We start from the raw sequence: 143,377 nt of genomic DNA on the forward strand, positions 1-143,377 counted from the left end.
TTCTGAATGTGAGTCTACGCACTGTGTCTCCATAGGGAAATGCTGGCTAGCCGAAAAATGTCACCTGAACTTAACCATGTTTTTCAGCATGTGATTAAAATTATCACATTAAAGTACACATTAAAGTACCACATTAAGGTACATGACCTTAACTCACGTCTGTTCGTGCAGCTCTGTGAGGAGATGGACGCAGAGCACACGTCTTCTCTTATACACAGAAGTGAGGTGGCTTTCTAAAGGTAGATCTCTGGCCAGAGTTTCTGAGTTATGAGAACCGCTCCAGAGATTTCTTTTAGAAGAACAGTCACCACTGGCAGCACATTTCAGTGACACAGAATGGGTCACAAAACTTGCTTACTTGCGTGACATAGTCAACCTGCTCAACAAACTCAATCTCTCACTTCAGGGGAGAACGACAGCTGTGTTCAAGTCGACAGATAAAGTGGCTGTGTTCAAAGCCAAACTGGAATTTTCGAGGTGACGAGTGAACATTGGGATTTTTGACATGTTTCAAACATTAGCAGAGATTTTGAAAGAGACTGAGCCAGGGCCTTCTTTCTCCCTGCTGGTGCATGACCACCTATCTCAGCTTTGAAAAGAATTTGAGCATTACTTCCCAACCACAAAAGACCCCTAAACTGGGAAGGAATGGATCCATGGCCCATTTGTGAATAAGCCAGGTGAACTGACTTTACCCATGCTAGAAGAGGATCAACTGCTTGAGATCGCAAATGACGGTGGCCTTAAAAGTATGTTTGAGACAACTTCAAATCTCCATACGTTCTGGATTAAAGTGAAGGCGGAATATCCTGAGATTGCCACAAAAGCACTGAAAAGCCTGCTTCCATTTCCAACATCCTGTCTTTGTGAAGCAGGGTTTTCTGCAGTGACAGCAACCGAAACGAGATCACAGAGGAGACTGGACATAAGAAACACACTTTGGGTCACTGTCTCCCATCACCCCCAGGTGGGACCATCAGGTTGCAGGAAAACAAGCTCAGGGCTCCCACTGATTCTGCATTATGGTGAGTTGTCTAATTATTTCATTATACATTACAATGTAATAATAATAGAAATAAAGCACACAATAAATGTAACACGCTTGAATCATCCCGAAACCATCCCCTGCCCCCGGTCTGTGGAAAAATTTTCTTCCACGAAACCAGTCCCTGGTGCCAAAGATGTTGGGGACCGCTGCTGTACAGCATGCCACACAAGCATATAAAAATTTTGAACAACACTATCAACCAACTTGACTTAAGTGATATTTACAGAATGCTCCATCTGACAACAGCAGAATACACATTCTTTTCAATTGCACACAGAAAAATTTTCCAAGACAGAATATGTGCTAGGCCATAAAATTTGTCTCAATAAATTTAAAAGAATTGAAATCATTCATAGTATGTTTTACAACCACAACAATTAAATTATAGATAAGTATCAAGGGACTTCCCTGTGGTCCAGTGGGTAAGACTCAGTGCTCCCAGTGCAGGGGGCCCAGGTTCGATCCCTGGTCAGAGAACTAGATCCCACATGCATGCTGCAACTAAGACCTAGCTCAGCCAAAATAAATAAATATTTAAAATAAATAAATTAGTATGAAAAAGAAACTTGGATTTGTAGCATTGTGTTTCTGGTGAGACTTCTACCTCTGAATAGCTTTCCCCAACACTCTAAAGGAAGTATTCCCCACAATGCTTAGAGAAAAATTTATAACATTAAATGGTAATGTTAGAAAACAAAAAGTCTTGAATCAATAATGTAAGCTTCCACCTTAAGAAATTAGAAAAGAGCAATTTAAACCCAAACTAAGCAGAAGTAAGGAAATAATAAAATCAGAATGGATATCAATGAAATAAAAATAGTAGAGAAAGATCAATGAAACTAAAAAATGATTCTTTGAAAAGTCCAACAAAAGTGATAAATCTTTAGTTAGACCAACCAAGAAAAAAAAAGAAGGCATAAATGACCAATATCAGGATTGAAAGAGAGAACATTACTACTGACCCTACAGAAATTGAAAGGATATATTAAGGCAGGGGTCCCCAACCCCTGGGCCTTGGACTGGTACTGATCCGTGGCTTGTTAGGAACCGGGCCGCACAGCAGGAGGTGAGTGGCGGGCCAGCGAGTGAAGTTTCATCTGCCGCTCTCCATCGCTCGCATTACCATCCCCGCCCCCCGCCCCTGTCCGTGGATAAATTGTCTTCCGCGAAACCCGTCCCTGGTGCCAAAAAGTTTGGGGACTGCTGTATTAAGGTATTATTTGAACATCTTTTTTTGGTCAGCAAATTATACAACTTAGATGCAAAGGATAAATTCTCAGAAATACAAAAACTACCAAAACTACTTAAGTATAAAATCTGAATAGACATATAAGAAGTAAAAATTTAGCGTAGTAATGAAAAATCTTCCCATAACGAAAATCCCAGGGCTAGATGGCTTCATAGGCAAATTCTATGACATAATTGAAGAAGAAATAATACCAATCTGATATAACTCCTTCACAAAATAGAGGGAGAAGTTACACTTCCCAACTCATTCAATGAGGCCAGTATTATCCTGACACCAAAGCCAGATAATGTCATTGTGAAAAAAGAAAACTGTAAACAAATATCCCTCATGAAAAGAAAAAAGTTTTTTTTTAGAATAGTTACCTTTTTTTAAAATTAGTTAATTATTTATTTTTGACTGTGTTGGGTCTTCGTTGCTGCATGCAGGGGCTTTCTCTAGTTGCAGCATGCGGGGGCTACTCTTCCTTGTGGTGCGCAGGCTTCTCATTGTGGTGGCTTCTCTTGTTGCGGAGCACGGGCTCTAGGCACATAGGCTTCAGTAGTTGTGGCATGTGGGCTCAGTAGTTGTGGCACACGGGCTTAGTTGCTCTGCGGCATGTGGGATCTTCCTGGACCAGGGCTCAAAACGTGTCCCCCGCATTGGCAGGCAGATTCTTAACTGCTGAGCTACCAGGGAAGCCTGAAAAGAAATATTAAAATTCTTTTTTATGATTTAACAATTTTTTTTATTGGAGTATAGTTCATTTACAATGTTGTGTTAGTTTCAGGTGAACAGTAAAGTGACTCAGTTATACATATACATATATCCACTCTTTTTTAGATTATTTTCCCATATAGGCCATTACAGAGTATTGAGTAGAGTTCCCTGTGCTTTACCGTAGGTACTTATTAGTTATCTATTTTATATATAGTAGTTTGTATATGTCAGTCCCAATCTCCCCATTTATCCCTGCCCCCTTTACCCACTGGTAATCATAAGTTTGTTTTCTACATCTGTAACTCTATTTTCATTTTGAAGGTAAGTTCATTTGTACCCTTTCTCTTAGATTCCAGATATAAGCGATATCATATGATATTTGTTTTTCTTTCTGACTTACTTCACCCAGTATGACAATCTTTAGGTCCATCCATGTTGTTGCTGCAAATGGCATTATTTTGTTCTTTTTTATGGCTGAGTAATATTCCATTGTATATATTACCACATTGTCTTTATCCATTCCTCTGTTGAGGAACATTTAAGTTGCTTCCATGTCTTCACTATTGCAAATAGTGCTGCAATGAACATTGGGGTGCACGTATCTTTTCAAATTGTGGTTTTCTCCAGATACATGCCCAGGAGAGGGATTGCTGGATCATATGGTAGTTCTATATTTAGTTTTTTAAGGAACCTCCATACCATTCTCTGTAATGGTTGTACCAATTTACATTCCCACCAACAGTGCAAGAGGGTTCCCTTTTCTCCACACCCTCTCCAGCATTTATTGTTTGTAGGTTTTTTGATGATGGTTATTCTGACTGGTGTGAGGTGATACCTCATTGTAGTTTTGATTTGCATTTCTCTAATAATTAGTGATGTTGAGCATCTTTTCATATGTTTTTTAGCCATCTGTATGTCTTCTTTGGAGAAATGTCTATTTAGATCTTCCACCCATTTTTTAAAAATATTTATTTATTTATTTGACTGTACTTAGTTGCAGCACACGGGATCTCCTTTGTAGCACGTGGGATTTTTAGTTCCCTGACCAGGGATCAAACCTGGGCCCCCTGCATTGGGAGCACAGAGTCTTAACCACTGGACCACGAGGGAAGTCCCTCTTCTGCCCATTTTTTGATTGGGTGGTTTGGTTTTTTGATATTGAGCTGCATGATCTTTTTTTTTTTTAATTTTTGGCCACGCCACGTGGCATACAGGATCTTAGTTCCCCGACCAGGGATCAAACCCACGCCCCCTGCAGTGGAAGTGCAGTCTTAACCACTGGACCGCCAGGGAAGTCCCACATGAGCTGTTTGTATATTTTGGAGATTAATCCCTTGCCTGGTTGCTTCATTTGCAAGTATTTTCTCCCATTCTGAGGGTTGTCTTTTAATTTTGTTCATGGTTTCCTTTGCTGTGCAAAAGCTTTTAAGTTTAATTAGGTCCCATTTGTTTATTTTTGTTTGTAATTAGGTTCCAGTGACCCTCATGAAAATAAATATTAAAATTCTTTTAAAAACTTTAGCCAAATCTAACAACACACAAAAAAGATTACACATCATGACTAAGTGGAAGTTATCCTAGAAATATCACATGGTCATCTCAAAAATTATTATGAATATGCGATAATTAAGATAGTGTGGTATTGGTGTAAGAATAGATATATAGATTAGAACAGAATTGAGAGTCCAGAAATAAAATTCTTCAACTTATGGTCAATTGAATGTTTTTTTTTTTTTTTTACACGGGCCTCTCACTGTTGTGGCCTCTCCCGTTGTGGAGCACAGACTCTGGACGTGCAGGCTCAGCGGCCATGGCTCATGGGCCCAGCCACTCCACGGCACGTGGGATCTTCCTGGACCAGGGCACGAACCCGTGTCCCCTGCATCGGCAGGCAGACTCTCAACCACTGCGCCACCAGGGAAGCCCTGGTCAATTGAATTTTGACAAAGGTGCTCAGACAATTCAATGCAGAATGTATAGTCTTTTCAACACATGGTGGTAGAACAATTTGATATCATATGAAGAAGAAGGAGGAGGACGAAGAGGAGAGGAAGAGGAAGAAGAAGAATAAGAAAAAGAGGAGAAAGGAGAAGGAGAAGGACGATAACAACAACAACAACAATGACCCTTACTTCACACCACACATAAAATTTAACTAAGAATGGATCAGAGACCTAAATGTAAGAGCTGAAACTAAAAATGTCTGGAAAAACACAGGAGAAAAATCTTTATAGCCTTGGGTTAGGCAGAGATTTCTTGCATGTGACAATAAAAACACAGTCCTGGGAATTCCCTGGCATGGTCCAGTGGTTAGGACTCTATGTTTCCACTGCAGCAGTATGGGTCCCATCCCTGGTCAGAGCCAAAAAAAAAAGAAAAAAACAACCCACAGTCCATAACACAAGACATTGATAATTTGGACTTTATCAAAATAAAAAACGTTTACTCTTTGAAAGACACTATTAAAAAATGAAAAGACTGAACACTGTTGCATGTCCAAAAGAAAATGAAAAGACAAGTGATGGACTGGGAAGAAATAGTTGCAAGTCATACATCTGATATCCAGAATTAAAGAACTCTTACAATTGTATGAAAAGAGAAACAGCCCAATTAAAAAATGACAAAAGATTTGAATATTTGAATAGACATATCATCAGAGAATATATATGAATGGCTAATGAGCACATGAAAAGTTGCTCAACATTATTAGCTATTAGGGAAATGGGAATTAAAACTATGATACATCATTACTTACATAACTCTCATCATTGCTGGTGGAAATGTAAAATGGTACAGCCTCTTTAGAAAACAGTTGGGCAATTTCTTAAGAAGTTAAACAAACTTACCACATGACCCAGCAATCCCACTCTTAGGTATCTACCAAAGAGAAATTACACTTTTACATGAATGCTCATAGTAGCATTACTCATAATAGCCCCAAACTAGAAACAATCCAAATGTCCATCAAATGTTGAACAAGTAAACACAATGTTGAAAATTCATACAATGGTCTACTGTTCAGCACTAAAAAGGAATAAACTACTGAAACACTTACCAACATGAATGAACCTCAAAAACATTATGCTCAATGACAGAAGCCAGACACTAAAGACTATGTATTGTATAACTAAATTTATATATAATTTCCAAAAAAGGCAAATGTAAAGAAAGAGAAAGCAGATCAGTGGTTGCCAGGAGCTGGGAATTATTGGAGTTGATTTACCTTATTGGCAACACTCTTGAGATGGTCTATGAATATCTGCTGCCAAAGTTCTCAGAGCTGCCCTGGTTACATCCCTTCTTAAGATTTCTTTGTTCTGTTCTTCCTGCAAGTCCATTAAATACCTTAGTCATCTTCTTACATATTTTCTACTTTATTTAGAGTAGCCAAAGCCTGTTCTAAATATGCCCTATTTACAGTCCTTCTCAAGTTTGGTTGTGCGATTATTTCTTCTACTCTATTACTGTCTACACTTCCCTCTCTGTTGATAGCAAGAATAATTTGTTAGTAATTTAAAAAAATTATGCCAATGATAGGGTTCCAGAACTAGCCCACTAGAGACATCATGAACTAATTGAGAGTTCTGGGTATTGAAAGAAGAGGGTCATGTAGTTTAGCACAGGAAAAGACTAAGAGAGTTTCTACTTTGGGGAGTTCCCTGGTGGCCTAGAGATCCCTCAAGCTGCACAACACAGCCAAAAGAAGGGAATTACCTGGCAGTCCAGAGGTTAGGACTCTGCGCTTCCACTGCTGGGGGCCTGGTTCTATCCCTGGTTGGGGAACTTAGATCCTGCAAGACGAGTGGCCCAAAAAAAAAAAAAGTTTCTGCTTCATTTCTGGAAAAGTTCTATTTCAAAACACCCCACACAATACAGTAAGTCCCCTACGTACAAAACTTCAAGTTGCGAACTTTCAAATATGTGAACATGCGTACCAGCCCCTGTATGTCAGCTGTTGTACTGTACTACTCTTCAAGGTACTGTACTGTAAGATTAAAAATGTTTTCTTTATTTTTTGTGTTTGTTTTTTTATGTATGTATTATTTGTGTGAAAAGTATTATAAACCTATTACAGTATAGTACTATATAGCCGATTGTGTTAGTTGAGTACCTAGGCTAACTTTGTTGGACTTATGGACAAATTGGACTTATGAATGTGCTCTCCAAATGGAACTCGTTCACATATAGGGGACTTCCTGTACACACACAGGGGCACGCATGCATGCACAGTTCTCACTCCTTTTCTGATTCTTTCTAGTACAACTGATTAACCTTCCTTCCAGTATGTTCTTGCTGTCTTAGGACTACAATCTGCACTCCTCCTTCAAAGACAGGGCTACTTACAGATTCTTCCTTACCTAAAATTACTTCTAAATTATTCTCTACTGTCAAATTTCTTTTAAAATTCCATAGAGTAGGTGTGCTGCAGATCTTGCTTGTTTGGAAAGCAAAACAAGACTGAACAAAGGCACCAAGACCTATTCTTATAAGTACAGTCCACACTCATCTGCGCCCCTTCCCAACTCAAGCATTCTCTTCCTGTCACTGTACTCTCCAAAGTCACCTCTTGGTTCTAAATCCAATACTGTACATGCATAAAATTTTAATGTATATCTTTCTCTTTTTGTTGTTAATTTACTTGCTAGAGTTTATCATTCTTATTTTTGGTTTCTGGTTTGCTCTTATGGGCCTGTTTTACTTATGAGGAGACCTTTTTTCCTGCACTGCAACTTTGTCACTGCTTGTCTTATTTAGAAGATGTTGGGTCAGTAGGTAGACGAAATCAAGGGGCCTCGTGATGAAGAAATATCTGCAAATTGGGGCCATGAAAATGATTACAGAGATTGGAGACAGAACATACTAGCATGGAGGCTGGAATTCTAAAATGAATCTCAGAGGGCCAGGGTGGAGCAGTCTGAAATTGGTCAGAGTAGCAGATCTAGGACATGCCAAGGGGTGGGAAATTTGGCTGAGAGATTCATAGAGGAATCAGTGGAAGGGACAATGACACTGTGACTTTTGCTTCTCTAAACTGGTTCATGTAGCTTTTGTCTCAGTAGTCACATTATATCTACCAATGGGTACATTTTATTCCTGATTTTGTCATCTTCGCAGACTTTGATACTTTTTATCATTCTTTCCTCCCTACTCTTCATTTTTTCCCATTAAAACTTTTCCTCCCTCAAGTTTTGCGACTATCCTCCCTCCTAATTTTCCTCCTGGCTTGGTTTTATTTATTTTTTTATTTTTGGCTGTTTGTTGTATTTGTCCCTTTAATGTCACCCAATGCATTTCTCATGCTACACATGTACCTGGCATAACTGTATCTACTTTGAAGCTTAAGTCACACACTTTATCTTAGTTCTGGACATTTTCCTTAAATTTCATTTCAGGAGCTTGTCCATAATGGATTTCAATATTTTTTGCTCCTTCTTTACAAATTTGCTCTTCGTTCTTGTTTTGGCTCCTACACTATGGCACTATTACACAGTCCCTCAGGCCAGAAACAAATTCCTCCCTCTGCTTTACCATCAACAGATTACTAAATCTACTAAGTACTGCTTTACAACCTTCTTAACCAGTGGTGCTCAAATTGGGGTTCTTGGGGGCTTCCCTGGTGGCATAGCGGTTAAGAATCTGCCTGCCAATGCAGGGGACACGGGTTCGAGCCCTGGTCCGGGAAGATCCCACATGCCGCGGAGCAATTAAGCCCATAAGGCCACAACTAAAGGAAGCCCACGCGCAGCAACGAAGACCCAACGCAGCCATAAATAAATAAATAAATTTATTTATTTTTTAAAAATGGAGTTCTTGGATCACCAGCAGCACCATCACCTGGGAACTTGTTAGAAATTGAAATTCTCAGGCTCCTCCTCCAGATCTACTGAATCAGAATATCTGGGGATGGAGCCAGCAATCTGTTTTAATGTGCCCTCCAGGTGATTTTGATGCACATGAAAGTCTGAAGACCAGTGCTCTAAACAAGTGGTAGTTAATCCTGGGATCTATGGTTGGACTTGAGGAAGACCGAAAAACCCTTGTAATTGTATCTAAAACCAAGTGTATGTCCATATATATTTTCCCGAATGGATAGTTTTTATTCCTTTTATTCTTAAATGGGTTCAATGACCCTAAATTTGGGACTGTTTCTTGCTTTCCACTACTACCACCACTTACCCTTCGAACCAGTCCCTTTGCCTCTAGTTTCCACCCTTTTCAATATATCTCCATGTTGCAGTGACAACAATCATGCTAGGAATCTTGACATAGTCACTCTCTTGCTCAAACGTCTTCAACAGCTCCCAACAATTTGTCATAAAGTAACCTCTTAGCATGACAAACAGCATCTTTCATCAAGGCTTATTCTTTTGTGTGTTATCTCTAGTCATTCTCAGCCTTTGGTCTAGCAATACTAAACTTTGTATATTCTGGACGTCACTTGGGCTCTCATACCTTTCTGCTTTTGTATATTCTTCAAGCTCAGTCTGGAATGCCCTTCACTACTCCTCCCTCCCTCCTTGTCTGGCTAATTCCTATTTGTTCAAGATTCAGTGCAAGCAACATCTCTCCTGGGAAGACTTCCACTGGCACTAAGTTTAAGTGGCCTTCCTATATGCTCCCAATTCTCCCTGTGCTTATCCCTCTGGTAGTAGTTCTAAACATTTTGGTCTTAGGACCCTTTTACTCTTTACTCTTAAAAATTATCAAGCCGCCTGGAGGGGTGGGATAGGGAGGGTGGGAGGGAGGGAGATGCAAGAGGGAAGAGATATGGGAACATACGTATATGTATAACTGATTCACTTTGTTATAAAGCAGAAACTAACACACCATTGTAAAGCAATTATACCCCAATAAAGATGTTAAAAAAAATTATCAAGGACCCTAAGAGATTTATGGGATATCTATCTATATTTATCATATTGGAAATTAAATCTGGGACTTCCCTGGTGGTGCAGTGGTTAAGAATCCCCCTGCCTATGCGGGGGACATGGGTTTGAGCCCTGGTCCAGGAAGATCCCACATGCTGCAGAGCAGCTAAGCCTGTGTGCCACGACTACTGAAGCCCGTGCACCTAGAGCCTGTGCTCTGCAACAAGGAAAGCCACCACAATGAGAAGCCCTTGCACTGCAAGGAAGAGCAGCCCCCGCTTGCTGCAACTAGAGAAAGCCCGTGTGCAGCGACAAAGACTCAACACAATAAATAAATATATCAAAAAAGAAATTAAATCTGTGAACTTTAAGATTTAAAAAACCCATGTAAAAATAATTATAAACCTGTTATGTACTTATATAAATGATGCATTTTTTCAGCCTGCTCCCAATGGCTATGGGGGGTAAATGATGTATTTTTATGTTAAAGTGATATTTCCCAAAAAAGAATCTTGAGAAGAGTGGTATTGAGTTACATTTTTCAAAGCTCTTTGATGTCTGGCTTAATAGAGGACAGCTGGATTTCCCTATCTGTTTGTGTATTCAATCTGTTGTGATATGTTTTTGTTGAAACATATGAAGAGAATCTGGTCTCACATAGATAAGGAGCTGGAAAAGGGGAAACTATTTTCATAGTCTTTCTAGATAATTCTAGATATTCTTGTTTGATACTACACCAAACTGGACATGTGATAGTTTCTAAGAGTGCAATTTCAATGTGGACTGAATCTGAAACCATATCAATTAACTTTTTGTATTCTGCTAGATTAAAATCCATGGGTCCATCCACTTTGATGACTCTTTTTGATTCTGTAATAGCATGCATTGATTATTTTGAAAACAGTGGTTCATTGAGTTGTAGAGATTTTCAAATGGTCACTTATTTCAATATATAATGTGAAAAAATACATTTGTTAATATCACTGGTGTTTTTAGCAGAAAAGTCTAAATACTGGAAAGCTGTCAAGCTAAAGGTGGTGGATACAAATTTTAAAAATTTTGGATCTTTGTGTGAAAACTCGAACAATCACACAAGTGCTTTTTCTGGAGATGTTCCTCCTACTTGGGCATGCAGCAGAAGTACTTACCATTTCTTCACACATTAAAAAGAGGTGTATGCTAGGGTGAAGATTTAATAAAATTAATAATTTTTACTCCTTTGTCAAGGACATTCTTAAGTTAAACTAGATTATTTTAAAAATCATAATTTTTGTATGCTATGAGTGCCAGGAGGTGAAGAATACAAAATACCAGTAGTGCAGTTTGACACCACTTCCTTGATTCCTGCTAAGGTGCCAGCAGTCACTCACTATTGCTTTTACACCATCAGTGCAATTGTCAACAAAGTGAAAAAGATCAACAGAGTCTTAGTATTATGGAAACGGTTTTGACCTTGCAATAATCACTCAAAAGGCTTCGAGGACCCTCCAGGTTCTGTGAATGGCATTTTGGGAACATCTGCCCTGGTTTCCCATACTACTGTTACTTGTCTCTCATTAGGTTGCAAGGTCTATGTGGACCTTCTGTAACTGTCTTTTATGTGCTCTTGTCTAACAGTGTCTGGTACATAACACTCAAATATTAATACCTGCGTAGTGAGCGAATAAATGTTATAAACGACAACCGCATAGCCTTCATCTTAACTGCTTCCTTCCTTAATTCCTTCAAACTTTACAGGTTTTGTAAAATTTCCCAAGTTTTTTCACAATTAGGACGCCGGCCAATTTTTTAAAATAGTCGGGGCGAGGGAGCTGCCTGTATATAATAATGACACGTTATAGTTCGGTCAAGTATTGATCTGCGATGCTCGAGTCATTCCTTCTTCACAGCTCCGCACCAGCAGGCCAGGCCTCTTGGTTCCCAGTCCTATCTAGTATAAAGACTGGAAAGAGCTGGGTCTCCCATGTTTACAGGAGCACAAGAAACTGATCGAGTGGAGGCCGGGAAAAAACTCGATCAAAACCTTGCCAGGGAGAAGTGCAGCAGGAGAAACAGCCTCAGGTACCCGTGAGCCCCAGGCCGAAGCCCCGCGAGATCCGCCGGGTTGCCGGGGAGACGCTTCCGGCTGGCGCGCGCAGCCCTGGGAGCAGGGGAGTTGTGAAATGGACGGCTAGACCTGCCCGCTGCCGTGAATTCGCTAGCGGGGGCGCGCTCGCGGCCGCGCGTTCTCCGCTTTCCCGGCTTCGTCGCTGACGCGTCGTAGACGTTGGGGAGGCAGGCAGCTGCAGCGGGGTCGGGATGAACAGCGCCGGCTTCGGGTTGGGCTTAGGCTTCGGCCTCACCCCTACAGCGGTGATTCAGGTGACGAATCTGTCGTCGGCGGTGACCAGCGAGCAGATGCGGACGCTTTTTTCCTTCCTAGGAGAAATCGAGGAGCTGCGGCTCTACCCCCCGGAGTAAGTGCTCAAGCTCGGCTGGGGGAGGGGCGCGGGCGCCAGAGAGACCTCGGGAACCAAGGCATGGGGGAGAGCGCGGACGGGGGCGCGCGGTGTCAGTCACGTGACCGCCGGGTTTACCTTGGTGCCCATGTTTGATTAGGGCACTGCGGCCCGGGCCCCACGCTCCTGCTTTCCTTGTTAGTCGTATTTAGTGGGTTAACCTCTGCCCAGAACCCTTACAGAGGAGTTAGAGAGGTTGCCTTTTTCGTGCTTTCCGGGCTATGGTCGCCGCCGGGTCCTCGAATTCAGTGCCCTTCCTCCCCTTCTTTTTTTTCCCGAACTTAAGATGGCCGCAGGTGGGCCCGCGGTAGTCCTCATGGCAAGCTCCTGATAGCGTTTTTGCAATGGCAAATCGCGGAGACTGCGCCTGATAAACTGTCCAGTTCTTAGTGCCTCAGTGTCGGACCGTTGTTGCTGACGGGGAAGTGTGCAGCTGATGACAGATGGAATTAGGCCTAAATTTGTCCCTAGGCCTGTGTTCACAAATTTAGCATCTTCTTGGTTCATTTAACCGAGCCCATCCATGTTGTTAAAGATCATGTCTGTTCACCCTTTTGGCAACGGATTAAAATTTCCTCCTAGAAGGTCACACCGTCCTAAACCTTTCAGAAAAAGTAATAGTCCGTACAGATTACTCCTGCTGTATACTTTTAAAAGTCCAGATCTGGACTGGCATTCACAGTTCTCAGACACTTCCCGAGTAGTGTATTTTGAAGTAGTATTTCCCTTGTACAGTACTATCTACTCACAGAATTTGTAAGGGGTTTGAAGGTTGTTTACTTTCTTACAGGCATAAACTTTTAAAGCCAGAGCTTAGAATATGAAAATTCTCAGTATTTTGTTCATTTTGTCAAAATCCTTTGAAGGAAGGGATAGTAGTTCCCCAGGATTTTTCTCCTTTTTAAAAAAATTTGTATTTGACTTTTTGGTTTGTTTCATAGTGATGCACGTAGACCTATTTTTTTCGGTTTTCTCTCTGTAAGTATATTGCATTGTTACTGCATAGATATTGATAAAAGTTGGTGTTTGGATTTTTAAATTTTACTTAAGTTTTTCTTCTCATTTTTGTTTTGAAATATTTCATGTATACAGAAAAGCTAAAGAATAACTCCCATGTTCCCTTCATCTGCATTTATAGTTTGCCACAGTTGATTTCTGTCTTTATGTCTCCCCCTCCCTCTCCTCACCTACACACACAGACACCCCTACAACCCTCCCCTCTCCCATGCTTTTAAAAGTAGTTGCAGACACCATGACTATTCATTCCTCAACACTTAAATGTGAATCTCTTAAGAAGTACATTCTCCTGCATTACCACAATGCTATTAACACATCCAAGAAGTTTAACATTGATTAAAATATAACATCTGAATTTCTTCAGTTATACTGATAACGCCTTTTTTCCATTTTCTTTTTCTGATCTAGGATATAATCAGATCACTCAATGCATTTGGTTATCTCTAATCTAGGACAGCCACCCCTCCACCCTCCCAGTCGCCTTTTATTTTTTTTCCCAGTCACCTTTTTAAAAGTTTTTCATGACATTAATATTTTGTCTTGTAGTTTGTGTTGTAGAATGACTTATCTGGGTTTATATAAATTGGTTCTACATGAATAGATTCGGTAATACAGTTTTGTCAAAGATGCTTCATAAGGGCATGCACAGGTATCTTTACTGACTAGCCATCCCATGTATAGCTTTGAATATCTTATAACTTTGAAAGTGCTTTCAGCTATCTCTTCATTTAAGCGCTCAGAACATTTCTTAATAATTGAGAACTGTTTGGAGGAGTGCTGTATTCTGAAAGAATTGGAATCAAATAGTAAAATATTTGTACATGATTGTAAACTAACCTTGCTTTCAAGGTTGTGATAATAAGGTGTCTCATGGGCAGAAGAAATATATCACAGAATATTCTTCATTGCCAACGTAACACCACTTACATAGTTGAAAAGTGCACTTGGGTGGCAATATGCTGCCAGTTATCATCTGACATTTAGTAATGGGCTGTTTTTTGAAATCAAATATTAGTTGCTTGGAGTTTAGAAGTCAGAGAATAAAAAAGCTCGTCACTTAAACAGTGCATTAATATAGAATTATTGTGTCACAAACTGTAATACATTTTGCAAAATTGTAACATAAATATAACACATATAGGCGAGGCAAAATCCTTGACCAGTTTTTCTTAAAGGCAGTCAGTGCCTATTCCTGTTTTTCACAAGTATTTACATGCTTTTCTAATGACATGTTTTCTGCTTGCTCTGTAATGAAGTTGTCATAACCTGGTCCTTATATTAAAGATGTGTTTGCAGATTTGGGCCGAAATGCATAAAAATGCAATAGTAGTAGTTGTATTGAAGACAGATGATTCTATTTTGCAGTGTTGTGGAAACAGTATTTTATGATTAATCTTTGGAAGCTGAGTAGAAATTCATTTGTTTTAAATTTGGAATGATATTTCTTTAATAGAATGTGAGAATAGTTTCTCATTAACATTTTAAGAATTTGGTTGCTAATATGAAAATTCAGATTTTTAAATTTATTTTTTTTTTGGCATGAGGCCATGATTCAGTTTCTTTTTAAACATTAAGAATTGGTGTAAACATTCACTGTAAATATTAAAAATTCTTATTAGTGCTACCAGATGATAAATATCCAGAGTTTCTGTTTTAACTTTTTACTCAATAAGGGAATCTCATACATCATGAAAACCTTTTTACAATGGTAAGAAATCTTTGTTGTTTTTTCAGTAAGCTTTTCATGGAGGTATAAGGAGCAGAAAAGTGCAGGGATAAGTGTATACAGCTTGTTGAATTTTCACAAAGTGAACACATCCGGCACCCGGATAGGATTCTCTGTGCCCTAGGAGTTCTCATCTCCCCCCTCAAGTGCATAATACCCCTAGGGTAATCCTGGCCTGATTTCTAACATCAACACTTGTGGGTTTTTTTTGTTTTTGTTTTTTTGCTTGCTGGTTTTCTTCACTTCTCTGGTCTTTAAAAGTACTAATAAGGTAAAAGCTGTCAACTAGCTAAAATTAATATAACCAATATAGTCATATCAGGAGAAATAGAGAAAAAGGTACACTGGCAGTGATCCTACCACCCTATCAAAACCTCTCTCCAGTCCTTTTTACATGCATTTAGTTTAATATAGTGTAATCAAAGGATTTATACACCGTTACCGTTATACCACTCAGCCTGTGGTAAGCATTTTTCATATTGTTGTGTTTTATTTATTGTAATATTTAAAGGGTGATGTCTCAAGTGTGTATGTGTGTTTGAAATTCTGTCATTGAATTTTAGCTAGAAATATTTGAAGAATGTGTATTTTTGATTGTCCACAGTGATTGGAGGGCCTCTGGCATTTAGTGGGTAAGTGTCAATAATTCGTAAGGAAGTCTTACAGAAGGGAGAATTGTGGCATCCAGACAATCACTGGAGCCCTACTGAGAAACCCTGTTATACATTGTGTCAGTTAATATTTCCATACATAAAGCTATATACTTTGACCATGTTTTGCATTGTATCTTTTTTGATAGATCCTCAAGGGATGTATATTAATATAATAAAGTATTGGACATAGTATTACCACATTGATTTTTTAGAAGATTGTACAGTGCCATCACCATGTTTAGTGAAAAATAAGGTAACCAGTTAGGGTCTAAGAAATTTAACTGGTGCTCAAAAAGTTGGTTCTGTGATTTCTCCATTAGACTCCCAGTGAGAAATTCTGATTTGTTTGAAAAGTGATTGTAGAAGGTTTTATATTTAAAGAAATAAAACAAAACTTGAAAACTTGATTCAACAAATGGGGTCAAAGTAAAATGTGCTGTGTTTGAGTACTGTTACTTTCTTTAGAGGCATACATTTAGACCAAATGGAATATGTAACCCCTTTTAAAAATTAAAAGTGTAGGTCAGAGTTAAATTTGAAAATGATAATCCTATTTAATTTTTTAAAAAGTAAATGTTATTTAATAGCCTAGATATACTAGAGAGGAAGATCTAAATATAAGATTTGGTAATATACTGATTTATAAATCTGTAAATACACATTTGTTTGCTGAGATATCTATATTTAGGCTTGCCACTGTATTATTTTAGCCTATAATATTCAAAATAAAAGTGTTACTGCCTCTCCTGAAAAGCTCATATGTTTACATTTTTTATAAAGTAAATACTGTGTTGCTTTTACTCTCTATTTTAAGGAAGGTAATTGGAGATGAAGATGAAAAAAATTGCTTATAGCACTAGGATCCATGCTCTTACTATAATGCTGTTCAGAACAGATCAGCATCTTTTAACCAGTTTTTGGGCTTCTCAACTCTAAGTAGTGTGTGGTTTACCAACCAGGCTCACATTTCTTATTCCTGTGGATGTTTTAAATTTGAAATGATGTGGTTTTCAAGTAGGGATATTTGGAAATGTTTGTAGTTTTCAACAGTGATGATTTAGGTTTCCATCCTTTCACAAAAGGATCTGTCAATTTAGGAAATACAGTTTCAGTGGTGGCTTGTCAGGTTCTTCAAGTGCTAAAAGAGAGTATTCTTGTTGAAATTGCTAGGGCTTTAGTTGTAATCATAGATTTTTTTTGGTTGCAAAGGGCAGAAACAGTGTTACCTAATCTAGCTCAAGAAGAGACATTATTAAAAGAAAGAGATTTCCCTGAGTAGAAGAATAAAGACTTGGCCTCGTGGGAGCTGGGACTGGGAACCAGAAGGGTATCAACATCCAAGGCGACTATCTGCCTCTTCCTGTCAGGCTTTTTTGTCAGCTCAGTTTGTTTCTGTGTATGTGCTCAATTTCTTTTCAGACGTATTCTGTACTCATGTGGCATCTGGCCCAAGCCCTTACTCTAAGTGACTTTCAAGTTCATTTGGTCAGGCCACCCAAATTACAGGTTTCGCGTTAGCCAGTGAAATAAGCCCTTGTGTCATGTGGCTGATCAGTTGTGTTTGAAAGCTTGAAAGATCTGTTGAGGGTTTCACATAAGGAAACTGTGCTGAAAGTATATAGGATGTATTGGTAGCACATATAGGAGGGGGTACCTAGTCACTTTGATATTTTAAAATGGCTTTCCAGAAGACTTCGAAACTTGAGCCTTGAAGAAAAGTGGAATTACTGTTCAAAAAGGCAGTAAGAGAGCACATCATAGCCAAATGAAACAACATGTTCAAAGATGGCCCAGATGGTTCAGGATGTGTTCTGGGAACCACAAGTATTTTTATGCCTGGATTTTTTAAATGATGAAGCAAGAAAAGAAGGGTGTCTGAGGAAATTTAAGCAGTTGCATGACATGAAGAGATTTAGGGTTTAGAAAGATTACTCTAACAGCTTTTGTGGAAGATTTTTAATAAGGAGGAGTTGAGATTGGATGCAGTGTGATTAGTTAGGAGCCATTGTAGTAATCCAGGTGAGAAATGATAAGGGCCTGAATGAAGGCATTGATACTGAGAGTGTTGAAAGAAATTAATGTGACAACTATTTGGGAGGCAGTCTTCAGAGGATTTAAAGACCAATAGGATGAAAAAGAAGGAAGGGTCATGGATGGAAACAACCCACAAATCTCAGTAGTTTGATAAAAACAAGATTATTTCTTATACTAAACTGGTGGGGTTGGGGACTCTACTCGTTGTAGTCACTCATTCTGGGATGAAGCTGGTATATCAGCCACCCATCTCTTTGATGTTGCTGGTCACTGTGGCAGAGAAAAAGAACCGAGCAGTGGCCCTTAAGGCTACTGAATAGGAACACATGTCAATTATGTTCACATTTAATTGGCCAAAGCAAATTGCACGGCCACACCTAACTTCAAGGAAAAAAGAAATAGAATTTTATTACGTAGCCAGAAGGAGATTTGGAAATATTTGGTGAACAGTACTAATGATGGTCACATTAACGACTTCCGGATTTCTGACTTAGATAATGTGGTAGTATCTTTAACTGAGATATGAAATTAGGACAAAGGGCAGGATTGGTGCAGAAGGAGGGTAATGAATTTAAGAATAAGTTCAAGGGTGGGTCCTGTGACTGACAGATCACAGTGCAGTATGCCAGCAGGCACTTGGATCTGGGAATCTAGAGCTCTGGAGAGGCCTAAATTGGTGACTTGGTAATGTATAGGTGAGTTAAGTCTGGATGCAGATGTGTTTACCTCATGGCAAGTACAAGAGCTTGACTTACATATTGAGTAGGGGGAGGTTGTTGGAGAGGACTGGCTTGAAGCCTGAATCAGATGGCCTTAGGCAGGAAAGAATTGAGTTGGGTTGGGTGAGAAAGAGGTAGAGTTTTACTTTTGCTAGCCTGACTAGTTATGTTAATAATATATATAGTTTAAAGTTCTAAATGCAAATATATTTTATTATCTTAGTGTTTGGTTAATATCATAAATATATTTAGCTGTTAGCAAGCTGGATTTGTTGCTGTAATTTTTAATTAAAAAAATGAATATGGAATTACAAAATAAGTAGTACATTAAAGTGGTTTTAAAATTCTTGATTAATTGAATAATTAAGGTTGCATGAGATTTGGAATTAGATGATTAGACATTAAATCTCATCTTTGCCATTTACTAGGTCTAGGATTATGGTGAACTTCCTTGACCTGTTTTGTAAACTAAAGTAAATTATTGTTGCTGCACAATGCATATTTAGTACTTTTCAAGTGATCTTTTTTTAGTGTGAAAAACTTAATATTTTAAAGGATTGTACATTTATGTTAAACATTAGCTGTATATTTAGTGTCTTTTTTTATTTGCTAAAGACAATTACAGACTTTAATTGAACATAATTATGGGCAGGTTGACAAAATGATCCTTTATGAGGATAGTGTATTTTGGAATCTAACATGATGGATTCATATTGTGGAAAAATTGCTTTTATCTGTGCCGTGTCTGGCTTCTTTTTCCTATAGTCCTGCCTAGATTAAGTCTAGTAGGATTTATAAGAGTCTTTGCTCTTTTGCATATAAAATATGTAAAATTTTGTTTGTAAAAGTTTTTGTCTGGAAAATCACAATGCTGCCTAGCCTGAAGTAGGCCAGTATATGCAAAAGACCTTAATTTTAATTCCAGGTTATCTGATTGTTTCTAAGACTGTTGTGAAGTTTTTAGTGATTTAAATGCCAGGAATCACATTAGGGAGGGTTGGAAGTAGTTAGAAAATTTGAAGTCTTGAGGATTGGGGCTTTTTTATGAAACGGGATTTTGCCTGTTGATGATGATGCACTGATTGGACATCCTTGGGTTAAGTCAGCTGTTTTCACATTTCACTCAGATTAAGAAGGCATTAATTTAAATTTCAGGTTTTTAACAAATAAGGCTATAGGCCTGCCTAGATGTGCCTTCAGTCATTGCAGCAAATCACCATTAAAAGACTAAGTTCTGCTATTTCATGTCTTACTGATCCTTAGCAACAAAAATTCCTGTCTTGATTGTAAGATTATGTAAAGATATAAGTAAGAAATTTTAAATGAAAACCAACCAAATGTTAATTAGTTCAATTGTTTTTCTTTTTATCTTGCAGCAACGCACCTCTTGCTTTTTCTTCCAAAGTATGTTATGTTAAGTTTCGTGATCCATCAAGTGTTGGCGTGGCCCAGCATCTAACTAACACGGTTTTTATTGACAGAGCTCTGATAGTTGTTCCTTGTGCAGAAGGTTAGTATCTCACATGTTTTTTTCAGTTATTTTAATCTCTGTCCTGTCTGTTACTACCATTGGCTTTCCTAGAAATTGGCAAGTAGATATGGTGTGTGTGTGTGTGTAAGAATGAAATTTGGAGGTGGAAAGGATTTTACGTAATAATAAAATATATTAAAATGGTTAATTTATTAATTATGTATATTTGAGATTTTATAGCTAAACATTTAAAAATTTATAAATTACTTGGCTTCTTTGGTTTGCTTTGACTTTCTGTATTCAGTTTGCAAGTTGTAAAGAAAGCTTTTTGAAATTAAAATATTAAGTTGGTAGAGGACATTATTTAAAATGTGTAAATAAGTAAGCATTTGCCCCTGTGTATACCTGTTAAAGATATTGCATAAATAAAAACAGTGTACACATTTCACACAAATGGGGGTTAGGTAGTAATTATGTTTAAGAACAATATTCATAATTTAAGCTTTAAAGTATCTTCTTAAGGTAATTTACCTTAATTGTTACTGAGACCATTATTTTACATTCAGTGTAATTTGCTGTGCAACTAGAATTTACTTTTAATTTTGCTGCGGGGGAGGGAGGGGTGGTGGTGGTGGTGATTAATTGAAGAAAAATCATGGAAAGCAATTTTCCAAAGCCTCCATCGAGGAAATAGTTGTTGAAGGTGGAAACAAGGCCAAAGGCCTTATAGTAATTCGTTAAATTTTATGACATAACCTGCTTTAAGAGCTAATTATTATTAATGCCTATTTTTTTAGTAACTTCTATTTGCAGAGCCATTCACATTCATTATACTAGGCTGTGCTGAATTTGACAGTTCTGGTGTGAATTAAGTTTTATTCAGAGCACTGACTATGACATGTGTACATGGATTTTAGAATTGGGTTATTATAATTTAAATGTCTTTAAAATATATTTTCACTGGTGGCTGGTGGTAACTGTTTTACAACATAAAAATTTTACCTGAAACAATTTAAGGAGCTTTCATATGTCATGTTTTAAAACTTTTTTTAGAAACCAGGCTCACATTAAAATACTGTATAATAAAACAGTTTGCTGCATTTTCAAGGTTTTATGCATATTTCAGAATGCCTGTTCTGGGATGTCAGAAACATTAGTCAGATACAGTGAGTATGACTCTGATATTTTTGATGTCCCAGAATAGGACATTCTGGATTTTTTCAGATAAATTTGAAAGTATTTTTCCCATGTCTAGGGGTTAGAGAGGGGTAGGGAGAATAAAATAAATAATAGCGAATATAGTAGAATAAATAAAAAATGAATTAAAGTTAATTATTTGCTAAATCTATCTTTATCTACTAATCTTTAAGGGGACAATGACCCCAAAATTGGAGAACAAGGTGAGAAAAGAGCTGGTAATGATTTAGTTCTGTATACCAAGTTCATACCAATTTCATACCAAGTAAACTACATGGGAAAAAATAAATCAGGTAGAAGTTTTACTAAATGGGAGTGTTAATTGTATCAAAAAATTATGCCACCAGCAGCACAGTATCTTCTGTGATTTTAGCTTATTATTGAACTGGAAGGAAAAATTTTGTTAGTGTTGCTCTGTTGGAACCTTGCTATATTCCCATAAAATTTTTCATATATTGAGAAGTGACCATGGTTTGTCATAAATGTTCAAGATTATGGGCATGTAGAGGTTCCTTTTTGTTTGTTTGTTTTACTTGATAGAAATAAATAAATGCACATTTATTATAATGGCTTTTGAATATTTTTAGTATTAACAAACAGACAAAATTTTGCTATTTTTGAACGTGAAAATTCAAGCATATTTTTATTCCAGTTTAAAGTATTTTAGAACACTAACCTATAAAATAATTTGTATTGGAAAAACATTCAGATACACATTTTTCATTAAATACAACAAAAATGAATTTATAGAACATGAAGAATGTCACAGTGAGCTGTTAAAAGATCTGATTATGCACTGCAAGCAAAGTAATAATGTATTGTTGTGTTAAAAAAGATAGCAAAGTGAGTTTGAAATAAATCAAAGGAAAGAGTTCCAGTGGAGTAAGTTCTGTAAGAGGAGATGTGCTGTAAGCAGTCTTCTGTTTACTTCACTGATTGTATTCTTTCCTTGATGTTATAGAAACAGCATTATGAAAGAAGTGAGAAAACCATAGAAAAAAATTGTAAGAAGTTTTTTTCAGTTTCTTTCAATTTGCTGTTTTTTTTTAATGCAGACAGTAGTACTGTGAGATCCTAAGCCGTTTAAGTAATGTTTGATGTGTAATAGTTTCGTACATATTAAGCATTAGCTATCGTTAATAAAACATGCCGCTTCAAAATAAAATATACTTTCATTATACTCGTCCAAATATGACCTCTTTTTGTTGTTACGTGCATCTCAGATTTCTTTTTATAAATGTTAACACTTAGAAAAAGATAAGGTCAAACATAATAAGGGTGTCAGCCTAATCATCAGTCATAAGTTTATGTCCACATTTTCTGGTAGATGGATTTTGACTATTAATTTGGTTTTGTATGTTTTCTCTATGTGATATTTGTGCATTATTAGATGACTAGACTGGCCAAGGCAGACCTGTTACACTTGCCTGAGTTAGGCATTGTTTGCCATGCCACTAAACCTGCCGTCAAGTGAAACCTTCATTGGGGAAATGAGATCGGAGTCTGAACCGCAGAAGATGGACGCCCTGTCTCTGTTTTTTATTGTTTTACTTTAATTTCATTTCTTTTTCTTTATTTTGTCCCTTTTTTTTTGTTTTTGTTTTTGTTTTTGTTTTGTTAAATCTCTTTCACTTTAACTTGTGAGCTGGTTTTCCAGTTCTTTGTAAATGGTATTCCATTAAGGGTTCATAACATTGCATTGCAAATTATATTGGGAGATGATTAGTAGAGCTCATCCTTAACATAAAAGAAATTTTCACAGTAAATTAGGATATGGTTTCGTGAAGCTCAATGCTAGTCTTAATTGGTGTTTATAAACTGATCAGGTACATTTTGTTCCCAAAACACTAAAACACTGATGAGATTCTTAGGAACACGTTTTGATCTCAGTGTAACATTTTTGCAGTTTTCTCCCAAGTCTGCATCTGTCATAAAGACCAACTGATAGCTTCTAATTTTCGTCCTCCTCCCTTAGAATTTTAGGCATACAAAATCATCAAGGAAAATAAGTAAATTTCTTATAACATTCTGGGGGTAGAGGACAAGAGGAGACTTTTCACTTTTATGATATTTATTATAGAAAATAGCATTTCTTTGATTTGAAAACACTTTTAATTGCCTACGTGGGGAATGGATATTTGAGAAACTGTTGAATACTTACACTTGTGTGTGTATTTTTTTGCTTGAATTTTTTTGTTGAAAAATGTTCAGAGATTACTAGTTTCTAAATGGATTCTGAGATTAGGATGAGTGAGAGACATTGTTTTTTCTCTCAGTTGTCTTTGATGAGTACAGTTTGGGAAAAATGCTAAATGCTTATTTGTTTTATACTTTTATACACTCTGATAGTATTTGGAGGGTATATTTGGTAGAATTTTATCCTGAAAATTAAGCAATGGAACTTTTTTCTTAAAGTATCTTTAATGGTAATTAGAAAAGTAAAAAATATTGTGCTTTTAGTTAGACTTAATACTTATAATAGTTTATTATACTGTGAGAGACAGTGAGAGGCAGACAACCTCCTGATACTATTTTTAAGCCAACACTGAATGACTTTATTATGTTAAGTAATCAACTTTTGGCCTGTATTGAATACCCGTTTTGTTTGTGTGGTCTTTCATGTGGATAGTTTTGCTTATTTAATGGACAGGTAATATTAAATTGGGGACATTACTAGATTGGAACTCTTTATTTGTTTTTTAGGTGCATAAATTAGGGTAGTGAAGCATAGGGTTTGTACCTTAGGACCTCAGTTGACTTATCAAGATGTGTACAGGTTTTACAAATATTAAAAAAGTAATACTTATTTTTAACAGATAAAGCAGGTCTGATAGTGATGTAAATAGTATATGTGAGTATACAGATAAATGTCTTAATGCTAATAACTAATAAATACAAAATAAATTACTGTTATTTGATGTCTTCAGTAAGGCCTTCCTGCCTTTTAATCTTAATGCATGTTAAAATCAGTGCTTATGCAGAATTTACTGAAATAATAAAATGACTTTGTTTTTGAAATTAGTAAATTAAGGTAATATAGCCTTAGATGTTGCAAAGCTTAGAAATAAGTAGGCGTTTGCTAAAGCTAATAAAATGTGATTTCTGTATTTCTATAAATAAGGTGTAACCACTACTTAAAGCAAGTTTTAAAATTCGTCTTGAATTCCATCCATGTTTAGAAATATATTCAGATAATTTTTTTAGAATTTATCCCTGCACATGTGGTTGTGTTAAGTTGAATTTTTACCACTGAAACCCCACATGGTGCTTTTTTGAAAATTTACTCCACATGCTATTTTCAATTTGGCGTGACTTTGTACTTTAAATTACTTTTGAAGAATTCATAATGGAAACGTGTAGCCAAATACCACATAATTATGAGTAGTTCTGAAATTGCTATATGTAGTCAACTTTTTAGAAATTTTCTTTTTGGGAAGGTTGAGAGAAAGGACCAGAAAAAATGTGTGAAAGTCCCAGCCCTTATCAAAATTAATTGATTAGAATTCAGTAATTAAATGTGGCAAATTGATAGACTTAATTCAGAGTAAATTTCCTTTTTTTTAGTCGTAGGGATTTCTTTTTCTTAGTGTCTAGGGTTATTTTAATGTTATTGTTGTTGTTATTATTAGGCACTTAGGACGCTTATAAGCAAGACATTTAGGCATTAACCACCCCTCTTCAGATAAGTATACATAAATTGGTTCTAAAAGTCAGTAATATAAGAAGTTTCCTGAGACTAGGGAACTTTTTTTTGTTAGTCATTTTCAAAAATGTTAGCAGTTTCCCAAGGCATATTCTTTGGAACTGGATTCTTTTAGTCATCTCTGTCATTGTTGGTGAGATGCCTTATTAACTGAATGGGTGTAGGCTTCCTTTCCAATTGAAGCTGATTACATGTGGTAGGCTTTTGGTTTTTTCTGTCTACTTGAAATTAAATGGGATCTTTTGGAAGGTTATCAAAATTGTTTGCATCACAAGTAGGTAGTTTCAATTAACAGGATAGGGACACTCAGGAACAGATTTCAATTCGCACATATTTGTTTTTTTCTTTTTCTTTTTTTTGACTAATTTGGTTATTTGCCATTTCTGGGGATTAAACTTTAAAAAATGTTCTTCTTTTCTGTATCTGATGTTCTGTGTGCTATTAGTGATGCAGCCAACACGAACGGTTGTCATGTGTAACACAACTTTCGATCACCGCGAAAACACCGTCCTGGGAAAGCGTCCATGCTTGATATCGTTTGGTTCATGAACATTAAGTTTCCAGTACAGGTGACCCATAGCTCAAAGTGTTAAATAATTGTCTACATTATTCAATTTTTAAAATAATATTCCATTAATGAGATTGTTAGTCTTTGAAGTTTTGCTCACTTTTATTTTTCCTAGTAGAGCAGGGTAAAAGGAAAGACTTAAGTTCTTATTTATTTCTTTATACGGATCTGATAGATAGATTCATTTATTATTATTATTTTTTAAGTGCAAGGGTAATTGTAAAATCATAGTATAAAGTTTGTGTGGTGTTTCTGCTTTCTTTAATGTTTGGAACTTGCCTCTGCAGGTAAAATCCCAGAGGAAGCCAAAGCTCTCTCTCTATTGGCTCCTGCTCCAACCATGACAAGTCTGATGCCTGGTGCAGGCTTGCTTCCCATACCGACTCCAAATCCCTTAACTACAGTAAGTATGATACACCCTCTTCTAAAGGGAGTGATCATTTAACTGTGTAATTGGTTGAATAAAGAGCTTAGAAAGTTTTTTTTTTTTTTTAAGAGCTTAGAAAGCTATTTCTATTTTAAGTATTTGTGTTTTTAAATGGAGAGAATTCGAAATATCTGCGTAATTTTTTCCCCATGTAACTGACTTGAACTGCCTTTTGGAATTGCTTATGAAGTAATTGGGGATTCATTTAAATTTGAAAATTGAGATATATTATTCATTAGAAAATCAGTTATTGAAATTCAGCATTTTAGATAGCATAGGGAATTGGAGAATCTAGGTAACTATATTTCCCAGTTCAGGAGGACTAAATCCATTTGAAAAATTTGAAATGATTTACACCGTTGGTAATGGGAAAAATATCTCAGAGAAGCATTTGTCTGATACTGAGAAAAATGTAACATGGTAAAAACATGGCAAAAATATTTTTCATTAGCAGAATTAAATAGTAATTTAATGCCTCATTTGTGATTTCCAAGTGGTGTCAAAAAAAGATTTGCTGTTACTGGGTTCTTGGTTTATATAAAAGATTCTGGTCATTTATTTTAAATAAGAGTCATTTTTCTTCAAAAATAAATCCAAGACAAATACAGAACTCACATTAATTGAAAGCGGTGTTTTACTTTTTGGTACTGGATTCTTAGGGAGTGAACCAGTAAACTTTATGATTATAGTTTATCCAAGTTATAAAAGTGCTTTTTGAAACTTGGAAGTGCAAAATTTTAGGATTTTCACATGGCACTATTCTGCTGGAGACCTGTATTGTGATCCATGGGAGGAAAATGCCTTTTATTTTTTATTTTATTTTAATATCTTTATTGGAGTATAATTGCTTTACAATGTTGTGTTAGTTTCTGCCATATAACAAAGTTGTGTTAGTTTCTGCTGAATCAGCTATACGTATACATATATCCCCCTATCCCCTCCCGCGTCTCCCTCCCGCCTTCCCTATCCTACCCCTCTAGGTGGTCACAAAGCACAGAGCTGATCTCCCTGTGCTATGCGTCTGCTTCCCACTAGCTGTCTGTTTTACATTTGGTAGTGTATATATGTCAGTGCCACTCGCTCACTTCGTCCTAGCTTACCCTTCCCCCTCCCCGTGTCCTCTGTTATCTACGTATGCTTTATTCTGTCCTGCCCCTAGGTTCTACAGAACCTTTTTTTTTTTTTTAGATTCCCTATATATGTGTAAGCATACGGTATTTGTTTTTCGGTTTCTGATTTACTTCACTCTGTATGACAGACTCTAGGTCCATCCACCTCACTACAAATAACTCAATTTTGTTGCTTTTTTTTTTTTTTTTGCGGTACGGGCCTCTCACTGTTGAGGCCTCTCCCATTGCGGAGCACAGGCTCCGGACATGCAGGCTCAGCGGCCATGGCTCACGGGCCTAGCCGCTCCGCGGCATGTGGGATCTTCCCAGACCGGGGCACGAACCCGTGTCCCCTGCATTGGCAGGTGGACTCTCAACCACTGCGCCACCAGGGAAGCCCTCTATTTTGTTTCTTTTTATGGCTGAGTAATATTCCATTGTATATATGTGCTGCATCTTCTTTATCCATTCATCTGTTGATGGACACTTAGGTTGCTTCCATGTCCTGGCTATTGTAAATAGTGCTGCAGTGAACATTGTGGTACATGACTCTTTTTGAATTATGGTTTTGTCAGGGTATATGCCCAGTAGTGGGATTGCTGGGTCATATCGTAGTTCTATTTTTAGTTTTTTAAGGAACCTCCATACTGTTCTCCATAGTGGCTGTATCAGTTTACATTCCCACCAACAGTGCAAAAGGGTTCCCTTTTCTCCACACCCTCTCCAGCATTTATTGTTTGTAGATTTTTTGACGATGGCCATTCTAACTGGTGTGGGGTGATACCTCATTGTAGTTTCGATTTGCATTTCTCTAATGATTAGTGGTGTAGAGCATCCTTTCATGTGTTTGTTGGCAATCTGTATATCTTCTTTGGAGAAATGTCTATTTAGGTCTTCTGCCCATTTTTGGATTGGGTTGTTTGTTTTTTTGATATTGAGCTGCATGAGCTGCTTGTATATTTTGGAGATTAATCCTTTGTCAGTGGCTTTGTTTGCAAATATTTTCTCCCATTTTGAGGGTTGTCTTGTTGTCTTGTTTTGGTTTCCTTTGCTGTGCAAAAACTTTTTAAGTTTCATTAGGTCCCGTTTGTTTATTTTTGTTTTTATTTCCATTTCTCTAGGAGGTGGGTCAAAAGTGATCTTGCTGTGATTTATGTCATAGAATGTTCTGCCTATGTTTTCCTCTAAGAGTTTTATAGTGACTGGCCTTACATTTAGGTGTTTAATCCATTTTGAGTTTATTTTTGTGTATGGTGTTAGGGAGTGTTCTAATTTCATACTTTTACATGTAGCTGTCCAGTGAAAGATAAGGTGACCATATGTGTGTGGATTTAGCTCTGCGCTTTCTGTCCTGTTCCGTTGATCTATATTTCTGTTTTTGTGCCAGTAGTATACTATCTTGATTACTGTAGCTTTGTAGTATAGCCTGAAGTCAGGGAGCTTGATTCCTCCAGCTCTGTTTTTCTTTCTCAAGATTGCTTTGGCTTTTCGGGGTCTTTTGTGTTTCCATACAAATTGTGAAATTTTTTGTTCTAGTTCTGTGAAAAATGCCATTGGTAGTTTGATAGGGATTGCATTGAATCTATAGATTGCTTTGGGTAGTATAGTCATTTTCACAATGTTGATTCTTCCAATCCAAGAACATGGTATATCTCTCCATCTGTTTGTATCATCTTTAATTTCTTTCATCAGTGTCTTATAGTTTTCTGCATACAGGTATTTTGTCTCCTTAGGTAGGTTTATTCCTAGGTATTTTATTCTTTTTGTTGCAGTGGTAAATGGGAGTGATTCCTTAATTTCACTTTCAGATTTTTCATCATTAGTGTATAGAAATGCAAGAGATTTCTGTGCATTAATTTTGTATCCTGCTACTTTACCAAATTCATTGATTAGCTCTAGTAGTTTTCTGGTAGCATCTTTAGGATTCTCTATATAGTATCATGTCATCTGCAAACAGTGACAGTTTTACTTCTTTTCCAATTTAGATTCCTTTTATTTCGTTTTGTTCTCTGATTGCCATGGCTATAACTTCCAAAATTATGTTGAATAATAGTGGTTAGAGTGGGCAACCGTGTCTTGTTCCTGATCTTAGTGGAAATGGTTTTCGTTTTTCACCATTGAGAGTGATGTTGGCTGTGGGTTTGTTATATATGGCCTTTATTATATTGAGGTAAGTTCCCTCTATGCCTACTTTCTGGAGGGTTTTTATCCTAAATGGGTGTTGAATTATGTTGAAAGCTTTTTCTGCACCTGTTGAGATGATCATATGGTTTTTATCCTTCAATTTGTTTATATGGTTTATCACATTGATTGATTTGCATATATTGAAGAATCCTTGCATTCCTTGGATAAACACCACTTGATCGTGGTGTATGATCCTTTTAATGTGCTGTTGGATTCTGTTTGCTAGTATTTTGTTGAGGATTTTTTCAACTATGTTCATCAGTGATATTGGCCTGTATTTCTCTTTTTTTGTGACATTTTAGTCTGGTTTTGGTATCAGGGTCGTGGTGGCCTCGTAGAATGAGTTTGGGAGTGTTCTTCCCTCTCCTATTTTTGGAAGAGTTTGAGAAGGATAGGTGTTGGCGTGTCTCTAAATATTTGATAGAATTCACCTGTGAAGCCATCTGGTCCTGGGCTTTTGTTTGTTGGAAGATTTTTAATCACAGTTTCAATTTCAGTGCTTGTGATTGGTCTGTTCATATTTTCTATTTTTTCCTGGTTCAGTCTCGGAAGGTTGTGTTTTTCTAAGAATATGTCCATTTCTTCCAGGTTGTCCATTTTATTAGCATATAGCTGCTTGTAGTAATCTCTCATGATCCTTTGTATTTCTGCAGTGTCAGTTGTTATTTCTCCTTTTTCATTTCTAATTCTGTTGATTTGAGTCTTCTCCCTTTTTTTCTTGATGAGTCTTGCTAATGGTTTATCAATTTTGTTTATCTTCTCAAAGAAACAGCTTTTAGTTTTATTGATATTTGCTATCGTTTCCTTCATTTCTTTTTCATTTATTTCTGATCTTATCTTTATGCTTTCTTTTCTTCTGCTAACTTTGGGGTTTTTTCTGTTCTTCTTTCTCTAATTGCTTAGGTGTAAGGTTAAGTTGTTTATTTGAGATTTTTCTTGTTTCTTGAGGTAGGCTTGTATTGCTATAAACTTCCCTCTTAGAACTGCTTTTGCTACATCCCATAGGTTTTGGGCTGTCGTGTTTTCATTGTCATTTGTTTCTAGGTTTTTAAAAATTTCCTCTTCAATTTCTTCAGTGATCTCTTGGTTATTTAGTAGTGTATTGTTTAGGCTCCATGTGTTTGCAGTTTTTACAGTTTATTTTTCCTGTAATTGATATCTAGTCTCATAGCGTTATGGTCGGAAAAGATGCTTGATACGATTTCAGTTTCCTTAAATTTACCAAGGCTTGATTTGTGACCCAAGATATGGTCTATCCTGGAGAATGTTCCATGAGCACTTGAGAAGAATGTGTATTCTGTTATTTTTGGATGGAATGTCCTATAAATATCAATTAAGTCCATCTTGTTTAATATGTCGTTTAAAGCTTGTGTTTCGTTATTTATTTTCATTTTGGATGATCTGTCTATTGGTGAAAGTGGGGTGTTGAAGTCCCCTACTATGATTGTGTTACTGTCGATTTCCCCTTTTATGGCTGTTAGCATTTGCCTTATGTTTTGAGGTGCTCCTATGTTGGATGCATAAATATTTACAATAGTTATATCATCATTTTGGATTGATCCCTTGATCATTATGTAGTGTCCTTCTTTGTCTCTTCTAATAGTCTTTATTTTAAAGTCTATTTTGTCTGATATGAGAATTGCTACTCCAGCTTTCTTTTGATTTCCATTTGCATGGAATATGTTTTTCTATCCCCTCACTTTCAGTCTGTTATGTGTCCCTAGGTCTGAAGTGGGTCTCTTGTAGACAGCATATATATGGGTCTTGTTTTTGTACCCATTCAGCCAGTCTGTGTCTTTTGGTTGTAGTATTTAAGCCATTTTACATTCAAGGTAATTATCAATATGTATGTTCCTGTTACCATTCTCTTAATTGTTTTGGGTTTTTTATTTTAGGGCTTTTCCTTCTCTTGTGTTTCCTGCCTAGAGAAGTTCCTTTAGCATTTGTTGTAAAGCTGGTTTGGTGGTGCTGAATTCTCTTAGCTTTTGCTTGACTGTAAGGTTTTTAATTTCTCTGTCGAATCTGAATGAGATCCTTGCTTGGTAGAGTAATCTTGGTTGTAGGTTTTTCCCTTTCATCACTTTAAATATGTCCTGCCACTCCCTTCTGGCTACCAGAGTTTTGCCAAAAGATCAGCTGTTAACCTTATGGGGATTCCTTTGTTTGTAAATTGTTGATTTTCCCTTGCTACTTTTAATATTTTTTCCTTGTTTTTAATTTTTGATAGTTTGATTAATATGTGTCTTGACGTGTTTCTCCTTGGGTTTTCCTGTATGGGACTCTGTGCTTCCTGGACTTGATTGACTCTTTCCTTTCCCATGTTAGGGAAGTTTTTGACTATTATCTCTTCAAATATTTTCTCAGTCCCTTTCTTTTTCTCTTCTTCTTCTGGGGCCCCTATAATTCGAATGTTGGTGTGTTTAATGTTGTCCCAGAGGTCTCTGAGATTGTCGTCAATTCTTTTCATTCTTTTATCTTTATTCTGCTGTGCGGTAGTTATTTCCACTAATTTATCCTCCAGGCCACTTATCTGTTCTTCTGCCTCAATTACTCTGCTGTTGATTCCTTCTAGAGAATTTTTAATTTCACTTATTGTGTTGTTCATCATTGTTTGTTTGTTTGTTCTAGGTTCTTTTTAAATGTTTCTTGTATTTTCTCCATTCTATTTCCAAGATTTTGGATCATCTTTACTATCATTATTCTGAATTTTTTTTCAGGTAGACTGCCTGTTTCCTCTTCATTTGTTAGGTCTGGTGGGTTTTTACCTTGCTCCTTCATCTGCTGTGTATTTCTCTGTCTTCTCATTTTGTTTAACTTACTGTGTTTGGGTCTCCTTTTTGCAGGCTGCAGGTTTGTAGTTCCTGTTGTTTTTGGTGTCTGCCCCCAGTGGGTAAGGTTGGTTCAGTGGGTTGTGTAGGCTTACTGGTGGAGGGGAGTGGTGCCTGTGTTCTGGAGGATGAGGCTGGATCTTTTCTTTCTGGTGGGCAGGACTGTATCCGGTGGTGTGTTTTGGGGTGTCTGTGAACTTCTGATTTTAGGCAGCCTCTCTGCTAATGAGTGGGGTTGTGTTCCTGTCTTGCTAGTTGTTTTGCATAGGATGTCCAGAACTGGAGTTTGCTTGTAGTTAAGTGGAGCTGGGTCTTAGCGTTGAGACAGAGATCTCTGGGAGAGCTCTCACCGATTGATGGTGCATAGGGCTGGGAGGTGAAAGTGGTCCAGTGTCCTGAGCACGGCGCTCCCATCTCAGAGGCTCAGGCCTGATACCTGGTCAGAGCACCCTGTCAGCCACATGGCCTGGTATGTGCGGAGTCTCTTGTCTTTTGGGAAGTGTGAGGTGTTCTGCCAGCGTTTGGTAGGTGTTCTGTAGGAGTTGTTCCACATGTAAATTTATTTTTTATGTATTTGTGGGTAGGAAGGTGATCTCCAGGGTTTATTCCTCCACCATCTGGAAGGTCCTGATCTGTAAATGGTTTTTAATTTAACATCTAATCATTTGAATTGGGCTTTCTAAAAATTTTATTTTGGGTATGTTTTGGTATATTTTAAGATTAATTCCTGGATCATCATCTCTTTTCCCCCCTCCTCAGAAAGTATTGTCTTGCTATCTTGAAACTTTTTAGGTTTTATTTATCAAGAAGAGAAAGTTTTTATTATTTAATTTGTTGCTGTGAGGGGAAATGATTCCTTTCAATTCAGCTGTAGATATGGTTTTTTTGTTTTTTGTTTTTGCGGTACGCGGGCCTCTCACTGTTGTGGCCTCTCCCGTTGCGGAGCACAGACTCCGGACGCGCAGGCTCAGCGGCCATGGCTCACGGACCTAGCCGCTCCGCGGCACGTGGGATCCTCCCGGACTGGGGCACGAACCCGCGTCCCCTGCATCGGCAGGCGGACTCTCAACCACTGCGCCACCAGGGAAGACCAAGATATGTATTTTTAGAAAGCTTAATTCATGAAGAATAATTTTAGGTAGAAAACAGGGGAAAGGTGGCCCGTGATTTGGCTCCTAGCTACCTCTCTGACCTTTTTTTTCCTGCTTGTTTTCCTGGCTCCCCTCTATTTCAGTCTTATTGGCTTTGTTGATTTTTGGATATGCCAAACATATTTCTGTCTCAGGGGTGTTGTACTTATTTATCCTCTGCCTAGAACATTTGTTTTCCAGGCATTGAAAAGTTTTACTCTTTCATAAGAGTGAAACCTTTCATGAGGTTTCTTTCTATTTAAAAATCACATCTCCAGGGAGGCCAAGGTTTCTATGTCAGAAGGCAAAAGTTTTATATCGGGAGTCAGGTCATCTTTACCCCCTCAAACACTGAAAGGGCAACTTAAGTATTTAGGTCCTTTAGACCAGGGCTAGAAAATAGGCTAATCTAAAGAAGGGTAGTTGTATTGTTATAGTGCAGCCACATCCAGTAGAACTTTGTGCTATGATGGAGATGTCTGTATCTCTGCTATCTAGTGTAGAAGCCACTAGCAACATGTGGCTCTTGAGCACTTGGAATGTGGCTAGTGTGACTGAGGCACTGAATTTTAATTAAAATTCAAATAGCCATATGTGATTGGTGATTACCATGTTAAATGACACAAGTGTCGAAGAATGGTACAGTGCAAAGAAGAGAGAGAGAGAGAGAGAGACAGGAAAAGTTTCTAAAAACAGGACTGAATGATCTTTAAATTTGAGAAACAAAGGAGTTGGATTAGATGATTTGGAAAGGCCCATTAGAGACCTATAATTGTATGTCCCAGTGAAGAAATGTGTAGGTCAAAGGGATTGACAGCTGGGAATACTAGGAAAGGCCTGTTTTAAATCCATGCAAAACCGACAATAAGACGCATATTTGTGATTTAGCTTAATTGTATATAATAATTCTCTTGCACAGTAGAAAAAAATTTAAGGTATGACCCTCAATCATCTGTGAATATTAGACTATCAAAGACATGGGAAGGGAAAAAGTGTGATTAGACGCAACATGTGGAGGGAGGCTAGGCCATTCACCTGTTTTGAACTAAGGTATTTTCTATAACATTATGGTAACTTGAAATGGTGACAGCAAAAAATATAAGATCTGTTAGTAGCAAGATACCACAGATTGTAATAAATACTATGAAGGAAAAAAACCAGAGTGGTGTAGTAGAGAGTAAATGAGGCTCTACGTAAGGTGAGGGAAAGCCTCCTGGAGAGGGTGATTGACCTGGCGGTTGAAGGATTCAGCCAGCAGAAGCTAGGGGAAGAGCTTTATAGGGCCGAAGGAATGCCAAGTGAGAAACCCTAAAGTGAGAAAAACTTGTGTGTTCCAGGTGCAGAATGGTTGTGAAGGCAGGGTGGCGGGGTCGGGGGGCAGCAGGGTAGTAGGTGTTTTGAGATTGGAGGGATAGATAGGGCACTGATGATGTAGGGCTATTTAGGCCACAGAAGGAAGTTTGAATTTTATTCTAAAGGGTTTTAAGCGGGGGTAAAACTTGATTTGACATGTTTTGAAACGATCACACATGGGTTGCTATGGTAAGCATAAGTGATACTTATTTCATAAACTAGTATTTTCACCTTTAGGAAGTGTTATTACTTAACATTTGTTAAATTTTAGTAGCTTTGCAACAATATAACAGTATATAGTCAGTTAACTTATTTGACTTAAATTGCAAAAGTGGAAATGAAAGTTGCAGGGTTTTTTTTCCTTGAAAAGTCTTGTGAATTCTGCAAAATTTTTCATTTTCAAATTCTGAGATCTATCTTTTCAGTTTAAATTCACATTAAAAATGTGTTTCTTAATGCTTGAACTAAAAACTGATTTTAGTAATGTTATGAAAGATCATTCAAAGGTTTTTATCTTTTTCCTACCGTAGTATAAGTAAGGGTTTAATATTTTAGGTTTCTTTTCTTAGGTAAACTTTGTCCCTGCTTTAATTTTAGTCTGTGCATGGTGGTACCCTGGTTTTACCACATGTTAGCTGAGTATCTTTGGGAAAATTATTTTATGTAAGACTTTGCCTTTATCTGTGAAATTGGTGTAATAGTAATATCTATCTCTTAGGGCTGTTCTGAGAATTGAGTTAATAACCTAGCAAAAATTAGGTGCTTTGATTATTGTTAAGTATTAGGAATTCACAGTGTTGTTGAATGCCCGAGGTACAGTTGATTCTCATTATTTGTGAATTCTGTATTTGTGAATTCACATACTAGCTAAAATTTATTTGAAATCTCAAAATCGGTACTTATGGTGCTTTTGTGGTTATTCATCAACACAAATAGAATGAGGAGAAAGTTGAGTTGCTTGATACGTTCATTCCCAGATGAGTTCAAACAGAGCAACGCTCTGCCTTCTTATTTCAGCTCTAATGGTGTAAATAACTTTTTTGTGTGTGGTGTGTCGAGTGTCATGTTTTTTGCATTTTTGTGCTTTATGTTGGTCATTTTGCTCTTTAAATTGGCCCCCAGCATAGTGCTAAAGTTTTGTCTAGTGTTCCTAAGTGTTGGAAGCCTGTGATGTACCTTACAGAGAAAATTCTTATGTAAGATAAGGTTCATTCAGGCATGAGTTGATCATGCTGCTGGTCATGAGTTTAATGTTAATGAATCAATAATATATACTAACTAAGGTATTTTTAAACAGAAGCACACATAAAACAAGGTCATATATTTATCACTTGATGAAAGTGTTATGACCAGAGGCTCATAGGAACCTAGCCCTGTGTTTTTTTCCCTAGGAGCAGCGATTTCAGTATTTAATAATTCAGTCTTCATGGCAAACTTTATTGGACATAAGTACTACAGATAATGAGAATGGACTGTTTGTTTTTAGTGTCAAGTTTAGAAGTAATTAAAATACCCAGATAGTTAAGAAATATGTTGTATTTCTAATTACATTGAAAACTACTGTGACCTTACTCTGAATAATTCAGATATATACCTGGCTTAAATTAGGAGTCCCTAGTCTCTTCCCATTCTTACTGAGTTGATCAATATTCTTCAAGATTAGAGAATGGTAATTTTTGACACTAATAGAAAATATCTGCTCTGTTTTTTTTTTAATTTTTTTATAGCTGGGTGTTTCCCTTAGCAGTTTGGGAGCTATACCAGCAGCAGCACTAGACCCCAATATTGCAACACTTGGAGAGATACCACAGCCACCACTTATGGGAAATGTGGATCCTTCCAAAATTGATGAAATTAGGAGAACAGTCTATGTTGGCAATTTGAATTCCCAGGTAACTAATATAAGAAGAAATTGAGTGGTGGGACCTCTTATTCCTTTCCCTTTATTAAAAATCGTATCAATTGATAAAGTAGTATTTACCTGAATTTTTTTAAAGAAGAATATACTTTATTAAAGTGTTACTTTGTTTCTTCAGACAACAACAGCTGATCAGCTACTTGAATTTTTTAAACAAGTTGGAGAAGTGAAGTTTGTGCGGATGGCAGGTGATGAGACTCAGCCAACTCGGTTTGCTTTTGTGGAATTTGCAGACCAAAATTCTGTACCAAGGGCCCTTGCTTTTAATGGAGTTATGTTTGGAGACAGGCCACTGAAGTAAGAAACACTAAACAAAGAAATTTTAATGATTTTGAAAAAATTTTGTGGTTTTGATGTAATGCAGTTTTTTTTTTTTCTTTTTAATAGTAATTGGCAATTTGTGGAAAGGAAGACTTTGTGTTAAGTATAAATGAAACACATGAGATATTTACCATTTTAGCCTTTAAATTAAAGTTACATTTGAAGACATCTTATTTTCTATTTCATAAGGTCTAATTTAAAGTTAACATTTCTATACCATACATATTGATTGTAGGTCTTTTTCCATAAGCTTTAACAAGTTAGGTTGGTTTTGCATTATTACACTAGACTAATGGGCAGTTTAACATATGGGTAGAACTTACAGTAATATAGTAATAAGAATTTTGGTAAATCCAAAATTTCAGGAAGAATGTACCCAGAAATGTTTTATATTATACATTTTAAGGTTTGCTCACGTCCTTGTTTGCAAAATGAAAAGTTGATGTAGCCTTTCAGGTACTCAAGACCAGAAATTCTATTTCATGCACATTATCGAGGCACCAATTTTATCTGAATTCTGTAGATAATTGCCTTAATTATATAGTTTGATCAGGAGTCTGCTATTAAGGGATAAGAAACTGTTCTTAGTGAATGCTGTGTTTTCACCATGGTAAAGGGAGACACACCAAATTCATTTATGTGCATCAGAGAAACCACTGTTACCCATAAAGGAAGAGTTTTATCAGATTCCTCCCATATTTGAAACTGTATGACGAGGCCATGGTCCAGGGTGGATTAAAATGGTGCACATGATATATAGGTTCCCTTTCATCCTCCCAGGGTGCAGAGGTTATCAACAAAATTTTATAATCTTAGAAGTGATTCATTTTAATATTGGTGTCACCATTTTAATTTATTATAACTCTAAGCTGTGAGGAGAAGCGGTTGTCCTGGCCTATTTAGGTTGTTAAAGAAGTTAGCTAGGGTTCAGCTTTTCCCTTGCTTTTTGCCTTTGTTAGCAAGAGATGATGGCAGATGGGAATGAGATAAATCATGGTTTTGAGGTTGGTTTTGGTTATTCTGTATTTAGCTATATTATTCTAAATGTGCTTTTGAGATGTCCTCAGATTTGTAAATATCTGTATCATATAAACAATTAGTTGTTTCATGTTTTGTAAAATATGGTGTGTATTTGTGATATGCTAATATTTTTAATTTAGAATAAATCACTCCAACAATGCAATAGTAAAACCCCCTGAGATGACACCTCAGGCTGCAGCTAAGGAGTTAGAAGAAGTAATGAAGCGAGTGCGAGAGGCTCAGTCCTTTATCTCAGCAGCTATCGAACCAGGTAAGGCCATAGCGTTGTTACATAGGTCATAGTTGAAGATCATAGAATCTTAGAACTGGAAGGAATTTAGAAATTATCTGTTCAGTCCCTTCATTTTACAAACAAGAAGACTGAAACTCAAGAAAGAGTAAGTGACTTAACTAGTGTTAAAGGTTGAAGAACTATTTAGCACAAATATCTTTTTCCATGATACTGAATTGAGGTACATTAGCTTGAGTTAATCACTTCTTTATATTTTAATAGCAAAATCAGTACGCAGAACTGATTTGCTTAAAGCAAAGTGTAAATATTATTGTGAGGCTAAAGACAAGAATAAATATATTTTAAATGTTATGATTAAGCAGATTCACTTTTCCTTCAAAGTTTTAATTTTAAAAATAGAAAAGAGAGCCCATGAGTTAGGAAAACTACAGAGTCTGTTTTAGCATGGTAAAGGAACACCCTTTCAAACTTTTGTGTTGCTAACTAAAATTAGAAATCCAACCTAAAAATGTCTAGATGGTTTTTTACATTTGAGCAAATTTTCTAAATTAGAATTTAAGCTTCAATTCTAGGAAAATAAATGGAAAAAGGATTTAAAATCACTGTCATAGGAATTACAGACATGTTATAATCGTACATTATGGCAGCAACAAAATACTACGAACAGCTGTTTATAATCATCTGGTTTATATGTACTGCTGCAGGGTGGCTGCACTCAACGAGTTTATGCAATGACTTTCTTGGATGTTTCTGAAGGATAATTGCACAGGAGGAGGATGTACAGAGAGTAGGCCCCTTGCACTATATGTGGTACATTCCACTTGTGCCTGATTATTAACTGGGATCTTTAATTGTTCTGAGCTTACACTGCAAAGTGGTTTTTTCCTCCCAGAGTCTGGAAAGAACAATGAAAGAAAAGGCGGTCGATCTCGTTCCCACACTCGTTCAAAATCCAGGTCTAGCTCAAAATCCCGTTCTAGAAGGAAAAGATCACAGTCAAAACACAGGTGAGAATTTCTACTGTCATATTTAAATTTTTTCTGTTTTGTATTTACAGTGGTTAAGATTTTCTGAGTTTTTGTCCAAGTATCAGAGTGTAGAAATTTCACTGGTGTTCACCAGGGAGTATGGTTACCATTAGATATTGCTTTAATTGTAATGCTAAAGAATGAAGTTTTATGTAATTAATATATAATTTCAACTAATTTTTAGTTTTAGAAGTTGGTTTTCTATCTTAAGATGTTCTATTCCTGATTTTTCTAAGAGTAAACTAGTCTCTATACAGAACTGGCAGAAATTTTTCATTCTTCATAAAGGGAACATCTGATGCTGAAAATATTGCTGAAGTTGTTGCAGCTTTTTTGTTTTTTTCTTCCCCCACTTTCCTCAAGGTCTGGGGCGCACCACCCCAGATCTTGATTTCAAGTAGTTACCCTTCTCCAATACTGTGCGTCAAGTGGGGTACTTTAAGTCTTTGTACTCTTGGTGATAAGAGCCTCTTCCACCCACTTTGGGACCTGAAACATAGGAGTAACTTGCAGCTTTAATTGCAACTGTTGTGCTTAAGCTCTATTTCTGTTTTGTTTATCTTATTTTTGAGCGTGGCTTTGTCATTTTGAAGTTCTTTTAAAATCTTTTGTGTTTGGTGCAAAGGGGATCTCAAGATATAAACTTGCAACACCATCTTGATTGGAAGTAACCTAAGAGTCATGTCTAAAATAAGTTTTATTGTCTTCTTTAAGATGTGGAGGGGGCTGTTACTGCAATGTGAACATGTATGCAGTGGATCCTGATTGCATGTTACATGTGCATACATACGCGTACTCTCTAAAGAGAAGAGGCAGAGAAAAGTGTGTGTGCGTGTGAGTGTGCATGTTTGTTGGGAGTATTAGAGAAGGAGGAGGATTTGAGGGGAGGGAAAAAAGGAACCAGTATGCCCTATGTTGAACCTCACTAGCAAGCTCAGTTTTGTCTTGATTTTCTGTGCTAATCAAGGAGATTGAGGTAATGAGATAGGAAAATACGATCTTCTTTTTTTTAATTTATTTTTTATTGAAGTATACTTGAATTACAATGTTGTACAGCAGAGTGACTCAGTTATACATATATATATGTTCTTTTTCATATTCTTTTCCATTATGGTTTATCACAGGATACTGAATGTAGTTCCCTGTGCTATACAGTAGGACCTTGTTGTTTATCCATTCTATGCATACCAGTTTGCATCTGCTAATCCCAAACTCTCACGTCTCCCCTCTCCCATCCCCCTCCCCCTTGGCAACCAGCAGTCTATTCTCTATGTCCCTGATTTTGTTTCTGTTTCATAGATAGGTTCATTTGTATCATATTTTAGATTCCACATGGGATATCATATGGTATTCGTCATCTCTTTCTGACTGACTTCACTTAGTATGATAATCCCTAGTTGCAGATATTCTTAATTAGACTCTAGCAAACTATACTTCAGCTCTCTACTTGTGTATACGTCTCTACTATTAACTTGCAGAATTCCTTTTGGAATATGGTTTTAATCTCTCTCTCTATCCAAGGCCTTACAGTAAGGCAAATTCATGTCCAAGAGAAGGAAGTTGTTTCATGTACAAGGAATAAGACAGTGTAGCAAAGCCAGAACTGGAGAAGGAAAGTGGTGTAGAATCAGTGGTACTAGATTATGGACATTTCTATAGGTCAACAGGGTGGTGAAGGTAAAGGAGATCAAGAAAATACAGAATTGAGCTGAAGAATAACAACTTTTCTGAGGAAGAAAAAGAGCAATGACTTAAATCTTACTTTGTGTTATAAGAGCCATGCTCCAAATCTAATACCTTAGTGGTTTTCTAAGGCAGAAAAAAAGCAAAATTTGATTATTAACATTTTTTCCTTGATAATTTCTGTGACGCTTTCTCTGTTGGGACAAATAATTTAACTAAGGTTTTTACTCTTATCGTTTTCAGTATATTGGGCTATTTTCCCTTTCCAAGGGTTAGTGGAGGAAGGGTTATTCTGTCTAAAATGAAATTTGTTAATTATTCTTATTCATGGGAGTGATTTCATGGAGGTCTATCTAATTATGTAGCATTAGAAATTAATTGTTCTTGGCTGGCGCGCACACCCAAACACGCCCATACACACAGGCACACCTCGTTTTATTTTACTCTGCTTTATTGTGCTTCACAGATACTGTGGTTTTTTAACAAATTGAAAGTTTGTGGCAGCCCTGCATTGTCAGATGACAATTAGCATTTTTTAGCAATAAAGTATTTTTAATTAAGGTATGTACATTTTTTTTAAGACATAATGCTGTTGCACACTTAATACACTAGAGTATAGAGTAAATATAAATTGTATATGCATTGGGAAGCCAAAAAATTCCTGACTCGCTTTATCGTGATACTCCCTTTTTTGCGGTGGTCTGGAACCAAACCCACAATAACTCTGAGGTATGCCTGTATGTCTTTTTTGTCAGCATATACTGTTTTTATACATGTTGTATATAAACACAAGAAGCCTTTACTAAGGTCATAAAGAAATAAAAAAGAGGATGAGTTTTGTTGAAAAGAAAAGAAATTCCTCACCGAAAAACATTTGACTTTTGGAACTCCCTCCCCCTCTCCACCGGTAGGGGATGGCAAGCATTTCTCGGTTTCCCCTCTTCTAGTGGGATTGGATACCCTCAGCTCTGGCTCTGACCCACTAGACCTAGCAGGAGTGTGGGTTGCAGGAGCCCTTGTTCTTGAAGCCCCACCTTCTTAGTGTTCTGATACTTCTAGAACTTTCCCCTGACTCTTTCCCTGTTCCTTCTTCTTTGTGTAGGAGGGAGGAAATAGTTATTTGTTACTATGACCTTGGCTAGAACTGGGAAGATGTGTTTCCACTCTGTCCAAATTTTTATATGTGTTTTTTTCATAGGGACAGTGTTAGAAAAGGTGGGTAGTAGTACTCTATTATATTTTAAAGTTAAGTAACCTTTACAGACCAGCATAGGAACTATAAGACATTTTTTAATATTTTAATGGGAAACAACTGACTTACAAATGAACTTTGATGCAACATAATGGTAAGTTGCTCTTTATTTACAATTTAACTTATAAATGCAATTTTGTACATCATGTTAAAATGACAGCTGCTAATGATAGCTCAAATCTTTATCTTTGGTTGGATTAGATTTGCTCTTGACTTGAAGCTTTTAGCTTTCCGAATAGAAAACTTGTAGGCAACTAGTGGGTGAGACAGACATGAAATATTTAATGTCAAAATTGAAATACAATAATTACTCTTGAGCAGTGACTTTCAAACTCTGAGGACCCACAGGATAAGGTGGGAATCCAAGTGGTCAGTGCTTTTTTATTATTAACTTTTATTTGTTATGGCTATGGTTAATTTTCTTAAAGGAGTTTATTTAATTAAGATTGGAAAGTGCTATTTGAAGCAAACAAAATTATTATTTATTGTTTTTAGCAAGGTTAACTAGAATAGAAATCTTAAGACTTATTAAGTACATAGAAGCAAAGGCCCTTTAAAACATTATTACCCTCATGTGGATGTCTGTAAATGGACTAAAAATGTTATAAGTTTTTAAGTTTTCCTCTGATAGCTACTACTTGACCCTTGTGTCTCTTAGGTTATTAGTGATAAAGGTTTCAACAAACTACGAATTATCTTCGTATATTAAAAATGAGGTATGAAGATAAGTGTATAATAGATGAGTGGTTCAGTTGAAAATTAGCTGTTGGAAAACAAATTTTGACTAACTGAAAATGTGTTTTACGAACAAGAGCATTACTTAATTGAGGATTGTCTGGAGACTTCTGGTTTCACGGCATAGCACAAGCATTTAACTATATGTATTTCTTTTATAGATATTTGTTTTAACTTAATTCATGAAGATATAACTATCAAGATGAGTTTTAATTATATAAGGCATACTTGTAGATGTTCATTTGACCCCTTGGAATAAATAGAGATATAATTTAAAGTTTTCATTTATGTTAATTGTTAATAATGATGATGATGCAGATATTGAGATAGGATTTTTTTTTTTTTTTTTTTTTTGCGGTATGCGGGCCTCTCACTGCTGTGGACTCTCCCACCGCAGAGCACAGGCTCTGGACGCACAGGCCCAGCGGCCATGGCTCACGGGCCCAACCGCTCCGTGGCATGTGGGATCCTCCCAGACCGGGGCACAAACCTGCGTCCCCTGCATCGGCAGGCGGACTCTCAACCACTGTGCCACCAGGGAAGCCCTGAGATAGAATTTTTAATCATTTACTCTGCACTCAAAACTGTTAGGCAGTTTTCCATATATCATCTGTTTTAATTCTCATGACAGTTCTAGGAGGTATAGGTATGATTCTTACTCCACTTTTTAGATGAAGAAACTCAGGCTCAGAGAGGTTGAGTGATTAGCCAGAGTTCTCACAGCTATTGTGTGGCAGAACTGAGTGTCAGGGCCAGATTGTTTAACTGCGAAGCCGGTGAGTCTCATCACTTTGTTGTTTAAGTTGTATGCCTTCAATTTGGTTACATTTAAATAAATAGTTCCTAGGATACCTCATTATGAAAAATGTCACATTATATAAGCTATTATTTCAGTTGGGAAAGGAGCCTAGAGAATTTCAGAATTTAAAAAAACAGTTATTTTTCCTCCAAGAATGCCAGTAATAAAGGTTTCTTTTAACAGCTTTGTTTAGGTAATAAAATCAAGGCTTTGCAAATTCAACATTTGATTATATTTAGCTTTAACTCACGAGTAAGATGTTTGGTTTCCTGTCACACTAGCACCATCATTAGCACTGTGCTTCCCTATGCATTCTTCTTAGTATGTGTTATGACAAATAGCACACAGTCATTTATAGAAACCATTGAACCATATAACCACTACTCCCTGTCAAAGATAAGTTATAGCCACAAGCAGTAATATTACATTCAAGTCAAGAGTTAAAGACAATTTTTGGTATGAAAATTTGGACCATGGGAGAAGTTGTCTGTTCTAATTGAGCCATGCAATATTTAGCAAAAGAAAGCCACACCTGAAACTGTCAACTTAAGTCTGACATAGGAAATAGCTTAAATTCTTTTTCTGTTTCTGTCTTTGTGTTCTGGACAATGAAATGTCTGGTGAAATTTTCAATAAATAAATTTATGTCAGATAATCTAATTTTGAAGCATTATGTAATAGAGAATTTAAAAATATTGATAAATACTGTCAGGATTGGTTTTAAAATTCTCTTATGTGAAAGATCTTAAATATTTATAAATTGAAATTCTAAGAATAAGTTTTGATATTCTAACAATTTGTTTTTCTTTAGGAGCAGATCCCATAATAGATCACGTTCAAGACAAAAAGATAGACGTAGATCTAAGAGCCCTCATAAAAAACGCTCTAAATCAAGGGAGAGGCGGAAGTCAAGGAGTCGTTCGCGTTCACGGTGAGTTTTTTGGAAATTAAGGGTAGTTTTCTCATGACCTCATATGTTAAAAACCTGTTGTTTAAATTTTTAATGAAAGAAATTAAACTTTTTTCTGATTGTTTCAGTAATGAGTTAATATCGATTGTCATTGATTTGAATCTGATGGTTAGTATGACTCATGTGATTTCCAGACTAAATTCAGCCTGATAATTGTTTCATTTAGCAGCTTCATGTACACATAAATTATTTAGAAATTTATGTGTAATGTCTTACAGCTATTATACATTGTTTTGTGTTGATAATTGTTGAGGAAAGAGAATGAGGTCCTTGTTGGGGAGTAGAATTATTTTAGTTGTGAATTTATTTATTTACTTTTGTTTTTAAAGGGACAAAAGAAAAGACAACCGAGAAAAAATCAAGGAAAAGGAAAGAGTGAAAGAAAAAGATAGAGAAAAGGAAAGGGAAAAAGAGAGAGACAGGGAAAAGGAACGTGAAAAAGAAAAGGAACGGGGTAAAAACAAAGATAAAGACCGGGATAAAGAACGGGAAAAGGACCGAGATAAAGACAAGGAGAAGGACAGAGAGAGAGAGCGGGAAAAAGAGCATGAAAAGGAACGAGACAAAGAGAAGGAGAAGGAACAGGACAAAGAAAAGGAACGAGAAAAGGACAGATCCAAAGAGATAGATGAGAAAAGAAAGAAGGATAAAAAGTCCAGAACACCACCCAGAAGTTACAATGCATCAAGAAGATCTCGTAGTTCCAGCAGGTTTGATAATGCTTAAAGTTTTTACCAAAGGGCTTACTGATGACAAATGAAAACATAAATTTTAACTGGGGGGAAAAGATAATTGTGCACAAGTGGAATCAGTACAATAGTATCAGAACATTTCCCTCTGATAGCAGAGTAAACATTTCTCTAGCAGAGGGATTGCTACAGTATTGAATCTATGAGGAGGAAGAGAGAATATTGGCCAGAATTACTTGAAAAGTTAACTGTCCTTTGTAATCCACTATTTTAACCTGGCAGTGGTGTCAGTGGCTGCTGTTGCTGCTGCTTATTATTTTCTTGGAGGGTGGGATCGCAGGGGCAAGTTTTTTGTTTTTGTTATGTAGAGAAATTGACTTCTTAGGCGTCTATATTTCTTTGGAATGATGTGGTAAATTTTAATATATAAAATTATTTCTAAAGTTACAGTATTAGTCCTTTTCGTCATCTAAGTTCATTTTTACTCCTCTACTTTGTTGAATACATGACGTTTAAATTTTGGTTTTCATTTATTAATTTGTTGTTAAGGATTTGCTTTTTTCTTAGGACTGTTTATTAATAGGTACACTGCCACCAGGTGGCAGCAGGTTGCCATAGTAACATCAGCAAAATGAGGACCTTCCTTAATTCAAGATTATCTCAATCTACATCCATTGCTCCAGATGATATTGTGACTATAAATAAATGGAAGTTCCTAAGTTGTGTTAAACTATATCTTAAAAATACTTCAAAAATATATTTTTGCAAGTTTTAAAGATATTTTAAAATGTTTTTTCATAGAGCATAATTTCTGAGACAATGGACTATATATTTCCTAAATTTTTTAACTTTGTGTTTTAACAGCTTATTCTTAATACTAGTCTTTGGCTAGTTAATAGAAGATAATTGCAAGCATTTATTGAATGCTTTACCATATGCCAGGTTTTATGTCTCAGCAGAGTTTTTCATGACTGATCTTATTTAATCTTCACAGTAAGCCTGTGAGAAGACTGTTATCATGGTTTTAAAACATGAGGAAACCAAACCAGAGGAAATTTTCCATCTGCTCTGCACTTTAGTTAGAAGTATAGTAGTATAGTAGCTCTTCTCTCTTTAGAGATTGTTTAATTGAGGACTTTAACCATTACTTGGTACTGGCTTTTAAAAAACGCATCAGAAGGGGCTTCCCTAGTGGCGCAGTGGTTGAGAGTCCACCTGCCGACGCAGGGGACGCCGGTTTGTGCCCCGGTCCAGGAAGATCCCACATGCCGCAGAGCGGCTGGGCCCGTGAGCCATGGCTGCTGAGCCTGTGCGTCCGGAGCCTGTGCTCCGCAACGGGAGAGGCCACAACAGTGAGAGGCCCGCGTACCGCCAAAAAAAAAAAAAAAAAAAGTGCGTCAGAAGTATATAGTTGAAAGCAACAATATATGTTAAAATGTGACTTCAAATCAGTAGGTCATTGCCATATTTCAGCACATTGAACCAAAACCTGAAGAAATTAACTCATTTGCTGTGGGTATCAGTTGAGCCTTGCAGACTGCATCTTTATTGCAGTTATTTTATTGGTTGTGTTTCACACATTCCTTTGTGTTTGTGTGATCGTTTAGATATTGCCCTTCACAACACCAAATAATATTTCGATTCCTTTTTAAAAAATTAATTTTTATTTTTTGCTGCTTTGGGTCTCCATTGCTACACGTGGGCTTTCTCTAGTTGTGGATAGTGGGGGCTACTCTTTGTTGCGGTGCGTGGACTTCTCATTGCGGTGGCTTCTCTTGTTGCAGAGTATGGGCTGTAGGTGAGCGGGCTTCAGTAGTTTTGGCACCACGGGCTTCAGTAGTTGTGGCATGTGGGCTCTAGAGTGCAGGCTCGGTAGTTGTGGCACGTAGGCGTAGTTGCCCTGCGGCATCTCTCCGGACCAGGGATCGAACCCGTGTCCCCTGCATTGGCAGGCGGATTCTTAACCGCTGCGCCACCAGGGAAGTCCCCTCGATTCCTTTTAAATTCAGTTGAATTTACTTTTTCTGATGACTTTGAAATGTTTATAATTTTTTCATGGGTCATTTTAAGTCACTTGATATTTAAGGAAGTGTAGATGTTCACATTCAGTTCTTAGGTCTTAGATAACCTCTGGGGCCTGGAGAATAAATGTTGACTAATGTTAATTCCTAAAGGTTCAGCAGTTTGGAATGTTTTATGCTTTCAGAAGAGCTTGCTGAAGAGTTACCATTTCTTATCTTTTAGCATTTTTCTTCCTTTAAGGTGCTCTGATTTGTTTAGTGAATGGGAAACCTCTTAACTGCCCAGAATAATAGTCTACTTAATGTTTTTATTTCCAACATTGTCTTCTGAGCTACATTTTTAAGGAAAAATTTTGATATTTAAAAACTTTTAATGCTTGGAATTACAATTAATAAGGATGAGACCATCAAAGGGAAGGAGAACATATTTACTGAGCACCTGCTGTGCACCAGACACTAGGCTTGGTATTTCACAGGTATTATCCTGATCCTCAAAACTACAAGGCTCAAGTTATTATCTCCATTTTTTAATTGGAAAAACTGAGACTCAGATAAAGTAATATGACCCCAGTCGTGCAGTTGGTAAGATGTGGAACTGAAATTTAAATGTAAGCCTAATCAACTCCAATTCTGCATACTAGAGCTGACAGCTTCTTTCTCGACTAACTGATATTCTAGCTTCCTGTCTGTCCAGCCTTAGCTCTCATTATCACTAACTGGTAATTATTAGATGTCCATCTGTACATAGTGCTTCCTGAACATACAGGTAAAGAGTTACACTGTTGAAGATGGAGCCATTTTGTGTAAACTTAAAGTCTGTAATACACTGATATTCTCATGCTATGAAAAAAGTACTTCTGGTTCTTGTGTGGGGTAGGGAGGTGCTGTTACAGAATGGCATTGATTAAATGGAATAACGTCATCTAATTTCCATATTAGGAAGTGTAATTTTGGGGTGACTTGGAAATAAAATTGGGTAAAGGAGGAGAGAACCTTAGGTAGAGTTGGAATTGATTTATTTGTGTTCTCAAAGTTCTTGAGCTCTTTTGGTAGTAACATCTACTGCGTATACCACATATGAGCATTATCTAGTTTTTTATTTTACAGATGAAAAATGTACACAAAATGTTTCATTAGCCTAGAATCAGCTTACTGAGGTGATAAGGAGAACTTGAATTCTAGAGGATTTGGTTGTTTCAGCTATGTGGCCACTAATTATCAGAGCTTCTTGTGAGATAGGTCATTGGCTACATTAATCATTTAATAAATGTACCCTTATACCTCGTCACCTGAATAATAGACATCTTGAAATTCATTGTTTCTAAGTTGACCACCCTTACAAATGAAGTAGTTTATTAGAGTATGCATCATTTGGTAATGTGTTAAGCAAAATAGTTTTTAATAATAATAAAACTGTTAATCTATTTAATAATTATTTTTGACTTTATCATATTTAAATCCCAGGTTTTAAGTAATTTCCTTACATCTAAGCAACTTGTGTGCTCAATTTTAAATGAATAGAACAACAATAATGAAATGGTAGGTTAAGGGGGTAAAAGCAATTTCTCTGTCAAATGAATTAATGTTTAGAGACATTCTACATACTTGGGTTTAAAAAGTTCACATTTTGGGGCTTCCCTGGTGGTGCAGTGGTTAAGAGTCCACCTGCCGATGCAGGGGACACGGGTTCGTGCCCCGGTCGGGGAAGATCCCACATGCCGCGGGGCGGCTGGACCCGTGAGCCATGGCCGCTGAGCCTGTGCGTCCGCAGACTGCTCTGCAACGAGAGAGGCCACAACAGTGAGAGGCCCGCATACCGCAAAGAAAAAAAAAAAAGTTCACATTTTGCAACCCCATTTACCTTTCACTTCTTGAAAAGGGCCTGTTACCTTGTTAAAAAATAATCCACAGTGGGGCAGCAAGGAGCTAGATGCATGACAAAGGATCTGATAAGCAACACATGCTTTAGGTGCTGAGGAAGAACATGTTTGACTTGAGAGAGAATGTGAAAGAAACATCCATTACTATTTTTTCTACTCAAGAAATCAGGTGAAAAGGAGGTCGTCTACCCTTTCTGATATGAAATCTTAGAAGATGTTTTCATTGGTCTGTAAAATTTACAGTTCATAATTTGACCTGTACTAGAATTAGATAACAGACCATTTTCATGAAAGACATTAGTTTAAACTGGCCTGTAAAGAATACTATTCACTTGAGAGCATTAAGGACCCTTTTGATTTTGTGTATTTGTATTATCTTTTATTTAAATTACTGTTTTTTAAAATGACATATTTTTGACTTCCAGGGAGAGGCGTAGGAGGAGGAGCAGGAGTTCTTCCAGATCACCAAGGACATCAAAAACCATAAAACGGAAATCTTCTAGGTCTCCATCCCCTAGGAGGTAGGTTGAAAGCATGTGCTAAAACTGAGGAGGAAGCAGGGGGAAAATTTTCTCTTTTCAGTCTATTTTTTTTAACTTTATATTTTGAATGAGTAATATGTAATGTCTTTACGTGGTTTAGAAATCCAGAGAGTATAAGAAGTTATATAATGATAGGTCTTAACTTCCACCCAAGTGTCCATCTACCCTGTTCCCACAAGTAATGACTTTATTAGTTTTTTTTGGTATATCCTTCCAGTTTTGTATATAGGTACAGATGAAAATATATAATTTTTATTTTCATCTTCTACAAAAGGTAAAACAAAATATACATAGTTGTACAATTTACTTTTGTCACTTAACTACCAGGAGAACTTTCTGTATTTATCAGAAAATACTGCTTCATTCCTTTTTACAACTTCATGAACTTCCATTATCTAGCAGTACCTGGTTTATGTAACCAGCCTGCAGTAGAATGGGTTTTCTTAATTTTCTTTTTATAAATTATATAAGTCTGTAATGAACAGCTTTGTACGTACATAATTTTGTAATGTGCTAGTATGCAGAGAAAATTTTCATAAATGGTATTTATTGTTGGGTCAGAGGGTGAGTGTGTTTGTAGTTTTGAGAGATTTCCTTCCCTTTTGTCCTTCATAAAGATTGGCAGCAGCTTGTACTTTAACCAGCTATGTATGAGAATGCCTGTTTCCCTATAGCTACTGCAGATTGCTACCAAAGTTGTGTATTTTTGTCCATCTGATAGATGAGAAGTGGTACCAGTATATAGTAATTTCCGTTGCATTTTTCTTAAGAGTGAAGGTGACCATCTCTTCATATATTTGAAGGCCATTTGTATTTCCTTTTCTGTGAGTTGTATACGTTGCCGATTTTTCATGGAGTCTGTTTTTGTGGGGGGGTTTTTTGGTTTATTTTTTCCTATTTCCAGGAGTTCTTTTTGTATTAGGGAGATTATTCTTTAGTGATTTGGTTTCAAGTATCATTCCTACTTTGTCATTTCTTCTTAGAAATTGTTTATGAGACTTGATTTTATAGAGATTTTTGATTTTTATATAGTTTAATTCCTCAAGTTTTTTCTTTTGTGACTTCTACATTATGAGTCTTAAAGGTAAAAAAATCTTTCCTATTCCAAGGTTATAATAAAATTCCCCCATTGCTGCTTCTTGTACTTCTATGCTTTTAATTTTTGCATTTACGTCTTTGATCCATTAGGAGTTTATCCTTGTTTGCCATATGGCACATTGATTCAATTTCATTTTATCTTTCTAAATGCTTCTTTGTTCTTCCAATATCATTATTAAAAACTCAATTTTCCTAACACTAATTTGATGTATTTCCTTTGTCATATACTAAATTTTTCTGTCTGTGTTGGAGTCTATTTCTGGGGCTTCTCTGCTGTTGGACTGGTTTGACTGATGATTTGTGTACCAGTAGTGCCCCATGCTTTTAATGATTCAGATTGTATAGCATTTTTAAATATTTACTAAGGCCCGTTCTTCCCCATACTCCTCATTGCTCTTTTTATGAGCTTTCTTGACCATTCTTGTGTGTTTATTTTTCTGTTTGAACTTGAGTTAGTTGTCTAGGCTCTAGAAATAAAACCTACTGATAATTTGTATTATAGTTGCATTACATTTATTAATTAGGGAAATTGATGAATAGATTATTAAAAAATAAAGCTTTACAAAGGTGAGTCTTTCTGTCCAGGAACATGGATGGCCTACTTATTCAGGCCATCCTTAGTGTTTTTTCATGAATGTTTCAATGTTTATTTCATACAGATTTTATGCATTTTCAGTTTATTTTTAGGTATGTTTTACTTCTTTGTTCTTGTAAATGAGGTCTTTTCTTTCATTATGTCATGTAATTGGAGCTTGTGTTTGTACATAGGAAGGATATTGATTTCTGTATGTATATATTTTCATCCCACTATCTTACTGATGGGTCCTAAGTTTTCAGTTGGTTTTCTGTGGTTTTCTAGGTATAGAAGAGAAACTTTTAAAAAGCTTTCCCCGGGTAGAAGGAGCATGTTTCCCAGCAGGGCTCTTTTGTTTATTTGTTTGTGGGTTATTATTTTTAGGTGAGAATAAAGGAAGGCATAGGATATTTAGGAGGTAGGCCAATTTTTTTTTTTTTTTAATACTTCGCTCATGAAAGTGAAAACTTTTCTCAGTTGTGAACTCAAAATAGACAAAAAGGTGTATTTATATTTGCAAAGTGTCCCTTCCTTCCCCATTCCTTTTACTTTAATCTGCATCCACCCTCTGTAAGTGATCAATTGTTTATCTTTCCTTGTGTTTCTTTTTGCAAAATTAAGCAGATACATGTATTTGAATTTCTCCTTTTCTTCACAAAAGACAGCATTCACTATCACTATATACACTGTGTGTGTGTGGGGGGGTCAGTGACTATACATACCCAGCCCCACTTCCATCCTGAGTTATTTTTTATTTATTTTTATTTTTTTAATTTAATTTAATTTTTTTAAATAGATCTTTATCGGAGTATAATTGCTTCACAATACTGTGTTAGTTTCTGTTGCACAACAAAGCGAATCAGCCATATGCATACACATGTCCCAATATCCCCTCCCTCTTGAGCCTCCCTCCCATCCTCTCTATCCCACCCCTCTAGGTTATTGCAAAGCACCGAGCCAATCTCCCTTTGCTATGCTGCTGCTTCCCAGCAGCCAACTATTTTACATTTGGTAGTGTATATATGTTGATGCTACTCTCACTTCGCCCCAGCTGTGCCTTCCCACCCTATGTCCTCAAGTCCATTTTCTATGTCTACCTCTTTATTCCTGCCCATCAGTACCATTTTTTTTTAGATTCCATATATATGTGTTAGCATATGGTATTTTTTTTTTTCTTTCTGACTTAACTTCACTCTGTATGACAGACTCTAGGTCTATTCACCTCACTACAAATAACTCAATTTCATTTCTTTTTATGGTTGAGTAATATTCCATTGTATATATGCGCCACATCTTCTTTATCCATTCACCTATCGATGGACATTTAGGTTGGTTCCATGTCCTGGCTATTGTAAATAGTGCTGCAGTGAACACTGTGGTACATGTGTCTTTTTGAATTATGGTTTTCTCAGGGTATCTGCCCAGTAGTGGGATTGCTGGGTCATATGGTAGTTCTATTTTTAGTTTTTTAAGGAACCTCCATACTGTTTTCCATAGTGGTTGTTATCAATTTACATTCCCACCAACAGTGCAGGAGGGTTCCCTTTTCACCACACCCTTTGCAGCATTTATTGTTTTTAGAGTTTTTGATAACGGCCATTCTGACAGCATGAGGTGATACCTCGTTGTAGTTTTGATTTGCATTTCTTTAGTAATTAGTGATGTTGAGCAGCTTTTCATGTGCCTCTTGGCCATCTGTATGCCTTCCTTGGTGAAGTGTCTATTTAGGTCTTCCGCCCATTTTTTAATAGGGTTGTTTATTTTTATGCTATTGAACTCCATGAGCTGTTTGTATATTTTGGAGATTAATCCTTTGTCTGTTGTTTTGTTTGCAAATATTTTCTCCCATTCTGAGGGTTGTCTTGTTTATGGTTTCCTCTGCTGTGCAAAAGCTTTTAAGTTTAATTTAATCCCATTTGTTTATTTCCGTTACTTTAGGAGGTGGGTCAAAAAAGATCTTGCTGTGGTTTATGTCAAAGAGTGTTTTTCCTATGTTTTCCTCTAAGAGTTTTAGTGTCTGGTCTTACATTTAAGTCTTTGATCCATTTGGAGTTTATTTTTGTGTATGGTGTTAGGGAATGTTCTAATTTCATTCTTTTACATGTAGCTGTCCAGTTTTCCCAGCACCACTTACTGAAGAGGCTGTCTTTTCTCCACTGTATATGTTCTTGCCTCCTCTGTCATAAATTACGTGCCCATATGTGCGTGGGTTTATCTATGGGCATTATATCCTGTACCATTGATCTGTATTTCTGTTTTTGTGCCAGTACCATACTGTCTTGATTACTGTGGCTTTGTGGTATAGTTTCAAGTCATGGAGCCTGATTTCTACAACTCCGTTTTTCTTTCTCAACATTGCTTTGGCTGTTTGGGGTCTTTTGTGTTTCCATACGAATTGTGAAATTTTTTGTTCTAGTTCTGTGAAAAATGCCATTGGTAGTTTGATAGGGATTGCATTGAATCTGTAGATTGCTTTGGGTAGTATAGTCATTTTCACAGTATTAATTCTTCCAATCCAAGAACATGGTGTATTTCTCCATGTGATTGTCATCTTTGATTTCTTTCACCAATGTTTTACAGTTTTATGAGTATAAGTCTTTTGCCTCCTTAGGCAGGTTTATTCCTAGGTATTTTTTTTTTGTTGCAATGGTAAATGGGAGTGTTTCTTTAATTTCTCTTTCTGATTTTTCATTGTTGGTGTATAGGAATGCCAGAGATTTCTGTGCATTAATTTTGTATCCTGCAACCTTACCAAATTCATTGATTAGTTCTGGTAGTTTTCTGGGGGCATCTTTAGGATTTTCTGTATATAGTGTCATGTCATCAGCAAACGATGACAGTTTTAATTCTTCTTTTCCAATTTGTATTCCTTTTATTTCTCTTTCTTCTCTGATTGCCGTGGCTAGGACTTCCAAAACTATGTCGAATAGGAGTAGCGAGAGTGTACATCCTTGTCTTGTTCCTGGTCTTAGTGGAAATGCTTTCAGTTTTTCACCATTGAGTATGATGCTTGCTGTGGGTTTGTGATAGGTGGCCTTTACTATGTTGAGGTAGGTTCCCTGTATGTCCATTTTCTGGAGAGTTTTTATCATAAATGGGTGTTGAATTTTGTCAAAAGCTTTTTCTGCATCTACTGAGATGATCATACAGTTTTTATTCCTTAATTTGTTAATGTGGTGTATCATATTGATTGATTCACGTATATTGAAGGATCCTTGCATCCCTGGGATAAATCCCACTTGATCATGGTGTATGATCCTTTTAATGTGTTGCTGGCTTCTGTTTGCTAGTATTTTGTTCAGGTTTTTTGCATGTATGTTCATCAGTGATATTGGTCTATAATTTTATTGTTTTGTGATACCTTTTTCTGGTTTTGGTATCAGGGTGATGATGGCTTTGTAGAATGAATTTGGGAGTGTTTCTCCCTCTGCACTTTTTTGGAAGAGTTTGAGAAGGATCAGTGTTAACTCTTCTCTAAGTGTTTGATAGAACTCGCCTGTGAAGCCATCTGGACCTGGAATTTTGTTGGAAGATTTTTAATTACAGTTTCAATTTCATTACTTGTGATAGGTCTGTTTATATTTTCTAATTTTTCCTGGTTCAGTCTTGGAAAATTGTTCGTTTCCAAGAATTTGCCCATTTCTTTGTGGTTGTCCATTTCATTGGCATACAGTTGTTTGTAGTAGTCTTTTGTAATCCTTTGTATTTCTGCAGCATCATTGTGTTTCTCCTTTTTCATTTCTAATTTCATTGATTTGTGTCCTCTCTTTTTTTCTTGATGAGTATCGCTAAGGGTTTATCAATTTTGTTTATCTTCTCAAAAAACCAGCTTTTAGTTTTATTGATCTTTGCTATTGTTTTCTTCGTTTCTATTTCATTTATTTCTGCACTTTTCTTATGATTTCTTTCCTTGTACTGACTTTGGGTTTTCTTTCTTCTACTTTCTCTAGTTGTTTTAAGTGTAGGGTTAGATTGTTTGAGATTTTTCTTGTTTCTTGAGGTGAGATTGTATTGCTATATACTTCCCTCTTAAAATTGCTTTTGCTGCGTCCCGTAGGTTTTGGGTCATCGTGATTTCATTGTAATTTGTTTCTATGTAGTTTTTGATTTCTTCAGTGATCTCTTGGTTATTTAGTAGTGCACTGTTTAGCCTCCATGTATTTGTGTTTTTTACAGTTTTTTTTCCTGTAATTGATTTCCAATCTCATAGCGTTGTGGTCAGAAGAGATGCTTGGTAGGATTTCAGTTTTCTTAAATGTTCTGAGGCTTGATTTGTGACCCAAAATGTGATCTATCCTGGAGACTGTTCCATGTGCAATTGAGAAGAAAGTGTATTCTGCCACTTTGGGGTGGAATGTTCTATAAATATCAATTAGATCTATGTGGTTTATTGTGTCATTTAAAGCTTGTGTTTCCTTATTTATTTTCTGTTTGGATGATCTGTCCATTAGTGTAAGTGGGGTGTTAAAGTCCCCTACTGTTATTGTGTTCCTGTCGATTTCTCCTTTCATGGTTGTTAGCATTTGCCTCATGTATTGAGGTGCTCCTCTGTTGGGTGCGTAAACATTTATAATTGTTATATCTTCTTCTTGGATTGATCCTTTGATCATTATGTAGTGTTCCTCCTTATCTCTATAATACTCTTTATTTTAAAGTCTATTTTATCTGATGCGAGTATTGCTACTCCAGCTTTCTTTTGATTTCCATTTGCATGGAATATCTGTTTTCATCCCTTCACTTTCATTCTGTATGTGTCCCTAGGTCTGAAGTACGTCTCTTATAGACACCATATATACGGGTCTTGTTTTTGCATCCATTCATCCAGTCTGTGTCTTTTGGTTAGGTCATTTAATCCATTTACATTCAAGGTTATAATCGATACGTATGTTTTTTTACCGTTTTCTTAATTGTTTTGTTTTTGTGGGTCTTTTTCTTCTCTTATGTTTCCCACTTAGAGAAGTTTCTTTAGCATTTGTTGTAAAGCTGGTTTGGTGGTGCTGAATTCGCTCAGCTTTTGCTTGTCTGTAAAGGTTTTAATTTCTCCATCGAATCTGAATGAGATACTTGCTGGGTAGAGTAATCTTGGTTGTAGGTTTTTCTCTTTCATCACTTTAAGTATATCCTGCCACTCCCTTTGGCCTGCACAGTTTCTACTGCAAAATCAGCTGATAACCTTATGGGGATTCCTTTGTATGTTATTTTTTGTTTTTCCCTTGCTGCTTTTAATATTTTTTCTTTGAATTTAATTTTCGTTAGTTTGAGTAATATGTGTCTTGGTGTGTTTTTCCTAGGGTTTATCCTGTATGGGACTCTCTGTGCTTCCTGGACTTGGGTGACTATTTCCATTCCCATGTTAGGGAAGTTTTCCATTATAATCTCTTAAAATATTTTCTCAGACCCTTTCTTTTTTTCTTCTTCTTCTGGGATGCCTGTAATTCAAATGTTGATGTGTTCAGTGTTGTCCCAGAGGACTCTGAGATTGTCTTCACTTCTTTTCATTCTTTTTTCTTTATTTTCCTCCTCAGTAGTTATTTCCACCATTTTGTCTTCCTGCTGTATTCATTCTTCTGCCTCAGTTATTCTGCTATTGATTCCTTCTAGTGTATTTTTCATTTCAGTTACTGTGTTGTTCATCTCTGTTTGTTCTTTAGTTCTTCTAGGTCTTTGTTAAACAATTTTTGTATTTTCTCAGTCCGTGCCTCCATTCTATTTCCAAGATTCTGGATCATCTTTACTGTCATTACTCTGAATTCTTTTTCAGGTATATTGCCTATTTCCTCTTCATTTATTTTGTCTTGTAGGTTTTTACCTTGCTCCTTCATCTGTGACATATTTTTTTGCCGTCTCATTTTTTTTTATGAGTGTGATTGTATTCCTGTCATACTGGTTGTTTGGCCTGAGGCTTCCAACACTCGAGTTCGTAGGCTATTGGGTAGAGCTGGGTCTTGGTGCTGAGATGAGGAACCCCATGAGACCTCACTCTGATGAATATTCCCTGGAGTCTGAGATTCTGTTAGTGCAGTGGTTCGGACTTGGAGCTCCCACCACAGGAGCTTTGGCCTGACCCCAGGCTCGTGGACCAAGATCCTGCACGCTGCCTGCGGTGCCCAAAAAATAAGAATAAATATAACAAAGTAAAAAATAAAATTAGACTAGGAAACTAACAGATATGTTCGGAAGAATATAAAAATAAAAATACAGATGAATCAACAACTGGAAGGTACATCAGTACCACAATAGTAAAAAAGGGGGAGGAGGGAAAAGAAAAAGAAAAAAAGGCGGGGGAGAGAGGTCTTGGCTGTGGAGGGTGGGGCCTAAGCAAAGGCGAGGTTTGGGTGGTGGGCGGGGCCAATGCTCAGGACCCCCAGGGCTGGAAGAGGCCCTGGGGGCTGTGGGGAGCTGGCTTTTAGGCCCAAGGAACAGAAGGGGCCCAGGAGTGCCCCCCACCCCTGGTCTCAGAGGGCAGGGAACCTCACCTGGGAGCCCAGCAGGCTTCCTGGGCTCGAGTGGGCAGGGCAAACACCCTCCTCTCCTTTCCCGCTCCTCCAGTCTGGGAGGGCCCCTCCCGCCTGCCTCTCCTGATGTCCCCAGCCTCCCTCCTATGCCCCCGAGGACCCATGTGTCCTGGAGGGGGTTTTGGAGGACAGGATTGGCCTGGGAGCTCAGTAGGCTCCCCGGGCCTGAGTGGGTGTGGCAGTCATCCGCTGCTTCCAGAGGGCTCCACCTCGCTGCCTTTCCTGATCTCTCGGCCTCCCTCCTATGCCCTCAGGACCCAAACTGCTTGGAGGGGGCTTTGGAGGGGAGGCACCAGCCTGGGAGCTCCGCAGGCTCCGTGGCCCGAGTGGGCCAGGCGATCACCCTCCATCCTCTTCTGCTCTTTCTGGAGGGTCCCTCCCCCCTGCCTCTCCTCATCTCCCCGGCCTCAGGGATGCCGATCCTGTCTGCCCTCCTCTTCTCCTCCCCCCTCAGTCCCCCTACATCCTACCGGTTCACTTTAGGGTTCCCCCCGTCTCCTTAGGCATCAGAGTCCCCCACCAGTGGCTGGCAGGCGCCCTCTGAGTTATTTTTTAAATTGAGGAGTAGTTTATGTAAAGTAAAATTCACCCTCAGTGCATTTCAGTGATTTTTTAGTAATTTTCATTGCATTTTTCTTAAGAGTTCACAGGGTTTTTTTGTTTGTTTGTTTTTGCGGTACGCGGGCCTCTCCCGTTGCGGAGCACAGGCTCTGGACGCGCAGGCTCAGTGGCCATGGCTCACAGGCCTAGCTGCTCCGCGGCATGTGGGATCCTCCCGAACCAGGGCACGAACCCGTGTCCCCTGCATCGGCAGGCGGACTCTCAACCACTGCGCGACCAGGGAAGCCCAAGAGTTCACAGTTCTGTGCAACCATCACTGCTGCTTAATTCCAGAACATTTTTTGTCACTTTGAAAGAAAGCCTGTACCCATTAGCAGTTACTCCCCATGGCTCCTTACAGCTACGAATCTACTTACTGTCTCTGTGGATTTGCTTGTTATGGACATTTCATATAGAGTCATATAACATGTGTGGCCTTTTTTTTCCCTAATATTTATTTATTTATTTGGTTGCACTGCGTCTTAGTTGTGGGAGGTGGGCTCCTTAATTGCGGCTCCAGGGTTCCTTAGTTGCAGCTCACCAGCTCCTTAGTTGTGGCATGCGAAATCGTAGTTGCAGCATGCATGTGGGATCTAGTTCCCTGACCAGGGATCAAACCCGGGCCCCCTGCATTGGGAGCATGGAGTCTTATCCACTGCGCCACTGGGGAAGTCCCTGTGCGGTCTTTTGTATCTGACTTCTTTGACTAAATGTAACATTTTCAAGGTTCATGCATATTGTAGCATTAATCAGTACTTCATTCCTTTTTAGGGGTGAATAATATTCCACTATGGATAAAACCAGGTTTTGTTGTTTAACCATTCATTAGTTGATGGACATTTAGTATTGTTTCCATTTTTTTGCTGTTATAAATAATGCTGCTATGAACATTTGTGTACAACTTTTGATGTGGACATGTTTTTGTTTCTATACCTAGGAGTTGTAATTGCTGAGTCATATAGTAATCCTCTCTTTATCTTCTTGAGAAACTGCGAAATTGTTTTCTGAAGTGGTTGCATTATTCTGTATTCCCATCGGCAATGTACAAGTGTTCCAGTTTCTCCACATGCTCACTGACACTTGTTATTGTCTGTGTGTAATGGTATCTTGTTAGGGTTTTGATTTGCATTTCTCTAATGATTAGTGATATTGGGCATCTTTTCATGTGGTTATTGACCATTTGTGTATCTACTTCAGAGAAATGTCTATTCTAGTCTTTTGCCCATTTTGAATTAGATAATTTGGTTTTTTGTTAAGTTTTAGTTCTTTATATTCTGGTTGTTAATCCCTTACCAGATAATATGATTTCCATGTATTTTTTTCCTATACTGTGGGTTGTGTTTTCACTTTCTTTGAGTAAGTATCCTTTGATGCACAAAAGTTTTTTAATTTTGATGAATTCGAATTTATCTGTTTTTTTCCTTTCATTGCTTTTTGCTGTCATAGCCAAGAAATCATTGCCAAAACCAGTGTCATGAAGATTTTCCCCTGTGTTTTCTTCTAAGGGTTTTACAGTTTTAGTTTATATATTTAGGTCTTTGATCCATTATGAGATAATTTTTACATATGGTGTAAGGTAAGAGTCTAAAACTTCATTCTTTTGCATGCGGATGTCCAGTTTTCCTAGCAACATTTGTTGAAAAGCTTGTCCTTTCCCTATTGAATGGGTCTTGGCACCCTTATCAAAAATCATTTGACCATACATGTGACCATATATTTCTGTCTTTTCCATTGGTCTGTAAGTCTCTCCTTATGCCAGTACTACACTGTTTTGATTCCTGTAGTTTTGTAGTAAGTTTTAAAACCAGGGATTGTGTGTCTTCCAATTTTGTTGTTAAAGATTGTTTTGGCTATTTGATGTCCCTGGAGATCCTGTGGTTTTTAGGATGGGTTTTACTTTTTCTGCCAGCAGTGCCAATGGGATTTAGATAGGGATTGCATTGAATTTGTAGATCACTTTGGATACTATTGTTATCTTAACTCTAAGTCTCCTGATCCAAGAACATGGGATGTTTTTCCATTTATTTATGTCTTTATTTCTTTTCAGCAAATTTTTTGCCTTTTTGGTTAAATTTATGCCTAAGAATCTCATTCTTTTTTTTTTTTTTTTTAAATATATTTATTTATTTATTTTTGGCTGCTTTGGGTCTTTGTTGCTGCACGTGGGCTTTCTCTAGTTGTGGCGAGCGGGGGGTACTCTTTGTTGTGGTGTGCGAGCTTTTCATTGCGGCAGCTTCTCCTGTTGTGGAGCACGGGTTCTAGAGCTCAGGCTCGGTAGCTGTGGTGCACGGGCTTAGTTGCTCCGTGGCATGTGGGATCTTTTCAGACCAGGGCTCAAACCTGTGTCCCCTGCGTTGGCAGGTGGATTCTTAACCAGTGCACCACCAGGAAGGTCCCAAGAATCTCATTCTTTTTGATGTAGTTGTTTCCTTGGCTTTAAGAGTTGTATATAAAGATATACGTACATAAATAATGTAGCAAATGTATTTTTCTTTTGAATATGCTATTAGTGGTTTTTGTTTTGTTTTTTTGCTTTGCAAAAGTTTATGTAGGCATACTAATGAATCTTTTATTTTATCGTACCTGGAATTTTATTTATGGCTAAAAAAATCTTCCCCTTCACTCAAGTTAGAAAGAAATTTATTCATGTTTTCTTCTAGTACTTGTATTGTTTCATGTAAAAAATTTAGGTCTCTAATCCATTTGGATTTATTTATTTATTTATGTGAATGAGATATGGACCCAGTTTTGTCTGTTTCCAAATAATAATCCAGTTGTCCCCAAGTCTTTTATTTATAAAAGACAAAATTTGCCCCAGTGATTTGAGATGCCACCCCTTTGTTTTATTGAATTTTCATAGGTACTTGGTTGGATCTGTTTCCTAAGTGTTTTTATTTGTTCCCCTGGTCTTTGTGTTTATTTTTAAAATATTCATAATTAAGACAAAAAGGTTTAGAATTCCATATTAAGGCTAATTATTTTGAATAGAAGGTGTCTGTTATGCTTCTGATAGGAAATGCATCGTTTTTTTCCCTCTAATTTTAAGGATATGTAATTTTTACAAATGGAACTTGTTCATTCCATCTTCTGCTTAATGTTTGCTCTTGAATTGGTGGATGGGCCTTTTTTGTAATTGTGAATGAGAGGGGAGGGCACATGGCATAATTGGTTATTTGAAGTTCCATGTTTTCCTAGAAGTCATTCAGCCTTACCTGAGAGCCATATCTGATTCTTTATCATTTTTATTCTTTTCTGTTTATTCATTTTTTACTTTGAAAAGATGGGTAAAAAAATATTATATATTTTGTTTTGTTTTATCCTGATTACAGTAGATAAATAAACCTTGAATGTTTCAAAACTAAGAAATTGATAATACAGAATTGTGTTTTATGTGAACACTTGGTGGCCTCTGCGGTAATGACTTGTGTGTCGAAAAAATTAACTGGGTGTGGGGTGGAGTTAGGTGGGCTACAGGACTCATTTATGTTATTTGGTCCACCAGGTTACTGATACGCTTGTTTACAGTGCATTAATGTTAGGTAAGAATATTTTGTCAACATTATAGTGGGTGTTTACTGTTTTAGAAGTTAATGACATATTATTAATATTCTTATAGCAGAAATAAGAAGGATAAAAAGAGAGAAAAAGAAAGGGACCACATCAGTGAAAGAAGAGAGAGAGAACGTTCAGCCTCTACAAGAAAGAGTTGTAATGACAGAGATGGGAAGGAAAAGGTGGAGAAGAACAATACTTCACTTAAAGTAAGAAAGTCGTTCAGTGTTTAGGGTTTGAATAATTAATGTTTGAGATTGTTCTTTATTGCATAGAGGTAATTTTATACTACCAGTGCCTTGTATGTTTTTGGTGCTATTTGTTAAATTGGTAGTTTTTTAACCTAATTTTTGAAGATAACTAATTAATGTAATGTTTACTAGTGTAAACAATTGCATTCCTTATTTTAGAGAATCACAGAATGGCATACAATAAAAATTTTAACTATGTACTGGAATATTTTTACTTCTTGCTATTTTCCTCACTATATTTGTTTTAGCAAATTTGACAGGTGATGTTATCATTGGTTTTGTAATATATACCAAAGTTAGGTTTGTTGAATTAGAATAATTAATGGAAAACCAAATTCCACCAGGTAAGGGTTTTTGTTTTGTTTTCCTCCATTTATTTTTTTTGATAAAATATTTTAAGTACTTGTGAATTAGGTTAATTCCCTTATTATACTGGTAAGTATATTTGTGTTTGGAAATCAGTTATGAGTTCTGAAGCTTTTATCTTACAGTCTTATTTATTCCCATACTGATAGAGGTTTATCATCATTGTAAGTAACATTGATAATATCTCCTGAGCACTTAATACATTCCAGGCACTGTTCCACATGTTCTCATTTAATTCTCCGTTAAGTTGAGAGCTGAATTTGGACTGTTCTTAAACAGTCTTTGGTAGGAGGAATAGTGATTTCCTTTTCTACATTCCCTTGTTTTTGCTTCTTTGGTATCCAGATTACAAATCTGTCCTGGCATCTATGGGAACTGTTTTACTTTCAGCCGATCAGTTCCACCTTTCAAGTCAGTCAGCAACGTTTGTTGAATTCTTTCCTAGAGTTTCTATTTACCTATTTTGTTCTAACCTAATCTCCATAGATTGTCCTATCTTTTATTAGAAGTACAAAGGACATATTGATACGTTTGTATATACTATTTATATGAAGATGTAATGAGAGATAACACCCAGTTTGACTAATTCACAAAAGATAGTTTTAGCCAGAACTAGATGTAGTAGCAGACAAGTCTTGAGAAAAATATTAAATGTATACCTAAATATTCATTGTAGGAGAAGGAGCACAATAAAGAACCAGATTCAAGTGTGGGAAAAGAAGTAGATGACAAGGATGCACAAAGGACTGAGGAAAACAAAGTACAGCAAAATGGGAATTGTCAACCAAATGAAGAAAACCTCTCTACCAAAACAGAAGCAGTATAGGACCTACAAATGCACCTCTAAACACACGCTGGAATAGAATCCAAAGCTTTGAATTCTCTCAACAAGATGTTAAACAGTGAAGAAATCCAGTAGAGCATAAAGATATGAGCTAACAGCTTTTTTAGTTGTTAGGTGACTTTGTGGCCATCTTGTTACTGAGTAAGAAAATAAAGCATGGACATCGTGAAAATAACAGGTGTTACCCAAACTCCTCATCTTCTAAAAGCTGTGCATTTCCATGGTGGCTGACACACTTGTCATGTGGTTTGTTAAGTGTTTGCGAAGAACCATTAAAATAAATGGGACATTAAAGATCTAAATTTGTACTATCCATTAAAGACTGGAGATAAGCATTGGAGGCTCTTTTAAAAAATGCTAGTAACTGATTTTGTATTGTTTTACTTTTTTTTTAATTTCAGTATATTACAGATTGATGATGTGCTTGAAATTGGTGCAAATATATACACACCCTTGTAAGTGCGGAGTATGTAAGAAGTTTTAACATTGACTTCACAGGATTTACAGTGATTGTGTTAAATTCTCACTATTGTGTTTTCTTTTGCTCACTGTTTAGGACAGCAGTTTTTCTTTAAAATAGTTTTACAGATTAAAGTTGCTTACATGAGTGGATTAAAAACCAGCTGACAATGCATGCTACTGTTCTTTTTCAAAAGGAAGAACAACTGTGTTGAATACTAATAATATATTAGTATTCAGTGTTCAGAATCATTGGGTCTTCCCACAAAGTAACCATTTCTTTTTGAACTCTTTTGACATTTCCAAGCTTATTATGAACAGTATCACAGTGTGTGTTGTCAGTTGTAGGTGGCAAAGGTGCCATTTATAATAAGAAAACTGGGTTTTCAAAATGGGCTATGGGAGCACAAGCTGAAGCTTTAGTGCCTTCTACAATGTGGTATACTGTTTTCTAGAATTTTATATGGACTAGTCATCCTCAATTCATATGGAATTTAGATGGATATTCCATTCCCTCCCATAGAGAAGTGTGAAAGTGGTATGTCAGAAGAGCTTCTTACTTGGTTCACTTAATATGAGAGGGAAGTGTGTTTTCAAGAATGACTTTAGAGCTTAAAACAGCAATGCAGTTTTGGGACCATCAGTTTCATACTGTGATAATTGAAAATGAAGCAGCATGTTCTTATTTTACTTAAAGCAGAACGCTTTAGTTGTCTACATTGGATGGCCTTAATTATTACCTCTCAATCATCTTCTCATAAATGATGTGCAGAAATTGTACTTAAAGGAGAACATATGAGTTTGTCTTATGTGTAAGGATGTGTTTACTTAAGCTTAAAATATAGGTCATCCGACATTGTTAGGCACACTTTTTGCAGAAAGTATACAAGTAGTAAAATGACAACATTGCTAATATTTTCCCCCAGAACACAACTCATAGTTTCAGAACTCTTTTCATTGTTGTATTTCCAAAAGTTATACCTTTTAATTAGCATGTTATTTAAAAAATCAAGTATAATTAGTTTAATGCAGTCTAATACAATCAAATTACTCAGTTGCCTTACCTCATGGGAAGAGTTACTTATAGATTTAAAAAGCTGAGTAGCACATCAGTTACTTGGTTTCAACTTGCGTTTTCTTTTAATGTTAATGCTATTGAAATTTAAGTATTTGGTGAAGAATGGAAAGAATTGCCCTTATTGCAAGTAATGAAGCCTGGTTTGATTATGAAGCTGCTTAATTACTCCTCATGTGTTCAGAATTACTGTTTCTTTTTTTCCTTTTTTTCACTGTGTACATTAAAATTTTTGAAAATGCTTTACTATGTAAAGTATAGATGGTCATTTTAATCATTCAACCACATACGGTTGGCTGGTAAACAGCTTATTTTGATATAAGAATGCTTGGGTGTATATGGAAAGATTGTGAAGGAGTGTGTGTGTCTTGCATCAAAGCTTCTTATTTATGATATGTAAGTAGAATAGAGCAAATGTTGTTTGAATCTTTGTTATTTTTAGTACTGTTTCTCTAATAAAGCTACATATTTTAGAGGAAAGTATTTGTTCATGCATTTCAAAACAGCATCTTAGGTTTGTCCTGTTCTTGTTTTAGCTGGCATAGAAATTGTTTTGATATGGAGAGTGCATGTTTGTGTGGTGTGTAAAGCCATCATTTAAAGTTTGAGTATTTTCTTGTACTCTGGACTCTATTAAATGTTTTTTATGTTGGTAATTAACATAGTTATTTGGTTCCTGCTGCCAGTTATTTTTCTTGATGAGGTTTATTCATCTTTAAAACAGTCATACTAATCTTAACAGACACTGATTTATAAAAATTGGGCATGAATAGGAATACAAGAGATCCGGAGAAAGTGAAATCATTTTCTTAAACAGGCTTATGGAAGCAAAGCTTTCTAGGGTCTAGAGGTACTGGAGGGAAGGAGGGAGTGTGTGAGTGTGTGTGTGTGTTGTGTGTAAGACAGAGAGAGAGAGACATCTTTTTCTCTTTGTTCACTTTTAAGAGCTGATATGTTTTCTTTTATTTTTTTCTTGTAAGGTATTTTTTTATTTCTTTAAAACTGTCTCTTTCATCCCAGGTAGATATTGTCAGGAAAACTTGAGGTAAGGCCAAGAAGACAGCCATTTTACACTTAATACCTTCTGTAAATTATCTTTTTCATCTTGATTATATAGCGAGTACATTCTGTTCCTTAAATTGTAGTTGCTATTCATCATTCTAGACAAATTCTCTTGGTCCTCTTGTTCTTGCTTTTCAGCATTGTGCACTTAACTGGTAATAAAAGATGGTCCTTCATAAGCTAGCCAGTTTCATGAGAGGAAACAAGTATAAAACCCTCAACTTCTACAGCTATCTCATTATTTTCCATTGAATCTAATTAACTTATAGTTACGAACACACTAGTCAGCTTGTGATTTTTCTGTTTAGAATCATTTTTTCCAACAAGGGGTTCAGTATATGCTGTGTTGATCTTTAGAAGTATCATAGAGACTTAAATTTTGACATGCCTCAATTAAAAGTAAAAACCGGCATTTAGAATCAATTTTTTTTTTTGTCAAGAAAATAATTTCTTTTGTGGTATTAGTCATCTTCAGGATGCTCATTCATTCCTATATATAGGTTGCTACCTTTGAAATTAAAAAAAAAAAAAACACCTTGAGCCAAATCTGGTCTCAACTGAAGATATTCAAATTTAAGGATTATAATATATACTAATGGCTTTTAAAAGTTTTTTAAAAACCTATTTGGAATAGTATGATTTGGTTTAAATCTTTAGTAGTTGAATTAGCAGTTAAAATGAATTCTTTTTGAGGGATGCATTAAGTAACATTTCAGTGGGACATTTCTTATATTTTCATTGGAAGATAGTATCTGGTTTTAACTGGGTAAGTTATGAAGTAGAGCTGTTTCCACAAAGTAATTATGTTCCTTATGTGTTTTAAATATTTTTTTAAAAAAATTCACTGCCTATATACTTAGATGTTCTCATGTTTATTTACTAATGTAATAGTCATTTAAAATTAAATTGTTTATTTTCAAATCTCAGAAGTTAGTGCTCTCAAAGGGCTAAATGATATTTCTGGAAGCAGGAGTCGAGTATAAATGTAATAAAATAATCTTTTAAAATAAAATTCACTTCCCTACTTAAACTTGGGTTTGTGGGTGAATTTGTTTTTCTTAAATACACTTTTATTGGTGATTCTGCCAAAGAGTGGTACATTATTTTAAAAATAAAAGCTAAAGCTGAAGGTAGGTTGGATTTAGTAACTAATAACTAGATTTCTTTCTATTCCATTTAAGGTACTTTTATAGTTTCTAGCAATTAATTTATTATAATTGTTTATATATAATACATTTCTTAACATACTGTTCTTAAAAGCAGATTTTTAGCCTGTTGCCTGATTTTAAATTTACTTTGTATCTAGCTAACATTTTAATTTTGAGAATTGCCAACTTTTGTAAAACTTCACAAATTTTACCATTAAGATTTATTTTCCAAGGATTGGAGTAGAATAATAGTTCTCTCCATTCTTGATTAACTTTTGTTTGCTAGATAGATAATTTCTTAACTGTATATGTAAGTTCAAACTCATGAAATTCATGCTGAATTAGAGTTGAAGAGATTGAGTTCCACCAGTTTAAGGTTAGTGGTAGGCAAAAAACTGTTAGGAAACACGCTACAGAATTCTCTGATTTCCACAGAAGGTTACATTTGGGTGTACTGTGTAGTTGTATAGGTAGTTAAATTTAATAGTTAAATATGACTCTCCTTCATCTTAATTAGGTTAATACAGTAGTGCTATTCTTTACATAATGCTATGGATTATCAAGGGAAGGGTTCAAAATGTAAACAAAAAGGTGCTGCATAGGTGGTGTATATTATGTGAGTAGGACTACTTCCATATGATACTAGTAAACATTTATCAGATGCTGCTGCTATTGTGTTGCTATATTTTTAATAAAATGAAAATCTTGAAATCTTTCCACTGTTGAGTAGTAATTTCACCGAATTCTAATGTATTTGCATATTTACAGCTTATTTTTATAACTGAAAGGTTTGGTAACAGCCTCTTTAGGGTTCAAAATTACCACCAAAATAGAGGTTTTTGATCATTGGGTGTACTTCATGTTGTGTGGCAATAACTCTAGTCAGAGCTTTGCATCTCCAGCATTTTGTAGTGTTCCAGTAAGTGATAGCAGCTCTTTGAATCTCCCTTTTGTTTTCAGAATCAACTTTTTACTATGGTATTTGCACAATGAAAATTGCCACTACTTGTCTTTTAACAGCAAGTGGAATGCCTTCTCCAGTATTATCAAAAGTATAACTCTCCATTTGGTAAATGAGCTGTGTACTTGGGGTGGTCATTTAAGTGAGACAGCCTATTTGAAGTGTCTCTTTAAAAAAAAAAAACATTGGCTATCAGATATGTAAATTCAGAACCCTGTATGACCTGGTGGTTTAGCTGGTGCAGAGATGGTGAGGCTGTCACTGATTTCTCTGTGTAGGCCTTCTGTTTTAGCTGCCTTCTGTGGTTAAACTATGAGCCATTTTGGTTTCCAGATGTGTTGAACTACATGGGGTGAGGATGAGTTGGGGGTGAGAGAGGAGAGATCCTTGCCAATAATGAGTTTGAACTACTCCAGGTGTGACCTCCACAGGACTTCCTAAAGGAATGCCAGATTGGAGTAGCAGCCACATTTGACAGTAGACTTCCAGACAAAATGTCTCTTATGTTGTATTATTTTTGTTATGAATGATTTCTAAATAGTAATTAAAGAGTATAATTAGAGTACATTTAGTTTTTATAATGATGATTTTCTTACCTTGGAAAAATAAGATTCACTGAAAAAGTCTCTTAAAAAGTATGTCACTCTGGGGCTTCCCTGGTGGCGCAGTGGTTGAGTCCGCCTGCCAATGCAGGGGACGCGGGTTCGTGCCCCGGTCCGGGAAGATCCCACATGCCGCAGAGCGGCTGGGCCCGTGAGCCGTGGCCGCTGAGCCTGCGCGTCCGGAGCCTGTGCTCTGCAATGGGAGAGGCCACAACAGTGAGAGGTCCGCGTACCGCAAAAAAAAAAAAAAAGTATGTAGTAATAGCCACAGTATGAAAATCAGAGGTGGTAAATGGAATCAGTTACACAGGCATGACTTCTAGTACTGTTTTTCCTTCTACTGAGCTCCAGTCCTTCTGATTAGTGTAGCACCTAACACAAAGAACTCACTGATTATTAGCTATTACATTACTGGATATCTTACCAGCACCATTTATCCTGTTCCAAACAAAACATTCAATTTCCAATACGAGGTCTATGCCTCTGCTCCTTACTGTTTTTCACTAGAACTGACATCTTTTCACTTCAGGCCTTTTTCCAAATTCTATTCAACATAAGTTTGTTACTTGATTAAATTCCTTTCAATTGGTCTATAATTTTGGAATGTCTTTCTTGTTTTAGTATACAGGTCATGCTGGCCTGAGAGAATTGAGTTGGACGTTGTTCCCTCTTGAATTTTCTGAAGAAATTTGTGTCATGTTCACTGTTTCTTTCATAAATATTAGGTAGAATTCCCCAGGAAAACCAACCTGAGCCTGGAATTTCCTTTTCACGATACAAATTCAACATTAAAAATAGATTTAGGGCTATTCTTGAGTGAGTTTTGGTGTTCTTTGTCTTCTAAGGAATGTGTCCGTTTTATCTAAGTTGTTGAATTTGTCAGCATAAAGTTGTTTATGACATTCTCTTATTTCAATATATGTGAGATCTATAGTGATAGCCTCTCTCATTCCTAATATTGTTATTTAATGTCTTTCTCTTTTTATCCTGATGAGTTAGGCTAGAGATTTATCAGCTTTATTTTCTCCAGTAATCAGATTTTGTTTTCATCAGATTTTCTCTTTTTTTCTGCTTTTTATTTCACTGATTTCTACTCATTATTTCTTTCTTCTGTTTATTTCCACTTAGTTTGCTCTTCTTTTTTTCTTCTTCTTAGTTTGAAGTGTGAGCTGGCATCACTGACTTGAGACCTTTTTTTTTTAACCATTTAAAAATTGAAGTACAGTTAATTTACAATGCACTAGTTTCAGACATACATCAGAGTGATTCATTTTATATATATAAACATATATCTTTTTTAGATTCTTTTCCATTTAGGTTATTACAAGATATTGAGAGACCTTCCCTAATAGAGGTATTTTAGTGCTATAAATTTCCCTCTAAGCATTGCTTTTGCTGCATTCCAACAAATTTTGATACGTTGTGTCTTCATTTTCATTCAGTTCAAGACACTTCATGATTTTCCATTTGGCATTGTCTTTGATCCACAGGTTATTTTAAATGTGTGTTAAATATGTGTTTTAAATATTCCCAAATATTTGGGAATTTCCAAGATCTTTGTTACTGATTCCTAACTTAATTCCATTGTGGTTAGGAAATAGTTCTTACGGTTTGATTCCTTTTAAATTGTCTAAAACTTGCTTTTTGGCCCACAAATGATACAGCTTCATAAATGTTCCATGTGCTCTTGAGAAGAATGTATCTTCTGGCAGTTGTTTGGTGAAAATCTATAATGCCAGTTAGGTCATGTTTGTTGATGGGGGTGTTCAAGTCTTCTATATTCTTTTTTTTTTTTTTTTTTTTTTTGCGGTACACAGGCCTCTCACTGTTGTGGCCTCTCCTGTTGTGGAGCACAGGCTCCGGACGCGCAGGCTCAGCGGCCATGGCTCACAGGCCTAGCCGCTCCACGGCATGTGGGATCTTCCCGGACCGGGGCACGAACCCGTGTCCCCTGCATCGGCAGGCGGACTCTCAACCACTGCGCCACCAGGGAAGCCCAAGTCTTCTATATTCTTACTGATTTTCTGTCTGCCATTGCCTGTCATCACTCATTATCTGTCAATTAATTAGTAAGAGGTCTTGGAATCCCCAACTAGATTGTGGATTTATTTCTCATTTCAGTTCTATCTGTTTCATATGTATTTTGAAGCTGTTATTAGGCTCATAAATGGGGTTGTTATGTTCTCATATTGACCTTTTTATCATTATTAATATTACTCTTTTTATTCCTGGTAATATTCTTTGCTTTGAAATATTTTTCTTATATTAATGCTAGCAGTCTAGTTTAAAAATTAAAAAAAAAGCCATTAGCATGGTGTTATCTTCCTTCATCCTTTCACTGTTTTTATATTTAAAGGGTACTTCTTGTGGGCCTCATGTAGTTTGGTCTTGCTTTTTTAAAATCCAGTCTGACGACCTCCGCTTTAGTTGGAGTGTTTAGACCAGTTACATTGAATGTGGTTATGGATTTCATTGGGTTTAAATCTGTCAACTTGCTGTTTATCCTCCATTTATCTCCTCTGTTTTTGTTTGTATTTTCCTCTTGATCTGCCTTCTTTTGGACTCAGTACTGATTATTCCATTTCATCATCTCTGTTGGCTTATTAGCTATAATTCTTTAAGTTTTGAGTGGCTTTAGGGTTTACTCTATGTGTGTATTTTCATTTATCACAGTGTATGTGTAAGTTAGTTTACCATTTCATGTATAGTGTAAGAACTTTGCAATAATATTCTTTCATTTTCCCACTCTCAGGTTTGTGCTGTTTTTGTCATGCATTTTACTTAAAACGTGTCAAAATGTCCATAATATGGTGTAATTTTTTTTTCCTTTAAACAGTCAATTTTAAAGAGATTTTAAAGAAGAAGAAAAAAGTCTCTTCTGTTTCCCCACAGATTTACAATTTATGGTGCTTTTCATTCCTTTGTGTATATTCATATTTCTTTATTTTTTGGCTGCATTGGGTCTTTGTTGCTGCACGTGGGCTTTGTCTAGTTGTGGTGAGCAGGGGCTACTCTTTGTTCCGGTGCCCGGGCTTTTCATCGTGGTGGTTTCTCTTGTGGAGCACAGGCTCTGCGTGTGTGGGCTTCAGTAGTTGCAGCATGCGGGCTCAGTAGTTGTGGCCTGTGGGCTTAGTTGCTCTGCGACATGTGGGATCTTCCTGGATCAGGGATTGAACCCGTGTACCCTGCATTGGCAGGTGGATTCTTAACCACTGTAGCACCAGGGAAGTCCTCATATTTCTACTTGGTACTATTTTCATTCTGACTGAAGACATCCTTTAACATTTCTAATAGTTCAGGCCTGTCAGTGGTGGAATCTTTCACCTTTTGCATGCTGAATTTTATTTCAACTTAATATTTTAAAGATATTTTTGCTGGATATAGACTTCTGTGTTGACTTTTTTTTTCCCCCCAATGCTTTAAAAATGTGGCTCCACTGTCCTTTGGTTTACTTTGTTTCCATCAAGATGCCTGCTATCATTCTGATCATTGTTCCAATATACAGAATGCAGACTTTCTCTTGTGGCTTTCAAGATTTTCTCTTCATTCACTGGTTTTAATCCATTTTGATTATGATGTGCCTTGGTGGTGTTTTATTTTTGTCTTATGTGCTTCTGTTTCCTTGAGCTTCTTGGGCCTGTGTATTTTGAGTTTCTTTTAAATTTGGAAAATTTCCAAGCATTATTTCTTCAAATACGTTTTCTTTCTCTTCGACACTTTATAGTCTTCAATTACATTTATATTGCCACTTGGAGTCCCACCGCTCACTGACTGATGCTGTGTTCATTTTTTCAACTTTCTTTGTTTCACGTTGGATAGTTCTGTTGCTATATCTGAGTTTATTAATATTTTCTTCTGTATAATCTGTTCATCTTATCCAGTGTATCTTTTTTAAAAAGGTCTAAGGTGTTTTGCAAATCTATGAGTTCAATTTAAGTCATTTTTGTATCCTCCATGTCTCTATTTTACATGTTAAAATGTAAATGTAATTCAAGCATATAAAATATAACTTGTGAATTTTACCTTTTTTTGGTTCTGAATGTTTTTGGTTCTGAATATCCTATTGATTTTCTTTAGCTTTGTTCTGAGATGCTTTTAAGTTACTTAGGAACTGTTTGGAAGGATCAGATTAGCCATTTATGTAGGGCTAATGTTACCCTACTACTGAAGTGATACTCTTCTGTGCACTTGATGCTCTATGAATTATGCTCTACTCCAACCCCCATCCTGGCCCATGGGAACACCAACAGTTTCCAGTCTGTTTAAGCTTTGGGGATTTTCCCCTTTGATCCTTTCTGGTGTTTATTTCTGAGCCTCGGGTAGTTTCTTCCCATGCATATGCTGAGCATTACTCAACTGAAGACACAAACATCCCAGTGTGCAGATCTTCAGAGCTTTTCCTCTGTGCAGCTCTTTAATCCATACTCTGCTCTGGTGATCTGCGGCTATCTTGTCCTCAGTGAGCTCCCAGCATCTCCTCAACTCAGACCACTGGGTTCTGCCTTGGTTTCCCCTTCTTTTGCTTCAGCTTGTAGACTTCCCTCAGGCAGTAAGCTGGGGGCAATCGTAGGGCTCACCTCATTTGTTGATCAGAGATCACCGGCTTGATCTGATTGTTGTCTGATGTCCAATATCTGAAAACCATTGTTATGTATATTTGTTTTTTTCCAGTGTTTCAAGTGAGATGGTAAGTACATTTCTGTGATTCCATCTTGGCCAAAAGTGGACGTCTTCTGTAATAGTTTTCAACCTACATTTTTTGGCTACATACTTTTTGCTGATAATCTATATTATATTACTCTACACACACACACACACACACACACAGAAATGACCAGAGTCTTAGGACTGGTGCAGGTGATGGCTCCTGAAGCTTAAACTTTATTATCTTCATGGTAAATCCATCTTTGCGTCTTACTTAAGAAAAGAGGAAGGACAAGATTTGGCAGGATGGAGGCTTCGGTCCAGGCTGATCAGACTCTTGCCAAGTGCAATGTGGCCAATGACAACCAATGAAGGAGGTAGTGTTTACAAGGACTGATTTCTTGATAGATTATAAAAACTCATTTGCTTAAAGATTCAGGGAAGCCACTCAGCCGGTAGCTTGGATCCAATGGGTCCACCTCTAGATCAGGCAGCCTGGAGTACACATCTCTCAGGAGCCCTCCGTCCAAGAGGTTGCCCACCTGCATGGGAGAAGTCTCACTGTACAGTACCACACAAGCTGAATCTGTGTTGCATACCCCTATCTTTGTTGTCCTAACTTCAAGCTCCTACTAGTTACATGGTGTGAGAGCAAGCTAATATCAGAAATTTGAAGAGGTTAAACTAAGATACACCCTAGTCAGGAGAATGTGATTATAGGACAATCACAAAACTAACAATGTAAACATCTTAACTAAACCACAGCTAGCAACTTAGATTGCTGTCAGGTGTAGAGTAGGGTAATATAAGGACAACTAGAATTTGGTAATTATTTAGCTAGTCTGTTGCTCCCTGGGTCCATGGGCATGTAGGCTGTTCATCAGTTCTTAATAATAATAAAAGTAATAATAATTACTAAATAATAATAATTAAAATAATAATTTAAATAAATAATAATTAAAATAATAATAATAAAAGTAATAATAATTACTAAATAATAAAAGCAATAATAAAAGTATTCTCTTTGTTTTCTCTGAAGTAAGAAAGGAATCTGGCAGCTTTCAAAGAAAGTATGAAATCCAGGGAGGTGGGAGCAGGGCAGCTGTGAGCCTCTGGTGCCTTGGTGAAGGCTAAGAAAAGATGCTTCCTCTGGGTGATGCAACTGCATGGCTGCCTGGCTTGGCAGATGGAGTTCAGTTTGAAGTTCAGGCTCCCTTGTCTCCCGGACTGGGCATCTTTGTGCGATAAACACACTACACAGTTGTCTGTGGGGCACCGGTAGCAGGAGGCGGCTTCAATAATCTCCCCCCTCCAGCCCCAGCCTCTGGCCAGCCTGTTTGGCACGGGGAGGGACCGAGAGATGAGTGAGACGTTTATTGGCTTAAAAAAAGACGAAAGCCTAACCATGAAATCCTGAGCCAATATACACATGCTGCAGAGGAAGAAGAATAAAATGTCTCTGGACAAGGCTATTTTAGAGCTTGGAAGGATTTTGGAAACGATTTAGTTCTTGCCTTCCTGCTCTTTTAACAGTTGAAGAATCCCAGGGTTCAAAGGGGAAGTGAGTAGCCCCAGGTCTAACCACTACTAAGTAAGAGAGTCTGAACAAGGCTTGAACGCTGTGATTCCAGGCTGTGTTCCTTCCATGACCCACTGCCCGACCATGAGCCATTTCCTTCCAATATTTAACTACCATTTTTATAAATTAAAATTTGGATAGATTTCTTTCCTTCCAGTGCTGCTTACAATCCATCTTGAAAATACTGATAAAAATATGACTTCTATTATTCAATAATTACAGGACTTCCAAGCATCATCATTTATAGTACTTGAAAAAAATACAATTTTCATTTCCATGGAATCATGGCTTCTGGCAGTAATAATTTCATTACTCTTGATGAACCAACCAAGACATCCGCATTAATGTAATTTGTGTTCAAAGATGTCCTAAAAGGCCGATGTAACTTCATTATCAGTACATGACTTTAAAAAGTATTTTATCTAGGAAAACAAATAATGAGCACATCTTCTAACATTAATATGATTTTCCTTTCTTCCAGGTCAGGCGGCAGAAGTTTAATGAGCAATTTAATTGCTTGATGAATCAAATATGTCTCATTTTTGGCTCCAAGGGTTGGGGTAACATTGATTCAGATGAACTATTAGAGTTTTGATTAGGGTATTTTACCTTCAAGGAATAAAACCTACCTTAGAACTCATCTCCAGGTCCTCCAAATCCTATATTGTACCTAACTTCACTCTCTTATTAATTACTTATCATAATATCCACAAACTTTAGAGATAGATTTCATTTTAGAAATTATTATCATATTCTCATTTTACTCAAGTGGCGGATAACAGGGCTGCTATAACAAAGTACCACAAACGGGGTGTCTTAAAACAATAGAAATTCATTCTCTCACAGTTCTGGAGGCTAGAAGTCTGAAATCAAGGGTTTGGCAGGGCTGTGCTCTCTGAAATCTCTGTGGAGAATCTGTTCCGTGCCTATCTTTTAGCTTCTGGTGCTGCTGGCAATCTTTGGTGTTCCTTGGCTCATAGATATCAGTCTCTGCCTCCATTGTCCCATGACATTCTCCCTGTATGTATCCCTCTCCTATTTTTTTTAACTTTTTATTTTATATTGGAACATAGTTGATTAACAGCATTGTGATAGTTTCAGGTGTACAGCAAAGTGATTCAGTTATACATGTAACTATTCTTTTACAAATTCTTTTCCCATTTAGCTTGTTACATAATACTGAGCAGAGTTCCCTGTGCTATACAGCAGGTCCTTGTTGGTTATCTATTTTAAATATAGCAGTGTGTACATGTCAATCCCAAGCTCCCTAACTATCCCTGCCCCCCCACCCTTCCCCCCGGTAACCCTAAGTTCGTTTTCTAAGTCTGTGAGTCTGTTTCTGTTTTGTAAATAAGTTTATTTGTATCATTTCTTTTTAGATTCCACATATAAGCAATATCATACGATATTTCTCTTTCTCTGACTTACTTCACTCCTATTCTTACAAGGACATCAGTTATACTGGATTAAGGGCCCTTCCTATTCCAGTATGACCTCATCATAGCTAATTACATCTGCAACAACCCTATTTCTAACTGAGGTCATGTTCACAGGTACCAGGGGTTAGGACTTGAATATATCTTTTTGGGGACACAATTCTACCCACCACAGCATGCAGCCCTACTACTTCTATGAACACCAAAACACTTCAGGCAGTCATTAATTACTCCACCATTTTGGGGAGCTTTTTGAGTTAGGTGAAAGTGGGGTGCAGGGAATCATCATTTACACAAACCATTCTTGTCCTCTCAGAGCTTATATTCTCATGGCAAAACTGATGATAAGCAAGTCAACTGGTAGGTATTCATTAGAAAAAATGACTATGTGTAGAACACGCTTTACATAGTGTGGTCAGAGGAGGCCTTTCTGAGGTTTTGATATTTATACTGAGACGTGAAGGATGACAATGGGCCAGGCATGGGAAAGATAAGGAGAAGAATGTTCCAGGTGGAGGGAATAGCAAATACTCTGAGGTGGGAAAAGAGCTCAACACTTACCAGGGACTGAAGGGAAAAAGAGGGGAAGGTGATAGAAGATGAAATCAAAGAGGTGGCAGGAGCCACGACCTGCTGGGTTATAAGTGGCTTCCAAACTTGTTTGACTGCAACCCTACAGCTAAGAAATATGGGTCCAGAGATGCATATATACACACCTGGATGGAGAAAACAGAAGATAGTGAGCAGTAGTTAGGTTTCAGTTACAGTTAGGAGGTACCATCTCAGGATGCTAAGGTATCATGTGTGGGAGGGTGAAGGAATGATGCTCAGCATTTGGGCTCAAGCAGTTGGGTTAAAGGCAGTGCCGGTAAGTGCAATGGTGAAGGCTGGGGAAGGAAAAGGATTTTGATGGAGTGGGAGGGGCTGAAAAGAGTTTAGTGTTTGACATGTTCAATTTCAGACACCTATAAGTCATGCAAGTGGATGTGTCTCCTTAGTGGATACGTCTCTAAAGCTCAGAAACAAGAGGGGGCAGGGTAACCTGAGACGAAGTGAGAGAGCAGCATTGACATATATACACTACCAAATGTAAAATAGATAGCTAGTGGGAAGCAGCCACATAGCCCAGGGAGATCAGCTCGGTGCTTTGTGACCACCTAGAGGGGTGGGATAGGGAGGGTGGGAGGGACACGCAAGAGGGAGGGGATATGGGGTTACATGTATACATACAGCTGATTCACTTTGTTATACAGCAGAAACTAACACAACAATGTAAAGCAATTACACTCCAATAAAGGTGTTAAAAAAAATTAAAAAAGAAAACTGCTAAATGCAAGCCAGTCTCTTCCTTTGGGAAGAGCCGTCAAAGGCAATGCTGAGTATCCTGGACTCTAGCCTTATTTGCTTCAAGTGCCTGATGGAGCCGTGCGATTTTTGCATATTTACTTAAAAGCCAACAGTAATGAAGTAGATCACAGTCACTGTTCCTGTTTGGCGGGTCTCCACTGAGTCAGCGTTAGAGAGGGAAGTGCATATAGTAACTGAGTCCTTGCTTGGGTATTTAACAAAACTCGGATCCACTGGGTTGGAAGAGGGGCTGTAGGTGGGAAGGAGGTGGAACGAGGTGTACGGGGAAGGAGGTGGGAATGTGATTTTAACACACTTCCCTGGTGATTCTTACGCACATTAGAATTTGAGAACAATTTCTGTAGGCTAGAAAGAGAGTTGTTATTCATATTAGATCACCAAAACCAGAATTTACTCAATCGCCTGTTACCGCTAAGTGAGGCTGACGCGCGGAGCATGTTCTAGGTGAAGCAGATCTTACTGAGGAAAAGGGCTGTCTCTGCTCTTTCAACTCTGAGTTTCTAAAATGTTTTGAACCATGAGAAATTGGCACAGATAAGTCTCAGGGTATAGTAATATACAGAAAGATGATATAGTAATAACAAATTACATTTTCGACCTAAAAACAGAGCTTATTTAAGAGAAGTCTGTTCATAAAGTAGTTTTTTGACATGTGTGAATTAGCCATTAAGGGTTTTGTTTTGTGAAGGCAGACGTGTGTGTGTGTGTGTGTATTTTGCTAAGGTTTTCTAGAAGACAGGCAATCCTGCCTCTGCCTGAGCCACCAGTGTGTCCCACTGGCTCCCTGCCACCTCCTCAGGGCTGTCCTCCGCAGCCGCGGTGGCTGAACATGTTGGGGACTGCACCACCCTAGGGGGTGCCACTCACAGGCCAGTCTGCAATCTTCTGGCAGAGGTCAGGAAGGTGTCTTGAGGAAGGGTGCCCTTTTCTGTGTCTCACGAAGGGTCTGTATGGGCCGGCGGTGCCGCCCGATGGACCTCTGCCACCAGAGCCTCAGAGCCACTTCCCTGCAATGACAGCCTTGGTCTCGGTGAAGCAGGAACCCAGAGAAACTTCTTTATTGGGGTTTGGCAGGCTCTCTGCGGGGACTTGGCTCAAATCCCCAGTCTGTGTGTACCCCCTGCTTTCTGGTGGCTTTGGTGAACCTCTGACCTTCCTCCTCAAGGTTGACTGGAATCAGCTTCTCCGCCTAAGTGTGCAGCCTCAGTTTGGCTCTGTACTAGCCAATTCACTAGCCTTGTCCTTGTCCCCATTTTGTTCAAGAAAGTGCAATTACACTCACGGTTTTGTGAGTTCAGAAATGCTACTGAAGGTCTAAGGAGTGGGGATTCCCTGGCGGTCCAGTGGTTAGAACTCGGTACTTTCATTGCCGGGGCACGGGTTCAATCCCTGGGTGGGGAACTAAGATCCCACAAACTGCGTGGCACGGCCCCCCAAAAAAGGTCGAAGGAGTTATAGTTCCACACACTGGTACCATGACCGTTTAGTACCGCACTGGTTTCCCCTCCCCTCTGGCTCCACTGTAGCCCAGAAGTCCACGATCCTGACATTTGACCCTTCCTCTGCTGCAGTATGCAGACCACTACTCTACCTCACGAGTACAATTCTGTTAGGCCTACCTTCCTTAGTCAACCTTGACGCTCTGGTGAATAAAAATATTTAAAAAATAAATATGTGTATTTTAAATTGTGGTTTCATTACTTCCTTTTGAATAGGTAATACATTCATATGTTTCAAAATTCAAAGGTGACAAAAGCATACAGGTTCCCTCCTCAGAGGCAAACAGTGTAATTAGCTTCTTATGTATCCTTCCAGAGATATTTTATTTATATGCAAGTAAATTAATTTGCATTCATTTTCTCCCCTTTTAATACAATTAGTAGCTTACCATACACAGAGCTCTGAACTTTGCTTTTTTCACTGAATATTAGAGTGAAACATTTCTCTACCCCATTTCTGTCATGGCCTGAAGGTGAGGGAATGTTTCTCATGTAGAGAAAGCATCCAACCTGCTGGGTGTACGCCAGGAGTGGCTGGGTGAGTGGAGCTGTGCCGCAGGTCAGGATGGGGTCTCACAGGTGTGGAGATTCTAAAATTCAAGAGGACTGGCTTGGTTTTCAGAAAGTTCCAAGGAGAAGGTGGGACTTGGCTGGGATCTCAAAGGAACTGGGGAGAGATAAGCCTTTCATTGTCTTCCTCCCAGCCCCCCAGTGATGGAGGCCAGATGATGGAGACCGGCTGGAAGGGAAGAACTTTGATCTTCCCAAGGAGCAGACCAGCCACTTTTCAGGGATTCAGATTCAGACATTCTCTGGTGAGCTCTGGGTTGGGGCACTTCACATATTTTTAGGACTTCAAACCCTTCCTTTCTGGGTTTGAAAAATAAAGGTGGGTGGAGAGACAAGGTATTGCAGGGGTAAGTGGCTAGTGTAAACTAGGGCAGCAGAAGCTGCTTCTGGAATTTTCTGCATTTCTCCTGAGGTTCTCTAACCCAAAGTATCTCCGAGAAATCCAGCTTGTAGGCCCGGGATAACTGAGCAGCTGGTCCCATCTAAGACCTCTTCAGAAGACGTTGAGCCAGTGAGGTCAAAACCACAGAGATTATCATTTAAATAAAGGAAGCCGGGATCCTTTGCTTTTTCCATGCTGAATAGCTCTGAAACCCAGCCTGTGCTCTGTCGCGTGTGCATGGTGCCAGTGTGTGTGCGTGTGTGTGTGTGTGTTTGTCCCCGTGCTGAAGGGCTTTTCTGAGGCAGAGCGCAGTTCATGAGCTGAGACTGAGCTGAGCTATCCAAATTGGTCTCAGCTGACAGCCCATGTTAGTGGAGGCCGCACTCCCGCTATCCATCTTGTTGTATTTTTCATTTTCTCTCTGAATTCATTTCTTGAGCTTGGAGCCTCAGAAATAACCAGCTTTTAAAATGACTGAGTGTGCTCTCAGGCTCTGCGGAGCCCAGCCTGCCCGGCTTCGTGCTCCAGCCTAAGCGGCTCCGGGCAGGCAGGGAGCCTCAGGTGGGAGAGGAGGGCCGGCAGGCGGAGGGGAGAGGCGTGGGCAGCTGCTCACACATCATGGCTGCCTCCCAAAGCGCTCCTGAGCCATCTCCAGCCGGTCCTTGGGCTTGAAATTGCGGAGCGAAGCCCTGTTGGTGACGGCCGCCTCCCTTGCTCTGGACCGTGGCCCTGGCCCCTGCGGGGACCCGCCAGTCTCTCAGGCAGGCCTGGCCTCGCAGAGGATCCATCTTCCTTAAGATCTTGCCTCCAGTCAGAGCTCATGCTGAGAGAGTCGCAAGAAGGCACAGGTGACCGCAGGGTGTGGTGGCAGTGTGGGGATGGACGCGGAGGGCTTGGGCCCGGGGCTGGGAGGATGCAAGGATGGGAAGCGGGGAATTTGTTGACGCTGGAGCCCTCCTGGCCAAGATGTCCGGGCCGGTCCTGACCGGTGGCTGGCTTGCCCTCTGAGACAGGATGAGGGTGGTGGCACAAAGCCACCTGGCAGAGTGCTGAGGCCGGGCGTGGAGCTCAGGGACCGGGCATGTCAGTGTGGATTTACTTGGTGAGGCCTGAGAACCTACCGCCTGGCTGTGCTCCGGAGAGAACCGGGCACCTTCCTTCACCCAGGCGACCGGAGTGCACAGGCCAGCAGGAGGCGGGCATGTTCCGGACGCTGCCACCATTGGCCTCTTCAGTATCAACGGGGATGATAGAATCCCCGGATGGCAGCCACAAAGTGGAGGTAACTAACCTAAGCGAAGGGGAGAGAAGCCAGTGCTGCTTTATAATGATAGAACTTCAGACCTGAACTTAAGAAAGCTCTCCTGCCGCTACAGCGCATCATCCAGTGGCAGCTCAGGCCAGAACCCTTAGCCAGTAGCCCTGACCCAGTACTGCCACGCCCTGCTCTGTTTGCGACTTTTCCTCACGGAGGTGAGAAACCGCCGATCCTCACAGCTACTGCCTTGGTTCAGGCCCCGCAGCCGTTCTTGTTCAGGTTATTCCGGGAGCCTCCTGTCTCTCTCCTCCCACTACTTTTACCTATAGTGAACTTTCTGAACTCAAAGCTGCTCGTGCCATTTCCCAGCATCAAATCTTTCAGTGGCTTCCTATCACCCTCTGAGCAAAGCCCGGGGTGTGGCATGTAAGTGGGGGCCTCAGCTGGCTCTGCTCCCTGCGCTTCGGCCACCCAGACCCACCAGGCTGCTGTTGGCCTCATACATCTGTCTGCCCTGTGCCCGCAGCCTTGAATGTATCTTCCTTCTCTGTCTCATTGGTCTGATCAACACTCACTCTTCTTTTAAGTCTCAGCTTGAGGAACATCTACTCAATGAAACAAACGTTCCTAAGGCCCCAGAGAGAACTAGCCACTTCCCTTTTGTGTCCCCACTGTACCCAGCTCATCCCTCTACCATAGCGAACTTGCTGTGTCCGAAGTCACCAGACCAAGGTACGAAAAGTTACAGTTCCTTTCCTTTACAATGCATACACTTGCAATGCATGTGCAATGTATATAAAATGCATATGTATATTTTCATTGCAAAGGTAAAACTATCTTATACAACATCAAAGTGTTCAACGTGTAAAGTGAAAGTCTCTCTCTCCTCTTGTAAACCACTATTGATAGCGTGGAGGCTTCCTTCTAGATCTTATCCCATATACATGCAAAGTTCATGTAATTAGCCTCCGGAGCCCCCATCTGCTGGATTGGGAAAAGCTCATTCCACGTCCCACCTCTTCTCCAGTGTTAAGCTTTGTGAGTCTGATGGTGTCACAGGCTTGCAGAGAAAACACTGACGCCTGATTGTTCTTCTAGGGCCCCTGTCCTCTGTTGTTGGTTCTCAGGGTAAAGAGGTAAGAACTGCTCCTTCCCGGTGCTCTGCTCTCCCTAGTTCTTCCATGGCAAGGACCTGTCCTCTGCCCTCTGGAATTCAGACCTAAGCCCTTGGGGCTGGAGGGATCTGCCCCACCCTCTGACCACTGCAGTCCACCCTGCCACTAGACTCCTCTTTCTTTCTTTCTTTTTTTTTTTTTGCCGTTGAACCCGTGTCCCATGGAGTGGGAGCGCTGAGTCGTAACCACTGGACCGCCAGGGAATTCCCTAGACTCCTCTTTCTAACTCACGTCTCTGATTATGCCTCTCACCTTAAAAGCATCCACTGTCCCTGCCACTGTCTAAACAATACAGTCCCAACCTGGTACTCTGACTTTGTGGCCCTGTGGTGGATTGTGTTAACTGAGCATTTTATCTCCCCCTTCCCATCCCCTTTCTTCTGATTTTGTATCCTATTCTATGGAAAGAGGGTGGGAATATAAACCAGGCCTGGCCAACCATTGCACCCCATTTACCAGGGCCCAGTGATTGGCCCAGTAAGAGGCCAGTGTCTTAGACAAGGCCAGCGGTTGATCTGCTGATGGTTATTCCCATGACTACCTGGAGGAATTGGGCTTGCAGGGGGAGTAAGTGAGGCTAGGACCCAGTGGTGAGCAGCTGAGGGAAGGGGAGAGAGAGAGAAATGGAGGTTATTTTTTAGTGCTTGGATCCAGCCATGCCTGAGGCTGTCACCATCTCTGGATGTGCCAGTAATGAGAGCCACTGAATTCCCCTTTCTTTTTGACTCAGCTAATTTGAATTGGGTTTCAATTACTTCCATTGGAAGAATCCTGCCAAATGTAGGCCCCATCCATCTTTCCAACCTATGTTCCTTTTTCCTCCTTTGAATATATATTCTGTGCTCCAGTCAAATTCTGTTCCTTACTAGTTGGTCCCCTTTCCTGCCCTTGCCTTCTCTGCTTGGAATACCATAGGTACCCCATCCCTTCCAATCCCATTTCTATAAGTCCAAATTCCACTTTTCCTTCAACACCCAATGTAATGGGCCTCCTCCATGAAAAGTTTCCTCTGATGTTGTCTTAGTCCACGTGGGCTGCTATAACAAAATACCAGACTGGGTAGCTTATAAACAACAAAAATGTATTGCTCACAGTTCTGGAGGCTGGGAAGTCCAAGGTCAAGGTACTAGTATATTTGGGTGAAGGCCTTTGTCCTGATTCATAGCTGGTGCCTTTCACTGTGTCCTCACATGGTGGAAGGCGTGAGGGAGCTCTCTGGGGCCTCTTTTTCTTTTTTTTTTCTTTTTTCTTTTTGCAGTACGCGGGCCTCTCACTGCCGTGGCCTCTCCCGCCGCGGAGCACAGGCTCCAGGCGCGCAGGTTCAGCGGCCATGGCTCACGGGCCTAGCCACCCTGCAGCATGAGGGATCCTCCCGGACCGGGGCACGAACCTGCGTCCCCTGCATCGGCAGGCGGACTCTCAACCACTGTGCCACCAGGGAAGCCCTCTGGGGCCTCTTTTATAAGGGCGCTAATCCCATTCAGGAGCACTCCACCCTCATGACTTAAGCACCCTCCAAAGGCCTGACCTCCTAATACCATCATGTTTGGAGGGGATAGGATTTCAATATATGAATTTTGGAGGGACACATGCAGACCACAGCAGATGTTATAATCAAATGGTTAGATACTATTTCTCTCCCTGCATACTGCAGCTCAGCCCCAAACATTCCAAGGTAACAAACACTTTGTGGAGCTCAGGGGGGAGCTGTGGCCTTTCAGGAGGCTGCCCACACAGCCCCGAGTCAAGACAAGCATCACATCATTTATCATAGAAATTGATTTTTCTCCAGCATGTATTACTAAGATATATCCATCTTACTTTGAACTTGGAATGTGCTGCAGCAAAAAAAATCACAATAAGCATTCAGCACCAAGGTCAGTCGAAGGTATTGATGCTCAGAAACATAAATTGTTTCATTCGGATCTCAGTGAGGATCAAGAATGGCTTGGCAGTTTGCACAAAACTCCCTCCAACTATCTCAGCCTTTTCTTGCATTTTATTTGGGAAGAAGCTCAAGAGCCGTAGTCAAGACCTACCAGGTCTGACCTTTCATTGGCTTGTCCTTCTTTGGGGATTATGGGTTGAACTCAATTTCAAAACAAACCAAACCAGCCCAGTTTTTTGGGTGTTTTTGTAACACCTTTACTGGAGTATAATTGCTTTACAATGGTGTGTTAGTTTCTGCTTTATAACAAAGTGAATCAGCTATATGTATACATATATCCCCATATCCCCTCCCTCTTGCGTCTCCCTCCCTCCCACCCTCCCTATCCCACCCCTCTAGGTGGTCACAAAGCACCGAGCTGATCTCCCTGTGCTATGCGGCTGCTTCCCATTAGCTATCTATTTTACGTTTGGTAGTGTATATATGTCCATGGCAGTCTCTCACTTCATCCCAGCTTACCCTTCCCCCTCCCCGTGTCCTCAAGTCCATTCTCTACATCTTGCACTCTGGACTCTGAATCCAGCCCAATTTTACCAGCTGTACGATTGGAGGATTGGATTCTGTGAACCCAGAACTCTCCAGGTTAGATACAACTTAGTAGTTGCTAAGGACATGCTCTGGTCTGGAGAACATTCTCCCTGCTCCCCGTTCATTCCAGAACATGAATGTATTCCCATTAGTTAAGTTCTTATTCTAACGTCACCAGCACATAGGTCCCTTCACTCTCTTCTGTTTATGCTATAGTGATCTCACAACATATACATGCCACGAGAGCCCTGTCAGACAATGTTGTAATTTTTATTTTCAACTGCCATGCATATTTTAAAGAACTCAAGAGGAGAATAGTAGTGTATTATATTTACCATTTTGTTTCTCTTCTTTTGTTCCTGAAGATCCAAGTTTCCTTCTCATGTTATTTCCCCGCTGCCTGAGGAACTTCCTTTAGAGCAGGTCTAAATGAACTCTTTTAGTTTTTCTTCATCTGAGAATGTCTTTTATCTCGAGTGATATTATCCTGGATGTAGAATTCTCCTCATAGTTCTTTCCTCTCAGCTTAAAAATATTGCACTCTCTCTCTCTCTCTTTTTTTGCCTCTAGGGCTTCTGAGGGGAAACCTGTAGTTATTCAGATTTCTGTAGTGCATCATTTCTTTCCTTATAGTTTTCAAGATTTTTTCTTTGTCTTCAGTTTTTCAGAGTTTGATTATGCTTTGTGTCTGGACGTGGATTTCTTTGGGTTTATCCCATTGGAGTTGCTGAGCTTCTTGAATAATTAGGTTTGTATCTTTCACGAAAGTCAGCAAGTTTTCAGCCATTATTTCTTCAAATACTTTTTCTACACCACACCCTTCCTTTTGCCTCTCCTCCTGGGACTCTGATGATGTGACTGTTAGGCCTTTTGGTATTGTCCTACAGGTATCTGAAGTAGTACGTAGATTCATTCTTTTTTATCTTTTTTTCTCTTTGTTGCTCAAATTGTATAATATTTATTGATATATCTTTACGCTCACTGACTCTTCTGTCATCTCCATTCTACTATTAAGCTGCTTCAGTTTGAAATAAGCTGCTTTTGGTTTGAAATTTCCCATTTGGCTCTTCTATCTTCTGTTCCTTTGCTGACACTTTCTTTCTGTTCATTTCAAGAATGTTCACGCTTACTTGGTGGAGGAAGTTTATAAGAGCTGCTTTAAAGTCTGTTTTAAAAAAATTGAGGTATAGTTGATGTACAATATTATGTTTCAGATGTACAACATAGTGATTCACAATTTTTAAAGTTTTATTCCATTTATAGTTGTTATAAAATATTGGCTATAATTCCCTGTGCTGTACAATAAATCCTTGTAGCTTATTTATTTTATACATAGTAGTTTGTACCTCTTAATCCTCTACCCCAATCTTTCCACTTCCCCCTTCCCTCTCCCCACTGGTAACCACTAGTTTGTTCTGTGTATCTGTAAGTCTATTTCTTTTTTGTTATATTCACTAGTTTGTTTTATTTTTTAGATTCCACATGTAAGCGATATCATACAGTATTTGTTTTTCTCTGTCTGACTTATTTCACTCAGCATAATACCTTCTAAAATCTATCTATGTTGCTGCAAATGGCAAGATTTCATGTATTTAATGGCTGAGTAGTATTCCATTATATATGTACCACATCTTCTTTGTCCATTCATCTGTTGATGGACACTTAGGTTGCTTCCATATCTTGGCAATTGTAAATAATGCTGGTATGAACATTGGGGTGCAATAGCTGCTTTAAGGTCTTAATCAGATAATTTCAACATCTATGTCATCTCTGTGTTAACATCTGTTCCTTATCTTTTCCCATGGAAGTTGAGATTTTCCTGGTTGTTCATCTTCCAAGTGATTTTGGATTGCATATTAGACATTTTGACTTTTATGTTTTGTGACTTTGGGTGTTGTTTACATTCTGTGGAGTATGTTGGTATTTTCTTTTAGAAGGCAACTGGTCCATTTGAGTTCAGGCTGCAAGTTCTTTTTTTTTTCTTTTTTCTTTTTTTTTTTTTTGCAGTACGCGGGCCTCTCACTGTTGTGGCCTCTCCCGTTTCGGAGCACAGGCTCCGGACGCGCAGGCTCAGCGGCCATGGCTCACGGGCCCAGCCGCTCTGCGGCATGTGGGATCTTCCCGGACCGGGGCACAAACCCGTGTCCCCTGCATGGGCAGGTGGACTCTCAACCACTGCGCCACCAGGGAAGCCCCAGGCTGCAAGTTCTTAACCAGCTTTTTGCGGGCTGTGGTTTCAATGTCAGTTCTTTTTCAAAGACTTTGCAGTGCTATTCAGACCTGTCCCGTGTGTGCCACCAGGTTGACACTTGGGTGGTGGTTTATGTCTTGGTACAGCTCTCAAAGTTGTTATGCTGCTTAGGATTATGTCTGTGCACGTGCAGCTTGGCAGTGAGCCCAGGGGTTTATCAACAACTTCATGGGACTGATTTTCCAAGCTCCTTTCTCTCTCTCGCGATTTCTTTACACATTCAAGTCCCTGGGAGTCTTCTTTTTGGTACTTACCCCAGAAAGCTGCGGCTTTATTTACCCTGCTCTGCTGTGCTCTCCCACATTTGTGTTTGCCTTCGGGACCAAGTGCTGGGAGGACAGAGAGAGAAAAAAGCAACGGGATTTGTTCCATTCTTTGGGGAATACAGCTCCTCGGATCAGAGGAGAAAGTTTCCCTCCCTCAGTGTTTCACACACCTGTGGCCCCTTTTGCTAGTACTGTTACTACCAGGAGACCCGTTTACCGCTCCTGGAGCCAGAGCTGGAGGGTTTCTCCCACAGCTGCCTGTCTGCGTGGAAGGCTGCTTGTGGCTCCTCCCTGCCTACTCTCCCCTGTAACCCCTGAGCCCAGGCAAGAGTACACTGGAGTTTGAAAAATGGTAAATTGGTTCAGGGGCGCTTCAAATGCTGATCTTCCTTAATCCTCCTGCTACTTTATTTTTAGAATCCTTAAATCACTGCTCCTTGTATTCTGTTCAGATTTTACAACTGCATTTAGTAGGGGAGAGAGAGGGGTGGACTTGCTGACTCCATTTTCCCCTGAACTGCAACCCTACTACTCAGAAATAAACATTGTTAACATTTTGATGTCTTTTCTTCCACTATATATTTTTTTGTGAACACATACAACTGGAATCACACCCTGTGTACAGTTTAGCAGTTTACTTTGTTCAGTATCATTATGAGAATTTCCCCCAATATTATTAAAATACAAGTACAATATTTAAACCTGATTTTAAAGTGTTATATATTTATTGTTGAAATGTTGAAAAAGGGAGAGAAATCATAAGCAATAAAACAAAAAGATGTGTAGTCCCACCACTCAGAAATAACTCAACATTTTGATGTATACATTTCCAGTCTTCTAAATATTTTATGCATATAAGTTACTGTGCATACTACTTTGAAACTTGTTTTTTTAACTTGACACATTTTGAATATTTTCTATACTATTTAATAATCTTCTACAGCACATTTAAAAAGGCTACATTGTAATCCATCACATGAATGTACCAGAATATATTTAAAGAATCAGAAATTGTTGTAAATTTAAGTTGCTCATAATTTTTCTTTTTGCAGGGAAAATTTAATCAACATTTTTAGCATTCATAGAAGTGACTCTTTTTGTACATCTGTACTTTTATTCTTATGATAAATCCTAGCATACAATTGCTGGGACAAAGACATTTTATACTTATTCCCAATTGCCTTTGAAAAAGATTACCTATTTAGACTGTTAACGTATCCCTGCACTTAGGCCAAATTAGGTATCATCATTTAAAATATAAATTCTAATTGGTTAGATTAACATAGGCCAGTAAAAATTCCATTTAATGACTATTTTATGTATACTGCTGAAAATGTTTTATGATTGAATAATACTTCACAATGTGGATGGAACACTCCTTTATTGGTGGAACTCTTTTGTTGTTGTTTTTTCATAATTCTGCCACAATCTATGCCTCTATCTTTTTCTATCTACTGCCATATATCTCTATAGGTATCTATGCATCTATCTATGTATCTGTCTATGTAACTATTAATCATCTATCTAGCATAATTTTTCCCACAACTCTATTTCTTTACTATAGATTTATAGATGGGGGTGACTGGGTCAAAGATTATTAACTTTCTTCCTTTTGCAAATATATATATATATATCTCACTTTTGGGCCAAGAGTGAAGAAATAGGTGTGCTTTCTTCATAATCTTTTCCCCTTTTGCTGAAAGGATGCAACTGATCATGAGGCCCTAGGGGATGTGAAGAACCACAGGATGGAAAGAGTCTGGATCCCTTAGTCACTGCATGGAGGAGAGCCACCTGTGCACTAGGAACACTGGGTTATACTCTTACATGGATAGGATACACTGTTAGGTGAAGACACTGACATTTGGTGATTTATTCTTCAGAAATAATCATTGTTAACATTTTGGTGTGTTTTTTCTTTCTCCTACGCATTTTTTCTCTTTAGTTTAGATCAGGGAATGAATATTTTTTAAGGCAATTGGTATGTACTACCAAAAAGCTTTACAGAAATCTTGGTTTAATTTATACTCAAGCAATCAGTATATGGGAATGGCTTTCTTTGCATTGTTTGTTTGTAGTTACTGTATTCTTATGAATATTCTTGTAACAGCCTACTGTAAAAAAAACCCTCTAGGGCTTCCCTGGTGGCGCAGTGGTTGAGAGTCCGCCTGCCGGTGCAGGGGACACGGGTTCGTGCCCCGGTCGGGAAAGATCCCACATGCTGTGGAGAAGCTAGGCCTGTGAGCCATGGCCGCTGAGCCTGCACGTCCGGAGCCTGTGCTCCGCAGCGGGAGAGGCCACAACAGTGAGTGGTCCGTGTACTGCAAAAACAAAACAAAACAAAACAAAAAACCCTCTAGGCTATGTTACAACCTGTTAGACATCTTATTTCCCTTATCAAATTATAAAGTTTTGAGATTTAATGTTTGAATGTCCTTGAACACCATAATAAACTGATAAATATTTGTTGAATGACTTCTAAGCCCAATTCTCAGAATACTTACCAAAATTTATTTGAACTTTGACACAATTTGGTTCTGCATTAGCAAATCCTACTTGGGTTAGTTTACTTTCAGACCAATAGATTTCTTTTGCCAATCTTTCTAAGTCATCTTTCAAAGGCTTGTTATTGATCCCATAATTTTATGACACATCATTTCAGAGTCAAGACTGTTCTGCAGTGTTCTGAGTTCATCTGGCTTCTCATCCTCAGGCTGACCTCTGCTCCTGTCCTTTCCCCATTCATTTGTTCACTTAGTCATTCATCAGATATTTATCCAGCACCTACTATGTGTCAAAACCTACTGTGTGCTAATGTTTGGGTTATGGCAAAGAACAAAACAAAGATTTCTTTCCCCATGGATCTTATATTTAGTGGGGGAGATAGACATTAAACAATAAACACAATAATAAATTATAGCATGTTAGAAGATATGGAAAAAAGACAAAGAAAAGCAGGGTAAGAGGAATAGGAAGAGAACATACTGTATAGCACAGGAAACTCTATTTAATGCACTGTGGTGACCTAAATGGGAAGGAAATCCAAAAAACAGGGGATATATGTATATGTATAGCTGATTCATTTTGCTGTACAGTAGAAACTAATACAACACTGGGACTTCCCTGGTGGTCCACTGGTTAAGAATCCGCCTTCCAATGCAGGGGACGTGGGGTTGATCCCTGGTTGGGGAACTAAGATCCCACATGCCGCGTGGCAACTAAGCCTGTGCGCTGCAACTACCGAGCCCGCGAGCTCTGCAATCCAAGTGCCACAACTAGAGAGAAGCCTGTGCGCCACAACAAAGAGCCCACACGCTGCAAGGAAAGATTCCTCATGCTGCAGTGAAGATCCTGCGTGCCGCAACTAAGACCCGACACAGCCAAATAAATTAAAAAAAAAAAAAAAAAGAAACTAAGACAACATTGTAAAGCAACTATACTTCAATAAAAGTTAATTAAAAAGAAAGAGGAATAGGAAGTGCCTTGGGAGGATTGCAGTTTGAAACACAGTGGTCAGGGTATAAGCCTTATGGAGAGAGAGACAATTAGACAAAGAAGGAGGTAAGGATGTCTGGGGGATGGATAACTGCAGGCAGAGGGAATGGCTGGGAGGAGCCCTGAGGCAGGCCTGTGTTGGTGTGTCAAGGCTGTGTTGAAGGTTGGTGTGTTGAAGGCAAGGAGGCCATAATGGCTGCAGCAGGGTGGGTGGGGGTGTGAGGCAGGACTACAGTGAAGAACAGGAGTGAACAGGAAGAAGAGGAGTCATGATCTGACTGAAGTTTTATAAGGACTGTGCTGACCACCATGTGGAGAGTAGGTGTAGACTGGCAAGAAGAAAAGCAAAGGACCGGGTGGGAGACTACTTCAAATCTAGATGATGGTAGCTTGGATCAGAATGGAAGCGGTGGTTATAGGAAAGGAAGTAAGAATTTTTTTTTTTTTTTTGGCTGTGCCACGTAGCTTGCGGGATCTTAGCTCCCCCCACCAGGCATCGAACCAGGGCCCATGGCAGTGAAAGCCTGGAGTCCTAACCCCTGGACTGCCAGGGAACTGCTGGAAGTAAGAATTTAGATGCATTTGGAATATAGAACCAATAGGAATTTTTGACAGACTGGATTTGGGGATGGGTGGTGAGAGAAAGGTTCCACAGTGCAGATAGAGAGGACTTTCTAAGATGTAAATGACTTAAACCCTAGCTCTCCCTCATTCACTATGAAAAAACGTCAAGCGAAATACAACTTTAACAAAAACATACTGGTCTCTCCGTGGCTAGTTTCGTCTCTCACCCTTTTGCATTTTCTTTTCTTTTTCTTTTCATTTTTAATTGGAGTATAATTGCTTTACAATGGTGTGTTAGTTTCTGCTTTATAACAAAGTAAATCAGTTATACATATACATATGTTCCCATATCTCTTCCCTCTTGCATCTCCCTCCCTCCCACCCTCCCTATCCCACCCCTCCAGAAGGTCACAAAGCACTGAGCTGATCTCCCTGTGCTATGCGGCTGCTTCCCATTAGCTATCTACCTTACATTTGGTAGTGTATATATGTCCATGCCTCTCTCTCACTTTGTCACAGCTTACCCTTCCCCCTCCCCCATATCCTCAAGTCCATTCTCTAGTAGGTCGGTGTCTTTATTCCTGTCTTACCGCTAGGTTCTTCATGACATTTTTTCCCCTTAAATTCCATATATATGTGTTAGCATATGGTATTTGTCTTTCTCTTTCTCACTTACTTCACTCTGTATGACAGACTCTAGGTCTATCCACCTCATTACAAATAGCTCAATTTCGTTTCTTTTTATGCCTGAGTAATATTCCATTATATATATGTGCCACATCTTCTTTATCCATTCATCCGATGATGGGCACTTAGGTTGTTTCCATCTCCGGGCTATTGTAAATAGAGCTTCAATGAACATTTTGGTACATGACTCTTTTTGAATTATGGTTTTCTCAGGGTATATGCCCAGTAGTGGGATTGCTGGGTCATATCGTAGTTCTATTTGTAGTTTTTTAAGGAACCTCCATACTGTTCTCCATAGTGGCTGTACCAATTCACATTCCCACCAGCAGTGCAGGAGTGTTCCCTTTTCTCCACACCCTTTCCAGCATTTGTTGTTTCTAGATTTTTTGATGATGGCCATTCTGACTGGTGTGAGATGATATCTCATTGTAGTTTTGATTTGCATTTCTCTAATGATTAATGAAGTTGAGCATTCTTTCATGTGTTTGTTGGCAGTCTGTATATCTTCTTTGGAGAAATGTCTATTTAGGTCTTCTGCCCATTTTTGGATTGGGTTGTTTGTTTTTTTGTTATTGAGCTGCATGAGCTGCTTGTAAATTTTGGAAATTAATCCTTTGTCAGTTACTTCATTTGCAAATATTTTCTCCCATTCTGAGGGTTGTCTTTTGGCCTTGTTTATGGTTTCCTTTGCTGTGCAAAAGCTTTGAAGTTTCATTAGGTCCCATTTGTTTATTTTTATTTCCACTTCTCTAGGAGGTGGGTCAAAAAGGATCTTGCTGTGATTTATGTCATAGAGTGTTCTGCCTATGTTTTCCTCTAAGAGTTTGATAGTTTCTGGCCTTACATTTAGGTGTTTAATCCATTTTGAGCTTATTTTTGTGTATGGTGTTAGGGAGTGATCTAATCTCATACTTTTACATGTACTTGTCCAGTTTTCCCAGCACCACTTATTGAAGAGGCTGTCCTTTCTCCACTGTACATTCCTGCCTCCTTTATCAAAGATAAGGTGACCATATGTGTGTGGGTTTATCTCTGGGCTTTCTATCCTGTTCCATTGATCTATCTTTCTGTTTTTGTGCCAGTACCATACTGTCTTGATTACTGTAGCTTTGTAGTATAGTCCGAAGTCAGGGAGCCTGATTCCTCCAGCTCCGTTTTTCATTCTCAAGATTGCTTTGGCTATTCGGGGTCTTTTGTGTTTCCATACAAATTGTGAAATTTTTTGTTTTAGTTCTGTGAAAAATGCCAGTGGTAGTTTGATAGGGATTGCATTGAATCTGTAGATTGCTTTGGGTAGTAGAGTCATTTTCACAATGTTGATTCTTCCAATCCAAGAACATGGTATATCTCTCTATCTATTTGTATCATCTTTCATTTCTTTCATCAGTGTCTTATACTTTTCTGCATACAGGTCTTTTGTCTCCTTAGGTAGGTTTTTTCCTAGATATTTTATTCTTTTTGTTGCAATGGTAAATGGGAGTGTTTTCTTGAATTCACTTTCAGATTTTTCATCATTAGTGTATAGGAATGCCAGAGATTTCTGTGCATTAATTTTGTATCCTGCTACTTTACCAAATTCATTGATTAGCTCTAGTAGTTTTCTGGTAGCATCTTTAGGATTCTCTATGTATAGTATCATGTCATCTGCAAACAGTGACAGCTTTACTTCTTCTTTTCCGATCTGGATTCCTTGTATTTCCTTTTCTTCTCTGATTACTGTGGCTAAAACTTCCAGAACTATGTTGAATAAGAGTGGAGAAAGTGGGTAACCTTGTCTTGTTCCTGATCTTAGTGGAAATGCTTTCAGTTTTTCACCATTGAGGACAATGTTGGCTGTGCGTTTGTCATATATGGCCTTTATTATGTTGAGGAAAGTTCCCTCTATGCCTACTTTCTGCAGAATTTTTATCATAAATGGGTGTTGAATTTTGTTGAAAGCTTTCTCTGCATCTAGTGAGATGATCATATGTTTTTTCTCCTTCAATTTGTTAATATGGTGTATCACGTTGATTGATTTGCGTATACTGAAGAATCCTTGCATTCCTGGAATAAACCCCACTTGATCATGGTGTATGATCCTTTTAATGTGCTGTTGGATTCTGTTTGCTAGTATTTTGTTGAGGATTTTTGCATCTATGTTCATAAGTGATATTGGCCTGTAGTTTTCTTTCTTTGTGACATCCTTGCCTGGTTTTGGTATCATGGTGATGGTGGCCTCGTAGAATGAGTTTGGGAGTGTTCCTTCCTCTGCTATATTTTCGAAGAGTTTGAGAAGGATAGGTGTTACGTCTTCTCTAAATGTTTGATAGAATTCACCGGTGAAGCCATCTGGTCCTGGGCTTTTGTATGTTGGAAGATTTTTAATCACAGTTTCAATTTCAGTGCTTGTGATCGGTCTGTTCATATTTTCTATTTCTTCCTGATTCAGTCTTGGCAGGTTGTGCATTTCTAAGAATTTGTCCATTTCTTCCAGGTTGTCCATTTTATTGGCATAGAGTTGCTTGTAGTAATCTCTCATGATCCTTTGTATTTCTGCAGTGTCAGTTGTTACTTCTCCTTTTACATTTCTAATTCTATTGATTTGAGTCTTCTCCCTTTTTTTCTTGATGAGTCTGGCTAATGGTTTATCAATTTTGTTTATCTTCTCAAAGAACCAGCTTTTAGTTTTATTGATCTTTGCTATCGTTTCCTTCATTTCTTTTTCATTTATTTCTGATCTGATTTTTATGATTTCTTTCCTTCTGCTAACTTTGGGGGTTTTTTTGTTCTTCTTTCTCTAATTGCTTTAGGTGCAAGGTTAGGTTGTTTATTCGAGATATTTCCTGTTTCTTCAGGTAGGATTGTATTGCTATAAACTTCCCTCTTAGAACTGCTTTTGCTGCATCCCATAGGTTTTGGGTCGTCGTGTCTCCATTGTCATTTGTTTCTAGGTATTTTTTGATTTCCTCTTTGATTTCTTCAGTGATCACTTCGTTATTAAGTAGTGTATTGTTTAGCCTCCATGTGTTTGTATTTTTACAGATCTTTTCCTGTAATTGATATGTAGTCATAGCGTTGTGTTCGGAAAAGATACTTGATAAAATTTCAATTTTCTTAAATTTACCAAGGCTTGATTTGTGACCCAAGATATGGTCTATCCTGGAGAATGTTCCATGAGCACTGAGAAAAATGTGTATTCTGTTGTTTTTGGATGGAATGTCCTATAAATATCAATTAAGTCCATCTTGTTTAATATATCATTTAAAGCTTGCGTTTCCTTATTTATTTTCATTTTGGATGATCTGTCCATTGGTGAAAGTGGGGTGTTAAAGTCCCCTACTATGTTTGTGTTACTGTTGATTTCCCCTTTTATGGCTGTTAGCATTTGCCTTATGTATTGTGGTGCTCCTATGTTGGATGCATAAATATTTACAGTTGTTATATCTTCTTCTTGGATCGATCCCTTGATCATTATGTAGTGTCCTTCTTTGTCTCTTCCAATAGTCTTTAGTTTAAAGTCTATTTTGTCTGATATGAGAATTGCTACTCCAGCTTTCTTTTGGTTTCCATTTGCATGAAATATCTTTTTCCATCCCCTTACTTTCAGTCTGTATGTGTCTCTAGGTCTGAAGTGGGTCTCTTGTAGACAGCATATATATGGGTCTTGTTTTTGTATCCATTCAGCCAATCTGTGTCTTTTGGTGGGAGCATTTAGTCCATTTACATTTAAGGTAATTATCGATATGTATGTTCCTATTCCCATTTTCTTAATTGTTTTGGGTTTGTCATTGTAGGTCTTTTCCTTCTCTTGTGTTTCTTGCCTAGAGAAGTTCCTTTAGCATTTGTTGTAAAGCTGGTTTGGTGGTGCTGAATTCTCTCAGCTTTTGCTTGTCTGTAAAGTTTTTAATTTCTCCATCAAGTCTGAATGAGATCCTTGCTGGGTAGAGTAATCTTGGTTGCAGGTTTTTCTCTTTCATCACTTTAAATATGACGTGCCAGTCCCTTCTGTCTTGCAGTGTTTCTGCTGAAAGATCAGCTGTTAACCTTATGGGGATTCCCTTGTGCGTTATTTTTCCCTTGCTGCTTTTAATATGTTTTCTTTGTATTTAATTTTTGACAGTTTGATTAATATGTGTCTTGGCATGTTTCTCCTTGGGTTTATCCTGTATGGGACTCTCTGTGCTTCCTGGACTTGATTAACTATTTCCTTTCCCATATTAGGGAAGTTTTCAACTATAATCTCTTCAAATATTTTCTCAGTCCCTTTCTTTTTCTCTTCTTCTTCTGGCACCCCTATAATTCGAATGTTGGTGCATTTAATGTTGTCCCAGAGGTCTCTGAGACTGTCCTCAGTTCTTTTCATTGTTTTTTCTTTATTCTGCTCTGCAGTAGTTATTTCCACTATTTTATCTTCCAGGATACCTATCTGTTCTTCTGCCTCAGTTATTCTGCTATTGATCCCATCTAGAGTATTTTTAATTTCATTTATTGTGTTGTTCATCGTTGTTTGTTTCATCTTTAGTTCTTCTAGGTCCTTGTTAAATGTTTCTTGCATTTTGTCTATTCTATTTCCAAGATTTCGGATCATCTTCACTATCATTATTCTGAATTCTTTTTCAGGTAGACTGCCTATTTCCTCTTCATTTGTTAGGTCTGGTGGGTTTTTATCTTGCTCCTTCATCTGCTGTGTGTTTTTCTGTCTTCTCATTTTGCTTATCTTACTGTGTTTGGGGTCTCCTGTTGGCAGGCTGCAGGTTCATAGTTCCTGTTGTTTTTGGTGTCTGTCCCCAGTGGCTAAGATTAGTTCAGTGGGTTGTGTAGGCTTCCTGGTGGAGGGGACTAGTGCCTGTGTTCTGGTGGATGAGGCTGGATCTTGTCTTTCTGGTGGGCAGGTCCACGTCTGGTGGTGTGTTTTGGGGTGTCTGTGGTCTTATTATGATTTTAGGCAGCCTCTCTGCTAATGGGTGGGTTTGTGTTCCTGTCTTGCTAGTTGTTTGGCATAGGGTGTCTAGAACTGTAGCTTGCTGGTCGTTGAGTGAAGCTGGGTGCTGGTGTTGAGATGGAGATCTCTGGGAGATTTTTGCCATTTGATATTATGTGGATCTGGGAGGTCTCTTGTGGACCAGTGTCCTGAAGTTGGCTCTCCCACCTCAGAGGCATAGCACTGACTCCTCGCTGTAGCACCAAGAGCCTTTCATCCACACGGCTCAGAATAAAAGGGAGAAAAAGTAGAAAGAAAGAATTAGTAGAAGTAGAAAGAAAGAAAGAAAGAAAGGAGGGAGGGAGGGAGGAAGGAAGGAAGGAAGGAGGGAAGGAAGAAAAAAAGAAAGAAAGAAAGAAGATAAAGTAAAATAAAATAAAATATAATAAAGTTATTAAAATAAAAAATAAGAAAAAAAGTAAAAAAAATAACAACGGACGGATAGAACCCTAGGACAAATGGTGGAAGCAAAGCTATATAGACAAAATCTCACACAGAAGCATACACATACACACTCATAAAAAGAGGAAAAGGGGAAAAAATCATAAATCTTGCTCCCAAAGTCCACCTCCTCAATTTGGGATGATTCGTTGTCTATTCATGTATTCCACAGATGCAGGGTACATCAAGTTGATCGTGGAGCTTTAATCCGCTGCTCCTGAGGCTGCTGGGAGAGATTTCCCTTTCTCTTCTTTGTTCTCACAGTTCCCAGGGGCTCAGCTTTGGATTTGGCCCGGCCTGTGCGTTTAGGTCACTGGAGGGCGTCTGTTCTTCGCTCAGACAGGACGGGGTTAAAAGAGCCGCTGATTCGGAGGCTCTGGCTCACTCAGGCCGGGGAGGGGGAGGGAGGGAGGGGCACTGCGTGCGGGCTGGGCCTGCTGCGGCAGAGGCCTGCGTGACGTTGCACCAGCCTGAGGCGCGCCGTGCGTTCTCCCGGGGAAGTTGTCCCTGGATCCCGGAACCCTGGCAGTGGCGGGCTGCACAGCCTCCCCAGAAGGGGTGTGTGGATAGTGACCTGTGCTCGCACACAGGCTTCTTGGTGGCGGCAGCAGCCTTAGTGTCTCATGCCTGTCTCTGGGGTCCGCGCTTTTAGCCGCGGCTCGCGCCCGTCTCTGGAGCTCCTTTAAGCAGCGCTCTTAATCCCCTCTCATCGCGCACCAGGAAACAAAGAGGGAAGAAAAAGTCTCTTGCCTCTTCGGCAGGTCCAGACTTTTCCCGGACTCCCTCCAGGCTAGCCGTGGTGCACTAACCCCCTGCAGGCTGTGTTCACGCCGCCAACCCCAGTCCTCTCCCTGCGCTCCGACCGAAGCCCGAGCCTCAGCTCGCAGACCCGCCCGCCCCGGCGGGTGAGCAGACAAGCCTCTCGGACTGGTGAGTGCCGGTCGGCCCTGATCCTCTGTGCTGGAATCTCGCCGCTTTTCCCTCCGCACCCCTGTTGCTGTGCACTCCTCCGCGGCTCCGAAGTTTTCCCCCTCCACCACCCGCAGTCTCCGTCTGCGAAGGGGCTTCCTAGTGTGTGGAAATCTTTCCTCCTTCAGAGCTCCCTCCCGCTGGTGCAGAACCCGTCCCTATCCTTTTGTCTCTGTTTATTCTTTTTTCTTTTGCGTGGGGAGTTTCTTGCCTTTTGGGAGGTCTGAGGTCTTCTGCCAGCGTTCAGTAGGTGTTCTGTAGGAGTTGTTCCACGTGTAGATGTATTTCTGGTGTATCAAGGGGAGGAAGGTCATCTCCGCGTCTTATTCTTCTGCCATCTTCCCCTCGTCCTTGCAAATTAATGTCTTCAAATCTTCTTCAATGTGTTCTTCGAGTTAGTTTTCCAGTCTGTTGGATCAAGGAGTTTTCCTTCTTCATATTTTACAAAGAATTCTCCCTTTTTTTTCTCTTTGTGCTTCCTAGTTTCGCTCGCTCATTTGGTGCTGGGGTCTGAGGCCTCACACCCGGCTCTTCAGACCAGAGTCCATAGTGCAAAATGGCTGCCGACCCCTTTTGCATTTTACACACGAGCCATAATCAGCGTTGGCTTCTCGCCTTCCATCCCCACACCCTTTCTACACTCGGCTCATGCATGTTTTTGTTTCTTGAAAGTCTTTTCCAGTTCGTAGTATACTGTTTTCCTGCGCACGCTGAACAAATGGCCGTAAACCTGGTAGCTCAAAACCGCGAGGGCTTATTCTCTCACAGTTCTGGAATCAAGGGTCCAAATCAGGGGGTCTTCAGGGCTGCATTTCCAGAGGTTCTGTGGGAGAATCTGTTCGTTGACCTTCCCCAGCTTCTGGTGGCTTCTGGTATTCCTCGGCTTGTGGCTGCACCACTCCAGTCTCTGCCTCTGTCTTCACATCACCTCCTCTTCTGTGTGTCTGTGTCACGTCCCTCTCTGTCTTTCTCTTTTAAGGATGCTTGTGATCAGATTAGCCAGGCCCACTAGTGTAATCCAGAATAATTTCCCGATGTCAAGATCCTTAATCATATCTGCAGAGATCCTTTTTCTTTATAAGGTAACAGGTTCCAGGGATTAGGACCTGATATCTTTGGGGGGGGGGCCATTAACCAGCCCCGGGAAATGAGTGTTCTCGCACAGTGATCAGTCTCACTCAGAGTGCTTGCACGCTGGCTCATAACGACCTCACACAGGCCTTCCCTCTAAACTGAGCTTCTCAAAGCGAGGGATTATATCTTATTAATAATCACTGCTCCTACCCCTGTCCCCCCAAACCCCGAGCCCCAGCACAGTTTCTAGCTCACAGCTGATGATCGGGGCACATTGATTTGGTAAATGAATGAAGAGTTGGTAACTGCTATGTACTATTGGGACTTAATAATCTTATGAAAATTAAATAGGATTGGATTCCTCAGACATCTGCATTCTGGCTTTTCTGTTTCTTTCCTGTTTTCTTTTCACGTCCAGTTGTTGCATAGAATATCTCCATTAAATAAACCTGCTCAGTTTAGACTCAGGCCCAGTTACAGCCCTTGGTAAACATAGCTATAGTTGGACAGAAGAAGAATATATGTTTTCCTTTAACTGGTATATAAAAGCTAGAGTTTAGTATCTTTGAGGTCAGCTGGGTGCTAAAGAGGTTGATCATGCTGTTTGGAACGTCAGATCTCTCAAGAGGATTATAGTTGAGGGTAGCAGGACCTCTTAACAATGGTGTTTCCTTTGTTATGTGGGTAGTCATTGTATTGTTCAGGAGGCAGGTAGGCCAGCTAGCAGGGTACTTGGAAGTTACTGTGAGTTTGGCCTGTAAAAAATTTGTGCAATCCCTGTCTATTTGGGTTAGGGTTTAGCTGGGGTATTGGTTGGCTTACATGGTGTGGGATGCAACGAGGTCAAAATCATCTCCCAAGATTCTACTTGCAAAAGGTTTATGTTTTTATTTACGTTATCCTAGGACTTTGTTATGTACGGCTATAAGGAAGAATGGGTCCCTGTGGTTGAAAAGCAAATCAGTGTTGTGCTTCTGCAGCGGGTTGTATCTGTCCAGAAAAGGTACAGTATTTGATTTTCCACCTTGAAAACTACTGTTTCCCATCATTTTCTCTCTGTGTTCATTTGATTATTGTAAGTGATTTTTGCAGACAACAGTGCTGTATTTAGTAAGTCAAATTTGTTATTGACCTGTCTTCTTAGAGGCCAGACACACTCAAACATTACACTGGTTAAATTCATATGTATTTTAAAACCCCTATGGGGCAAACGGTGGCACATTTTAAAATTCTTGAACAATGTCTGGATAAGCAGCATCATAAATGTCCCTAGCTCTTATGGAAATGCCACAATTTGTATTAATAATCTGCCTAATCCATCTATCTGTCTGGTCTGTCTCTTCACACATCACATATATGTGTGTATAGTATATATTTATATGAAATATAATACTTGTATATAAAATGTATTTTTATATTTATGTTTTATATATTTTAGATAGATACACACAAGTTTTAAAAGTATAATTGGGATAATGTAGTATATGCTTGTGACAGATTGATTGAAAATGGGCCCCAATTCTCCACGTCTCCCTGTATTTAAAACCTTTACAATATGATGTTGTAAATCCTCCCATCAAGAGGCAGAGTCCATTACCCCTAATGTGTGCTGGCCTTGTGACTTGTTTTGGCTAATAGCATGTAGTGGGCGTGATGGTTCGCCAGGTCTGAGCCCAGGTCTCGAGAGGCCTGTGTTCCTCCTCTCTCTCCCCTCCCACCCCGACCATGATAACAAGCCCAGGCGGGTCTGATGAAGAAGGAGGTGGGCTGAGGAACCTCAGCTGGTAGCGACTTAATAAGGCAGCCCTTTCCTTAATAACGTAGTCTTTACTCCTTAAAGGAAAAAATAACCAAATTTGGTAGATGAACAGAGTATTCTCTTCTAACTTGTCTTTCTTTGATTGCTAGTAAAATTGAGCCTTAAAAATGTATTTAATGGTCATTGCTTGCTCCTATTCTTTGCATGCTTTCCTCTTGAGATAGTCATCTGTTTGCAGAGTGCTCCTGAGTGAGCTCTGTCCTTTTACTTATCCTTCCTGGCAGCTTGTCCCGAACATCCGTGAGGCAGCTCCGAGCCTCGGGAACACGAATCTCTTTTTTATCAATGAGAAAATCCTAAATGTGTTGACAGTGAGGGATTAGATGGAGAAAATTGAAGTTGAAGAGGAGAGGGAAATGGAAGTGAGCCGTGAGAAAGAGCTCTTTCAGCTGGGGACATCTGGGTCCCTTCAAACTCACTGTTGCTTCTCCACGCTCATTAAAACAGGCATTCTGGATTTTGCTGTGCTGTGTGCTGAGGATTTAAAGGGTCAGGAAGAACACAGAATGGAGCAGGACACTGCGCTCAATGAGAGCGCGGGGCTGGGGGAGTGGGGCGGGTGGTGGGAGCAAGGCAGGAAGGAGCTGGGTAACAAAGAGCTGCCAGAGCCGCGGGCACCGAGGCTGGTTTTGCTATAAACCAGGGCCCGCTGTTTGCACACATATGCGCTGGGGTCCTCTGCAGTCACTGTCAAGTAGCAGGGCTTATTGTCATTTGCTGAGCGCCTTCAGAGCCCCCTCCCCCTCCACGCCCCCATGGAGGCTAGGCCTCTCCCACCGGACAGTCCTGCAGGCTCTTACCTGTCCCTCAGCCTGCCCCAGCCAGTCCCTCTTCCGGGGAGCTCTATGATGGGTTCTTGTGCCATGCCTGGACCATCCTGTCGTCAAAGGTAACTGCTATTCTGATTTCTACGATCACAAGTTAGTTTTACGCATGCGCAATGGCTAATAGCATGCAGTGGATGTATATACTTTTTTGGGCTCCGGTTTTGTTTGCTCAACATCGGGTCTGTTAGAGTTATCAAGGTTGTTGCTAGTAGTGGTGCTTGTTCTTTTTCATTGCTGTGTAGTATTCCACTCTGAGAAAAATCTCACATTTTATCCATTCTATTGTTGGCAAACATTTTGGTTGATTTTGGCTGTCGTGAATATACATTTATGAATATTCTTAATCGTGTCTTTTTATTCACGTATGTGCGTTTCTTTTGGGTATATACCTAGGAATGGAATTGCTGGGTGATAGAGTGTACTTATGTTCAACTGAGTAGATACAGACAAGTTTCATAATGGTTCTACCAATTTGCATTCCCACCAGCAGTATCTGAGTTCCAGTAACTCCCTATCTCACCAATATGTGGTGTTGTCAGTTTTAAAAAATTTGTTTGTTTTAAATTTAACCATTCTGGTGGTATGTAGTGGTGTCTCATTATAGCTTTAATTTGCATTTCCATAGTGACTAGTGCTATTGAACATCTTTGCATAGACTCATTGGCTATTTGGGTGTTCTCTTCTGTGTAGAGCCTGCTCAGTTGAGAGTAGATTTCTGTGGATGTTCTATCTATCCACATATCACACATATTTATGCATATATATTTAAATAGATACACATGATTTTTTAAAGTATAATTGGAATAATGGAGTTCGTTCTTGTGACAGATTGATTGAAAGTGGACCCAATTCTCCAACTCTTCCTTGATTCAGAAACTTTGCAATATGATTTTGCAAATCCCCCCATCGAGAGGCAGAGTCCATTTCCCCTCAGTTTATGCTGGTCTTGTGACATGTTTTGGCTAATAGAATGCAGTGGACGTGATGGTTTGCCAGTTTTGAGCCCAGGCCTCAAGAGGCCTGTGTGTTTCCACCCTCTCTCTCGTAACCCTGGCCTCTGTCGTGAAAGCAAGCCTGGGCTGATCTGATGAAGAATGAGGAGGGCTGAGGAACCTCAGTTGTAGCTGAGTTAATAAGGCAGTCCTTTCTTTAATAAGGTAGTCTTTATTCCTTTAAGGAAAAAATAACCAATCAAATTTGGTAGATGAACATAGTATTTATATTTTAACTTGTATTTCTTTGATTAGTAGTAAAATTAAACATTAAAAAATATATTTAATGGCCATTGCTTGTTCGTATTCTTTGCATATTTTTCTCTTAAGGTATTCATCTATTTTCAGAGCTTTTTATACAGAAGTGATTATTAACTCTTGGTATTGTATGCAGAAAAATTTTTCTCCAGTTTATTGTTTCCCTTTAAAGTTTATTAATGGTATTTCTACATTAAAAAGTTTTGACTTTTTATGTAGTTAAATGTATTAATATTTTCCTTTATAAATAATTTCCTTTTGTGCAATACTAAGAAAAATTGTCCCCTCTCTAAGGTTATGTAATTATTTACCTATTACCTTTTAGAGAACACAAATATTAAAAGGACTAAATCTAATTGTAGAACATGGGGACTTGTTAGACTATTAAAGGAGATAATTTGGGCAGGGAACACATATAAATTAGGTTGCTTTTATATGTCAGTGACAAACTCTGCCTCAAACTAGTTAAAAATATACATTTTATTTTCCGAAACAAGAAATTCAGAAGTATGACAGTTTCAAAAATTGGTTAAGTCAGCAGCTCAATGGGTTTTTTCTTACAGACCTGTTTTATTCCATCTTGCCACAATGCCATTGTTGGGGTGTTGGCTTTGTCTTCACATGGTTCTCCTCATGGTCACAATATGGCTGCCAGCTAGCCAAAGGGCAACATGCTTCTTTGTTCTATCCAGTGGAAAGACAAGAGTATCTTCCAAGTTTTGAATAAGTGTTCCTCTCTTTAGTGTAATGGCCATCTAAGGTCATGTGCCCACCACTAGATCAATAACAGTGACTAGGAGAATGCCAGTCACGGATTCTCTTAGTTCAATCAGGACTCTCCTTTGGGAGTTGGAAATTGGATGATTATACAACATAACTGAGGTTTGGACAAGAAAGAAGAAAGGGGGAAAGGATGGTAGACAGGTCACCAATGGTGGTCACCCTAGGCCCTTCTAGGCACATCTCAAATTGGATGCTATTTTCTAATATGTAGTCTTAAAAAAATTCATAGCCATTTCCCATGTATTCTAAAAAACTTTTCGGCTTTGGATTCAGCTCAACCTTGATTTGGGTCCAGGCTCTGCTTTTTATCATTTGTGGCATCTACTGTAGGTTATTTAACCCCTTTAAGCTTTACTTTCCCCATCTGTAAAATGGGAATAATATCTATGTTGTTTGATACATAGAAGATCCTCAATAACTGGTATTTATCATTATGACCGCTATAAATCAGCTCATAATTCCAATTTCCTTAGCTCTATTTTGTCTCAACAAGACATTTGAGTCAATTTGTGATTTACTGTGCTATATATTGTCTGCTGTGCAGCACGTTTCAAACACCAACCTGGCTTTTCTTTCCATAACTCCCATTTGCCTTTCCCTCACCTTCTATTTCTCTTTTATGCTTATGAGTTTAGGTGTTTGATGCACTTTATAGATGAATGGCATTGCCCTCCCCACCTTGAATTATGTCTGACTTATGAGGCTAACATTTACAAAAAGATGATTCCTATGAAGCTATGAGGAAGTAGCCAGCTCTCCAAAGCGTGTTAAATCATCCTTTGGTTTAATAATAAAAACCAACTGCCTGTTTCCATTTGCAACGAACGTAGGCAGAGTTCTTTAATTTCTGTTACCTCATGCTTATCTAGTGATGCTGAACTCCCTTCAGGCATCACGAGTTTGTGTGTGTGCTCGTGTGTGTGTTTTCCCCGGCGTGACACAAGGCAATCTGTCATCCTGGCAATGAGGAATGGGGCTCATAGATAGGAGGACTGAGGAGCAGGAAGTCTCCTTGCGCTGTCAATCTGGGCTGCTGACCTGGGGCCTCTGCGCGCATCAAGGCAGTCAGCCGTAATGCTTGGGTCACGACCAGATGAAGTGTTTCTGCAGGTGGCACAGTGATGAGCCGGCCTGGAGGTGAGGCATAATTTTGCTTTCCCTGCCAATGATGGGAGTGACTGCTCCCCATTTATCAAAACAATACATGAGCCATCTGGGCCTCCTAAACATACCCCCAAACGTGCCACACCATAGACATATGTAATAATGTTACTCAGGGGTTACCTTGACACAAAGCCAGGTTGGCCCCGCCAATATTTCCCGAAGTGTTTGGATGTTCCTTTTATTATTGTGTTTATTTTTTTCTTAAGGGAGGTTCCCCTTTAGACCGTAAGATTGGAAGGCAATATAGTCTAACGATTAAGCATAGAGGCTCTAATCAGCCTATCCAGGTTCCTAGCTCTGTGACCCTGTGCAAGTTAATTAGCCTCTTTAACTTTCAGTGTTCCCATCTGTAAAAAGAGAGAACAGTACCCACTTGGCTATCATAGGAAGCTGTTTGCTCTTTGACCATGTTTCCTGGCCCAGAGCTTTAAAAACCCTTGCAACTTCCTGAGGGATGAGGGCACTGGAGTGTCTTTTATTTTAAGGAGGTAATTCTTAATGGGTTCCCTGATAGCTTCAGGATGGGGACCAGTCTCCAGAAAGACCAAGGCTTGATTAGAGGCTTGGAAATTTCATCCCCACGCCTCAGCCTCTAGGAAGGGGAGAGGGGCTGCAGGTTGAGTTCAGTCATCAATGGCCAGTGATTTAATTATGCCTATGTAATCAAACGTCCATTCAACCTCTAAACAATGGGATTCAGAGAGCTTTGGAGTTGGTGAACACATCTACGTGCTGGGATGGTGGTGAAACCCAGTGCTTCAGGGACAGAAGATCCTGTGCTTTGGGTCCTTCCGGACCTTTCCCTATGTACCTCTTCATCTAGCTCTTCACTTGTATCCTTTATAATAAACTGGTGATACTAAGTGAAGTGTCTTCCTGAGTTCTGTGAACCACTTAGCAAATTATCAAAGCCGAAAGGGGGGTTGTGGGAACCCCTGACTTTGTAGCCAAGTCAGACAGAAGTGTGGGTCCCCTGGGAACCCAGTGCTTGCAACTGCCCTCTGCAGTGAGGGCAGCCTTGTGGGACTGAGCCCTTTAACCTGTGGGATCTGACACTAACTCCAGGTCATTAGTGTCAGACTTGAATTGAATTGTAGGACAGCCAGATGGTGTTGGAGGTTTAGGAGAACTGGTTGTTGGTGTGAAAAAAAGCCCACACATTTGGTGTCTGAGGTGCTGTGAGTAAAAACAGCTCCTTCCACCACAGAGAATTGTTGTGAAAATAAGGAAGGTAATCCTGAAAGGTCTAATAATATTGGTGCCAGCCTTCAGTCAACGTCAAGTGGTAGTGTTGAGAAGGGTTAGGATTTTTTTTTTAAACCACAATTAGAACAATTTATGGAAAAACTTATACCTGCTTATTCATGTGGGAATTATTGTTTTACTTAATTCCTCCAATTTTAAAGTCGATTTTTTGTTCAGATATTCAGCACCCCATCCAATCCTTGACCCTGTGGTTTGGAGACCAGTCATCACAACTCTATTTCTCTGTGGGAGGCATTGGGACTTTGCAGTGAGTTATGGAGAAACACATCTTTGTGGATGAATAGAGACAAACAGCCTATGTAATCATCTGAAAGCCTTTTTGTTTGTTTGTTCACAATTTCTATTTTCCTCCTGGTTCGGCTTCTAGGGAGAGAGCTGACTTGACGTGCTTGTCTCCTGTGGGGTTGCATGGGATCCTATGTGTGGGTAATCCCTGAAGCAGGAAGGGGTCAGAGGCAAGTCTGGGCAGGAAGGGGGAGGGCAGCAGGTACTCTCCTCTGAGTCTCCCTGGGCTGTAGGAACAAAGTGTATATGTCAGGAGGCTGGTTGGCCTAATCAGATGGTATTAAAGATCTAGATGTAGCCAGCTTGACCACCATATGGCGGTGAAACTGGGTTTGGCATGTGGCCTGCATAATCCATCTCATCACGGGGGCTCCAGGATGAATTAAGTGGTGGAAAGCGTGCTTGTTTTGTCTCTGAAATGTCCAGAGGGCCTTCCATTTGTCTGGGTTGTATTCTGTTTGAGTGGTTGCTTTGCAGACTGCACATTTCTGAGACGGCCTGACCGAGGTGGAGGACCTTGGATGGAGTCTCCAGCTGGTGCTGCTGGGAAGCTCTGTCTAGAATGGGGTCCAGCCTCTGCCTCTCTGTGAGCTCAGGAGGATGTAACCCAGCAGCACTATTGAAAAGGCAGCTCCATCTGGGCAGTAGAAATGTGCCCAAGGAGAGAAGGAGCGTCCCTGCTACATGGCACTTGGAGGCTGTGGCCGAGGTCTCTCCTATCGTGGACGGGATCTCCTTCCTCCTATCCCCTGTCCCCAAGGCCACTGAGGGGGCACTGTCCTGCCTCAGCACCACAGGGCCAGGACGTGGAGGGAGAGCTCATGGACGGCTATTTTGCTTAGTGGAAGCATCTCAAAGTGTGGGGCTAAGGGCTCTGGACGTCTAGGGCAGGTTCTCCAGCTGCCACGTGCCTGCGAACCCCCTGGGGGCCTTGTTAGGATGCAGCTTTTGCTTCAGGAGGCCTGGGCTCAGGCCCAACATTCTGCATGTTTAATAAGCTCCCGGGTGATGCTCCAGCTGCTGGTCTGGGACTACAGTTAGGGCAGTGAGGGTCTAGATCAAAGAGTCTCCAAGTGTGGTCCACCCATCAGCAGCATCAGTACCCCTGGGAACAGGCTGGAAATGCAGATTCTTGGGCTCGACCCAGATGCACTGAAACAGAAACTCAAGTTCGAGAACCATGGGTCTAGGGTACAGACCCACTACCATTTTGATGTCATCAATTTACATTTTCTCAAAAATGACAGAGGGGAAACTTGTAGAATACGGATGTCTGTGTTAACAGCCAAGTCTGAATAGAAATTTCCTCGAGCAGATCATGTTTAACAGCTCCTGACATAGCTTCGCACACCTGGCTGTTTCCATTTTCCACGTTAACTTAAAACATTCACACAATATTGACCATTATAACGGAAAAAGTGAAGATTCTCCCCTCCCCCTGACTCTTTCTCACTTTCTGTGGGAAATATCCACGGCTCACAATTTAACACAGAACATCAGATATTTTTGGCAAAATGTTTGTACACAAATACACTATAAAGAGCCCATTTTTATTTTCTTTTGCGGTACGTGGGCCTCTCACTGCTGTGGCCTCTCCCGTTACGGAGCACAGGCTCCGGACGCGCAGGCTCAGCGGCCATGGCTCACGGGCCCAGCCGCTCCGCGGCACGTGGGATCTTCCCGGACCGGGGCACGAACCCGTGTCCCCTGCATCGGCAGGCGGACTCTCTACCACTGCGCCACCAGGGAAGCCCCAGAACATCAGATATTTTTGGCAAAATGTTTGTACACAAATACACTGTAGAGAGCCCATTTTTAAATACAAAACTTATAGTGTCTTGCATATTGTTTCCCAGTTTGTTCATTGCAGCTCACCCTCTTCCACAGGTATGTGGGCATTCCTGAAACCTCAAGGCCATAGGGGAGCCAGCTGTGTGATCACGCCATGCTGCTGTGCGGGTACCCGGCCAGGGCTCTGCCCGTGGTGTGCTCCCAGTGGGGAGCAGGGCGTGAAGCCCCTTCTGCTTTGGCTGGCTGCACTCCACTTGATACACCTTCTCCCTCCGGATGTTGCCCCAGAGAAGAGAGGTTAGATGCATGTGCCTCATGGCCTGCGTCTTCTCTCTCTGTCCTTCTCCCCACAGCCAACTTGGTCAGAAAGGGCAGGTCTGTCTCTCCTTCTTCCTGTTTAAGGAACCAGTCTGAGGTCACATCTTGAGTGAATCCTACACTACAAAAGAAACTTGACGATCTGAATCGGCCAGCTGGGCTCTTAAAAAAGGAGCAGTGTCAGTCTGGGTTCAGCTCCAGCTGGCAGCAGTCACTTGTTAGTTTTAATACAAACAGATTGACAACGTTTTGTTGGACAGGCTAGAGGAGGCGGCTCTGGGCTGAGCTCCCAGGAGTGACCCTCAGGACAACGCTGCAGGAGTAGCCCACCGAGGAGGCTGCTACCTCTGCTGGGAAATCAGCAAGGGAAGCCTCTGTCTCCACGGCAGGACTACTAGCCTCAGCCAGCATCCAACCCAGCAAAATGTGTGCTGGGTATTCTGCCAGCGGAAAAGCCACCTCACTGCGGATTGTCAGATCTCCTGGGGGGTGTCTGCTTGGTGGAAGCCAGGCGACAGAGGAGCCTGAGATCTAAGGGCATCACGGAAATGCAGACTTGTTTTCCTGACTCTAGTGTGTGTGGCAAGGCTACGGGGAGGGGGTGGAATGGAAATGCCTGAGACAACCTGCAACGTCTACGACAGAATGGCTGAGGACTAGATAACGCAAGGGTGAAACTGCGTTGGTTTCATATTTCCCCTGATGCTGCTATCATCATAATTCACGGCTACCATGTCCTTAATCCTCACGGGCTTGAACTGTTCTAGAACTTTTTTTTTTTTTTAAGTCTACGTTACATCTTGGGTTCAGTAGTTTAGCAGGCATTAGGTAAAGTGATGTGTCCTTTCACTTGTCTTTTACAAAATGTTTGGTACCCAAATCTCCAGGCCAGAACCTGCTAAGGGGACCTCAGAATGAAAAAAGAGAGAGACCTGGACCCAAGGAATTCATGGTCCAGTGGGGTCTCATCAGAGCCACCTAATAATACTTACATCAACATCATCATCATTGCCACCATCATCAGAACAGAGAAACTGTTATGTACAATTCAGCAGCTGCTGTGCACACACCATTTCACTTATGCCTCAGAACAGCCCTGCCAAACAAGGATCATTTATCCCTTTTGATGAATGAGCAAACTGAATTTCAAAGGGCTGCGTAATTTTCCTAAGTAATGTCACAGCTAGCACATGGTAGGGCTGGAATTTGAACCCAGAACTGTTTCCAGTCAAAGTTGATGCTCTTTTCATTTTATCTTACTGCTTCCTATAATTGCCTAAAATTTGAAACATAAGAACACAGTCCTCCTAACTGCAATGTTACAGATTTAAACCAGGGGTTAGAAAATTATGGCCTGTGGGTCGAATCTAGTCTGTCATCTGTTTTTCTTTTTTTTTTTTTTTTGCGGTACGCGGGCCTCTCACTATTCTGGCCTCTCCCATTGCAGAGCACAGGCTGCGGATGCGCAGGCTTAGCGGCCATGGTTCACGGGCCCAGCCACTCCACGGCATGTGGGATCTTCCCAGTCTGGGGCACGAACTCGTGTCCCCTGCATCGGCAGGCGGACTCTCAACCACTGCGCCACCAGGGAAGCCCCATCATCTGTTTTTTGTACATACAGTTTTATTGGAGCACAGCCATGCCTATTTGTTTCCATATTGTCTGTGGCTGCTTTTGTGCTATAATAGCAGAGTTAAGTAGTTGATACAGAGACCAAACAGCCTGCAAAGCATAAAATATTGACCAACTGGCTTTTTACAGAATTTGCCCTGATTTAAACACTTCCATGCAGACTACTTTTTATCCTTCATCTTTCAAATAAGGGTATAACAAACTCATCACTTGAGAAGTTAACATTTCTGATTGTATCTATTTGTGAGCTAGCCCAAGCATACATGGTCACGTGAAGCAGGGAAGTCTGTGAGTGGAAAGCACAGTATGGCCTCAGTTAAGTGTGTGCTGGAATCCTGTTTGTGCCACTTACTAGCTCTGTGGCCTTTGAGAACTTTCTTAATCTACTTAAATCTATGCGTTCTAATTTATTCATTCATGCATTCAAAAATATTTATTGAGGGCCTACTATGTGCCAGGCACTGCTCTATTTGTTGAGGATGTAGCTGTGAACAAAACACAAAAATTCCTGCCCTGGTGGAGTTGGCATTCCACCAGGTGGAGGCAGACACTAAAAAAAGAAGTAAATGTTTACAGCGTGAAGATGACAATTAAGTGTCATGAAGAAAAATAAAGCAAGAAAGGGGGACAGGAAGTTTCAGCGCGGGAAGAAAGGGTATAGAGAGGCTGCAATTTTAGGTTGGGTGGTCAGGGAAGCCCTCAATGGGAAGTTAATATCTGAGTAAAGACCAGAAGGAGAGAAGAGAGTAAGGTAGTAAAAGTCTGCAAGAAAGAATGTTCCAGGCTGAGGTAAGAGAAAGAGCAAGGCCCTAAGGCAGAAGCACATCTAGCATGTTGAAGGAATGGCAAGAAGGCCAGAGGGACCGGAGCATAAACAAAGTGATGCAGCAGGAGAGGAGGTCCAAGAGGTGCTGGGATTAGCACATCTAAGGTCTTATAAGTTATCATAAAGAGTTTGGCTTTTACTTTTGATGTGGTGGAAAGCCAATGGAGAGCTTGCAAACACTGAAGGACATGACTTGATTTATGTTTTAGATGGTCCGCTTTGGGTGCTGGGTTGAGAAGAGCCTGGAGGTGGGAGAGTGACCGAGGGTAGAAATAGTGGCACCATTTAGGAGGCTACTGCCATAATCCAAGTAAGAGATGATGGTGGTTCAGATGAGGGTGGTTGTAGTGAGTTGGTGAGATGTGGTTGGATTCTGGAAATATTTTGAAGGTAGATTCAATGGGGTTTTGACACACTGGATATGGGCTGTGAGAAAAATTAAAGTTGTTGGTCCACCGGCTTGGAAGGATGGGGCTCAGTGAAGGATCTTACCTGAGATGGGCAAACAGCAGTTGGAGCAGGTTTGCGGGGGACGATCAGGAGTTTGGTTTTGGAGGCACTAAATTTGAGATGGCCACGAGACAATGGGGATATTAAATAGGCAGTTGGATGTAGCAGTGAAATCCTTGAAATGGCCATTATTGATAAATGACAAAGTCCAGGGTGTGACCGTGGGAGTGGGTGGCTGAGGTAGGGTGGAAGCCAAGATCTTTAGGACCTGAAACAACAGAATATTGGCAAGATCATCCAGGTGGATATTAAAATCACCAAGAATTTTGATAAGGGTACTGTTAGAGGGAGTAGCAGTGAGCCAAGGGCAAAAATCTTAGCGGAATGAGGGTAGTGATGTTAGGGCTGGGGCCTCAGTGGGGATGATTGTGATGAGGGGGGGTAGTGGGGGGGACAGCATGATGACATAAGATACAGAGCTCTGGGGTGGGGGGTTGGGAAGAAGAAAGGTCTAGAAAAGGCACTGAGGAGGAGAGGACAGTTATCCCATCTCCAGTCCGGTTGTTTAAGGGGAAAGGGCTGCCGGAGAAGCGGTATCCTCAGACTTAGTTACAGCAAGAGGCGAAGGGCATGGTCCCAGGGGAGGCTGGGGGTAGCAGAGATTGGTTGTGTGATCCTGCAGGTATAGTAGATCCTGCACGTTCAGGAGCTGGGGTTGGATGATGGCAGAGGACAAGGGTCAGAAAAGGAGACGTCCAGATGCTTTGGAGCCCTGGGCTTCTTGCGGTGGCTGATGTAGTGGGAATAAAAGAGCTGGTGGCCACAAGGCAGACAGTGGTGGCCAAGATGTGAGTAGTGGAGGGAAGGAGGGCAGGGGGTCTTGCCAGGCCATGAGAGTTCTGGGGCTCGCTCTTGACTCCTGCTAATGGAAGTGCCAAGACTGGGGAGAATAAGGTCTTCCTGGGGTGTGGAGCCCCCTCTCAGTTCCTCCAGGGGGGCGGGGGTGGGGGTCCCTCTTTCTCCTGCCATCAGAGGCATGGCGGCCACAGCAAGGAACAGAAAGAACTCAGTCTAGCTTAGGAAAAAGGGCGCTTGCTGGAGGGTCTTTCATGGGTCCCAAGGGCTGCCTGGACATGAGCAGCTTGAATTCATGGCTCCTCTTTTCAGTCTCTGCTGCTAAGACTCATCAACCAACTTCCAGTCTCTCTTGCTCTCCATTCAGATTTGGGATTTTGAATGGCTCAACCTACAGAATCAGGTGGTACAGACATGTATCCCGGGGAGCCACCTCTCTGGATTGTGGGATGGAGATGGGGGACATCAAAGAGATGGGAAAAATGATCGTGAACTGGACAGACCCTTGCTGAGATGCCTAATTCACTAAACTGAAGATTCTCATGTATTAACGGAGGGATCGTAATAGTATTGGCCTCATTCAGTTGAGGTGAATATTTAATGAGATCATAGATAGACAGCATGTAGCATAGTGTCTGTTACCCAGTTGACTCTCCATACATATTAGCTATTTTTATAATCATGGCCTGCAGTAATTTGTCACCATACAGAGGGACAGACTTGAATTGTTGCTGTCGTGTGTGAATCACTCAGCTCACGAGGAAGCTGAGGAGGAGGCATGTGTTTGCTGGATAGGACGGGAGTACTGGGGTCCAGCTGGGTCACCACCAGGACTCCCAGCAATGGGCATTGACATTTCAGTGTGGCTTTGTTGTTCTTTACTTGGGTCTGAAGGGACATTGCATTTCTATTTGTATTTTATTGCTTTTTATTGTGGAATCCTATCCTATACAGACTTGCTTGAATATGGGGACACCCGACAGTCTGGGGACTCATTCTCAGCTAATGCCAAGGGTCTGGCTCCGCCTCCTTTTGACGCCGCCTGGTATGGCAGCCCCTTCATCTCCTTGACCTTCCCAGCTGACCTCCACTGGCTTGCTTTTGTCTGGTTTCTAACACAGTTTCTATTAAGACAAATTTTGAACGTGAGCAGCCATGCTTTCGCCCCTTGGATAAGAATTTTAGTTAGTTCTTTTATTTAGAATTTATTGACTTACGTGTCTATCTGAGCACTTGTGGATAAATGTAGTCACGAGGCATAGGTGTGCCCTCTATTGTGTGCTTTAAAGAGATCATAAGTGTATTGATGGAAGCTGTGTGATAAGAAAAATGTGGTGTGTGCTGTAATAATTTTGGTTCCTACTGAGAAATCCCGAGGATGCCTAAGTATACTGAGTCTGTAATGTATTATTGAAGAGGAGCCTATTATAATTCAGATCACAGTGATTTGCAGCTGCTGCAAGGTCACCAAGACTCATTCTGTGATCTCCCCTGGATTGTCCCAGGTAGCAGAAAATGCTAAACTGTGGATATCAAATGCTGATTTTTCTGCTTTCTTGCTTTATCGCTGTGGACCTTGCTGTAAAACATGGGCACAGTTTTGGGGAAATAAACTGTTATGGAATTGAGGAGCAAAAGCCCTAAGGCATTTTTGACATGAGTCATAAATAACACACAGTTGTAACTTGGAAAATATATGACTATAGAAATTCTTTGGGTATGTTACCCATGATATTATTTGATCAGTTTCTTCCAATTTATCCTATCAGATGTCTGAAAAAAGTAGATAAGTGGCTGAAGACAGATGTTTTAAAATAGATGATTTAAAAAATATTGGAATTTTTTATGCCAACCCTCTACTGACAGACCAAGTTTTTGAAGCCACGTGACTTTTCTTCATGATTATAAATGACAAACGATGAGCCTACCATAAAAGCTCTTATTAGGACCCGTGTTCAGTCACCACTGCTCTTGAAGGGGCATGGAATATACTGGAATATCATGGTGTTTTGTTACCTCACTCTCTTGTTTTAAAGGATTTCACGGCAAAACACATACCTTACCACTTTAAGTGGCTTTTAAAGACACTTTGTGAAGTATTGCATGGTTACTGTAAAACGAAGTATGTTGGTTCAATTTGCCCAATTCTTGGAACAGGACAATTTAAAAAGTTACCTTAAGTTATCAGTTTGAATTGCAAAGAACCATCTTCTTACTATGTGGAGCAATTCCCTAGGGGAAGCGTGATCTAAGCATTGGACTTTGTGTAGGGGAAAAGATTTTGATTGTTACAGACCATGAAATGTAGCACCCATAGTCTCCAGTTAAGTCTAGACTGAAAAATAAAGAGCCAGCCTACTTTATGCCCTGTTCTCTGGCCCTGTGTTGGATCTTGGTTCTCAGCCACGCTGGGTGATGGCGATTCAAACAGCTCCAGGGCCATAGCAGGGTGACTTACTAGGCCACTTTCTCACAAGCTTTAAAAGAGAATGGACAGTGTCTATAAATGTATATTTGTTGCAGGATCCAACCAATACACATTTATGTGAACAAGTGGGCCAGGTCGGTTTTCACATATACTTGTCAAAGCTGGTGCCAGTGTGCAGACTGAAGCTGCAGTTACCCCAGGGGTTCAGCAACAATTTGGCCCTACACAGAGACCCCAGTTCACCCCCAAGAAGACAGCATGGACTCCAAATCTAACTCTGAGCTCCTGCCGTCTGTGTGAGACTTGACGTGCCTTCCCCAAAGCCAGGGTGTTTTAATCCCCATGGATTCGTTAGTATCTACATGGAGAGCTTCAAGACAATTGCTTTCATTTCCTCCACTTAACTCTCGCGCCTCCGTGCCTTTGCACAGGCTCTTCCCTCTGCTCAGAACACGCTCTCACTAACCCTTCTCCTGCCTAATTTCTACTTGTCTCTCAGAACTTAGCTTAGAGGTCACGTCCCCAGGAGCCCCCAGGCCTGCCTTGGATGCTTCTCTAACACCCACACTTCTGCTAGTGGAGCCCTTTCCACTCTGCATTGGAAATATGGTTAGCATAACTCCCTCCACAGTAGGCTATAAACTATTTTCTTAGTACTTTAAAAAATTATTTCTTTGTTATATTTAAATCTTTAATTCATATTGACTTTATTTTTGTGTAGAGTGTGAGGTAGGGATCTCAGTTTATTGTCCTAATATTTACCGAAGAATTCTTCCCTTACCCTTTTCCTTACCTACCCTGAGAAGATCACCCTATACTCATTCACCATTTATTGAGGGACTGCTAAGGACTGCTAAGTACCAGCCTTAGTAGTTGATGCCGGGGATGAGAAAGGAATGATACTGCTCCTGACCTCAAGAAGCTTACAGTCTATCAACTATACTTCAATTAAAAAAAAAATAAATAAAAGAGGAAATAAAAGAAGCTTACATTCTGTTGGAAAGAGCTAAATGCAAACAAATAATCATTAGTCAGATCATATGAAATTGGCATTTTTGTAGGTCAAGGATGGTCAAATGTTGGCAATTTCACATAGTTTAATCCAATCCAATCCAAAATAAACACAGTATCTTACTTGACTTTCCCTGAAAATGGAGCTTGAGACGAACACATGCATGTATTTATTTGGAAATGATTCCAGGGATCAGAGGTCAGGGAGGGACTAGGGGAGTAAAACAGGGAAGGAGGAAAGAACAATACATGGGATGCTTTTGGAGTCGGCCACTGCCCAAACGACCAGTGGTCAATCCGCTGGAACTTCTGAGGAGCTTTAGGAAATGTGAGTCAGAACTGTCTGCACAGGGGACAAAAGGGGAAACTTTATCCATGAGTGGCCCCAGAGGGGTTACATTCCCTGCATGTCTTTGGGTTGGCCCATGCGTGTGTCTATTGGGTTTTTGTGGATGTTCCAATCTTGGCATCAGAGAAGGCTTGGGCCAGGAAGTGAGAGGCAGACAGCGTGGGCTGAGGAGAGGGGCTATCGTGTCACACGTGTGCAAAGGTGGTTGTGGTTGCAGTGGGCCTGGGACTAGTTGCTGGGGCAGTGGCTGAGTAAGAGACAGGACTGAGACAAACAACAGTTGAGGTATATCTAAGGAGAAATGGTTGATTCTGTGGAGGTTTGGTTGGGAGGGAGAAGGGCGTAGGGAAACAGAAGAAGGGAGGGTTGAGCTGAATCTTCTAGGGCTCACTGGTACCTCCAGGTGGAAGTGGGCAGGGGAGTAGGTATTCCAGGTAGACAGAACGACCTGGGCACAAGCGCAGAGGCATGAAGGAACATAGCACATTCGGGGAATTTGAAGTAGACAGATATGGCTGGATTGTAAAACCTGGGATGGGGGAGGAGGGATATGGCTAAAGAGGTAGGCAGGGGTCAGATCAAGAAGCTGACTTGGGAGGTGTATTAGTTTGCTAGGGCTGCCACAATAAAAGTCACAAACTGGGTGGCTTGAACAACAGAATTTTATTGTTTCAGAGCTCTGGAGGCTAGAAGTCCAAGATTGAGGTATGGGCAGGATTGGTACCTTCCAAGGGATGAGAAAACATCTGATATGTGACTCTTTCCTGGTACAGAGTAGTTGCCTGCAACTACTCTTGGCATCTCTTGGCATTCCTTGACTTGTAGAATCATCACCCTAGTCTCTGTCTCCATTTTTACATGGCATTCTCCTGTGTGTGTGCCTATCTCCAAATTTCTCCTTTTTGTAAAGTCAGTTGTCCTATTAGATTGGCACTCAACGTGATGACCTTATTTTAACCTGATGATTTCATAGGTAAAGACCCTATCTCAAAAATAAGGTTATATTCTGAGGTCCTAGGGGTTAAGGCTTCAACATACGCATTTTGGGGGGCACAGTTCAACCCATAACAGGAGGGAAATCAGAGAATGTGTTGGGGGTCGGAAGCTGAACTGAGCAGTCTCTACTGGGTGCTGCTAGGCTATCATTTCTCCCTATCTCCTCACACTTTGCACTGGGCCACAGGGGCTGAGAGCTGCTTCCTCCTCTTGGACTTGTTTCCCTCCCAAAGCTCTCAATCGCATTCAGCATTGCACAGCAGTTACTTGGGAGTGTATATTTCAACACTGTCTTTTTTTTTTTACTTAAAAAAATTTTTTTTATTGAAGTATAGTTGATTTACAAAGTTGTGTTAGTTTCTGGTATACAAAAAAGTGATTCAGTTATACATACATATATATATATTCTTTTTCATATTCTTTTCCATTATGGTTTATTACAGGATATTGAATATAGTTCCCTGTGCTACACAGTAGGACCTTGTTTACCTATTTTATTTTTTTATTGGAGTATAATTGCTTTATAATGTTGTGTTAGTTTCTGCTGTATAATGACGTGAATCAGCTATATGTATACATATCACCCCTCCTCTTAGAACTCCCTCCCTGCCCCATCCCACCCATCTAGGTCATCACAGAGCATTGTGCTGAGCTCCCTGTGCTATGCAGCAGGTTCCCACTAGCTATCTATTTTACACATGGTAGTGTATATATCCTAATCTCCCAGTTCGTTCCACCCTCCCCTTACCCTCTGTGTCCACATGTCCATTCTCTATGTTCTGCATTTCTATTCCTGCCCTGAAACTAGGTTCATCTGTACCATTTTTCTAGATTCCACATGTATGTGTTAATATACAATATTTGTTTTTCTCTTTCTGACTTACTTTACTCTGTATGACAGACTCTAGGTCCAACCACATCTCTACAAATGACCCAATTTCATTTTTTTATGGCTGAGTAATATTCTATTATATATATGTACCACAAAAAATGTCTACAAACAATAACTGCTGGAGAGGGTGTGGAGAAAACGGAACCCTCTTGCACCGTTGGTGGGAGTGTAAATTGATACAGCCACTGTGGAGAACAGTATGGAGGTTCCTTAAAAAACTAAAAATAGAAGTACCATATGATCCAGCAATCCCACTACTGGGCATATACCCAGAGAAAACCATAATTAAAAAATCACATGCATCCCAGTGTTCATTGCAGCACTATTTACAATAGTCAGGGCATGGAAGCAACCTCAGTGTCCATCAACAGATGAATTAACACTGTCTTTAAACGTCTGAATTTGCAGCATCTTTCCAAGGCTAGGTCACTCTTTGGTTCAATTTTTATCTCTTGGATTTGTCATAACCCTTTTATTAGAGTTGTGTGTGTGTGTGTTAAAGAAGGTTGGTGTCAGTGAGCTTGGGTTTTATTAGACAGGTACTGAGGAGGTGCTGAAGAGTTGTAAGGCAAGAGTGGTGTGGTAAGATTAGTGTTTCTAAAAGATTGATCTGGAAGCAGGATGAAGAAGGGATTTGAAGAAATCAAAACTGGCCCAGGCAGATGACTCACGCAGTGATTCAGGTGAGCAGCAATGTGAGCATGATGTAAGGCTTGGATGAATAGTAGAACATCCTGGAGTTTGAAAAATACCCGTGCTCAAGCCCCACCTCAGACCAATTCAGCTGCAATCTCTGGAGGTAGGGCACAGACACTGGCACATTTTAATTAATTAATTAATTTTTATTTATTTATTTTTGTGGTACGCGGGTCTCTCACTGTTGTGGCCTCTCCCGTTGCGGGAGGCTCTGGACGTGCAGGCTCAGCGGCCATGGCTCACGGGCCCATGTGGGATCTTCCCGGACCAGGGCACGAACCCGTGTCCCCTGCATCAGCAGGCGGACTCTCAACCACTGCGCCACCAGGGAAGCCCGACACTGGCACATTTTTATTAAAATTCCCAAGTGATTCCAATGTGAAGTCAAGGTTGTTAACCAGTAACTAAGGCAAGGCACTGTGTGTGGTCAATGGCAGGTAGGGCAAGAGATATTAAGGAGGTAGAACCACAGGTCTTGGTGATCAATTCAGTGAGAGTGATGGGTAGGAAACATATTGAGGATGAGTCTGGAGTTCTTGCTTAATTGCACACTATTATAGCTACCAGGGATACATTCTACATTTCTAAAGATTTAGGATGTTCTGAGGTATACTTTATACCAAAATTATATTAAACATGACTTAATCTTTCTTTCATTTGGAAGGCAATTAAGGATGTGCCAGTGTCTCTAGGACATTAAGTTTATTGTTCAGCACTATACTAGATGTCCACATGTAGGAGAAGGGGTTGGACCACAGACTCATGCTGTCACCATCTCCCTAAGACACATTTCACTCACATTAGTGTCCTGTTCAGAAATCCTTAGGGACCCACCAATTCTTACATAATAAATTCCACATTTCTTCTTACTTGAAATTCAAAACCCAGTGCTTCCACCCATCCCTTAAATAAACCCACTGCTCAGTCAAACGATTTTATATAGATTTTAGAATATTGGACTATAATAATTAGTATCAGTCTTGGGTGTGTGATATCATCAGGCACTGTTTGAGGCACTGAACACTATAGTCTTTCTAGTTCTTCTAAGAACACTGTATGATTGACCTTGTTGTCTATGTTACATATGAGGAACCTTGGGATCAGTAACATTATGTACCTCTCTAAAGTCTGCACAGCTAGTAAGTAGCAGAACTGGGGTTTGAACCCATGACTACAGCCCACATTATTCCCACCACACTATCCCCTTCACTATGAGCAATTCAGCTTCTGCCATTTTGCACATGCTGTTATTTCTTTATGACGTGGTCTTCCTCCAGTGGTGCACTGGTAAATGTTTAATCACCAGCTTTCTCATTGTAGTTCTTTCATGAATGCTGGGTGATATTTTTATTTACGTGAATGAGCATGTTGGAACCTCACTGTTCATCAATGATGTGACGGACTTCTTTTCTCAATCAGATAATAATTTTCCAGTGCTGGAAGATTTCTTCAGTTTTTATGGTGTCATTCACAATATAACAACTACTAACATGATATATTTTAAAGTTTAGGGACTTCCCTTGTGGTGCTGTGGTTAAGAATCTGCCTGCCAATGCAGGGGATGCAGGTTTGAGCCCTGGTCCGGGAAGATCCCACATGCTGCGGAGCAACTAAGCCCGTGTGCCACAACTCCTGAGCCTGTGTGGCACAACTACTGAGGCTGCACTCTAGAGCCTGCGAGCCTAGAGCCTGTGCTCCGCAACGAGAGAAGTCACTGCAGTGAGAAGCCCGTGCACTGCAATGAAGAGTAGCCCCTGCTTGCGCAACTAGAGGAAGCCCGCGCACAGGAACGAAGACCCAAGGCAGCCAAAAAAAAAAAAAAAAAAAAATCAATTTATAAAAAAAAGTTTAATCTTCATTATTAATATTTTTCTATTATTTTCTTAAGTCTAAACAACCAACAAAACAATAGATCCAGCTCTGGTTTGTAGCATTTGCAGACTTCTGCTTTGGAAGTGCTCCCAGCAAGGAGTTAGGAAGGCGTGCTCAGGAGCACATTATCATACAGCATTGCTACCTTACACATACAATAGTGGAAATAACCACAAGAGCATAGATAACAGTAAGATGCAGTAAAATAATTAGGAACTAATGAGTTCTGAGTATTTATTTAGATAATACTGTATAATACTAAATTATATATTATACAGCATTGCTACCTCACACATACAATAGTGTAAATAACCACAAGAGCATAGATAACAGTAAGATGCAGTAAAATAGTTAGGAACTAATGAGTTCTGAGTATTTATTTAGATAATACTGTGTAATACTAAATTATATATTATACATAAAAATTAATTTATAAATAAAATATAATTGGTTTAACTATGTTTTTGTAATTTAATTTTTAATAATGGCTGCTTTTAGCAACTGGCAAACATTATTCCTGAAAAATGTAACAAGCACTTCTCACGAGACAGTGGGAGCTGTCTCTTGCAGGTCACTGCTTATCCTTTTCCTCTCCACTGACCCAAATCCAACCCCATCTTCCAGGTCCAGCCAAAACTCCAACTTGCTACAAAACCTTCCAAGTACAAATCACATCTTCCTTTCCTTAAATCCTTCAATCTTTTTAGTTGAGACTAGTCCTTAAAATCTATCTTACACTACCGCTCAATTTTGTCTTTTGTTTTTAGCTGATCTGTTTCACCAACAATATGGTCAGTTCTGTGAGGGCAGGGAGCTTGCTTAGTAACCTTTGTTTGCAGTTTCTGACGTTATTAGCACCATCTTCACACATAAGGTAATAGGCATTATGCTGTTGGGTTAGTTGTTTTTTGGATAAATTACCCATATACGGTTTGTATAATACCCATCTGTCCCCATCTCATAAAAATGAGCACAAAAATACAAGTCTGATTCCAGGCAAATGGGAGTTTATTGTGTTTGCATAGCTAAGACTCTGCTGACTTTGGGGGTTGCAAAACTCACTCAGCGTGACCTTGACAAACACTGTTCACATCTCCAGACTCACTTTCTTTGAAAAGATCATTCTTTAGCCCTCAGAGCTCTGGCAGCCCACATTTAAGCATCATTACTTGCCTTCCCTGAGTCACCTCATCCTTTTCTTATGCAGGGAGTTCTGTCTACCTGTTGAATTTTGAATGAAAACCCAACGGACAGAAGCTCTACCCTGAATTCTATACTTTGTTCCTTGTTGAGCTTCCATGAATATAAAACACCAGCCCAAAGGGGAGAGTCAGCAGGTAGAGATTAACACTATCCATATTTAATGGAAAGGGAGTCTGAGTTCATAGTTGGAAAAACCACATTAGAAGAAGGCCAAGTTCAATAACTTGCCCAGGCTTACTGAGTAAGCTTCTAGAAAAAATGAATAAATATCTTATGATGAACTTTCATGATTTGTGCTTTAAAGTATTACCATCATTTGAATCCCTAAGGAGAAAAAAGAAAAGCAGGCAAGTAAGGGATTAAGCAGTGATTGGTAATTAGGAAATTTCCCTCACCTACAATGGAGTACAAAACGGGGGCAGGGAGCCATACCCTTCACCAAGCATCTGAGCTCTCTGTGAGTAGGATGGCCCAGATCCACACCATTCTCTCTCCTAGGCGGAAGGCACTGAAACACTCATAATCTTCACCCAGTACCAGAAAGTAAAGGGTTGCAAGGCAGAGAGGCCTGGAACCAGAAGCACAGTGATCTTCTGTCTCTGGTTGTGTGGTTCCCAATGTGGAACCCACAGTGTCTCTTGGCAAGGTTCTCCCGATGAAAGCATGTCCCAGCACAGTTCCTTCCCTGGTCCCCAATGGTTTTCGACATCTTTCTGAGGAAACGCCCTCATGGCAACATGATCAGTAGTAGCTTCCGTTACAGAATCTGCAGCTCTCAATAGCTATCGCTTCCAGAATCCTCTTCAGGTTCTTGGGATACCTCCTGTGTCTCCAGGTGCTAGGTCTCTCTGGCTGGGCAGCCATCATCACTCTTTCAGTATCAAATATACAAATGAGCACATTCTTTTAATAACTACATCAACAAGTAAAGCATGGAGTCCCAGCATCACCCCCAGTTCTATTCACACACTCCTTTTCCATTGGACATAGAAGCACCAATGGATATCTTGTCAGAAAGATCTAGCAAGTCCCAAACCCAAATTCAGTGGGACTGTGCATTGCCTTCTTGTTCTCACAGCTGCTTGCTCATTTAAATAGTTGTCCATTTATTCATTCATTCAATCACCTACCCAGTACTTATTGAGCACCTGGTATGTGCCAGGCACCATGGCATGGACAATTAGACCAAATGCTCCTGTTCAAGGTGCTCACAGTCTAATAATAATGATAATAATCATAGTAATAATAATAGCAGAAAATACTTACTGAATGCTTAGTGTGTGCCATTCCTCAATATCATGAGGTAAATACTTTTATTCCTTCCTACTTTACAGGTGAGAAAATAAAGACATGGAGAGGTTTAGTTGCTCATGTTCACACAGCTAGACAGGTAAATAGACAATTAGTGTTTCATGTAGTGACCCAGTGATGCAGGGAAGCCCCATGTGCAGGGAGTACACTAAGGACTCAGGTGTGATTGAAACCTAACCTGCTTACATACTTGCCCACCCACCTAATTCTAGGATTTTCCAGGCATCATAAAATTTAAAAAATGGTTTTTAAGAGAAACTAAGAGGAACGCGGTAACAATAAAACAAAGAAGTGTTCATCCTAAACGGGAAAAAAAGTTCAGTTTTAGGGTTAGCGTGATTTTTAATTTACGTATGTCTTCAGTGCTTCTGGCAAAACTCAACCCTGTTTTTGGAGAACTGATCTCTACAGTGATGAATTAGAAAGGGCCAGAAAGATTTGTGATTGCAGAAGAACTCTCAGGAAACCTATTTAAAATAGAAAAGACAAGACATACGGAGCCAGTTTCCTTACATCTGGAAGGACTTCTGCAGACACAGAAAGGAGAGACTGGAATCAGCAAAGCTGTTCTTCACACTGTGGTATCTGCTGAATTTCACCTTCCACCATTGTGCTAACTCTGGCAGCTCTTTGAATGTGAATCGATGCCAGGTCTCCTTGAGCTGAATTTTTAAGAACTGAAAGAAAGCATTTGAACCTGAATTATATGACCAACTGTTTGAGATGCTTAATAAATGCACACTCTGGCTATAACCACATGATACCAAATCGGTCATCAGCTCTATCAGTTCAGAGAAGAAAAAGAAATCAATATAGTGCAAATTCCCCTAGGTTTCACGAGATTGAGAGAAGTCCTTAGACTGATGTATTCAGCCATTCATTTTGTTGTCATGTAGAAACAGCCCGGGGTTTGGTCTCTGTCTTTCTGTGGATATCCTGCTTTGGCGATCAGCTAAGACCACTCACTCTGAGAGCTGAATTCGCCTGGTGATATTTTTCCACACCAGTTTGGGGCATGACAGGAGTTTTTCTGTCAGCAAGAACAGAAGATGATTCCAAAAAGAAGCAGCTTAATGAGCTATTGGCAGTGATTCTATACTTACCTCTAGAAGAAAAGGCTCAGGTTCCAATGTGGTTTTGCAAAGTAGTAATTCTTTGTTGACTTCTTCCTAACCATACCTTTCCTGATTGTGAAGAAATAGTTACAGTCAATCTCTTTAAGTAACAAAGGGCATTTAATGAAAATATTTTGCTTGATACTAAGAGATTTTGGAGGGCTTTGCCAATTATTTTTTGCCATTATTTCTTCGAATAGTCTTTCTTTTCCTTTCCATTTCTTTCTTCCTTTTGAGACTCCCATTACGTGTATGTTGGTGTGATTGGAGTCCAGCAGGTTTCTTAGATTCTTTCATTTTCCTTCATTCTTTCTTTTTCTTTCTGTTTCTCTGATTGGATAATCTCAACTGACCTATCTTTGGGGTTGCTGATTCTTTCTTTTGTCTGCAATAATTTGCTGTTGAGCTCCTGTAGTAAAATTTTAATTTCACTTATTGTACTTTTCAACTCCAGATTTTCTATCTGGTTCCTTTTAATAATTTCTCTCTTTATTGATATTCTCTGGTAGGACATTATTCTCATGATTTCTTTTAGTTCTTTAGGCATGATTTCCTTTAGATCTTCGAACATATTTAAAATAGCTGATTCAAAATCTTTTTCTAATAACTCCAATGTCTGGGTTACCTCAGGGACAGTTTCTATTGATTGTTTCTTTACCCCTGCGTATGGACCATATTTTATTGTTTCTTTCCATGTCTCATAATTTTTAAATGGAAACTGAGCATTTTGAATACTATAATGTGGTGACTCTAGAAATAAGATTCCCCATCTTCCTTAGGGTTTGTTGTTTCTACTTGTTTTAGTTGGATTTTTAGTGACTTTTCTGAACCAGTTTTAAGAAGTATGTCTTTTTGTCATTTGTGACCACTGAAGTTTCTGTTCTCTTGGCCTAGTGGTCAGTTAATGGTTGGATACAGATTTCCTTGAATGTTTAGAAACAAAATAGCTCCCCGTTTTTGCACATGGCCTCTCTTATGTTGGGGCACACTTTCAGTAATAAGCCAGGCAGTTTACAACACTGCCGTAGCCTTCATTTCCTGTTTGTGCAGAGAGTCAAGGTCAGTCAGAACTGAGAAGGTAAGACCTTCTAAGGTCTTTCCTGAACATGTGTACAGTCCTGTTTATGTGTAAGGCCTTCTAGGTTGTCAGGAATATGTTGGAGCCTTTCAAAGCTCTTATTTGCCAATGTGTATCATTTCCCAGCCTTTCCTCCAATATTTTTAGTTAATCTATTGTTTTTTTCCAACTGTTACCCATTGCTGCATACAGCATCAATTAAAACATTTGCCTGTAAATATTTTTGACAAATGGCCCTTGAGTAGTGGTCATAGTGCTGGCTGAGTTCCAGGTAGGTGAGATAAAACATACCTTTTGAGCTAGTCTTCCATGGAGTCACTGGACAGATCAACTAAGGACAACACTTTCCAGATGAGGTCTGTTCTGCTCCCTCTGGTATCAGTACCAGTACTTGGAATGTGGGCTGTTTCTTTCAAGGCTACTGTTAAGCTGAGCAACAGGTGATGGGGCTAAAATGCCACAAAGCTCACTGTTCTTACTGAGATTCAGCCCTTTTTGCTGATTCAGTGCTCCCAAAGTTTCAACAAGTTTTGGTTTGTCTCCAGTGTTCTAAAAAAGTTTGATTCTGAGTTTTTGCCAGAGTTTTAGTTGCTTTTATGGAGGGGTAGATTTCTGCAGTTTCTTACTCTGACCTTTTTACTGACATCACCTTGCCTATTTTTCTTACAGGGGTCTTGGACCTTTATTCTTGCATTCTTTTTTTTTTTTTTAAATTTTGTTTATTTATTTATTTTTGGCTGTGTTGGGTCTTCACTGCTGTGCACGGGCTTTCTCTAGTTGTGGTGAATGGGGACTACTTTTCATTGCAGTGCATGGGCTTCTCATTGTGGTGGCTTCTCTTTGTTGAGGAGCATGGGCTCTAGGCATGTGGGCTTCAGTAGTTGTGGCACATGGGCTCAGTAGTTGTGGCTTGTGGGCTCTAGAGCGCAGGCTCAGAAGTTGTGGCACACAGGCTTAGTTGCTCCGCGGCATGTGGGTTCTTCCCGGACCAGGGCTTGAACCCGTGTCCCCTGCATTGGCATGCAGATTCTTAACCACTGTGCCAGCAGGGAAGTCCCTATTCTTGCATTCTTAGTTCTTTACATATCAGAGATATTAACACTTTGTGATTAGCTGCAAATAGTTTTGCCCAGTTCATCATTTGGTATTTTACTTTGTTCATGGTGCTTTGACTTATTCAAATGTTTTTGATTGTTATCAAATTTATTAATCTTTTCTCTTTCTTCTGGGTTTTGAGTCATAGTGACAAAATTTTCCCTCTCTCTACTTCTAGAGCAATTTATCTATATTTTCATATGGTATTTGTAGAGCTTTATGTTTTACATTTAAATCTCTAATCCATTTGGATTTTAATACAGTGTATGGTGTGAGAAATGGATCTAATTTTATTTTTTTCATATAGCTAGCCAGTTATACTCTCAGCACTTATTATCTTTTCTTACCAATTTGAGAAGCCTCCTTTACTGTATACTAAATTTCCATGTGCCATTAGATCTATTTCTGAATTTTCTATTCTGTTTCATTGGTTCTCTAGTCATGTGCCAATGCCACAGTGTTTTTAATTGTAGAGATTTTATTTTATATGTTAGTTCCCTATACTTCCCATATTGGTTTTCTTTTTTTAAGATTTTTTTTCCTGGCTATTATTGCTTATTTGTTCTTCAGATGAACTTTGTAGTAAACTTGCTTTGTGCCAGAAAAAAAATTCTGATGAAATTTTATATTGGGATTGTATTAAATTTGTATATTACCTTCATGATAACTGATATGCCAAAACATGGTATATCTCTTTTTTCTTTCAAGTCTAATTTTGGGACTTAAAAAAGTGCTTTGTAGTTTTTCTCATATAGATTTTTGGCATATCTTACTAAGTTTGCACCTAGAAATTTTATTTCATGTTTTGATATCACAAATGGAACATTCTCTTCCATTCAAACTGGTTTTTGTTTGTACATATAACAACCTATTAATTTTTGTACATTAATTGTATAACGTGCTATTTTATTATTATCTGTAGTAGTTTTTCCATGGGTTCTTGTGGGTTTTCTAGATATAAAATAATACCAGCTCCTGGGATATTGTATTTTGGTGGTTTTAGCAAAAACTGCAAAAGCCACATGATAACAAAGTCCTGGACATCAGTATTCAGTAATAAGACCCATAAACCAAGTTATTTTCTCATATACCTCAGTATTTCTTATGATGTTACTTTGATTTTAGGCCTAAATCAGCCTCTAAAAGAGAATTTTAAAAAGTGACATTATCAGGACGCTTTGTGTCTACACACATATGTACACACTCACATACATACATACTCCATCTGTTTTGCTCTTGAGAAATAAACGTACGTACAGGGCTGACTATATTCTACCTGATAAGGTTACCAGGTAAGTGAGTGCAGGACTGGTGAAAATAACATCACACCTCTCACCTATTTTTTGCTGAAGGTGAGATAACAATTCCTTAGATTTTGCTTACACTCTTCACTTTTTTTGTTTGTTTGTTTTGCGGTACGCGGGCCTCTCACTGTTGTGGCCTGTCCCGTTGCGGAGCACAGGCTCCAGACGCGCAGGCTCAGCAGCCATGGCTCACGGGCCCAGCCGCTCCGCGGCATGTGGGATCTTTCCGGACCGGGGCACGAACCCGCGTCCCCTGCATTGGCAGGCGGATTCTCAACCACTGCGCCACCAGGGAAGCCTACACTCTTCACTTTTAAAGTGCAATTTTGTGCATTTAAATGCTCATCATTTCTTTTTATTCTCACAATAATCCTCCAGCACTAGGTGGGGAGGTGGCTACCCCATTCTAATTTCCTAGAAAGCAGAGGTACCGAAGCTAGTTAACTGCCTAAGGGAGAAATGGTTTAGAACTCAGATTTTCTGTCTTCATATATATTCTTTCTAATATGCTTAAATACTTGCAAAGCCTTTTGCTGCTCTTAAAGCCCATTTCTTACCTGTCCTCAGGGGAATCAGGAACAGCTGCTCAGTATCCCCTATTATAATATCCCTTTATATGTATGAATCCTGCGATTTTGTTCCCTTCCAGCTTCCCCTGTGGTGGGTTAAATAGCCCAGGTTCTGTTCCTCATAGAGTTTATCTCCCACCTCTTTTGTCAGTTTTAACAAAGAGGTTGTGACTCTTGGGTTCCTGCTCAACACAGCTCTTCCTCATTATTTGTAACCTTTATACCTCCTTCCAGGGAGAGTTAAATAAAGCCTCTGGATTTTTGATATGAATGTCTGGCAGGCTGCTGCTTACACAGAAAGGTTTCCAGCAGGGCTGGCTGATTAAAGCCCCAGTCCGATGACTGAGTGTCATTCATGGCAGATGAAAGGCGTCAGCACCTCTGCTCATTCCAAAACCCACAAATGGGAATGGTGCCCGCGTGAAGGTCCAAATTCCACAGCAAGTCCTATTTTGGCAGGAAGAGATAGGTTATAATGAGAATATTTAGAAACTAGGAACCACTGGCTAATTACCTCAGGTGAACAATTCATTTTTTGGAAAGGCACTGTTCTTTTAGCTTGTTAATCATGTGTAAAAATTATCCCTGACCTAGAATTTCATTATTGCACTGGAGTCAGCCTTAAAATTAGAGAAATGAAATACCATAAAATATAAGTAGTAAAAAGGAGAATAAACCTTGAGAGTTAACAGTTATGTGACCTTTTGGATGTTAAAGCATGAAGCATGATGTCCAGTGTGCTTCAGTGGTTTTGAAAACAATGACCCCCAAATGCCACTTCTCTTTCAACATCCTTGGATTCTCTTCCAGTGCCTTCTCTCTGTACACACAAAAAATTGCCAAATTTGGATGGTGGGAGGGTACTCCATCCATCAACCAAGTTACTTGCTTTTTCTTTCTCTGGAAATGATATGTGGCTGATATCACTATCCTCCAGAGAACATTAATATGAGTCAGAAAAATGGGTTCATGCCCTATAGGGGCAACCTCTCCCTGTTTGTGAACAACGTGTCTCTGCAGCTGAGCACCTACCCCTCTTGTGGATTCCCTGGTTATTCTGTCACTGAGCCCTTTAGGCAAATGTAAGAACTACTGGCTTCTGAAAGGAAGAGTCTCCTCAAAGTTAGCATCATCTCAGGTCAAGAAGAGAAAGTGGGAAGGATTTGAGGAAGCCCCTTTGTGTGTCCATCATCTTAGTGTGAAGAAGTGAGACTTATTGATTCATTATTTGTTAGCAAAGAATTTGGTTGATGAGTGGGGAGAACTTTCCATAAGGGGGAAATGTGGTGAATAAAGGGTCAAGGTATGAATGATGAGGCTATGTAAGCACCAAGAGTCTACCTACCCTGGTCTAAGTCACCTTGATTTGGGTTAAGCGGGGCCTGGTTAGAGAGGTCCTCGGTGGCATGAAGAGACAGGTGGGGCCTTGTTGCTTCTTGAGCAGAGGAGGGACATTATAAAAGTGGTATTTTGGAGGAAGAGTCTGATGATGGTGAGTGTGGAGCATGGTCCGAGGGACAGCAGTGGAAGTGATGGAAGAGAATGATGCCAACATCTATTATGAAGGGAATTTGCTCTGACCTTTGACAAAAGGAAGTTTTGGTGTAAGTGGAGAAAACACTGGTCTGAAAATTAAAAGGCCTAATTTTGAATTCCTGTTCTGCCTTTAACTAGCTGGATGACCTCAAGAGGCACTTCTCTCCGCCTTAAGTCCAAATTTCAAGCTAGATCTGTCCAGTGCATCAGTTTCACCTGCAGACACACTGATTTTGGCTAACACAATATTTCAGTTTTCCACAGTTCCCACTGCTCCCTATTGCATCAGAAACAACTTGCTTCGCACTTTTACATCACCAGCCTGGCCCCTCCAGGTGTGCAATCTCTGCTATAAATCTTGGTAAAATAAGTACATTCATGTTTGCTTAGTTTGTTGGCCACATTAGGTTACAAGTTCTTAGAGTTAGGAAACAAATTAACTTTTTCCTTCTAGCAGGATGTTCAGGGCAAATTAGTAATTAATAATTACTAGTTGATAATATTCAAGTATACAAACATAGACCCTCTTCCCTCTCCTTGCTTCTCTACTTTCTGGGAAAACCTATCGCAGTTAGAAATCATGTTGGGGAATGGTCAGAAGGTTAGATTTTACTTTACTTTCCCTGCTCAGTTTGGACTTTTATATATTTATAGCCACAAATGTACAACTACCTATATTTGGAAGGAAACTGGTTTTAGTCCTTTGGTTGATTTATGATAGTGCCTTGGGGGTTGTGATGAAGAGAGACTCGTTGTAAAAGTAGCACAGGAGAGGGAACATGTTCCCTTTGCAGAACACTAGATAGAGCAAGGGGCTCGCCTAGAGCCCCATCTCCAGGACTGGAGTGTAGCACTTCCTCTCTTGAGCCCGTGGCTTCTCTGGCTTAGTGTTGATGTAATGTTTGTAAGAGACTGTATTCTGCTTGGGGATTGGCTCAAGACCTTCATCGAAAGTTAATTAAATCTCTTAGATTGAATACTTATGCTGAGTTGCTAAAATTGCATTTTAAAAAATGGGGTTAGTGATGTGTCCTTATAGAACTAAAAACCTGTAGTTTAGGTTTATTTTCCCAAAAGATTTAAGAGTCAAGTCACAGAAACTAGATAGTTAACAAAAATGTAAAGATTATTTCCGTTATCATAGAATTTGAAGTATTTAATCACATTTTGATATAATCATTTAGTTACAGTAAATGCTTTTTGCTTCCATTTTTCTTTCTTTATTTTATTCACTATGAGTTATTTTATTGTTCCCAAGAGGTTATAACTTTAAAATGAGTTAACATGTTACATTACATTTTCCTTTATAACATGAAATTTAATTATATTGCATTTAATTCATGTAAGTGTTCATCTAAGAACTAGATTTTAAAATATTTTTTGAGTTACTAGAAGTAGAACTTCTCTTTTTCCTCCTTTTTCTATTTTCCTTTCCTTTTGCTCCTCTTCTTCCTTCTTCCTCTTTTTTTCTCAAATAAGTTCCTGAGCAATGTCTCCTGCTCGCAGATTCACAAAGTTGAGCCCATTAGAACTGGAAGAGGTTGTAGCTATTCTCCCATCCACGAGTTCCTGACCTGGGGTTCACTTACACAGGTGAAGTCCTAGGTGGGCTATTGTGGAGAGCCCAAAAACCTTGAAATTCTGTGCAAAGCTCTGTGTTCATACGCACTTCCCTGAGAAGAGGGTCTATATCTTCATCAAATTCTCAGAGGAGTCCATGACCCCAAAGGTTAAATAAGTATCACTGATAAGAAAAACAATGGCCAAGATGTCAAAATAACTCATCCAGGATCATGTAACTATGTAGTGGCAGAACCAGGAGTAGAAACTAGGTCTCTGGATTCTAGTACAAGGCTTTTTCTGCTACACTAAGAAAGCGGGCTTAGTTTCCATTTTTATGGAGTTGTTGATGTACAGTTGTTAGGTCTTCTTAAAGCTGTATTCCATGGATGGCTAAGGAGTTAGAAATAAATTACTAATAAAATCAAATTGATTAAAACAACTTATCAGCCAACCCAAACCAAAATACTGTCTACATTCCAAGTGTTCTAAGTCCTTTTATATAAAAAGTCACACACTCTGAGTATGTTTGATATCATGTATACCTGAAGACAAAGTAAAAGAGGGAGGGAGGCAGAGAGAGTGAGAGGAAGTTGGGGGAGGGTAGGTCACATGTTTCCAGGGAGTGGGGTGGGGGAAGGGAGAGAAAGAATAGTGAGAACTTCCAAATCAGCAAGTCAGTTTTCTTCCTAACTTGTAATGGATGATGGGGGCATCCTCCCTTGGGAGAACCCAGGATATTTAAAACGTCTGGAGTATCACCTCTGCTGCTGCCTTCTCCCTGATTCAAGAAAGCATATTGGCAGGGAGAATTGCAACACCCCCAAGAACTGAGTATGAAGCCATAGGGTGCTGGACTTCACTGCAAGAACCACCATGCCCTGGAGCACTCTTTCAAAAAGCCTGCAGACACTAAGCCCTATGTAAACTAAGATGAAAGAGGACAGTGTTTCCACAGCACTACTCATATCCCCTGCCCTGCAACACTCAGCACTGACACCAAACCCATGAGCCCTGCTGTGGGCTGCCTGTCCTCAGAAGGATCTTTTGTCCCAGCTCCACGTTTCATTTTAGCTGTTTTGACAGGTGGTAGAGATTTCTAGTTCCTTGTCCACATTAACGTAAATGATCATCTTTTCAGACACAAATAACAACTCCTTTCCAAATGCTCTGAACATGGCCAGCTCACTGATTGTTCATAACCATGAATGGATTTAAAATTTCTCTCTACAAATAAGTTTATTTTTACCATGTTTTTAGCTTCCACATATATGCATTAATATATGACATTTGTTTTTCTCTTTCTGACTTACTTCACTCTGTACGACAGTCTCTAGGTCCATCCATGTCTCTACAAATGACCCAATTTCATTCCTTTTTATGGCTGAGTAGTATTCCATAGTATATATGTACCACATCTTCTTTATCCATTCATCTGTCAATGGACATTTAGGTTGCTTTTGTAAATAGCATCCTGGCTATTGTAAATAGTGTTGCAATGAACACTGTGGCGCATGTATCTTTTCGAATTATGGTTTTCTCCAGATATATGCCCAGGAATGGGATTTCTGGATCATATGGTAGTTCTATCTTTAGTTTTTTAAGGAAAAAACCTCCATACTGTTCTCCACAGTGGCTGTATCAATTTGCATTCCCACCAACAGGGCGGGAGGGTTCCTTTTTCTCCACACCCTCTCCAGCATTTATTGTTTGCAGAGTTTTCATGATGGCCATTCTGACCAGTGTGAGGTGATACCTCATTGTAGTTTTGATTTGCATTTCTCTAATAATTAGTGACGTTAAGCATCTTTTCATATGCCTCTTGGTCATCTGTATGTCTTTTTTGGAGAAATGTCTATTTAGGTCTTCCACCCATCTTTTGATTGGATTGTTTGTTTTTTTGATATTGGGCTGCATGAGTTGTTTGTATATTTTGGTGATTAATCCCTTGTCAGTTGCTTCATTTGCAAATATTTTCTCCCAATCTGAGGGTTGTCTTTTTGCCGTACAACAGAAACTAACACAACATTGCAAGTCAGCATTGTCAACATTGTAAAGCAACTATAACCCAATTAAAAAAAAATTTATCTCTGAGCAGAGATACAGATGCAAGGAAAGGCTTTTTTCCCCCCAATGGTGATAAAGATCATGGTTTAATCTTTTTTTCTCATGCTCTAATATAATAGAGATGAATCATGCCCAGGCAGTTTAATCATACCTGTCATAACGGAGGCTATAATTCTTTGGATTCTGTTTTATTAGCAGTATTTAAAAATCTGCCACAACTCAGATTGCTCAGTTGGCCAAACAGCTTGACATCTCTTTCCCTTCCCCATCCCCCAAATTAAATAAAATAAAGGAAAAGAAGGAAGGGGAGAGTGGAAGGAAGGAGGGAAGAAAGGATGACAAAATTAGTCGAGTCTGTGACAGAGGCTGTCTGAAACACCGGGCCAGGCTGAGTTACTGCCTGCTGCTTGAGGGGAAGGCAGGGGAATGTGGGCCCAGAGAAGAACTGCAGAGGAGATGCTGTCCCTGAGCCTAGGCCACTGACCACACACCCCTGAGTGAAGGGCTCAGTAGACCTTAGGTAAGTTACTGGGAGGATGCTGAGGTTAGGTTGGCTCTGGGGCTTTCAACTGGATTTTTCCTGTTACTTTCCTCTTCCCCCCACTGAGCCTTCATGGACCTCAGGGTAATTTGAATTTCTACAGCCTATGGCTTAGGTGGGGTTTGACTTTGATGGTTCCTCAGATCACCCTTTCCCTCGGCTATCGATAAGGCAGATGCTGTACTCCCCCGCTGGATTTGCCATCTTTCTCTGGGCTTCCCAGGGGAGGTAGTGATTTTTGGCAAGACGAAGCCCTCAGCAACAAGCAGAGGCATCTCTTTCAACTGTCTGCGTTTTAGCAACATTTACTAAGCCGCCTCTGGCTATGGTGGCAATCATATGGTGTCGTGTTCTGGAGCACACAGCATCTGATGGCAGCCTACTATCCTCAAGGGGGGAGAAGGGATGAGTATTTAATACACCAAGACCATGACTTGGCCTGTGGGAAAGACATCTGCCAACATCCATTTCCTGTGCAGAGGGAAGGAGCAGAGTGGTACATAGAAGACAAGCTTCAGCAGTTTTATTTACTTGGCCTATAGACTGAGTTCAAAAGTTAGGCATCACCCTGTGAACTTCCCAACATATGGATGACGACTGTGAAATAGGAGTAAATTTAAGCACTGGATGGCAGATACGTCTTTGAGTGACTTCCAGAGTTGTTTTTTTTTTGGCAGGAGCTTCTTTGATTGATTTCCAGAGATTTTTTGCATCATTGACATCAAAATTAGATGGAAGGGAATCTTAAATAGCCTGGTAGCCATGATGTGTGTGTGCATGTGCATGCCTGTGTGAGTGTGTGTGTGAAAAGCCTTGGATCTTGATATTGAAAGGAAGACAGCCCTACAACCTTTCAGGCACAGAGGTTGGGGCGAGGTGTATGAATAGTTAAAGAGAATTCTGGTTTATTTCTTACTAAAATATCCACAAAGATCCAGCATGAGATGACCATTCATATTGCCACCCCAAACTAGATGACCCAATGACAGAATCTGGGAGGGACTGACAATTATGAGGCAGATGGAGTTGGACTAGGAAAACTACTCAAGCTTTAGATTTGTTTCCAAAGCAGACTGCCTGAAAAAAAGTCAAGCAATATTGCATATCTTACCACCACCTGTCCTCTCAATATAAGAACTTAAGTCCTATATAATTTGAAAATGATCAGTTACACTTTTTGGGTCCCCCTCTTTGAGGCCAGAGGAGTATGTACTTTTTCACAGGTGCCTCCCTTACCAATTTTCTTTTTTGAAGTTTTGAATTTTATTTTATTTATTTTTTTATACAGCAGGTTCTTATTATTTATCAATTTTATACTTATTAGTGTATATATATCAATCCCAATCTCTCAATTCATCACACACACCCCCACCCCCACCATGTTCCCCCCTTGGTGTCCATACGTTTGTTCTCTACATATGTCTCTCTATTTCTGCCCTGCAAACTGGTTCATCTATACCATTTTTCTGGTTCCACATATATGCATTAATGTATGATATTTGTTTTTCTCTTTCTGATTAATTCATTCTGTATGACAGTCTCTAGATCCATCCACATCTCTACAAATGATCCAATTTGGTTCATTTTTATGGCTGAGTAATATTCCATTGTATATATGTACCACTTCTTCTTTATCCATTTGTCTGTCAATGGGCATTTAGGTTGCTTCCATGACCTGGCTATTGTAAATAGTGCTGCAATGAACATTGGGGTGCATGTGTCTTTTTGAATTATGGTTTTCTCTGGGTATATGCCCAGTAGTGGGATTGCTGGGTCATATGGTAATTCTATTTTTAGTTTTTTAAGGAAACCCCATACTGTCCCCCATAGTGGCTGTATCAGTTACATTCCCACCAACAGAGCAAGAGGGTTCCATTTTCTCCACACCCTCTACAGCATTCGTTGTTTGTAGATTTTCTGTTGATGCCCATTCTAACTGGTGTGAGGTGATACCTCATTGTAGTTTTGATTTGCATTTCTCTAATAATTAGTGATGTTGAGAAGCTTTTCATTTGCTTCTTGGCCATCTGTATGTCTTCTTTGGAGAAATGTCTATTTAGGTCATCTGCCCATTTTTTGATTGAGTTGTTTGTTTTTTTAATATTGAGCTGCATGAGCTGTTTATATATTTTGGAGATTAATCCTTTGTCCATTGATTTGTTTGCAAATATTTTCTCCCATTCTGCGGGTTGTCTTTTCGTCTTGTTTGTAGTTTCCTTTGCTGTGCAAAAGCTTTTAAGTTTCATTAGGACCCATTTGTTTATTTTTCTTTTTATTTCCATTACTCTAGGAGGTGGATCAAAAAGGATCTTGCTGTGATTTATGTCAAAGAGTGTTCTTCCTATGTTTTCCTCTAAGAGTTTTATAGTGTCCAGTCTTACATTTAGGTCTCTAACCCATTTTGAGTTTATTTTTGTGTATGGTGTTAGGGAGTGTTTTAATTTCATTCTTTTACATGTAGCTGCCCAGTTTTCCAAGCACCACTTATTGAACAGACTGTCTTTTCTCCATTGTATATTCTTGCCTCCTTTGTCATAGATTAGTTGACCATAGGTACATGGGTTTACCTCTGGGCTTTCTATCCTGTTCCATTGATCTATATTTCTGTTTTTGTGCCAGTACCATATGTCTTGATTACTGTAGCTTTGTAGTATAGTCTGAAGTCAGGGAGTCTGATTCCTTCAGCTCTGTTTTTTCCCTCAAGATTGCTTTGGCTATTCGGGGTCTTTTTTTGTCTCCATACAAATTTTAAGATGTTTTGTTCTAGTTCTGTAAAAATTGCCATTGGTAATTAGATAGAGATTGCATTGAATCTGTAGATTGCTTTGGGTGGTATAGTCATTTTCACAATATTGATTCTTCCAATCCAAGAACATGGTATGTCTCTCCATCTATTTGTATCTTTAATTTCTTTCATCAGTGTCTTATAGTTTTCTGCATACAGGTCTTTTGTCTCCCTAGGTAGCTTTATTCCTAGGTATTTTATTCTTTTTGTTGCAGTGGTAAACGGGAGTGTTTCCTTAATTTCTCTTTCAGATTTTTCATCATTAGTGTATAGGAATGCAGGAGATTTCTGTGCATTAATTTTGTATCCTGCAACTTTACCACATTCACTGATTAGCACTAGTAGTTTCCTGGTGGCTTCTTTAGGATTCTCTATGTATAGTATCATGTCATCTGCAGTGACAGCTTTACTTCTTCTTTTCCAATTTATATTCCTTTTATTTCTTTTTCTTCTCTGATTGTCATGGCTAGGACTTCCAAAACTATGTTGAATAATAGTGGCGAGAGTGGACATCCTTGTCTTGTTCCTGATCTTAGAGGAAATGCTTTCAGTTTTTCACCATTGAGAATGATGTTTGCTATAGGTTTGTCATATATGGCTTTTATTCTGTTGAGGTAGGTTCCCTGTATGCCCACTTTCTGGATAGTTTTTATCATAAATGGGTGTTGAATTTTGTCAAAAGCCTTTTCTGCATCTATTGAGATGATCATATGGTTTTTATTCTTCAATTTGTTAATATGGTGTATCACATTGATTTATTTGCCTATATTGTAGAATCCTTGCATCCCTGGGATAAATCCCAGTTGATCATTGTGTATGATCCTTTTAAAGTGTTGTTGGATTCTGTTTGCTAGTAGTTTGTTGAGGATTTTGCATCTATATACATGAGTGATATTGGTCTGTAATTTTCTTTTTTTGTATTATCTTTGTCTGGTTTTGTTATCAGGGTGATGGTGACCTCATAGAATGAGTTTGGGAGTGTTCCTTCCTCTGCAATTTTTTGGAAGAGTTTGAGAAGGATGGATGTTAGCTCTTCTCTAAATGTTTGATAGAATTCACCTGTGAAGCCATTTGGTCCTGGACTTTTGTTTGTTGGAAGAATTTTAACCACAGTTTCAATTTCATTACTTATGATTGGTCTGATCATATTTTCTATTTCTTCCTGGTTCAGTCTTGGAAGGTTATACCTTTCTAAGAATTTGTCCATTCCTTCAGGTTGTCTATTTTATGGGACAGAGTTGCTTGTAGTAGTCTCTTAGGATGCTTTGTATTTCTGCGATGTCTGTTGTAACCTCTCCTTTTTCATTTCTAATTTTATTGATGAATCCTCTCCCTCATTTTCTTCATGAGTCTGGCTAATGGTTTATTAATTTTGTTTATCTTCTCAAAGAACCAGCTTTAAGTTTTATTGATCTTTGCTATTGTTTTCTTTGTTTCTATTTCATTTACTTCTGATCTTTATGATTTCTTTCCTTCTACTAACTTTGGGTTTTGTTTGTTCTTCTTTCTCTAGTGCCTTTAGGTGTCAGGTTAGATTGTTTATTTGAGATTTTTCATGTTTCCTGAGGTAGGCTTGTATTGCTATAAACTTCCCTCTTAGAACTGCTTTTGCTTCATCCCATAGGTTTTGGGTCATTGTGTTTTCATTGTCATTTGTTTCTAGGTATTTTTTGTTTTCCTCTTTGATTTCTTCAGTGATTTCTTGGTTATTTAGTAATATATTGTTTAGCCTCCACCATGTGTTTGTGTTTTTTACGTTTTTTTCCCTGTAATTGATTTCTAATCTCATAGCGTTGTGGTCAGAAAAGATGCTTGATATGATTTGAATTTTCTTAAATTTACTGGGGCTTGATTTGTGACCCAAGTTGTGATGTATCCTGGAGATTGTTCCATGTGCACTTGAGAAGACAGTGTAATCTGCTGTTTTTGGATGGAATGTCCTATAAATATCAATTAAATCTATCTGGTCTATTGTGTCATTTAAAGCTTGTGTTTCCTTATTAATTTTCTTTTTGGATGATCTGTCCATTGGTGTAAGTGAGGTGTTTAAGTCCCCCACTATTACTGTGTTACTGTCGATTTCCTCTTTTATAGCTGTTAGCAGTTGCCTTATGTATTGAGGTGCTCCTATGTTGGGTGCATATATATTTATAATTGTTATATCTTCTTCTTGGATTGATCCCTTGATCATTATGTAGTGTCCTTCCTTGTCTCTTGTAACATTCTTTATTTGAAAGTCTATTTTATCTGATATGAGTATTGCTACTCCAGCTTTCTTTTGATTTTCATTTGCATGGAATATCTTTTTCCATTCCCTCACTTTCAGTCTGTATGTGTCCCTAGGTCTGAAGTGGGTCTCTTGTAGAGAGAATATATGTGGGTCTTGTTTTTGTATCCATTCAGTGAGCCTGTGTTTTTTTTTTTTTTTTTTTTTTTTGCGGTATGTGGGCCTCTCACCGTGTGGCCTCTCCCGTTGTGGAGCACAGGCTCTGGACGCGCAGGCTCAGCAGCCATGGCTCACGGGCCCAGCCGCTCCGCAGCATGTGGGATCCTCCCAGACCGGGGCACGAACCCGTGTCCCCTGCATTGGCAGGCGGACTCTCAACCACTGTGCCACCAGGGAAGCCACGAGCCTGTGTATTTTGGTTGGAGCATTTAATCCATTTATGTTTAAGGTAATTATCAATATGTATTTTCCTATTACCATTTTCTTAATTGTTATAGGTTTGTTTTTTTAGGTTCTTTTCTTCTCTTGTGTTTCCCACTTAGAGTATTTCCTTTAGCATTTGTTGTATAGCTGGTTTGGTGGTACTGAATTCTCTTAGCTTTTGCTTGTCTGTTAAAGCTTTTGGTTTCCCCGTCAAATCTGAATGAGATCCTTGCCGGGTAGGGTAATCTTGCTTGTAGGTTCTTCCCTCTCATAACTTTAAGTATGTCATGCCACTCCCTTCTGGCTTGTAGAGTTTCTGCCGAGAAATCAGCTGTTAACCTTATGGGAGTTCCCTTGTGTGTTATTTTTTGTTTTTCCCTTGTTGCTTTCAATAATTTTTCTTTGTCTTTAATTTTTGCCAGTTTGATTACTATGTGTTTCGGCATGTTTCTCCTTGGGTTTATCCTGCCTGGGACTCTCTGTGCTTCCTGGACTTGGGTGGCTATTTCCCATGTTAGGGAAGTTTTCGACTATAATCTCTTCAAAAATTTTCTCGGGTCCTTTCTCTCTCTCTTCTCCTTCTGGGACCCCTATAATGTGAATGATGTCCCATTTAATGTTGTCCCAGAGGTCTGTTAGGCTGTCTCCATTTCTTTTCATTCTTTTTTCTTTAATCTGTTCTGCAGTAGTGAATTCCACCATTCTGTCTTCCAGGTCACTTATCCGTTCTGCCTCAGTTATTCTGCTATTGATTCCTTCTAGTTTATTTTTCAGTTCAGTTATTGTATTGTTCATCTCTGTTTGTTCTTTAATTCTTCTAGGTGGTTGTTCTTTAATTCTTCTCGGTCTTTGTTAAACATTTCTTGCATCTTCTCAATCTTTGCCTCCATTGTTTTTCCCAGATCCTCGATCATCTTCACTATCATTATTCTGAATTTTTTTCTGGAAGGTTGCCTATCTCCATTTCATTTAGTTGTTTCTCTGGGGTTTTATCTTGTTCTTTCATCTGGTACATAGCCCTCTGCCTTTTCATCTTGTCTATATTTCTTTGAATGTGGTTTCTGTTCCACAGGCTGCAGGATTGTAGTTCTTCTTGCTTCTTTTCTCTGCCCTCTGGTGGATGAGGCTATATAAGAGACTTCTGCAAGGTTCCTCCCAATTTTCTACATCTAGGCAGAGACTTAAAATCTCAGAAGTCAACTGAGCATGAGAGGGGTGTGTTTGTGCGTGTGAGTGTGTGTGCACGTGCACACACATGCATACTGTAGCACTATATATTTTGGGAGATATATTCTCATGAATAAAGCACTAGTACAGGAGCAGTGCATGCTGAGAATTCCAGTCTCTCATGTACTCCATTGGCTCAAGGGTGAGAGAACAAGAAAGAAGAGGTATGAAGTAGATACCTTTGCAGCAAATCAAAGATCATTTTATGAAAACCCAGACAAAACTGAGAATTAATTACTCTGGGAGATTGCATATCACATTCTCTGTTGACAAACTCTGAGGCCAGATGGATGCTTCATTCAAGGAGGAGAAAACAATAACATGAGGCATGTGAAAAAATTGTGCAGAGCAAAGGGAAGGAAAGGATCTGGGTAACTCAGAGGAAAAACATACCTTTAAATATCATCTCCCACAGAACTGAGAAGAAAATTTCACAAGACTTGTATGCGGGCCTCTCACTATTGTGGCCTCTCCCGTTGCGGAGCACAGGCTCTGGATGCGCAGGCTTAGCGGCCATGGCTCACGGGACCAGCCGCTCCGCGGCATGTGGGATCTTCCTGGACTGGGGCACGAACCCGTGTCCCCTGCATCGGCAGGCGGACTCTCAACCACCACGCCACCAGGGAAGCCCCTCACAAGACTTTTTGATATTCAAGAAGACTTGACCTCTATCAGGAGAGAAAGTCAGAAGTAAAAAAGAGCTGAACTGAAAAGGCAGTTAAATAAGATAAAAAGGGAGTTAGATCAATTGAGAGAGGATTGCTCACAGAATGAATGAAAATGTGGAATTAACAATTACACTGAAGGCAGCAAAAGCAGAATTGATGTGAAAAAAAGCTGAGTGCAAATGTCCCATGATCCTCTTTAAAGAGAATATGTAATATGAAATTAACAATAATCTGGATTTTAAAGTCCAGATTATATGAAAAAAAACCTGAGAGTGGACAGAAGAGAAGGAATGTGCTTAATATCTTATCTCAAATAGGGGCAACTTAAAGGCTACAATATTCTCTTGGTTCTGACGGGGAAATATAGGCTGAAGTATTATATACAGAGGTATTATTTAGTGCAATAAAAGGCAAACGAATTCCAGAACGCTGGAGAAAATAAATCAAAATCACTTGAGCAAACATAAAGGAAACAAACAAAAAGAATACACATCGTAAAAGACATAAAACTAAATTAGCCTCAAGAAAGCATAGAACACTGTGATAAAAATAAGAACAACCAGATCGGCTGAACTAAAAAATATAAAAATGGATAAAATATTCTTATTAAAAGAAGTAGAAGCTCATATTGAGTCAAAAAACGGCATCCAATTTTATGCTGTTGAAAAGCAGTAGACCTAAAACAAAGTGAAGCAATGTTTATATGTAAAAGGATAAGTGTAGGTATGTTAGATAATGAAAAACAAAACAAGGGATAATGTAGATATGATAAGGTAGAATTTAAGAAACAAATTAAATAAGATTATGGGATCTTTTATTTTGATAAAATAAATTATTTTGAGAACTATATAGCCATAATGAATCCTTATGAACCAAATAACATTGCTTCAAAGTATACAAAGCATGTAATGTTAGAAGTAGAAAGAGAATCTGAACAATGTCAGTAGTGAGGGTTACTTTGATATCTATATCTAAATCGAATCTATATCTATGTATCTTTTTTCTAGCATCTATGGAAATATTATTAAAATTACCTAAAACAGATCTTAAAGAAAAGTAAATAAATTTTCCAAAAAGAAACTCCAGCACACCATCACCACCACCACAGTATCCTTGTCATCTGGCATGGTGCAGAACTTCTTTGAATGCACATCCTTTCCAGGTCTCCAGTTTACATGGTCCCAAAAGTCCCTGATAGTTTTACTTATTTGTCTTACTTGCCTGGCCCTATACATTTGAATTTGCAAGCTTTGATAAAGGCTAAACATTTAATAAGAGGTTCTTACTATCTTTGTTTGGGTTAAACGCCATTACACAGGAGTTTATACTCACAGAATCTGCTGGGGGCTGGGCTGGGGCCATCTTCC

The 143,377-nt window shown here is 39.3% G+C and overlaps 1 protein-coding gene across 4 annotated transcripts; it reads left to right on the top strand.

Moving 5' to 3' along the window:
• Nucleotides 1-12,015: 12,015 nt before the first annotated feature.
• Nucleotides 12,016-67,851, top strand: SREK1 (splicing regulatory glutamic acid and lysine rich protein 1). Of its 4 annotated transcripts, XM_070045142.1 has the most exons (13): nt 19,886-20,019; nt 22,568-22,705; nt 25,326-25,449; nt 25,736-25,851; nt 36,207-36,371; nt 36,516-36,694; nt 37,879-38,009; nt 38,884-38,998; nt 44,300-44,419; nt 44,788-45,168; nt 49,474-49,569; nt 61,994-62,138; nt 63,223-67,851. In XM_070045142.1, the coding sequence occupies exons 4-13, from the start codon at nt 25,789-25,791 to the stop codon at nt 63,370-63,372; spliced, it is 1,545 nt and encodes a 514-aa protein (XP_069901243.1). In that variant the 5' UTR covers nt 19,886-20,019; nt 22,568-22,705; nt 25,326-25,449; nt 25,736-25,788; the 3' UTR covers nt 63,373-67,851. The 4 variants fall into 4 exon arrangements, with proteins under 4 accessions (XP_030700421.1, XP_030700428.1, XP_069901243.1 ...); XM_030844561.2 differs by lacking the exons at nt 22,568-22,705; nt 25,326-25,449 and adding an exon at nt 12,016-12,318; XM_030844568.2 differs by lacking the exons at nt 22,568-22,705; nt 25,326-25,449 and adding an exon at nt 12,016-12,318 and having other exon boundaries at nt 61,997-62,138.
• Nucleotides 67,852-143,377: the final 75,526 nt, after the last annotated feature.

The sequence above is a fragment of the Globicephala melas genome, chromosome 3 (assembly GCF_963455315.2).
Source record: "Globicephala melas chromosome 3, mGloMel1.2, whole genome shotgun sequence".
Classification (NCBI taxonomy): Eukaryota; Metazoa; Chordata; class Mammalia; order Artiodactyla; family Delphinidae; genus Globicephala; species Globicephala melas.

Bases quoted from the DNA above. Each gene is read 5' to 3' on its own strand.
- SREK1 (XM_030844561.2), top strand. From the start codon at position 12,161: ATGAACAGCGCCGGCTTCGGGTTGGGCTTAGGCTTCGGCCTCACCCCT. The intron at 36,372-36,515 runs GTAACTAATATA...TTGTTTCTTCAG, and splicing joins TTGGCAATTTGAATTCCCAG to ACAACAACAGCTGATCAGCT. The intron at 38,010-38,883 runs GTAAGGCCATAG...TTTTCCTCCCAG, and splicing joins CTCAGCAGCTATCGAACCAG to AGTCTGGAAAGAACAATGAA.